The sequence below is a fragment of the Pinus tabuliformis genome, chromosome X (genome assembly GCF_031772625.1).
Source record: "Pinus tabuliformis cultivar Carrire ecotype Pingquan chromosome X, CPIR1, whole genome shotgun sequence".
NCBI lineage: Eukaryota > Viridiplantae > Streptophyta > Pinopsida > Pinales > Pinaceae > Pinus > Pinus tabuliformis.
This window is the reverse complement of record NC_142308.1, coordinates 212,003,381-212,147,559: the sequence shown is the minus strand read 5'-3', so window position 1 is coordinate 212,147,559 and position 144,179 is coordinate 212,003,381.

Sequence of the window (144,179 nt, the reverse complement as noted above, 5' to 3'; positions counted from 1 at the left end):
TTCTCCTCAAAGCCAGAATCTCACAATTTTTCTAATTGTTTTATTTTTGTGAGAAATAACTTCTAATAAATTACTTTAAGAGGCTCAAAATACAAAATTAAAAATTTCTTAAAGATTTATTAGGACTGAGGGTGTCCCCAGTGGAGTCACCACTACGTTATCACTTAGAATTTTCCTTAGAAGTTATTAGAAGAAGGAATAAACCAAGGTAAGCACAAACCAATCTTCTAAGTATAGGCTCTAGCCAACATATGACTTAGAGAGGGCTCTCTCTATGAAATTTATCTTTGTTTTAATGGGATTTTAGGCTAGTTCTTAATGTTCATTGGGGTTTTGGTTTTGAATTGAAGGTTGGGTGGTGGAATTCTTGGAACAAATGGATAGAGCAAGGTCTTTAAGCCATTGGGCTATGGAGTCAACAAATGTATAGCAAAACTGGATCAATTCATTAAACGGAATGTTCACAAGGTAGGCTAGGAAAGTAAAGTGAAAATCTTTAGGTCGAATGGGTGAAATGATCCTAACCAAGGTGAGAGAGCACTTAAAAATCCTTAGACCTAGCTTAAACTGAGAAGAGAAGATAATCATGAACAAAGGGCCATTAAGAATCCTTTTCTATAGATCAAAAGGAACTACCTAAAGTAAGGAGCAATCAAGAATTCCTTAATTTACATTAGTGAAGAAAACATTAAATATGCATAACAGTCAAAATAGAGTGTAGCTAAGCAACTTCTAAGATATCATTCCATGTTATAGCATTCAGATTTTTAGAGATACAAGTAAGACCGTGGAAATTTTTTAAAGAAAATTAACATTGAACATGAGAGAATACTTATTTGAACTTTGCTTTACACAAGAATCCAGTGAAATATCTTATCTTTATTCCTTGATCCAGCTAGCTGATCCAGTCATTGATACAATAGAATTTCATAATTAAGAACAAGAAGTCTATAGAAATGTTTTGGAATCCACCCTACACACTTTGAATTCTAAAGTATTTATACAAGAAATTAGTCAAAATATCTCAAAACAACTTGAGATTTAATCTAGGAAATATAAATATCTTCTTGCAAGAAGATATAGACAGTTAATCAATTGTTTCATGCCTTGTCTTTTATTATGGCTGTGCTGGCCTTTATTGCTGAAGTGTAGCCTTTTATGCTCGCTTGTTGTTGTAGTGTTTCACGCTGGAGTTTTCTTTAACTTTTACCTTTCATCCAATACTCTTTAACCCTGATACTCTTTGACCCTGATGTGCTGTTGTTACCTATTTTACCTGGCTGTTCTATTTTTACTATGTAGTAAATTTATCCCAGTAAATTTATCATTGTCTCCCACCATTCTACATTAGGTAACTTTACATTCATCATTCTCCTATAGATTTCATCAGCTTCAGTATATTTGGCAAAATTGGGCTTGGTGAGGAATAAATGTTTGATCTCATGCTCTAGGAAAAACAAGTTTTCAAATGTGTTGTACAAAACTTTGCCTATTGGAAATGCTTTTATGGATGAAGAGTTGGCTTGCTCCTTTGCCAACTATCTGAGTCTGGTATCATAGTCTAACTGTGTCATGAGTTTGTCATTGATAACCATAGGACTGGGCAGACCTTTCTCCCTTAAAATCTGGAATTTAGCCATGAACCTATCAATGGCTACCTGCATATTGTGATGTTTTTCTTCTATGTTAAGCATAAGGTTCCTTTTGGAGAGGACCTTCCTTATTTCTAAAATGGTCGCAATCCTATATTCTATATTTAGCTCACGGAGCTCATATCTATTCTTGTTGTTGAGGAAGTGAATAAGTCTATTGGCATCCTCTGGCTTATCTCCCAACACCTCCACTTTCTGGATAGCTTCTGTAGCTATCTTTACTAACTCTGTTTGTTCAAACATAACTTGAATTGAGGGCCAAATATCCTTGACGGAGTCAATGATATTGGCCCACAACATTTCGTTGGTTTCCCCAAGTGGTTTCTCCAGTGTTAAGTCTTTCTCTAAGGCTTTGATCCTTTCACTCATTCTTTGGGATTTTTGTGCTTCTTCTTTCTGGTTCAGTTGGGAAAGTTTGCAGTCTGTTTCCAAACTTGCAACCTTTTCTCTTAACCTGTTCATTTCAGTAGCCTGGATAGACATCTCTTCCATGGCTTTGACCAGTTTTGCTAGTTTCTCTCGTGATGCACCTGATGCTAATGTAGATTTTGTTGTTGTTGGGAAGGCTATTGAAAGTGGAGTTGTAGGTGCCAAAAATGCTGCTAGTGTTGATGGCACAGATGTGGAGACTGTAGGAATCACATTTGTTGAAGAAGTGGCCACATCTGCTTGTTTAAACTAGATTAAAGCATCCAATTCCTTTTCTGTCTCTTTTAGTTGATCATTCAGTTTTAAGACTAAGTCCATTAGTTCTTCATGCCCCTGCTAGGCTTCTAGAACTTCCAATGTTTGTGGATGTTGCAACTGAGGTATTTTTAGTTGTTTGTTTAATGCAGCTATATCATCATTTTTCTTTTTAATAAGTTGTTTTGTGGCTTTTATATCATTTGGATTGTGTCCCAATTCAATCACTATGTCCTCTAAGGGCTTGATCCTAGTATCCTTGGCCTGTGAGGAGGCATTCTCTAATTGAAATTGCACTGAAATGTTGTTTAGAGAGTTTTGTAGCTAGTGAGCAGCTATGGCTTTACCTGTCAGGGTGGAGTATATCACCTCTCCAGCCTGTTTGTGCAGTTCAATCTGGTCTATGGGATGAATATCCCTTGCCAACACTTCAAAATATACCTTTTTGAAATCTGATGTTGTCTTTGGCTAGTGGGCTATAGGCTTAACAAAGGTCATTTGCAGTTTTCCCTCTTCCATGTCAAAGGCTAACATTAGCCTTGTTTGATTGGTGGGAGTCAGCTTCAGGTACTCAGCATATGTTTGGTCCTTAAGCCTCTCATTTCTAGCTTTGATTTCTTTATATCTTTCCTTGATATCTTGGTATTTGTCAATAGGCATTCTAAAGGAAGACACTTTGACACAAAGTTTCCTTTCCAACATCTGATTTTGTGATGTGGAAGGCTCTTGCATGCCTCCATATGGAGTGGTAGGGCTACTTCTTTTTGCTCCTGTATTTGTGACCTTAGCTGAGTCTTCAGTATATTCCTGCTCGGAGGTTGGATTTAGCCTTTGCCTCTTGTTTGATTCATGCAACAAATCAAAGGTGGCCATTCCTGAAGTGGAAGCCCCTTCTTTGTTTCTTTTTGGGATCTTCTCCTCATTATGAGGAGTCTACATAACTGGAGGGGTACTCATGATTCTTTTTGGTTCTTCTGGTACCTGCAGAAAAGAGTTGTCATCAAGCTTATTTTCTAAAACAATGAGAGAATTCTCTATGTCTATTCTGGTGTTGTCTTGGTCTACTAGGGTACCTTCCACCCATTCTGTTTGATTTGCATATGCTTCTATTTCAGGTATGGGATGGTGAATGAAAGGTCCTAGCTTGACCTTTTGTCTCTTCTTTGTGATGAATTCCAAAGGATCATATCTCCAAACAAAACTTCTTTGGAACTTTATTCTCTACAGAATTAGGTCTGCTTCTTTGCCTGCCTCCCTAAAGATTCATATGAAGGGGCCTAGTTGGTCTTTTATCTTAAAATAAGCGTTCTTCTTACCATTGATGATGTTGACTTCAACTGCATTGATGATTTGTCTATAATATTCTAGGGGAAACAACCTCATGGGGAGGTATCTTGGAAACTTATATGGTGCAAGCATGCAACCATATCCTAATTTCTGTATGGTTCTGGTAAAGGTACTAATCATCCACTTTGGTCTGTTTAGACAATTGAAGGACTCTCTTTATTTCTGGACCGATTCTAGGGGGAGGGCTTCCAACCGACATTGTCATGACTGGGTGTACAAATAAATCAATAAAATCAGAATAAGAGTATGGAGATTAAGATTGGTGGATCAATGGGGTCCAAAAAATGACTGACTTGGGTTGACCTTTGGTGTCCAGCTTCTAAAGGGTGAATGGGAACTTATCAGGTTGGTAATATAAGAACATATGGTATAAAACTGAAGAATACTTGAAAACTCTTTCATTGTTCATTTTAAGGAATTGCTCATGCATCCTATCAGCTATAAATTGGGCATAGTCATAAATGACATCAGGAGGTTGTCCTAGAGTGTAGATGGACATGAAGGCAATGATTAACTCATCAATGTATTCACTAGTGGTGTACCTTAAAATATAGGATATCATGGCTACAATATTTGGCCCCATGGGGAAAAAATAGCAGCTACATATGGGCAGGAGTCCTTAGGGATGTGTTTCTCTTCTCTGGTGAAGGTTTGGATTAGTTGGACCAATTTTTCAGAGCTAAGTTTAGGACACAGGTCCAACAAGTCTCCAATTCAGATAGGGGTTAGGTTTGTCCTTGGTTGGAGCTGCAACATTTCGTTAATATACTCAAGAGTGATGGTGAAAAGGACCTTCTGCTCATGAGATATGATAGTTCCATGACTGGGGATGTAGCAAGCATAACACATATGTACAATATTAGGAAAATTGTGGACTTCGGGGAACTGGTACTTGGGCAAATTTGACTCCCAAAGGCCAATTTCATTAGCTTGGTTAAGGAACCTATCCCTACTTTGGCAATGTACTTTGAGCAAGGGCTCTTGGGCAGAGGTATCTGATGAGCCCCAATTTTGGTACAATTTGGGCTCATTTTGGCCTATTCTACTTGCTCAAACCATTCATTTTTTATTGCTTATGCATGAATTTCTTAGTTTGTTCATGTTGTTTGTAGGAAGAAGGGTAGGCACTCTATCTACGTGACTAATGCAATATGATTCCAGGTTTTGGCATTAAAAGGGAGCAAAAGACAACGAAAAAGGAGACAAGGAGACAACGAGGTGGCACTGCTGGTTTTTAGGAGAGGATGTCCATGGTCTTGAGGACATTCCTCGTGATTCCCACCAAGAACTCCGAGCTCCAATCCATCTCCCCTCCGAGCTTAGAAGCAGCCAGCTTTTCTACAGGAATAGCAGTTACAACTGTTCTACAGGAACAACACTTATGACTGTCCTACAGGATCAGCAGTTAAACTCTAGTTGGACAGTCGAGCTCCTAAAATCAAGGACACTTGTTGGATCACTGTTTTGCATAAGTATAGAGGCCGTAGCCTTCGATAGGTTGTTGAAACTTTCGCATTACTATTGTAATTTTGGAGCACAGCTCGGTGTTAGTTCTTGTTGTAAGCCATTTTTGGCATAACATCAGATTATGAATAAAGAAGGCAGATTTTGATCTAGCTCTGAGTTTTCTTAAGGAGACTATAGCTCTCAGGTTAGGGCCCAACCTGAGAGCCATAGATCCCCTCTGCTGTAGTGTTGTTTGCATTTCATTTCAGCACTCTGAGTTTTCATTTCCACATGCAATTCGAATTACAGGTTGTTAATTTAGTTGTTTTTCATGAATTTAGATAGGATTTGCTTATGGTGAATTTGTTTACAGTTGTTTAGGTTAGCAGAGGATAGATATAATCCATTGGAGCTCCAGCAAAAAGGTTGTTAAGGCTCACTGCCATCTCATTTGGGATTGGGGTGCAGTCCATGACTAACCACCAAAAATACGCATTTCTTTATTTCATGATTGCTGCAAACACAGTCACGTTATGTTAGATGCTTCCACATGATTCACACCTGCACCACACTCCTTTACCACAGCTTCATGCACATTCTCCTCCGCGTTTTGGATTGCTGTTCATTGAATTTATACGCACAGGTAGTTTAGGTTGATGCATTTTCGGTTTGGTGACAGTCATAAGCATTTGTTTCACTTACACTGCTCTCTCTCGTTCCAGTACCTTATTCTCCATCTTTATCACGCATGCAAACACATATTTGACCTCTGCTCCGCTCTGTTATCTCCCAAATTCTTTCACTCCTCACATAGCTTCACTCTCTAGCCCTTTCGTTGACCTAGTCCTCTATCTTCCAACCTACTCCCTACACTCACTCCGTATCCTATTCTTCCACTTCTGAGCCATCACCAGCCTTATTCCTACCTTACACATCTCCCCCTACCATTCCATCACTCCTCCATCACTTCAAACACTCACGGTAGGTCATCCTGTAGCAATTTGTAGACATCCTGTAGAAACCTCTGGGTATCCTATAGGATCCCCTGCAGACATCCTGTAGGAGGCCACTCACTCGGTTGCTGAGCTTCTGAATGTGAGGAACCTCTGTGGATGGATGCTAAGGATACCTAGGGACCTCTCCTAGCCTCCCCAACCTGTCCCACGCTTTCTTTCCTTCTCCATCCCATGTGCACAACCAAACCCTAATTAGCACACAATCACAATCATTCCATACACTTAAAGGAAAAATACAAAAACATGTCTTTTATGATGCAAGCAGCTTAGATCCATGCATTTTCACTTATTAGAGGTAGCAGCAGCATTGGTAGAAGTTTCATTCGCATTCTTTGCATTATAGAGGTTAGACTAGTTAAATTAGGGTTTCCTAGGTTTACATGCTTTGATTGCTTTCAGTCCATTTTGTCAAGTAGAGTAGTTTTCCTTTGAGAATAGATTTCATCCATCAATTAGCAAGCTTCTTCTGAGAGCCTATAGAAGTTGGCTTGAGCCCTAGCGGACTTGTGCCAGCTGACCAAGTGACAGCTGCGACAAGAGCTAGTACTTGTGCATATAGCACCGTCGCTTCCAAGTTTGTACGAACTACCGGGTTGATAAAATGAGAGACAGGAAGCCCCAGGAGTTGTAGCATTATCGCTACAATACTGGAGCTCACCATCTTTTTGGCGCCGTTTCCGGGGAAGCGTCAGAGTATTAGTAATTGTTGCTTTTCTTCTACTTTCGTACTCTTACTTCTGCTCAGTAGTTTATTTCATTTCCATTCTGCAAAAGTAGCTCAGTATTTCTTGCTTTCCTAGCTTAATATTTCCTGCTTTCCTAGCTTAGTATTTCCTGCTTTCATAGATTAGCATTTCCTGCTTTCCTAGCTTAGTATTTCCTGCTTTCATAGATTAGCATTTCCTGCTTTCTTAGCTTAATATTTCCTGCTTTCATAGATTAGTATTCCTCGCTTTCCTAGATTAGCTTTCCAAATTCCGCAATTTCATTTGAGCAAGATAGTTAGTTGTAGATCACTTTGTTTCAGTTTTGCAGGTACCAAAGAAAAAGCAAAAGCAATCAAAAAAAAAAAAAAAGTCTTTTCCATTTCATGCCTCGTAGGAACTGAGATAGATCAGGCAAATTCCTACCTAACACCCCCACCACATCACTAAGTCACCCTTCTCTCTTCTTTGGTGACAGTGACCCAGAGGAACCTATAGGTGAACATCCTGAGATATACCAAGACCCTATAGAAGAAGAAGAGTTAGAGACCACTCCATCTGAAGCCATGGCTGATAATAGAAGAGAAGATGAGAGAATAGAAGGAGCTTTCCCCATCCGAGAGACCAATGGAGAGATGAAAATGAAGAACATTAGCCCCTCCGCCTTGCCTCACTTCCATGGACTGACCACTGAGGATCCTGATACCTTCTTGTTTGAGTTTGCTGTCCTTTGTAGAACCTATGACTATACTGAAGATGAGCAAAAGCTGAAGCTTTTCCCTTCAACCCTTAAGGATGCAGCACTACGCTGGTTCATGGGACTACCTGGGAATAGCATCGCTACTTGGGCTCAGATGCAGCAAGCCTTCAATACCAAGTATAGGGATTACTGTAGGTCTAAGGAAACCAAGGGAGAGATCTTTCGGATGACCATGGGGAATGATGAGTCTTTAGAGGATTATGAGGAGAGGTTCCAACTTAGCTATAAGCGGGCCAGGTGCACACTTGACCCTGAATCCCTCAAGTTGGTTCTACTCCGAGGAGTCCCTGAAGATCTCTTAGACACCCTTCACATGTTACCTCGGGGGGACATTTACCAACTGCCTTATGAGGACATCAAAACTGTGTTTAGAAATCATTCCAGGGCAGCTAGGAAACGAGGTAGAGGAAATCTCCTCTCCACTGGTGTCCCTTTCTCCAAACATGAGTTTACAAACCAAATAGAAGATCTTAAGAATGAGGTGAGACAGACCATTGCCATGCAGCTGGACACATTCAGGATCCAGCAGAAGAAAGAAGAAGCTGAGAGAGCCTTGGCTGTCTTCTGTCCTAGGTGCACCAGAAGACACCCTAAGAACGAATGCCCATTGCATTCGGTTGAAGTGTGCTTCGTTTGTGAGGAGGACTACCCAACAAATCAGTGTCCAACCTTACCTGGGTTTAAAGCCATGTACCAAGGGACCGAAGCTCCCACAGAGCCTCTCTATTACCTCAACCAAAGGAGGCCACAAGGATCTAGACCTTATTAGCAGGGGATGCAAGGGGCACCACAAGCTTATTAGAACCCCAACCAATCGACTCCCATGCCTTCTTGGGGTCCCCCTGCTCATCCTTCTTGGTCCATGCCTCCTCCATGGTCTTATCCACCTCAGTACCCTACTCCACCTACTTCTCATTCATATCATTCACATGCCCAATCATAGCCTCAATGGAGTGCACCTCAGCCGGGGTGGAGGCCCCAATACAACACTCCTCCTGCCATTTTGCCTCCACCACCAGTTCAACCTCAGCCTTTACCTCCTGCTCCTCCAAGGCAACCTCAAATGCCTGCTCAACCGAACCCGAACCCCAACAATAGACAGGCCCAACAGGTATACACTGGGGAAACCTCATGCCCTACTTATGCTGTGGAGATCTAGGAGATCAATCTTAGATCTGGAAAGACTCTTCCAGATCGCCAGCCTCCTCCCCCAGAGGATGAGGAAGACCATCAGGAGAGTAATCCAAAGCCTATTCCACCCTTTCCTGAGAGACTAACAGCCACCACACAACCCAACCCAGAGGAGGATGAGCTTCTGGGAGAGCTCAAGCAGTTGTGTGTGCAGATACCCATTCTGCAAGCTATCAAGGATGTGCCTAGTTACAACAAACTGGTTAAGGAGAAGTGTTTCAAACACCCAGGCAGACGGAAGAAAGATGCCTCAACTATCAATGTCATAGGACAACTGTCTGACCTTATGCTAGGACAAGTCATCTGCCCAAAGTACCTAGATCCTGGAAGTCCTGTAGTAGATGTTCACATCAATGGCACCATTATCCCCCACACCTTGATTGATCTGGGGGCGGCGATCAATGTGATGACCAGGGATACCATGCTTAAACTCAATCTTCAGGGTTCCTTGAGGAAGACCTCGACAGTACTGCAATTAGCAGACCGCTCCACCGTGACTCCCGAAGGGATTGTGGAGGATGTCATGGTCTCCATCAATTCTTGGGAATACCCTGCAGACTTCCTGGTTCTGCAACCAAAGGCCAAGCTTACTGGATATCCTCTCATCTTGGGAAGGCCTTGGTTAGCTACTGCAGATGCTTACATAAGTTGTCGGGCAGGAAACATGACCATCAAAAATGGTCCCATGTCCAAGCAGCTAGTCCTATACCCTCCTGCCCAACCTTCTTTAGAGCATGATTTACCACTCTGGTTGGAGGAAGGAGAAGAAGACGAGGTGTATTCGGCACCTCTGTGTACCCTAGATACCACTAAAAGAAACCCCCCAACCGAGGATGACTTGATTGAGACTCTGATCCAAAACCCACCTACCAGTGCGCTGCCTTTAGAAAAATTGGTGGAGGATGCCCAAGCTAGCACCTTAGTGGATCTTTGTACAACCAACCCTGTCACTCCCAGAGTTAAGAATGTGGAGTTCGGCCCTGGGAGAGCATTGAAAATCAGCTCCTCCCTATCTCCTTCCCAGGAAAAGGAGCTGTGTAGTCTGTTGGCCAACCACCTAGATGTTTTTGCTTGGAGCTATAAAGAGATGAAAGGAGTCCATCCCTCGGTCTGTACCCATCATATATACATCAAAGAGGATTGTAAACCGGTTAGGCAACCTCAGAGGAGAACGAATCCAGCACTTAAAGACATTGTCAAAGAAGAATTGCAGAAACTGTTGGATGCCGGATTCATCTACCCCATCTCAGATAGTGAATGGGTGTCCCCTCTAGTGTTGGTTCCCAAGAAGAATGGGAAGTGGAGAATCTGTGTGGATTACCGTGAGCTGAACAAAGCTACCAAGAAAGACCATTTCCCTCTACCTTTCATAGATCAAGTGTTGGATGGACTGGCAGGAAAGAAGTTCTTCTCTTTCCTGGATGGGTTTAGCGGGTACAATCAAATCCAAATCAGCCCGGAAGACCAAGATAAGACCACCTTCACTTGTCCTTGGGGTACCTTTGCCTACCGAGTCCTTCCCTTTGGACTATGCAATGCTCCTGCTACCTTTCAGAGAGCTGTCTTGAGCATCTTCTCAGAGTTGGTCCATGATGCAGTAGAAATCTATATGGATGACTTTACTCCTTACGGGGCTAACTTCCAGGAAGCATTGTCCAACTTGGGAAAAGTCCTCACCAAGTGCATCGAGATGAACTTGTCCCTTAGCCCTGAAAAATGTGAATTCCTAATGACTGAACGGACCGTGCTAGGCCATACCATCTCTTGCCATGGGTTACAGGTGGATCCCAACAAAATTGCTCTAATCAAGAAGGTTCCACCTCCCCAAAAGGTCAGGGATGTTAGGAGTTTCTTGGGATTAGCGAGATACTACAGGAGATTCATTAAGGACTCCAGCAAGTTAGCCTCACCATTGTTTGGCCTATTGGCAAAAGATGTGGAGTTTAGGTGGACTGACGATTGTCAGAAGAATTTGAATGAGTTAAAGGACAAGTTGGTGTCAGCACCAATCCTGAGAGGTCCAAACTGGGCCCTACCTTTCCACATCCACACTGATGCCTCGAACAAAGCCATAGGTGCAGCCTTAGGACAAGTTGAGCAAAAGCTTCCATATGCCATTTACTTCGTTAGCAAAAACTTGTCCAAAGCAGAGCTGAATTACACTGTAACCGAGAAAGAGTTCTTAGCTGTAGTCCATGCACTAAACAAGTTCCGTCATTATATCACTGGATATCAAACATTTGTACATACTGACCATGCTGCTATTAGATATTTGATGAATAAACCAGATGTGAATGCTCGTATTATTAGATGGTTACTTTTATTGCAGCAGTTTGATTTAACCATTGTTGATAAACCAGGTAGAGAAAATGTTGTTGCTGACTTTTTATCTAGATTGGATTTGTCTGCAGATGAAGATGGGACGGTGGATGACCAGATGCCTGATGAGCATCTGTTTGCTATCTCAGCACTCTCTCCATGGTTTGCTGATATAGCAAACTACCTTGTTTCAGCTCAGTTCCCTCCGCACCTCTCTTCAAAAGAGAAGAGCAGAATCATCAGAAAAAGTGCCTCATTTACTTGGATCGGGGGCAACCTGTTCAAGCTTGGCCCCGATCAGATCTTAAGGCGTTGTGTAAGGGAAGAGGAAGTCTTTGACATCCTCCTCACCTGTCATGATGGGCCTTGTGGAGGACATTTTGCAGCAAAGAGAACTGCCTTCAAGATCCTGCAGGCAGGCTACTATTGGCCCACACTTCATCAAGATGTCGGAAGATATGTCAGCCAGTGTGACCAATGCCAAAGAATGGGGAAACCGACCCAAAGGGATGAGATGCCTCTCCAACCTCAAGTGACTCTTGAGCCATTTGAGAAGTGGGGCATGGAGTTTGTGGGTCCAATCAATCCCCCTTCGAGGCAGAGATCCTACATCATTGTGTGTACCGACTACTTGACAAAGTGGGCAGAGACTAAAGCAATCAAAGCAGCAACAAAAGAGAAGGTGGTCGAGTTCTTAAGAGAGAACATCTTCTACAAGTTTGGCTACCCAAGAGAGTTGGTGACCGATCAAGGGAGCCAGTTCACATCCAACTTGGTTGAAGATCTACTAGCTCATCACAAGATCAAGCATAGGACTTCCACCCCCTATCATCCTCAAGCAAATGGGCAGGTGGAAGTCACCAATAGAGCATTAGAAGGGATCTTGACCAAAGTGGTGAGCAGCAGCAGAAAAGACTGGGCAGATCGCCTGGTTGAAGCCACATGGGCTTACAACACCACTTGGAAGACCACCACCGGCTTCACACCTTATGAGCTGGTCTATGGGAAGAAAGCTTTGCTGTCCATTGAGTTTGAGTATAACACTTTGAGGATGGCAGCTCAGCTGGACCTAGATCTCAGCCATGCACAGCAAGAAAGGTTATTGCAGCTGAATGGACTGGATGAGCACCGCATGCAGGCCCTCCTTCGCTCATAAGTGGTTCAACTTCAGAGGAAGGTGTGGCATGACCAACATCTCCATGACAAGCAATTTCAGCCGGGAGATTGGGCTTTGTTGTATGATTCCAGATACAAAGATTTCAAGGGGAAGTTGAGAACCAGATGGCTAGGACCATATACAGTGGAGAAATGCCATGAAAATGGATCTGTCCTCATTCGAACCATTGATGAGGAAGCCATTCCCATGCTTGTCAATGGGCATCGATTGAAGATCTACAGGAAGCCTCCCTCAAGACAATTGTTCATCAAAACAATGGAGAAGGCAGTATTGGTCATAGACAAGGGTCCTGCCCTTGCTTTGGGCACACCCTGAAGAATCTAAAAAAAAAAAAAAAATATACATATATATATATAATAAATAAATAATAAAGATCCTTGGGTGAAAACCTCTCTGAGGCGCCCAAGGCAGGTGGTAGGGGTGAAAACCTCATTGAGGCGCCCCTGCTATCTTTCAAAAAAAAAAAGAAAAGAAAAAAGAGATAAAGATCCTTGAGTGAAAACCTCTCTGAGGCGCTTAAGGCAGGTGGTAGGGGTGAAAACCTCATTGAGGCGCCCCTGCTATCTTTCAAAAAAAAAAAAAAAAAAACAAAAAAAAAAAAAAAATACAAGATCAATAAGTCATTATGTGAAATTTGCATGCAGATTGCAGGTGTTCTATGGAGGAGAGGAAGCCTCTCAACTCAAGGCCAAAAGTCCTTATCATGCAGCTAGGACACCTCACCAGCACCTCCTCCAAGAATGCTTATGTTCTTCAAGGTATATGCACTTTCATTATAGATTGAGTCTCCTACAGGAAGACACAGATTTTCTACAGGAAGGTGCGATTTTCTACAGGAAGGTGCCAGTTTCTACAGGAAGGTGCAAATTTCTACAGGAAGAGCTGCCTGTCTACAGGAAGCTCTGTACTTCTACAGGAAACTTCCTGTAGAAGCTCAGAACGGCCCAGAATGCGTTTCATGAGCAGATCTGATGACTACGGGTTGGTGTGGGCGCATGCAAGCCTCTTTTGGGCCCATGCACGACGCTGTTACCTCACTCCACCACCCGTGTCGACATGCGGCCAAGTCCCTGCACCCACAAAGAAAATCGATGAGTTCTCACGGGCAAGCCATTTCCAAAGGTAACAAATGACGAGATCTCATACCATATGCATCAAGAGCGCTGGGATCGTGATCAAGAAGCCAGAACCGCCAGCATGCAGCATGCACCCAAGGAGAAAGGACTGTGACGAGACCCCTCGCGGGGATCCTGTAACAGTTCAACCTGCTCGAGTGAATACCGTCCACAGCACCGCCATCCGAGATGAAACGCGGGCGCATGAAAGCAAAACCATCCACTCCAGCGTCAGCAACCTGTAACCATGAGCCTCCGGGTCTGTGTAAGCCGCGTGCAGCAGGTAGATCTGTCGTCCAAAAACTGAAAATCGTGTGCAGACGCGCGCAGGTAAGTGTCTCAACCTTCTCTCCATCAAATCGCATGAATATTACTTTGATTTGTTTGCATGGCGTAAGAGTGAATGGTTGAGCAGCCGTATGGCCAGTTGACTGGCCACGTCGGCTAGTTATGGTATAATCGGATGATCGGGTGGCAGCCACGACAAAGAAAACACGCAGCACGCACGTGAAGATAGTCCCGTCAACCGAGAAATGAGTTTAACCGAAAAGGGCGGCGACAGATCTGTGGGAATGAATGCGGCAGTGAGTGAATATGCAGGCGAATGATGGGTGACGTCGCCCAACGGTCCGGCGGGGACAGCTCACCCCTCGCGCCACGAGCTGCGCCGATTCAAAATCTAATCGGCTAGATTATGCGCATGTATTCATCAACCTCCACTTCAAAACTTGAGTGGCTCTTCTGATTTCCTCGGCACGTTGATATGCCAAGCTTTCGGCTACCAGAACACCGGTGAAGCGCACCTCAACCGCAGTCCAATTGCAGTCCTCCCCGAAGTTTGCATACTGCTCCTACAGGAACAGTTTCTACAGGAACACAGTCCTACAGGAAGCAGTCTCTACAGGAACGCGGGTGTTCACGTAAAAAAAGGTGGCCGAGTAACGAGGTAACCCTGGACTCCTCATGCAATTGATCATTTAAGGTGGTAGGATTGTCAGTTACTGTCTGGGTAAAGGAGGAAGTAGACAAATTGCTGTCTGTGTGCCCATACTGCAATTCTACAGGATTGTTGCGTGGTTAGACTGTGTTGTAAAATTTTTGTGGGTTATACGCACTGTTCTGCACTCTGTCACCGAAACTAAACTCTCTTCCACCATCACCACCTCCGGTTAAGAAAATTGTGCCATCATGCCGGGTGGATTTATCAGGCGAGAGCCCACTGATTCAAATACACTAAGAAGAAATCAGGCAGTGGTAGAGCTCTTCACCAGAGCACAATGGATGCCTTTTTGTGATAAGTTGCAGGGGTACGATGAGGAAGTGGTCGAGGAATTCTTGCAGGCCCTGAGGCCAAAATCCAAGGTGCTGGCCACAGTCAATTTCAGAGGCCTAAACCTCAAGATCACCCCGCAGTCTATCAGTAGAATCACTGAGCTTCCTATGGGTCTCCCGTGGGATAAAGAAGAACGAAAGCTAAGCCAGCAAGCCAAGAAGGAGTTCTTCCCAAGGATAAAAATGGGGTGAGAAGGACAAGCCTGTTGCCACCATGGAACGAAGTCAGCTTGCACATCATGAAATATATCACCTGTGAGGGTCGGTACAGCATCATGTATGCATATCATTTCAGACTGCTCACCGAATTAAGACACTGGATCAATCTTCCTGTAGAGCAGAAATTAAGCATTCCTTATTTCCTGTTACAATCCTTGATTGAGTGCGCTACAAAGCTCAAAGATGGTATACCAGATCAAGTCGCACACCATGGGCTGATCAAATTACTTGTGGAGGATGCACTGCATTCATTTAAAGTCCCCCTCGCATGGGAATCATTTAGGAATTTAACAAGGGAAGGGGACATAAAGATGTTGCTTGAAGAAACGGGGTCCTCTAGCGGTGAAGAGGAAGAGCCAGTAGCCGAGAGTAAGAAAGGGAAAAGCCAAAAGATCCCGACTCCAACACAGAAGAAAGAACGAAAGGAGAAGGAGGGCGGAAAGGATGACAGAGCAAAAGAGGACACCCTCATCCTGTCAGCAAGGGAAAAGGGGTTGAAAAGTAGGGCAGTCAAAACTGAGGTGGTCCCTGTCAGCCCAAGCACCTCGTCAGCTCCTGCAGTCAAAGCCAAAAGCAAAATCCATGCAGCCAAGCAAGAAAAGGTGGCGACAGTTGCATCTGCAGGAACGCAAAAACAGGTTTCTACAGGAAGCCTGGAAGCAGCCTCTACAGGAAAACAAAAGCAGGCTTCTACAGGAAGCCCGGAAGCAGCCTCTACAGGAAAACAAACGCAGGCTTCTACAGGAAGCCCAAGAACAACGCCTACAGGAAAGCAGATGAAGGCTTCTACAGGAAGCCCAAAAGCAGAGAAGGGGTCTTCCACAAGAAGCCCACAGAGCGTAAAGAAAGAGTCTTCTACAGGAGGGCCGAAAGTGGACAAAGCAGGGTCTTCTACAGGAAGCCCGAAAATAGAAAGGGAAGGGGCTTCCACAAGGAGCACCGGGAAAGTAAAAGGCATGGGAGAGAAGACTTATCCTCTCAAGAACACACCTGCAAAACCAAAAGAAAAGAGGGAGAGGGAGATCCCTCTACCTTCCGAGACAAGGAGAAGTCAGAGAATGAAGACAGACAAGTCGCAGCCTCCTCCCAGCAGCACAACCACTTTAGGGACTGTTCCTACTTCACCCAGTAAGCAAACTCCCTCTAAGACACCGGCCACCCCCGAGAAAGGAAGCCCAAAGGTCACCTCCTGGACACGAAAGATAGGCCAATCGCCTTCCGAAGCCCGGCTCAAAGAAACAGGAAAGAGGGAAGAAGTTCCACCCTCGTCACCACCAGGGGCAGAGAAGGGCCATCAAAAGCAGAAAAGAACGAGCCTGTTCCGGTCCCGAGTCCTCGGCCAAGGACAAGGAGCAGGAGCAAGGTTGCTCAAGGATGAGCAAATGGTTCAGCTGGGGGGTGATGATGAGCCCCAATTTTGGTACAATTTGGGCTCATTTTGGCCTATTCTACTTGCTCAAACCATTCATTTTTTATTGCTTATGCATGCATTTCTTAGTTTGTTCATGTTGTTTGTAGGAAGAAGGGTAGGCACTCTATCTACGTGACTAATGCATTATGATTCCAGGTTTTGGCATTAAAAGGGAGCAAAAGACAACGAAAAAGGAGACAAGGAGACAACGAGGTGGCACTGCTGGTTTTTAGGAGAGGATGTCCACGGTCTTGGGGACATTCCTCGTGATTCCTACCAAGAACTCCGAGCTCCAATCCATCTCCCCTCCGAGCTTAGAAGCAGCCAGCTGTTCTACAGGAACAGTAGTTACAACTGTTCTACAGGAACAGCACTTATGACTGTCCTACAGGATCAGCAGTTAAACTTTAGTTGGACAGCCGAGCTCCTAAAATCAAGGACACTTGTTGGATCACTGTTTTGCATAAGTATAGAGGCCGTAGCCTTTGATAGGTTGTTGAAACTTTCGCATTACTATTGTAATTTTGGAGCACAGCTCGGTGTTAGTTCTTGTTGTAAGCCAGTTTTGGCATAACATCAGATTATGAATAAAGAAGGCAGATTTTGATCTAGCTCTGAGTTTTCTTAAGGAGACTATAGCTCTCAGGTTAGGGCGCAACCTGAGAGCCATAGATCCCCTCTACTGTAGTATTGTTTGCATTTCATTTCAGCACTCTGAGTTTTCATTTCCACATGCAATTCGAATTACAGGTTGTTAATTTAGTTGTTTTTCATGAATTTAGATAGGATTTGCTTATGGTGAATTTGTTTACAGTTGTTTAGGTTAGCAAAGGATAGATATAATCCATTGGAGCTCCAGCAAAAAGGTTGTTAAGGCTCACTGCCATCTCATTTGGGATTGGGGTGCAGTCCATGACTAACCACCAAAAATACGCATTTCTTTATTTCATGATTGCTGCAAACACAGTCACGTTATGTTAGATGCTTCCACATGATTCACACCTGCACCACACTCCTTTACCACAGCTTCATGCACATTCTCCTCCGCGTTTTGGATTGCTGTTCATTGAATTTATACGCACAGGTCGTTTAGGTTGATGCATTTTCGGTTTGGTGACAGTCATAAGCATTTGTTTCACTTACACTGCTCTCTCTCGTTCCAGTACCTCATTCTCCATCTTGATCACGCATGCAAACACATCTTTGACCTTTGCTCCGCTCTGTTATCTCCCAAAGTCTTTCACTCCTCACATAGCTTCACTCTCTAGCCCTTTCGTTGACCTAGTCCTCTATCTTCCAACCTACTCCCTACACTCACTCCCTATCCTATTCTTCCACTTCTGAGCCATCACCAGCCTTATTCCTACCTTACACATCTCCCCCTACCATTCCATCACTCCTCCATCACTTCAAACACTCACGGTAGGTCATCCTGTAGCAATTTGTAGACATCCTGTAGAAACCTCTGGGTATCCTGTAGGATCCTCTGCAGACATCCTGTAGGAGGCCACTCACTCGGTTGCTGAGCTTCTGAATGTGAGGAACCTCTGTGGATGGATGCTAAGGATCCCTAGGGACCTCTCCTAGCCTCCCCAACCTGTCCCACGCTTTCCTTCCTTCTCCATCCCATCTGCACAACCAAACCCTAATTAGCACACAATCACAATCATTCCATACACTTAAAGGAAAAATACAAAAACATGTCTTTTATGATGCAAGCAGCTTAGATCCATGCATTTTCACTTATTAGAGGTAGCAGCAGCATTGGTAGAAGTTTCATTCGCATTCTTTGCATTATAGAGGTTAGACTAGTTAAATTAGGGTTTCCTAGGTTTACATGCTTTGATTTGCTTTCAGTCCATTTTGTCAAGTAGAGTAGTTTTCCTTTGAGAATAGCTTTCGTCCATCAATTAGCAAGCTTCTTCTGAGAGCCTATAGAAGTTGGCTTGAGCCCTAGCGGACTTGTGCCAGCTGACCAAGTGACAGCTGCGACAAGAGCTAGTACTTGTGCATATAGCACCGTCGCTTCCAAGTTTGTACGAACTACCGGGTTGATAAAATGAGAGACAGGAAGCCCCAGGAGTTGTAGCATTATTGCTACAATACTGGAGCTCACCAGTATCCTTTATTTGAAAATCCTTATCAGCTAAAGGAAGTTGGTCCAGGTCCAAGTGAGGTGTAGAGATGGGCCTTACATCCATTGCAATTGGGGCATCCATACTCAGTTCTTGTGGATTTGAGTGTGGGGGGTGATTCATAGTTTTTAGGGCAACTGAGGTTATGCAGAATGGTTAAGGCTCAAAGTGTTAAAACCAAAGTAATTTTGATGTTTTTATTTTATTAACAATGTGATGAGGGTGAGTTGACTCTGAATTTGATAATGGAGTTGGAATTCCACAGTGAAAAACCTAGAATTGGGCAGAATTGACTGTAAATGGTGGTTGATGGTGGTTGCAGAGGTTCATATGAGTTGTGGTATAGATTGATGGATGAGTTGGGCTGTCTGCAGTGTCTCTAGAGTAATAGTGGAGGACAGTGAGCAATTTCGCTATTTGCAGGGGTTGCAATGGCTTTTCTGAATTCTCAATAACAATTGCGTGAAAAGAGTGAAAGAGGGGTAAATAGGATTTTATAGCAAAATGGTTATTTTTTGGCAGTGTCATTGAGTGATGAACAGTGACGGTTTTTGGCTGAAAGGGGGAAGTGGTTTGGTAGGTCTATTGCACCACTTTTGAGGTCCAGACAATATTCAGGAGGGGTCGCCTGATCCCATTCATTGTCTGACACGTAGCATCAAGGGCCGGGAGGAAAACCACCTTATCATGTGGGTAAAGGGCGGACATCGGGTTGGCCCGATATGGATGCAAGCCATTGTATGAGGGGGAGGGAGATTGTATGATGATTAGGAGGTGAAGTTGCACGATGATTTATACAAAAGTTTTCGAGGGGGGCCATGGGTCTAATCACCGATGGTATATGATTAACTTAATACTTAATCTCGTTGGGGCGCTTTAATGAGGATTTAAGGACTGAGGGTGGGATTTAATACATTTGTGGGATATAGGGTAGTAATATAGTTTATAAGTAAACTAAGGGGTGGGATTAATTTATATAAAGACGTTAACTATATACGGGACAATGGGTTTATCGGGAATTTTATATATTTAATTAAAAAGTTAATATGAAGTGAAATGAGCGGAAGGGGTATTGTGCTTAAGTATATGAAATGTTATGCTCATTCTATACCATTAGTACTTTAGGATAAATGTTTTTGGTGGGTTTTGTACATAAAACATGTTTATAAAGGGGTATTCCTAGGCAAGAGAACTTAACATTAGGAAAAGGGGTTGTGTGAGGGGGATGAATGAATTATAAGGGAATTTAAGACCTTTCCTTCTTAAGTCATCAAGCCGAGGGTTTGGTCCCACCAGAAGTTAGAGAAATTCTCTTAGCCTTTTTTACATAAAAACTATAGGTACTAATATTTTTATTATGAAAGGGAAGTTAGTGAGCGTCATAGGGGCAAAAATGAATGAGGGGATGTTAAGTAAACAAAATTATGAACCATTGCTTTTGTTTTGTTTACCAATTATGCATATTTAAATTATGCATTTGCAACAATGACATAAGTGCTTTTTGTATCAAATGACATGATATTTCTGCAACCTTTCTACTACTTACCCACTTGCTCATCCTACCATTTTTTTCTTCACTTTATTTGGGTGCATTTAGGCTAGCAAACCCTTATCAATATTTTTCTTTTGTTTACAAAACAAACTATCTAATTCTAACCTTATATCATCCAAGGGCTCAAATTAAACTGATGAGCTCCTTTTATTCACTCTACCTATCTAATGATATGCCAAGATTACATTGTTTGGTCAGATTTATTCACTACCTATAAACGTAAAATTCAAGGTATGAAATAGCCAAGTTTAAACATTTTGACTATCATGCATTGTGCCATAAGTAACAAGATGCAGACAACCATTTATTATGTATAAAAAGTAAATAGTAGTGATATTTTGACTTGCACACTTTCATGGTCTCTTTTTGTCTTTTGGGGTTCATATATTTTCATTTTTTTTTACCTTTTCATTATTTTTTTCCTTTGATTATTTTTTTAGGACATACTCTATTTACATTTTTTTATTTTTTAATATGGAAAACATTTGCAGAAAGAAAAGGTATGTACAATATTATAAGGCTTAATCTTAGTCATTCAAAATTATGACTCCTATTGGTATAGGAACCTAAGAATACAAAATAAATTTTCTGAGCAAATAGAAGAAGTTTCCATAAAAGACCCAAACTATAATTTCTTATGGCAGGAAGCTAAACAAACACAAAGGGCTAAAAAACTTGCGATTACAGCATAGATGGTAACAATATGTTGAATTACAAAGGAAGAATCTTTGTACCCAACCAAATGACATTCAAGCGAGTAATTCTAGATGAATTTCACCGAAGTCCTTACGCAACCCATCTGGGTTATCAAAAGTTTTTTTCTGCATTAAAAAAGAATACTTTTGGCCTAGTATGAGAAGGTATATCTCTAAATATTTATCCAAATTCATGGAATGTTAGCAAGTTAAAGACAAATATAAACACCCGACTAGACTACTTCACCCATTACCCATCCTAGAGTGTAAATGGGATATGGTGATAATGGGTTTTATAGTTGGCTTACCTATGTCCAAGAAACAAAACGACTCCATTATGGTCCTAGTGGATAAACTAAGTAAGGTATCTCATTTAGTTCCTGTAAAGTCTACCTATAAAATTGTTCAAATTGCTAACCTTTTCATGAGAGAAATATTTAGGTTACACGATATGCCAAGGGTGATAATCTTAGATTGAGATGTGAAGTTTACCTCCGCATTCTAGAAAACTCAATTTACTTGTCTGGGTACTCATATCCAATTTAGTACGGCATACCTTCGGAAAATCGATGGGCAGATAGAACACATGAATCAAGTACTGGAAGACATGTTACATATGTATGTAATGCAACAACCAATTGAGTGGGAGGAATACCTACACTTGGTTGAGTTCTCCTACAATAATAGTTATCATGAATCCTTGAAAATGAGCCTTTTGATGTGTTGTATGGGAATAGGTGTAAAACCCCTGCTAACTATAGCAATCGTAAGGATAAATTGATGTTGGGGCCTGACATGTTAAAAGAAATGGAGTAAACTGTATGGAAGGTCCTTCAGAGTTTGAAGGCTACTCAAGACTGAAAAAAACATATGTTGATAAAAAGAGGACCTTTCAAGAATTTGAGGTTGAGCACTATGTATATGTGTGAATCAAGCCTAGAAAAATCACTTTGAGATGGGGAAGTTGCACTAAATTAGCACCTGGTTCTGTGGACCCTTCCAAATTTTGGAAAGAGAGTGGCCTGTTCCATACCAGCTAGCAATACCAATTCACATGAGGGTCCACAATGTGTTTCATGTATCCTTACTATGAAAATACATATATGACCCCAGGAACATTATAGATTGGAATGAAATAGAGGTAACATAAAATTTTTTTATCTATTATTATGTGATTTTAATTTAATTAGAAATTTTTAATTAATTCTAAACCATGTGGTGTGCAGGTCGCGCTGGACAGAGAAGTTTTGGTAGAGACCGTGCATATTCTCGGGCAGAGAGAAATGATGCGGAAGCAAGTCATCACCCAAGTTAAAGTGAAATGGAAGAACTTGATCCCAGAAGAGGCCACTTGGGAGGAAGATAACTTCAAGAGACAAGCATACCTAGACCCATTTCAGGGGCAGAAATGAACACCAGGGAAGCTGTTACAAACAAGGAAGGGAAGATGTGACAGCGTGAGTCAGTGAATTTATTTTCATAAATTTATGTGGATTGCTTTTAGTAATTTTTATAATTACTGTGTGAAAGAAAGAGGGATTTTTGTATGACAAGTTATATTTTTTTATATAACCTTAATTAAGAAAGCTGGGAAATGTGAATTCAAATAAAGACCTAATAACGAGCTTGTAACCTCCAGACAGTTGAGGAAATTAGTAGTTATCTCCTCTCAAAGTCCTGGAGACAAAAAGATCTCAGATGGCACGAGGAGGGGTTGATCAAGAGATAGGTGAATACCACCTAGTGAAAGAGAGTGTGAATATTGATCTCCCTTGGGGAATGTTATCGAGAGCTAGTTTAGTGCCAATGGAAACCTCCCCGTCAGAGAGAGAATTTAACTTTTCCAGGTTGGGCTAGGGGTCTTGAGGTTTGGGAAGTAACCTATGAGAGGTTACTGTCAACAAATGTACTAGAAGGAGCAAGCTCGGGGTGAAACTTGGACGTGATTGCCTGTTGCATAGGATGGGAGGTGTGGTGCTGTCCAAAATTCACTTTCTTGGAAAACTGTGAACGTGTCAGATAAGTAAATATGGTCATGTTATGCTTCTAATAATGCAACAAATAAGAATAAGTAATTCTGTTTAGATTGTGCTTTTGAGAATGCATTAGATAAGAAAAAGTAGTTATGTTTATGTTATGAGAATGCATCATATAAGAAAAATAATATTGCTTATGATGTGTTTTTGAGAGCACAATAGATAAGTAAAGAATACAACTTCTATTATGTTATGTGAATGCATTATATGAGTAAGAAAATATTGTGTTTGTTATGTACCTATGAATTAAGCATGTAACTACGGCAACATGTGGTATATGTAAGATTTACATAGTACTTATTTGAGAAAAGACTACTTTTTTTATGTACCTATGAATTAAGAATGTAACTGGGACAACGTGTGGTATATGTAAGGAGTACATAGTACTTATTTGAGAATGTATTCTTGGACAAATAAATTGTACAAACTAATAGAGCATACTATGAGATATGCCTGTCTAATAGGACTGAAATGGTAATGTTGGGTCCCTATAATACTACTGATTACACCATTACTATTGTAGTTGTACCCCTATTGTCCCCATGTTGTTATTATTGTGCCCCATAGAATCCCTCTATTATTATTTTTGTGGCTTTATATTATTATTGTTAGGTCGGTTGGGTTATATTGTGACTCCTTAGACTCCTATATATAGAAAGGAGGTTTTGTCATTTGAATCATCCAAGAATTGTTCATTTATGTAATGTAAAGGAGGTTGCCCCCTTGAAGAGGCTGAATTTTAAGGCGTTGATCTATCTTTTCTATCTTTTTCTTGAGTTGGTTTCATAACATTTGGTATCAGAGCTTTGGATTCTAGGGTTTCGCTGCTCCAAACAGGTCATTGTGGCATTTTCGCTATAACTTTTTTTATGTGATGTTTCAAAAGCTAAAAAAAAACACATTTGAGAATACATCGCACTGAAGCTTGGGTCTAAATTTTAAAGTTTTTCGCACTATATTTGGGGAGATATGATCTGAGGAATTTGGTCTTTTTGCAGACTCCTGAATTACATTCCAAGCAGGTGACCTGGGAAAAATCATCATAACTTTCTCTCTGAGCACTGGATTGAAAATTTGTAAGAAGGTACAGAAAGAGGATGGACTGTAGTTTCCTATATATATTTTTTAGAGCCGAAGGTCAAAACAGGGACACGTGGCACATCGTACAAGTTCGCTCTACTGAATTAGTCTATAATCAGGTCACTGTGGGAGATTTGGCATAACTCTTCATTGGAGAATCCAATTGGGGTTAGACTGGTTGCATTGGAAAGAGGATACAGAGGGCTACCACATGTCACAATTTCAGAATTGGATGATGCGAAATTACAGAGATACATCAGAGGCAATATCGAGCTCCTACAAAGTGAAAAAAGGTGTGTAGATTTTTTAAATTTTTGCTTAAGCTTGGTTTGAAAAATTATGTTGAAGGAAATCAAAGGGCATAGTAGAGCATTAGTATCAGTAACTGATGCCACGAGGAAAGAAAATGCAAACACCTAGTAAGCAATCTGAAAGCTCTAGCATGACTCATGAAGAAGAGGAAGAAATGCTACATGATATAAAAAAATTACAAGACCAAGTGCAACAAATTTCACTCTCACAAAAGCTAACAGAAGTTAAGATAAATGGAGTGGAATCTAAGATAAAGGGCGTGGAAGCCAAGATTGACGATTTGAAGATATATTTGAAGGTAGATTTGACAAATTTTCTACAATAAATACTTACTAATGGTGAAAGGAGAGGAAAGGAAACTCATGATGCAAACAAAGGAAATGTTAATCATGATTTCATAGACTCTAATGTTGGATCGAAGACACACCATATTCCAAAAATCGATATGAGGAATTTTGATGGCAAGGATCCCGCAACATGGATATTACAGATGGAGAAATTTTTCGATCTCAATAATGTGCAAAACACACAAAAGGTACGTATTGCAACTTTATATTTGGAACCAAATCAGTTCGTATGGTATCAATGGCTTTGCTATCATAAACAATATATCACTTGGTCAATTTTTAGGGAAGAATTTATAGCACGTTATGAGGATACAAAAAGCAACACTTTTTTTAGCCAATTGATAAGTCTCAAACAAAAGGGTTCAATAATGGAGCACATTGAGGAGCTCCAAAAATTGAACATAAGGGTAAAAAATATTCCAGAGGAGCATAGGATTGATGTGTTCATAGGGTCTTTAAAGGATGATATCCAACATGATGTTCGCCTTTGGGAACCTGATTAATTAGAGAAGGCATTCAAGTTAGCAAGAAAAAAAGATAGCAAAATTCTGGCAACCAGGAAGCATACCACTCACAACTATAAAGACGGAAGTGTTGTTGCCGCTAGTCTTCTAGAACCTATAAGGTTGACACCACAACAATTGGAAGAAAAAAGAGCAAAAGGGCTTTGTTACAGTTTTGATAGCAAATACACTAAAGGTCATAAGTGTGCTGAGAAGAAATTATTCTACATAGATTGTGAAGAGGAAGAAGAAAAGGAGCAAGAAAGGTAAAGAGAAGAGGATATACTCCAGGAACAAAGTCTAGATGAAGAACAAATGAATCCGACCATATCTTGTAATGCATTGGCGGGAACTACCACTCCTCAAACCATCAAGATAGAAGGACAAATCAAGAAGAAAAAGGTAATAGTGTTGATTGATTCAAGAAGTACCCACAATTTTATTCATTGTAAGGTAGCAAAAGAATTGAATTGCTTCTTATATTCAGCACCAGAGTGTCAAGCGATGGTTGCAAATGGAGGAACAATAAACTGCTCTCGAAAGTGCCATAATATCAAGCTATCCATGGGAGAATATGTATTGACTATCCCAATGCTTTCCATTCCAATGGGAGGTGCTGATGTTGTATTAGGAGTCCAATGGCTACAATCCTTGGGTACAATAGCTTTTAATTTTCAAGAATTTTTCATGAAAGTTTCTATGGAAGGAAAGGAAGTTGAATTAAGGGATATTGTAGGGAAACCTTGAAAGATAATCAGCTCTAACGGTATGACAAAGATTCTAAAAAAGGAACGAAAAGGTGTAATTGCACAATTATGTTCGCTAGATGTTTCCACATTGGAATCATCTATTTCTCCAGATCTTCAAAAAGTCTTGGACAATCATTCCAAGGTATTTGAGACTCCCAAAGATCTCCCACCTATTCGTGATCATGATCATGCTATTCATCTGATTCCAGGAAGTTTTCCTCCAAACATCAGCCCGTAGAGATATCCCTATGCCCAAAAGAGTGAAATTGAACGTATGGTTGCAGAAATGCTAGAGTTTGGTATAATTCAACCGAGTCAAAGTTCTTTCTCTGCTCCAGTAGTATTTGTGCACAAGAAGGATGGATCATGGCACATGTGTCCAGATTATAGGGAGCTCAACAAGCTCACTATTAAAGATAAGTTTCCCATTCCTGTCATTGATGAATTACTGGATGAATTGCATGGATCAATTTACTTCACCAAGTTGGATCTTCGTTCAGGATATCATCAAATTAGAATGAAGACTGAAGACATTCCAAAAACAGGATTTAGAACTCATGAGGGTCATTATGAATTTTTGGTCATGCCTTTTGGCCTTACCAATGCACCCTCAACATTTCAAGGTTTGATGAATTCAATATTCAAACCATTCCTTAGAAAATTTGTGTTAGTATTTTTTGATGATATACTAATCTACAACAAGTCTTGGAAGGATCATGTTGAACATGTTGACAGGGTGCTACAACTATTAGAGGAGAAACAATTATATGCAAAAAGATCCAAATGTTTCTTCGGAGTACAAGAGGTGGAATATCTGGGTCATATTGTATCTCATGAAGGAGTTAAGGTAGACCCTAGCAAAATTAAAGCCATTAAGGAATGGAAAATCCCCACATCCATAAAGCATCTGCAAGGATTTCTCGGGTTGACGGGGTATTATCGCAAGTTTGTTAAGAATTGTCGGAGAATAGCAGCACCTCTAACAACACTATTGAAGAAAGATGCATTTTCATGGACTCGAGAAGCAACAAAGGCCTTCGAAAATCTTAAAGAGGCAATGTGCCAAGCACCTGTCTTAGCTACACCGTACTTCACAAAAACCTTTATTGTGGAATGTGATGCTTCAGAAAATGGAATTGGTGTTGTTTTAATGCAAGATGAAAGACCCATTTCTTTCGAAAGTCGTCCAATCAAGGGAAAGTTTTTACACAAAGCTATTTATGAGAAGGAAATGTTGGCAATACTCCATGCACTTAAGAAATGGTGACCCTACCTAATGGGAAGACACTTCAAGGTAAAAACAGATCATGATAGCCTTAAATACTTTTTAGAACAAAAATTATCCTCTGAAGAGCAACAAAAGTGGGTCACAAAGATGTTGGGTTATGACTTTGAGATCATCTACAAAAAAGGGAAGCAAAATGTGGTGGCAGATGCACTCTCAAGAAAGGAAGAGGATGTGGAAGCATTGTTGTGTGCCATTCTATTATCCAACCACATTGGATAAATGAAGCAAGTTAGGAATGGAAGAATGACGAAGAAGTGTGGGCACTTATTCAAAAGTTACAACAAGACTCCAGTACGTCGGATACACTTAGCTGGAAAAATGATTCGTTATGGTACAAAGATCGCTTATACCTCTGTAAGAATTCCCAGCTAAAACAAAAGATTCTTATGGAATTGCACACTTCTCCCTTAGGAGGGCACTCGGGATTTTTAAAAACTTACCACAGGGTTAAGAAGGAATTTTTTTGGATGGCCTTAAATCAGATATTCAAAAGTTTGTGGTGGAATGTTTGGTTTTCCAACAAAATAAAGTTGAAACACTTAAGACACCGAGTCTATTACAACCTTTATCCATTCCAAGCCAACGTTGGTAAGAGGTTTCAATTGATTTTATCACAGGTTTACCCAAGTCTAAGGGAAAGAGTGTCGTCATGGTGGTAGTTGACAGACTTACCAAGTATGCACACTTTTGTGCATTATCACATCCATTTAAAGTCAATACAATTTCTACTGGAATTATGGAAACAATTCAAAAGCTACATGGAAACCCGAAGATTATTGTAAGTGACAGAGATCCCATTTTCACTGGAAATTTTTGGACAGAATTATTTTCTTGTCTTGGTACTCAGTTAGCTCATAGCTCATCTTATCATACTCAATCTGATGGGCAAACTGAGATAGTAAAAAAATGTTTGGAAGGATATCTTCGTTGCTTTGTATCTGATAAATAGACACAATGGGTCAAATGGTTGCCTCTAGCTAAATGGTGGTATAACACTTCCTTCCATACAGCAACAAAAATGACCCCATTTACGGCACTTTATGGGTATTAGCCACCATCCATAACATAATATTTAAGAGAAAATTCTAAGGTTCAAGCAGTGGAACATCACATCGAACATCAACAACAAGTCCTCCAACTCTTAAAGGATAACCTCGTGTTGGCACAAAATAGAATGAAGCAACATGCAGATCAACATCGCAGCGAGAGAAGTTTTGATGTAGGTGATTGGGTATTTCTACGGCTACAACCATATAAGCAAATTTCCCTCAAGCAAGCTAAGAAGGATAATAAATTATCACCAAAGTATTATGGTTTGTACAAGGTGTTGCAAAAGATTGGTACTATGGCATACAAATTGAAACTTCCTGCAGCTTCTCGATTCCACCCAGTTTTCCATGTTTCATGTTTAAAGAAGGTTATAGGCGATAAGCTCCGAGTTCAAACAATATTGCTAGAACTTGACAAGGAAGGAAAAATTATATTGGAACCAGAAGCAGTCACAGAAACAAGAACTCGACAGCTACGAAATCGATCAATTTCAGAGTATCTTATCAAGTGGAAGAACTTATCTACCGAAGATTCCACATGGGAGGATGAGAATTTTATACAGAAGCATCCATAACTACTCAAGCATTGAGGACAACACTTTTTTGAAGGAGAGGGGCATGTTGGGTCCCTATAATACTAGTGATTACCCCATTACTATTGTAGTTGTACCCCTTATTAATATTGTTGTGCCCTTATTGTCCCCATATTATTATTACTGTGCCCCATAGAATCCCTCTAATGTTATTTTTGTGGCTTTATATTATTATTTTTAGGTCAGTTGGGTTATATTGTGACTCCTTAGACTCCTATATATAGAAAGGAGGTTTTGTCATTTGAATCATTCAAGAATCTTTCATTTATGTAATGTAAAGGAGGTTGACCCCTTGAAGAGGCTGAATTTTAAGGCGTTGATCTATCTTTTCTATCTTTTTCTTGAGCTGGTTTCATAACGGTAATGTTATTAAACCCATAATCAACAGAGACACTATAACTAATAAAATAAACTAGAGGGAGTAAATGAACTTTGTTCGTAGTGAAAATATGTTGGTCTGAGAGTAAGTGAGGTATTAAAATACCCATCCTCTAGCCAGAGTAACATGTTTAGGTAGATTGACCCTCTTGGAGAAGAAACCCCAATTTCAAAAAAAGAGCTTCATTGGGGAAACTAGGGAATCTCTGTTGTAGAAAATATATACATCAATCAAATAAAAATATCAATATTAATAAAAATGATAGGAATGAAACCCATAACCCTATTTATTTATAGAATTAACAGTAAAGAGAGATATCAGCAATCATACTCATTAACTCAAAATGAGTAAACAAGTGAAGCACCAAGGAGATGTAACAACATGACTTGTAAATTTAACAGCATGACTTGTATATTGAATGTAAGACGTGCAAGGCATATGACTACCCTATTTTTTCTAGATATAAATACATTTTTTTTAAAAGAATAATACAATTGTTGAAAGGGCCAAAAGAGTTATGCTCCATAACTTGATTAGGCACTGAACTGAATGAATATTATTTGTATTTTGGGAATGATCTTGAGGGACATAAATAAATTCCATGTACCTCTTGGTCACTTGAATGAAACAGTCATAACGAATACAAAATATCATCAGCATAAACCAAATTTGAATTTATGAAATTATTTTAATTACATTGCAAAAAAATAAATACAGTCATAGTAGATTATATACATAGAATTTGTAATTAAGGAAAAAACCATTTTGTGGGGTTGTGAAGCATTAAACTACAGTTTGGTCCGTGGAATCCTCAAACCAGGGACTAGGGCTGATTTTATTCAAAGCATTTGTACGCACAGTGGCTTCATGGAGCCCTAAGATGCTTCAGGCGAGTTCCGGGTGCACAATAACCCATTTCACTATCAAACCCTTTGCTGGAAGAGGAATAATACATGTTCCATAGTAATATAACTTGAAGGGACTCAAATGAAATCATAAGATAAGCCTTAGGGTGAGCTTGCCAACTTGTGTGACAGAGTTTAATCATGCACTTCCAGAGTTCATAGCAGCTGATAGCGCCAACCCCACTTGGTGTTTGTTGCTGGTCTGCGAAAACAGCCCTTGAAAACAAATAAAAGGTTGGTCTCAAATTAAACATTGTAACTCAGAAGATAAGAGCTTTCATGGTGAGATTACCTATGTTTTTTCATGATGAAATAAACAAGAAGAAACCATGTTCGGTGATACCAGTCCAAATACCTGGAAAACAAGTTTTGTAACACCCCCTTCGAAATAGTGGATCCTCTGGTGGGTAGCTGAAGAATGCAAGAAGAGTTCGTTGAAGCTTTAGCCGCAGATTTTAGAAAAAACAACAAAAAAATTGTAAGCACTTTGTAAGGAGGGTTCATGAACATACTTGGTGCATATTGGTATGTTGAGTTGAAAAGGACTTGCAAAGCATAGCCTCCCGATGAATCCAGACTCCAAATGGCTGGAAATAGAGGCAATGACATGAGGTGGTTACCCGAAAACCTCCTAAGCATATCTACACCGTTGGATTAGCAAGGGAAAGATCAACTGTGTACTTACGGATGAATGGCAGTCCGATTTGTTGTCACCTGGAGGGTAGGTGTTGTGGAGGGTTTGAGAATTCCCTCCAACAATAAAAACTGAGTTAGTTTGATTCCCTTGGTTAAAAAAAAATCAGTGGTAACCAGACCAACACCCCATTTACAAGAAGGTAGAAGACATGACGAAGAATAAATGTTGAATAAATAATAATATGGCATCCTTGCTGGAGTTAACATCACATTAAATAATCAATAACCTTGTGGAAAGTGGGGTGTATTTGATAATGCTCTTTTGTATGAGGTAATACCAATTTTTTATTTTTTTATTATGTAATTATTTATTGTAGGTCACTTTATTGATGTTTGAATGGTGTATTTGTTATATATATATATATATATCCTTAAAAGTTCACCAAAATATTTAAACACTTATTTAATTATCCTAATTTGTAGAGTGTTATTTTCACGATCATGTAGTGGTACTTAGATATTTCTAATTTTAGTTTTTTAAATTTCAATTACTTTTTATGTGGACATTAATATTTAATTATATAAAACATTAAAATAATTTATTTTAACATTTATATATATATATATATATATGAAGTTGATATCAATGTAGATCTTTAAATAGTTTAATTAATTTCTATTGAAATATTTTTGAAAAAGTATAATATTTAAATTTATTATCTACTTTCTTCTACCTTTAATTACTTTACCTTTTCTTAAAGTTTATAAGAAATTATATTACATCATGTAGCATTGATTTGTAATATCAACAAGAAATTGAGTAACCATAATGATGTTGATATTTTGTTGTTTGATAAAGTTTTTAATTAAAACTAAGTTAACATGCATGTATATTCACTTTTTCTTTTTATTAGAGCCAATGTTTCTTTTAAAATATTTTGTTTTTATGTTAAGAGGGACATGGTCCAACTCCAAGTTGAACATGAATGGAATAGCACATCACCCTCATACAGGTGTGTAGAAAGCACCTCTCAGGGCTACCGATATAGATCCATCTTGAGCATGGATCTCAGATGCCTCTAGAGGTATCAAATCCTTTTAGGTGAAAACCTCTTATAGAGTGAAAATTTTGAAAAAACAATAGTATCCCTCATATGACTTCATAGATCCCAATGAATATGTAGTGGATCTCTATAAAAATACAATGTATAGTTTTTTATTTTTTAAATTATATTTTTGTATTCTATGTAAATTACATAACTTAAAAATGTAAGTCCAGAAACTCTTTCTTTGATTTCATGAAAATTGTACCAAAAAGAGAGAACAAAAAAATTGAGAAAATGACCAAAATTGTGAAATAGTTAGACTATTTTGCACATTTCAACCATTAAAACTTTTTTTTTTCAATTACTTTGTATCATATATCCATAGAGTTTTTAAAAATATACATAATATATACATAATTGACATTAAAATATTTTACATAACATGTGAGTGGAGACATATTTTTTGTCACTAATATATTTTTAACTATACCTCAATATTAGTTAATTATATATATTAAATTATTTTATTGATAGATTTTTTCAACAATATATAATATATACTTAATTGACATTAAAATATTTTACATAACATGTGCGTGGAGACATATTTTTTGTTACTAATATATTAACTATACCTCAATATTAGTTAATCATATATATTAAATTATTTTATTGATAGATTCTTTTCAACAATATATAATATATACTTAATTGACATTAAAATATTTTACATAACATGTGCTTGGAGACATATTTTTTGTGATTAATATATTTTTAAATATACCTCAATATTAGTTAAGCATGCATATTAAATTATTTTATTGATGACTCACATTGAACTTTATTATAAATATCTTTAAATGTCACATATTAATTTCACATTAAAAATTGAATGAATTACACATTTTCTTTGTGTTTTATTTTAATTTCTAACTTCCAATTGCTTTTTTCCTTTGGCCATTGAATAATCTACTATATACAATATTAATAACTGTTTTTCTTTTAATATTTTATATATAGATTTAAATGAAGTTGATATCAACCAAAATTGGCTAATATAGATCTTCAAATAGTTTGTTTGAATTTTGTTGAAATATTTTTGAAATAGTGATGTTTATAATTTTTTTAATTAAAACTAACTAAATATGCATATTCATTTTTTCTTTTTTGGTATAGCTAACATTGCTCTTTGAATATTTTATTTTCATTTTGCATACAATAATAGGTTTCCGTCATAATTTGTTGTAGAATTCATCTCTCCGTGCAACTAGTATAGATCCATCTTAAGCACAAATCTAGCATGTGCACAGAGAGATCAAATCTATTTAGGTACAAACCTCTAAACTGTATTTCTCTCATCTCTTAATGGATCCCAAAGAATATATAGTGGTTCTCAAATGAATATGTAGTGGTTCTTAAATAAATATGTATTACACAACATCTATTTAGGTGCAAACCTCAAAATTGCATTGCTCTCATCCCTTAATGGATCCCAAAGAATAAATGGTGGTTCTCAAATGAATATGTATTGCCTATCTCTCTTAGATTGTAGTAGTTATATCTCTCTATAGATACAATGTTTAATTTTTCTTTGTTTAAGTTGTATTTTTATATGCTATATGGAGTACACAACTTAAATTTGGAATTCCAAAAAATATTTCATAGATTTAGTGGAAAATTGGCACACTCACACATGACTAGAAAGGGACCAAAATGCAAAATAGTGAGACTACTTTACACATTTTAACCATAAAATCTTATTTTTTCAATTGTATTTCTCATATATACATGTTTTTTTTTTTAAATTTAATATTTTACATAACATAAAGATTAAGATTTCTTTTTGTTATTCATATGTTTTAAAGTATATCCTAATATTACTTAACCATGCATATTAAATTCTTGTATTTATGAACCACATTGAACTTTTTTATTGTTATAAATATTTTTAAATGGCACATATTAATTCTACATTAAGAGTTGAATGAATTGAAAGTATGCTTCTTATTATTATTTCTATTAGGAAATACTTGTTATTTTTTATTTTACATTTTAACTTTCAATTACTTGTTTTTCCTTTTGACATTGAATATTTTATTATATATAATATCAAAATATTTTATTTTTACATTTTCTTTTTATATAGATATAAATGAAGTTCATATCCATAAAAATTAGTTAACATAGATATTTAGTGTAAGTTTTAAACATATTGTTTCATGTTGATATGAAGTTCTATTATGTACATGGAAATATTTTTACCACAATGAATTGTAATATATTTTTACAACACTAAATTGTGATATCAACAACAATATGTTTTATAATACTTTTAATTAAAACGAAATAAACATGCATATTCATTTTTGTTTTTTTGCTTTTTAATTTTAAAATGAGCATATGTCAACTCCATTTTGAACATGCACAAAATTACATATCACTGAAATACAACATTGGAGAATGCCCTCTAAATACAAGAATGATGACTAGCAAAATTATTAATCTTTGATGATTATTTTACTTAATTTTTTTTTTTTTTACTTCCTAATAAATACCTCTTAACTTGAGGTTGAGCATAGACATCATAATCAGTGATAAAATCTGTCTCTGTATGCAATTAAGAATATAATTTTCTTATCAGATAAAAAATAAAAAATTATAAGCTAGGTATTTTTAAAATTACTAAATTATTTTTTAATATAATTGACAAAAATAATTTTAAATTAATAAAAATATAAAATATTAATGCTATATTCTTATAATATTATAGGAATATTATATAATCATAAAATGCTTTTATAACTATAACATTATGACTAATTTAAAATTATAATTCAAGTAAAATGAATATAGAAAAAACAAATAAAAATCATATGATATGAACTAACCATCTTCCAGCACTGTACTGTAACTTTGTAGTGTACATTTCCATGGTTAAGCTTCTCATATTTTCATTTAACTTCTCATAACCCATATTCTGTCATGCACATGTCTATATGTACAGGTGATCCATCACCTGCAAAGCTTTTGTTGGAGACTTACCTTGTGGACTAGAAAGCACTGGTAATCACATGGCGTGGACCTATCTTGTCCATGCCATGATGTCGTCCCTTAGCAACGGCCTTCATAAGCCTGTTCTTATAGCTCTTGAAAACATGAAACTCAACCGCAGTTGGCCAGGAAACTTTGTACAGTGTAATTAAATCTCGCGTCACGATGGATATACTAGTTTTATCATTTATCAAAACAACGTATTTAGACTTAGTTTATCATTTGTAGTTATTTAATTATGATATATATATATATATATATAATATATATATATATATAAAATGAATATAATCATGGATTTTAGAGCTATAGTTTAACGGTTTTATATTTGGGTTGTTTTTGGCATGTTTTCCGATCAATCCAGATGTTCCATTTTTATTTTAACTATATATATTAACAAATTATATAATAAACCTTTTATCAAAAATTGACCCATACAAAATGCCTATATGATCACTCATGAAGATTAAACCCCACCGTATACTATATACCTCACCCCACCAGGTGTTATTCTTTTCCTCACAAGTTGTTATGTTGCCATATCTCCGTACGTTTTTAAATTCTAAAATTTGTGACTGTTCAACAAGATAGTCATAAAATTCTTTAAACACCTTCCAATTTAAGATAATTAATCTTTGCTTTTTAGGAAGTTGTTGTAGTGCCAGCGAAGTTCCGTACGTGCACTACAGCTAGCATGGGGAAACATCGAGGTGACACGAGAAAATTACAAAATTGAACGAAATTGTCAGCTGTATGAAAATCATTTGAAACAGTACAAAATTCGATTAGGTTGTGACAAGATTCGTTTTAAATTACATGGCTTTGGGGTAAGATACAAATATTACTAAAAGTCTCGACACTATTGAGAAAATATTATGACAAAAAATATTGAAAATCAGCTTTGATATTTTACCAACCGATGGAACAGATAGGTTAAAACTTTAATGTTGAAACATATGGAGTCGCATCCAAAGCTGTGACCTTCCACACATAAGTCAAATACAGGCAGTTCAAGTTGGGGTTATTGTTAACAGTGTGTAAACAATAATTTGGGGTTGCAGGTATTATTGGCGATCAAGTTGATGAAAGTCAAAATTCCAACACATCAGGTTGGTAACACCGACCTTGCAGTTTATGGTCGATGTCATTCCGCGTCTTCATTTCAGTTGAAGACAGACAACGAGTAAGTAGGTTTATTTTATAATTGTTTGTGATCTAGATAGGATCAACGAAGTAGTATTTCACGAATCCATATCTATATTATTATACTTTTCTTGTGGAGATTTTGCATCAGCACGATGGCAGGGAGACTAATTTGTAATTGGTTCGACCTTCAAGCCAGCAGACGTGATTTGTTCTAATTTTTATCGTCAGTTTGATTGGTTGCAACTTGAGACATGAATATAAGGTATGTGAGCATGCATCGAAAATCTAAGTGCTTATATTCTCAATTTTTTTGCTGTTGAATGGAGATTTTGCATCAACACTTACAGAGTGGAGAGAATAATTTGTGATTGGGACGACCTTCAAAGCAGCAAATGCAAAAATGTGATTAGTTTTTTAGATTAGTTTGATGGATTGGATCGTTTACGGAAGGTATGAGCAGTAAGAATGTAAACTCCAGAATAAGTACGGAGTTAGATTTGAGCTTGAGATTAAAATTGATTCCAGGTTTTCCTTGTTTTATCAAAGCAATTGATTTGCAATTCATAATCTTATCTGTAAGTAGGTTGAGCTTTGTCAACGTTAAATTTGTCCAGTACCCATTTCTGTATTTTAACTTAGATGGAAACATAGATTGTGATAGGCTCTGACTGATATTTTGGTAGACGTGCGGGATGAAAGGTTGTTGTATGGTGTTGTTGCTCTTTCTTTCGTTCATGGCATTGTTGAACAATGCCCGATTGGCGGATCATATAGTCATCGATGGCAACTCATATTTACTCTCTGGAACCAACAAAGCGCCAGTGTGGCCTCAGCAGCTCGTTTTCCATGCATCTTCAAGCTCTCGACAGAGAGCCCGCAGGAACAGAGAGTTTAGCAAATCCGGTTTTTCAAAATCAAAACGTAAACCAGGTGTTGGACACATGCAGATCTATTCTGCAAAGGGCATACTCATATCGCGCCAAAGGCTGCATGGAGGGGATCGTGATATGCAAGAAGCAATTGTGAGACAGGCTCTAAGATCGGTTCCAGGCGATGGAGGCGGCCATTAGTCGACCATTACTTCTAACATATGGGAAAATATCCACAAAATGGCATTCGACAAACGAGGGAAAGGATTGGTGCCTGCATGGTCTACTGGCTCTGCATGTTTCTGTATGCAAGAATATCTTTCCACTTGCAGTATTAGTAATTGTAGTTATTGTCTTCTTTGTTTACGTGGGCGTGGTTTAAGAGTTTCTGCATTTTTTTTCCACCTTTTATTTTCTGTTCTGGTATATTTTTATGTAATCCAAAACCTGCAATACTACAATGCCAAATGTGGAATCTTATCTATTTGAAAATATAGGCGTATTGGGGGTTTCTAAAACTATCAGGATATTAGAATTGCAATCTCAACAAAATTGTATAGAATTCAATATCCAATGTCTTTTTATTTGAAAAAAATCTCAAAAAGCTGGATCGCTTTAACACGCAGACAACATCGCTTTATTTCCCACATTCAGTCCATAAGGCCTACAACATAGAGGGTTTTACAACTCGAGGAAACTTTGTGCAATTGGATTTTATCATGTTAGAAAAAGATAGCAAGTCAACAAAAAGTTCAAATCTTTGGCATGTAAAAAAGCTCCGAAAAAGCTTTGTCGTGAACAAGTTATCAGCATGAAAAATCACTCCGAAGCGGGCCACAACAAAGAAATGCTCTGTCAGGCATTATACAGTCAAATGAAATATGTACAACGATTTGAATATTTAAATGCTCCAATACTCGCCCAAACCGAAAGATGGTCTTCGTGTTAGTGAATACTCTCAACCTAGTATGTCTCTTTTCATATTTTATACATATTAGCAATAATGACGATTCGAAAGCGAGGAAGATGCCTGCGATAAGGAAGAGTCATGGATTTTCAGTTTGTTTTTTCGCTGGGATACGAAAATAGATTTATTAATTTGAGCTCGTGGACATCCCAACTTACAGTAGTCGCAGACACGTCCCAACTGACAACAATGGCAGACATACAGAGCATATATCTACGATAATGGTTGACAGTCTCCTCCGAAAAGTTCGCAATCCTTGAGATATCTAAAATGAGATTATTTAAGATGCCTATCATTACAGTAGTCGCAGACACGTCCCAACTGACAACAATGGCAGACATACAGAGCATATATCTACGATAATGGTTGACAGTCTCCTCCGAAAAGTTCGCAATCCTTGAGATATCTAAAATGAGATTATTTAAGATGCCTATCATTACTATGTATGCTTATCTATGAAATTTCATAAAAAGGGCATTCTATACGAAGACTAAGCTCAGTAAACTGATAAGCTAAGCAGGCTAGGAAGAGTTTTGTTTTTTTGAAGAGATTAAAATTTTATTTTGCATATAAAGAGTTTGGTTCTTTTATGCTAAAAGAAGGAATTAAAATTTTGTTTTTCATATAAAAAACAATGTTCTAGTTGGTGCAAGAACCAATTGCGTTGTGATATAGAATTGTTACCTACCAAGTTTTTACATGGTTGATCAAGGATGAATGATAGAGGGTATTTTAACCTAATGCCAAAAGATAATTTAATTTATAGAGATGGAGTTGTTAAATTTCCATTTCCTTTAATTATTTTGAACGGTCTTTTATATTATCATTAAATGTTTTTTTTGTTTGTGAAGAGCTTTCTAATGATATAAATTTCATTTAAATCTGATTTTTGAACAAAAAGTTATTTCTACTAGAAAATTTGTCTATTTTGTGCCACATTACCATTTGTGTCGTTTCTATGTGGCAACCTTGTTTCCCCAATGCAACACCATGCTATGTCAACTCGTGACACTAGCAGGCCAAGTCAACCTGCGTGCTAGCATGTCATTCAAAAATAGTTTTGAGTTTCATTAGTATCAGGAGGAAAACTCGATATCTAATGTCTCAACTTCCCAATATTTGATAACCCAATATCTCAATAGTAGACATTCTCACACCCAATATATCAAAGTACGATAACGAGAGGTCTTGAAGCCAATATCTGAATCTCTTAATACTTCATCATCCTATTGATCATTTCATATCCTGAAAGTTGAGTCAATGGGCCACTAGGGGTAGAATAAAAGATTCCTCAACAACTCTACTTTGATCCAATTAATGGAATGTTACCTTCCATAACTATACTTTTTTATCAACATGCATTCTATTCATCAAGTCACCATGCCATCGAACCATCAACTCAATGGAAAAAATGAAAACTTCACTCATGACCCTCACCCAATTTGATTGTTGGACATCAATTGATGGGAAATTATTTGCTAGTTATCTCTATCAGTCGAGAAATGTCTTGGGATTTGTCAATATTGGTGGCTTAGATTTTGAGGTTGTTTGATGTGTTATCGACACCCGATAGCACGATATCCGGCCAACCCAACATCACATCCATTGGTGCTTAAGATCTTGGGCATGGCCCCCACACCAAATCATTTGACCAAGGGCTAAGGCGAAAGCCTCCAATCCCTAAGTTTCCAAAACTTTCTCAAGAAACCTTGAAATTTAATGGGTCATCCCCAAAATTCTAACATCTCCGCTAAGCTCCGAAGCCAATTTCGAAGGATTGAAATCAACCTTTATATGGTAGAGACCTTGCCCAAATATTCCTAAAACTCATAAATCTTCTGCAATGTATGAAAGCATCCCAAAAACTGACTTCAACATAACATTTCCATAACAGAAAGACATGAAATGACCAATGGAGATATCTTCTCAACTCCATCCAACCGAGATGAAATATGCTTACTCCTTTGGACTGCAAACTACAACACCACACTATCAGCTATAAAGTATTACAAAGAGAGGATCCAGCCTTTGGGTTTACCTTTAGAGAAAAACATTCTTCTATCACTATATAACTATCAAGTCTTCTCATTAAAAGCAAGGACATAGTCACAGTTGGTTCCTCCAAGAACTAGTGAAGTAAAAACCATTAACATTACAAAATACATGAAGATCCTTATATTTCAAGTCATCTTATATGTTTACTTTACTAAACCACACATCACGTATTCATCATAGGTAAATCATTCTGAAGGAAACCTATACCTATAACATTAATTCATGAAATAAGTAATAGTTACCACCTAAGAAAACCTCATCAATCATTCATATCAATAAACCAACATAAAAACTCTTAGCTTATCACTTCAAACTTACAAAGTAACCAACATAGAAAGAATCATGCTAAAACATTGAACAATAATTTTGTGTCATTTTTAGGGAAATATATACACTTATATGATTTACTTAAATTTGTTGGAAACCGAAGAAGGGAGAACTACTCTCCACCCAATCATAGGAACAACTACACTATAGATGTTTTGTTGTTGGCCAACCTTGATCTAGAACTGATGTTTTAAGAGGAAGACTTCTCTTAAGGTTTTACAAATATGAAATTAGATTATAAGACATGAAGGCCACTTTCCTTCACATATAGGAATCGAGAATCTATTTTTCAATTACTAAGACTAAGACTATTGATGAAATGAATTATGGCCACCATAGGCCTAAGCAACACAAAAGGAAACTCTTCATTGATCTAGAAATCCCTCAATGGTTCTCATTTTCTTTGTTCCGTACATGCTTGAATAGGACAAACCATTCAAAATTTCTTCCTAGCCCATTGGCATAGGTTAAAGGGTTCCTCACAAATTTCCTTAAGCAATTTAGTTAAAATCACAATTCCAAATGAGGTTGTAGTGACTGAGAAATATTTCTATCTCCTTCTGTCAAGAGTCATAGTCTCATCACCCATATGTGGTTCTCTCTTTTGTTCTCATGATTTTATTTTGGTTCACTTCCACACACTTTCGTTTCATTCATTTCCTTCTCTCTCCTCTCTCTCTCCCTTTTTATTCATTTATATGTATATTCTCTCTCTATCTAATTTTGTACCCCCTTATGCCTACCCAACATGTGAATTTGGGGTCCCTCCTTGGGATGCATGGTCATCCAGAAGTATCTCAAATGGGTATGTAGATCATACTTTTCGAGCAGTTTGGTACCAATTCCCCCATTATGTTCATAAGTATTGGTAGTTGAGTAGTTCAATTGCCAAATCAGAAATATGGACAGTTAATTCATGTAAGGTATAAAATTCCTCAAATCCACCTTACAACTTTCCTCTATCAGGAATTAGGATCTGTATTGGTTGTTCTCTTCTTTATCATTAGCAATATGTTAAATAAGAGTTAATATTTACACCAAATAAAGTCTATAAAAGTACCTATGGTGGTCATTCCAACATTACCCATCTTACATATTACAAAAATTTGGGTTTTAAAATGGGTGTTATAAGAATATAGAAATATTTGACTATATTTAAGATTTCATAGTTCATCAACATTGAACATTGAGGTCTCCTCTTATTCTTTTCTTACTCCTCAGCTAATAAATTATCATTGGACATTAGAAGATGAGTGAGGACAATCATTACATAATGGGACATTCAATTACATTTGGAAGTATAATAGGTTGAACTTCATCAAGCTTTTTTCCTTTTGTTGTTTCTATGTGAATTGAATCAATCAAATCACAAGAAAACAATAATAATAATAATAACACTAATGCCAATCCAGGGAAGGCACTCTTATCACTCTTATTCTTTGAACAAAATCTTTTCTTTAAAACTCAATTTTAATTTCAACATTGTTCACTTTATCTATTCCAACGATCTGATATTGTATGTGATAATATGGTTTTGATACTTACAATTGGTGTTTTCTAGTTTCTTATGAAAATTTTATGAGAGAAACAATTAACCAAAAGAAAGAGCCCATAATTCATGCCTATTTGTAGTGGAAAACACTTAAGAAAAAAACACCCAAGGATATATTTGTTTCCTAGATCAAATCTATTCACCTAAAGATATCTATAGTCCCTTGACCAAATAGGGTTATGTCAAAAGTTGACCAAGTGAGAATTCACCACGGATCAACATGCCCCATTACAGTATATTATCCAATAACTATTTAAAGGAATTATTACGTCAAAATCCATAAGCCCAACATCATGGGCCTGAAAACCACCACTCTTCACTTATCAAGTCAAGTTTAGCCTTATATCCTCCCTTTAAACTTTACTTGGGGTAATTATCTCGGTTCTACCTCCTCAAAACAATTATGGTTGGGGCATATGTTAACCCTACATGTTACCTATAATTTACATAAAAAAATTCAACTCCATTATGTGTGTGTGTGAATGCACGTGCGTGTGTGTGTGTGTGTAATTTTTCCATTTCCTTCAATAATCCATATGAATGGATTGGCCATGTCCATTAGTTCATTTTCTCTCACTTCCATTGCTACTACTTCATAAACCTTCACAACCTATCTAAGAAACCCATTATGTAAATTGTTGGCTTAGTGGGGCCTGACCTAGGTTCAGAAGTGATTTAGCCAAGCAAATCCCGGTACTACTGGCCCTTTAGGCAACATTTCACGGAGCGTAGACTGAGGTCTCACCTGAAGTAGTATGGGAGGGTGCTAGAACCAAGTTTCTGCACCTTGGGGATGTCTGATATGAAGTGATTGGTACACGGTCCAACCTTCACACTTATTGTGCTACGCGCACCAGTAGGCAACCTGCGCCATGCGATGCTATCTTGGCACAGTTCTTAGCCACAACGCAACCCGTGTTATTTACCCAAGTCTTCCTTAATTAGGCTCTGTTAGTTGATTACTTAGATTATTTCATATATAAACATTCATACATGTATTTATTAATTGTGCGCAGTGAATGAACAGAGTAAAAGTAATGCATAACATCCAAATACAGATTCAAGAATAGGTGCATAGAGTAAAATTCTCTTTATTAAACTTTCAATCCCAATTACAAACCTGACTCCACCTTACGCACTCAGCTGCAGGGGTCTGCGCACTTAGCTGCGGACTCTTCTAGACCTCTACGCACTCAGCTGTAGAGCCTCTTCCTACTACTATGACCCAATACGCTTTAGATCCAACTGTAACCCTGAACCATGCCTTCGCTATTCTATCTATTATTCTTTTTTCTTTACACTTAGAGCCTCGTTGTATTGATACAATCTCATGGGTAGGCCGACACAGCTTTACATAAAATTACAATATTCTAGGGTGGAAAACCCTATGACTCATCCTAGACTTCATGCTCCGCGCCCGCAATTCATCGAGTCTTACAATATAATTGACCAAAACTTGGGCTTTGAGCCCCAAAAACATGCTGCGGGGTATCCCATGCCCAACAGGCCCCCAACACAATCATCATGACTTGTCCCGAGTCACTCTGATAGTGCGACGATCTTGGCATGGAGCCCCCTCAACTGTGCCTGTGCTACGCGAAGGTTCGCAACACACTGTTCTATCATATGTTGGATCTGCTCCATTCTTGCTGTAACGAATAAAATATTTAAATAATATAAATATAATGTAAAAGATAATAATCATAAATAATAGTTAGTTAAGCTAGTAATTAGGTTGAAGAGGCATGTCTAATAGGACATGACTCTTCATGAAGACACACTTGCCTCATATATAAGCAAGCCTCTCGTTCTCATTTGAAAATCATTCTTATTCTTATTCATATTTAACATATAATATTTGTATCCTCATGGATAACTTTATATTCCAAGTCTTCTGGAGTAATTAATTTGTAGAAGGAACTTTGTTCGCTTCATCTGGTATCAGAGCCAACACGAATTGGTGACATCCACAAGTTCTGTTGGCCATCAAACCTATAGGTTTTAAAAAAAATAGTGCGTGTGGACTATCGTTGTTCACCATGGAGTGTTCTATTATGGGATTGTGGTTAAAACAGCTAAACTACAATCTCACACCACAGCCAGAAAGAGAAAAAAAATTGTTGCAGCGTCAGAACTAATACGCTGAACCCTCAGAACCGACATCGGTTTTTTTCTGCGAAGGGACCTGCGGCTGCGCGGAATAATCTCTGCGGTGGTTCTTTGTGGTGGACTTGTGGCTGTGTGGAATAATCTCTGTGGTGAGCTCAAAGTGTTATGTGCTCGAAGGTTTTCTGCTAAACAATCAAACAGGTGGTGACCCCCACCAGCAGACGTCACTGTCAGTGAAAAATATATAATATATTTATAACGTTACATATATTTATAACGTCAAATATATATAACGTTTATTTATAAATAACATATATAATATATAATATCATTATATATATATATATATATATATATATATTTGTTATATATAATACATAACTTAATTTAATTATGAGTTATAAGTTATATATATAACATTAATTTAATTAATTAAATTATTTTAATTAATTAAAACAAAAATAAAAAAAATTAAGCTGGCAGAAAAATACACGCCCCCACAAACCCACTCAATGTCGACAATGAAAATGGCAGATTTCCAAAAAAAATTGGTGGATGCAGAGCATAAGATAAATAACAACCATGACGAGGTCAATAAAAGATTAGATGATTTCGAGATCAAGCTTAAGGGGTAGGCTGACAATATCAAAAAACATCAAGATACGACGAATTGAATAGAAATAAAGATGGAAAATAACAGTGTCCAAACAGAAGTAGATCTCAGAGAGTCCTTAACATTGTTGAAACTTCAATGTAAAAAGATGAATTGTACACTCGCAAAACTACTACAAGAAAATGAAGAGAATCAAGAGCACAACTCATCAGATTCAACAAAGTCAACAGACTCTCATGAAAAAGCTGAATCCCTAAAAAAATCAATGACACCCCACCAAGAAGTGAGTAACGCGACTCTTACAAACAAGCAACTCTGGGATACCTTTACCAATCAACACCCCTTTTTCGCTCAACCATTAGAGACATACCAGCGAAGGGCAAAAGTCGAGACGCCTAAATTTGATGGAAATGAAAAAAGAAATGTTGCATGGATAAATAAAGTAGAAGAATATTTTGAGATATATGACATCAATGATGATGATGAAAAGCTCAAGCACACATCCATGAAAATGGAAGGGGAAGCATATAATTGGTATATGTGGTGGAAAAAGACAACACATGTCATTAGCTAGAGACAATTTAAGGATGCATTCTTTAAAAGATTCCAAGAAATAAAGGAAGAAGAGTTCTTTTCAAAACTCATCAAATTACGACAAAAAGGAAGTGTGGATGAATACACTCAAGAATGGGAGACCTTAGTAGCACGAGTACCTGGGTTATCAGAATCTCATCTAATTCAATCATACGTCTCGGGACTCAAAACCCATTTACAAGTAGAACTTGAGATGCATGACATTACATCAATAGAAGTAGCAAGACGAAAAGCAAAAACAGCCAAAAAGAAATTCAAACAAATATTTTGGTCAAAATCCAAAAAAACATATTCAAGATGAAGAATACCCCAATATGCGGACGCAAACAATACAAGATATGATCCACCACATCGTCGTGAAGATGAAAAATCTAATGTGGAAATGCAAAGGATAAAAGAGGGTAAATGCAAACGTTGTGGTGGGAAGTGGAACCCCAAACATATATGTGCTAAAGGAAAAGAACCAAAGAACCTATGTAATTGTGAAGCAACCAATGATTCAAACAGTGAAGATTCTGACATAGAAGAAATAGAAGATGCCCCAAAATTCTCACAAGAATTAGATGACAGAAGTATCCCGCAAGTGTCATTATCAGCTATGACAGGTATATCACAACCTTAGACCTTAAAGTTAAAAGGACACATAAAGAAGAACAATGTAGTGGTTCCCATCAACTCTGATACCAGATGAAGTGAAAACTTCTAGATGTGCAGAGAAATTTATATATAAATATCTTATTAATAATTAATTGACAGATGATGATTGTTTACATTTGGGTTCCTGGCTTATATATCACCATGGGCACCCTTTGGGGAAAGGGCATGATCTTATGATTGTGTCGTTTCATCTAATTTAACCTAATAATTAAATAATAAACCTAAAACTAACTAATTTTTTATGTAACACCTGCTTCTGAATCATCTGCGTCTGACTTGTGTCCCTTCTTTGGTACCAGATTCTGGTGCTTATGTTTATAGTCCCACGCCCTTGTTCGGATCCTCGGCTCATGAAGACTGTGCTTCAGTTAGTTAGTTAGATAGCCGGCCCACCCGTGTAAGGCTTCAAGTGACTGCCGTTTAATTTTCTTGGGAAGGGTTATCCATTAAGTTTGACTAGCTAGACTGTGCCTCCGTCTGTGACCTCTTTTACCACATATGGTCCCACCCAGTGGATTTTAAATTTTCCGGGAAGTTTTTCAAACTTGCTGTCATACAGTAGCACTAAATCATTTACCTTGAAGGTGCGCAACTTGATATGGCGGTCATGCGAGGATTTTTCACGCTGCTTTTTTATACCTGTTGGTGAAATCTGACAAGAAATTGTTCTTCCTCGAGTTCTTCTAATCACGCGAGCCTTTCTTCCAGAGCTTCGCAGTCTGTCATGCCTGTGAGCACTATTATTTGCAGACTAGGTACGATGTATTCCATCGACACGACTGCTTCCATACCATAGACCAACCGGAATGGTGTCTGTCCTGTCAATTTCTTGCATGTTATCCTGTACGCCCATAACACAGTGGGCACGCAGAGGTCCCAGTCATTCCGCTGTGCATTACATACTTTGGTCAGCGCAGTCTCTAGTATTTTATTGAATGCCTCTACTGTTCCATTAGCCGGTGGGTGGTATGGTGTAATTTTCTAGTGATAAACCTGGAAATCTTCTGTAAAGGTGCTGATGGTTTCATTCAAGAAATGTATTCCACGATCACTCATTAAGATTTTCGGGTAGCCAAATCGTTTCAACACGTTTTCGAACAAAATTTTTGTAGTCGTGGCAGTTGTGCAGTCCTTAACTGGTTGTGCTTCTTCCCATCGTGTCAAGTACTCCGTCGAGGTGATGATCTAGCGTGCACCCATCTTTCCCTGAGGTTTGATTGGGCCCACAAAGTCGATTTCCCATTTCTCAAATGGCTGTATTGTCATTTGGGGATTTAGTGGCATCTCGTCCCTTTGTGATGGTTTTCCCATCCTTTGACATATATCGCAGGCCTTACAATATGTTTTTGAATGCTGGTGCAGGGTCGGCCACCATAACCCTTTGCGAAGAATCTTTTGTGCAGTCGCGTGTCCTGCATAGTGTCCTCCTACAGCACCCCCATGTGCTTCCACGAGGATCTGACCTCGTTCTAATTCAAGTACATATCTTCGCAATATCTCATCATTGCCCATCTTGTAGACGTGCCCCGTGATGACAGAAAAGTCTGCCATGCGCACCATTAATTCCTTCTTTTGTTGGATTGAGTACTCCTTTGGTAGAGTCCCTATTTTTAGAAAATGGATTATATCTTTGAAGTGTCCATCCGTGACACGTATTGCAAAGAGTTGTGTATCAGGTAGTCCCTCCTCCAAATTTGTTGGTTCCTCACCCATCTCAATTCCTCACAAGTGGTCTGGTCCTGCATTTAAGTGTCCTGGCTTGACTATGACCTCAAAATCATATTCTTGAAATAGTAAAAGCAGTTTGCATATGTGGTCCCCCAATGCAGCCTTGTTCACCAAGTATTTCAACGTGGAACGGTCGATATACATCTTGAAATGTTCACCGACTAAATAGTGTCGGTATTTTTGGAGCGCATACACCATGGCCAACCCCTCACGTTCAGTGGTAGAGTCACTCTTTTCTGCTTTGGACAATCTTCGACTTGAAAACGCGATCGGGTGATCCACACCCTCCATACCCTCCTGTGTGAGTACGGCTCCCAATGCCATACACTATGCATCAACATGTACATGAAATTCCACGTCCCATTTTAGGAAGACCAAAATTGGCATGGATGCCAATTTCCCCTTTAGGACACCCAAACCCTTCATGCAATCATCATTCCAGCAATATGTCACATCATTTTTCAATAGCTTTTCCATCGGCGCGGTTATTTGGGCATAACTCTTGATAAACTTCCTATAGTATCTAGTGTGCCCCAAAGTAGCACGTAATTGTTTGACATTGCTCGGTGCTTCTAGATTTAGGATAACAACAATCTTCGCAGGGTCCAACATTAGGCCTTGTTTGCAGACCACATGGCCTAGTAGGTTTCCAAAGGGAACGGGGAAGGTGCACTCTTTAAGGCTCAGCGCAATCTGGAGTTGGCGGCAAGTATCCAGCATCAAACGTAAGCTCGCTACATGGTGTTTAACTAATCCAAAGGCAGTCCAATCGTCCATATAGAGCCCCAAAAATTTTTGGATGTATTCTTTGAATGCAGCTATGACAATGCGCGAAAATATAGCTGGCACATTCTTCAGTCCAAATGGCATCACAGTGTTTTGAAAGCATCCCCATTCTATTGCGAAGGTCGTCTTTCTCCTATCTTCTGGTGCGATTTTGATTTGACGATACCCTGAGAACCCATCATTGAATGATTATGCTTCCTGACCGCCAACATTCTCTAGTATTTCATCTATGAATAGTGTTGGGAATGGATCATGTACACAAGAATCATTCAATTTCCTGAGGTCTACGCATATTCTTATTTCACCCTTATATTTTTTTCTCCTATACCACCATAGGACTCACCTAGTCAAATTATTCCACTGGTTCAATAATTCCAGCTATGAGAATTTCTTCTAATTCGTCGCGGACCTTTTCTTTATACTTTGGCTTCTAGTGGTAAGGCAGCTACTTAACTGGTTTCACGTTAGGTTTCAAGGTGATCTTCATCGTCCCTAAATCACCCATGATCCCTTTTAAGTACGTAATTTTGTTTGGGAACAGGTCTTGGTATTCACAGAGTAACTCAGCGACCTTATTGACTGTGGCATCGTCCCAATAGTCCCCAAGCGTTGCGTATTTTGGTTCTGCCTCCATTCCAATGTTGACCTACTTAGTCTTTAGTGGCGCGATGATGTCAGGGTCAAAGAGTGATGGTCCGCGAATCTCGCGAAAGCCTTCTATTTCTAAAATGTTAATGTTCTATAGGTCCTCATCATCCTCCTCAACATTCACATTATAACACTCCAGTGTGCTACTTAACTGTACTGCCCATCCTAGCTGAAGTACTTCCATTGGCTCTTGTGGTATTTTAAAGATAATGAATTTCACTGCTTGTAGCGCATCGTCCACTGTATCTGACAAACGATATTTAAATTTGAATGTTGACAAGAATCCCTCGCGCAACACATCCCATTCGCTTGTACCATGGCATAGCTCTGTCTCAGTATACCAATTCATGGGTATGATGTCCAGGGTATGGTAGAATAAGTGTACCCATTCAGGCTGTGGTTCTTCCCCGTAGACCTTGGTCCATTTCGCAAGGTGCATGCGTGGGTCATCTCATCCATCTTATTTGTCTTCCAATCGTAGTTGCGGTTGCCCAAATTGTAGGCACATCATCCTTCTACATCCATGCCAATCCTCAAAATTTCCTTGATGTGTACCCCACCATCGTGTGGGTGTTGCGCACAGTGCCCACTTCAACACATCGAACCACTACTATTCTAGTACTGCACTTTCAAATTTGCTCAGGAATTCATCCATTGCTGTCAATCCATCGTATGTCGGTAGCTCTCTTTGCTCCATTGTCACGCAATGCAGTGATCTAACCATCATGTTGCAATTCAGCGTCATCACTTCGTGCAAACGATTTTTCCATCACTCTACTTCTTCATCTAAATCCGAAGTGCAGGAGCTTTCTTGCTCCCACGAGATCCTCCCATCTGCAGTTGGATTCACCCAATCTTGGTCTCACGCAGTTATCTTGTAAATACAATCAAGATCATTGTCGCTATCATTATCACGCAATGGTTTAGTGTAGCGCGCTCCTTCGGCTGGGTCCAATGGGACTACTATGCGTAGTGACTTTTTCTCGAAGATCATTTTGTGCTTCTTCAGGTTAATGACTCCATTCATATCGGTGGCCCAGTCTATTCCTAACAACACGAGATAGGGATTTCTTTCATCGACAATCTCTATTACTTCAAAATATGCCTGCGCACTTGCGCCTTCAATATCAACTGTTACCCCTTGCAACCTTCCCATGGGCAAAATCTTCTGCTGGATCGCCATTCATAACTGAATAGGGGACCATTGTAATGCGGGCTTGCCCATGCATTCCCATGTTTTCTTTGGTAATACATTCGTGTCTGAACCCAGGTCTAGGATTATCTGATCCATTTCATACTCACCAATCTGTGCAGTCAACCTTATTTCCCTGCCAGTGTGCAATGCATGCTTCCCTAATTTCTTGACTACGCGCGGTTCTCCTGATCCCAAGCACCTGGCGATCAGTTCCTATAGTCCTTTAACCGCCTTGCTATCGTGCAGCAGTTTCATGCATGTATCCAGAAAGGTAGTGAGCATTGAAGTATCCATTCCTGGCTCTGGTTGATCCTTACTACCTGAAGTGGAGGCCTCTGTGAAGCTATTCCTAGCTTCCATGGATGTCTCCTTTGCGTGCTATAAGTCAAACTCAAGTTACTTTGCAAGAGCCTTATGAACCCATGTACGTTCCTCTGGCTGCTTCCCTGTATCCTCTCTTGTGGCTGTACTACTTCTAAGCATCATGTTTACATTTAGGTCCTCTTTGCATGGCTCAGACCTTATCATTTGTATATTCTGAGTCGGGGGAGGCTGGAATACCCCTTTTTTACGCATCCTTGTGATTAATATTGGACAGTCTGTTGTTTTATGATCAAACTGAAAACAATACGAACAGGATATCCTGGTCAGGTTGGTACAATTGTGAGCATAGTGCCCTGGTCCTCTACAATTGTAACAAATTAATTGTCTGCGGCCCCTTCCTGGTCCCATTCCACCTTGTCCTCGACCTCATCCCTAAAATCCAACGTACACCATCCCCACATCAAGGTCGAGGGCTCGCGTTTCTGTCTGCGTCCTATAGGCGAGGGTCTGATCCATAATTAGCTCGTAACTACGGCAAGTGTGTTCATCATGGCCTACTGACGAGCATAAATTACAAAATAATTGTTGGGGTGTCTCTGTATATTTTTGCAACAAATGAAAATTATCCATCATGTGTTTCCCTCGGCCATAAAGCAGGTGCCACACTTGGCCCTACTTGTGCAATCGGTCTCAATGGCATTGGGCCTCCTCCTGTCAAGTAGTCCGCGAACACTAGATAGTGACCCTTGTCATGGCCCTGGATTTTTCATTTTATGCACCATACTTCCTCGCGTGCCTCTGGCCGCGGTGCCCTATCCTACTTCAAACTTTGCATTTCCAAACACAGTTTCTATAGTTGCATGTGGATTTGTTGAACTCCCAACCTAGGCTCTTGTATCGAGGTCTCATGTAATCTCATTGCCATTTCCAACGCTTCAACCTCGGTGGAAAGTTTCTATTGTGACAACGTTGTCCTCAATTGTGATGTAAGAGATGTTATAAACCATGTGCAATGTTTTCCATCTGTCAACATCATATTGGCTTTGTGGATCATACTCTTCAGCTGTTGATCCAGATCCCAGGGAGTCTTGCCCGGGAGCATCGTGATTTCTTTAAACCCGATGATTGATTGTGTTTTTGACTTTGGCTTGCTAAATTCCCTATTCAACGTGTTTTGGATCTCTGTTATCCCTGCGTTTGGGTGGTCGTTAGAGTGCTTGATATACCATGTTAATGCGTGATCCTGGAGCGTGCTCACCAATGTAGCCTTCCTAATATTGTCATCCATGAGACCTTTTGCTTCCCATACTGCTCTTACCACGAACCAGAATTGGTCTGGATCTTCATTCCCTACTCCTCTGAATACTCGTAGTTTGATCACGCTCGCCATACTGAACTATGGAGGTGGTGGGGGTGGAGTGGATGGAGATGGAGGTGAGGGAGGTGAAGCGGGTGGCGGTGTCGGTGGAGGTGGTAACCGATGAATGTGTTGCCTTATCAAATTGACCACGCTTCTCGGAGAGACCTTAGCAAACTTTGCCTCACTCTCTCGCGAGGGTGAAATTAAGGGACTCTTTTCTAATTCTTTGCTACTCTTGTATATCTTTCCGCTCTGCGTAGTCCCAGACATTAATGTATTCACATGACCCTTTTTTCACACAATAGCATCTTAATCCAAGTATTCAAACATTTAATATACTTACCTCACAATCCTTTAAGAAAGCGTCATTCTACCTCGCTGTAGCTCATAGTCATGTCTACTGCAAACTCAGTGATAAATCATACTATTATCTGGTCGAGCCAATGGTCCACATCTTGCACGATCTTATCTTATGATGCTTCTAGTCTACGCACCAATTCCAGAGTCCACAGTATTGGTTGGTCGAGCCTACACTTTCCCTGGTTGTCGACTAATTTTGGGATCCACTCATACAGCTCAGAAGGAAAGGAAGCAAAGAAACTCTCGTAGACTTCCATATAAACGTAGCGCTCCAACCACTTTTCCTTAGATACTTGCGAAGTTATGTTTTTTTGTCTCGTGAAGTCGTGAATCTTCTTGTCCAACCACTCTTTAATTTCCTTCTTTGTTGGGTTCCAGTGGCACGACATCAGACATCCCTTATGCAGATATCTGTCCCAGCAATGGAACCATTTGTTGGCTTAGTGGGGCCTGACCTAGGTTCTGAAGTGATTTAGCCAAGAAAATCCTAGTACTACTGGCCCTTTTAGCAATAGTCCACGGAGCGCGGACTGAGGTCTCACCCGAAGTAGTATGGGAGGGTGCTAGAACTAGGTTTCCACACCGTAGGGATGTCTGATATGAGGTGATTGGTACACAGTCCAACCTTCACACTTATTGCACTACGTGCACTAGCGGGCACCCCACGCCAGGCGATACTGTCTTCTTGTAGTTCTTAGCCATAACACAACCCATGTTATTTACCCAAGTCTTCCTTAATTAGGTTCTACGAGCTAATTACATAGATTATTTTCATATATAAACATTCATACAACTATTTATCAATTGCGCACAGTGAATAAATAGAGTAAAAGTAATGCATAACATCCAAATATGGATTCAAGAATAGGTGCACAGAGTAAACTTCTCTTTATTAAATTTCAATCCCAATTACAAACCTCACTCCGCCCTATGCACTCAGCTGCAGGGGTCCGTGCACTCAGCGGCAAACTCTTCTAGGCCTTTGCCCACTCAGCTGCAGAGCCTCTTCCTACTACCATGATCTAATACGCTTCAGATCCAGCACTAACCCTGAACCATGCCTTCGCTATTCTATCTATTATTTTTTTCTCTTTACACTTAGAGCCTCGCTCTATTTATACAATCCCATGGACCATGGTTAGGCCGACACAACTTTACATTAAATTACAATATTCTAGGGCGGACAGCCCTATGGCTCATCCTATACTTCGCGTTCCGTGCCCGCAATTCGCGGAGTTTTACAATATAATTGACCAAAACTTGGGCTTTGAGCCCCAAAAACATGCTACGAGAGATCGCATGCCCAACATGAATATCATACAATATAACAATGCATGGTACATCATCTAATTGAGCCAATAAAAAGCATTATTTAGATCCTCCAAATTGTTGAACTTGGCATACATATACATAAGCAAACTCTCCACAAACACATACTTGTCCATGGCTTTGATATCACTTGTTAGGAAAAAGGAAAACCTATGAAACAAATAATTAATTGGAAGTAAAAATACATAAATCTTATACACATAACTAGATAGAATTTTACACTGGAAAACTTGAGGGGAAATACTACACAAAGATATATTTATTCACTTGGATAGATAAAATCAACTCATCCAAGTGATCCTTAATTTCTCACCTCAAGGCCCCATTAAAATGGAGTATCACAGGCTAATTTATCATATGATATATTGGTATTTATCCCTTCTTGAAATGACAACTATTTGACATCTATTTAAAAATTCCATAACAAATTGAAAATTGGTGATTGGTTTAAAAATATTAGGAAATGTAAGTTTGGTAAATATTTTATGCTTTACCTTAGGCACGTTGTTATGAAACCAGCTCAAGAAAAGATAGAAAAGAAAGATCAACGCCTTAGAATTCAGCCTCTTCGAGGGGGCAACCTCCTTTACATTACATAAATGAACAATTCTTGGATGATACAAATGACAAAACCTCCTTTCTATATATAGGAGTCTAAGGAGTCACAATATAATCCAGCCGACCTAACAATAATAATATAAAGCCACAAAAATAATAATAGAGGGATTCTATGGGGCACAGAAATAACAATATGTGGGTAATAGGGGCACAACAATATAAATAAGGGGTATAACTACAATAGTAATGGGGTAATCACTAGTATTATAAGGACCCAACATGCCCCTCTCCTTCAAAAAAAGTGTTGTCCTCAACGCTTGAGCAGTTCTGGATACTTCTGCATAAAATTCTCATCCTCCCATGTGGAATCTTCAGCGGATAAGTTCTTCCACTTGATAAGATACTCTGAAATTGATCGATTTCGTAGCTGCCGAGTTCTTGTTTCTGTGACTGCTTCCGGTTCCAATATAATTTTTCCTTCCTCGTCAAGTTCTGGCAATATTGTTTGAACTGGGAGCTTGTCGCCTATAACCTTCTTTAAACATGAAACATGGAAAACTGGGTGCAATTGAGAAGCTGCAGGAAGCTCCAATTTGTATGCCATAGTACCAATCTTTTCCAACACCTTGTACGGACCATAATACTTTGGTGATAATTTATTATCCTTCTTAGCTTGCTTTAGGGACATTTTCTTATATGGTTGTAGCCGTAGGAATACCCAATCACCTACATCAAAACTTCTTTCACTGCGATGTTGATCTCCCTGTTGTTTCATTCTATTTTGTGCCAACACGAGGTTATCCTTTAAGAGTTGGAGGACTTGTTGTTGATGTTCGATGTGATGTTCCACTGCTTGAACCTTAGAATTTTCTCTTAAATATGATGTGATTGATGGTGGTTGGTACCCATAAAGTGCCATAAATGGGGTCATTTTTGTTGCTGTATGGAAGGAAGTGTTATACCACCATTCAGCCAGAGGCAACCATTTGACCCATTGTGTCTGTTTATCAGATACAAAGCAACGAAGATATCCTTTCAAACATTTGTTTACTATCTCAGTTTGCCCATCAGATTGAGGATGATAAGATGAGCTATGAGCTAACTGAGTACCAAGACAAGAAAATAATTCTGTCCAAAAATTTCCAGTGAAAATGGGATCTCTGTCACTTACAATAATCTTTGGGTTTCCATGTAGCTTTTGAACTGTTTCCATAAATGCAGTAGAAACTGTACTGGCTTTAAATGGATGTGATGATGCACACAAGTGTGCATACTTGGTAAGTCTGTCAACTACCACCATGATGACACTCTTTCCCTCAGACTTGGGTAAACCTGTGATAAAATCCATTGAAACCTCCTCCCAACATTGGCTTGGAATGGATAAAGGTTGTAATAGACCCGGTGTCTTAATTGTTTCAACTTTATTTTGTTGGCAAACCAAACATTCCGCTACAAACTTTTGAATATCTGATTTAAGGCCATCCCAAAAAAATTCCTTCTTAACCCTGTGGTAAGTTTTTAAAAATCCTGAGTGCCCTCCTAAGGGAGAAGTTTGCAATTCCATAAGAATCTTTTGTTTTAGTTGGGAATTCTTACAGAGGTATAAGCGATCTTTGTACCATAACGAATCATTTTTCCAGCTAAATGTATCAGAAGTACTTGAATCTTGTTGTAGCTTTCGAATAAGTGCCCACACTTCTTCGTCATTCTTCCATTCCTCCTTTGCTTCGTTTATCCAATCTGGTTGGATAATAGAAATGGCACACAACAATGCTTCCATATCCTCATCCTTTCTTGAGAGTGCATCTGCCACCACATTTTGCTTCCCTTTTTTGTAGATGATTTCAAAGTCATAACCCAACATCTTTGTGACCCACTTTTGTTGCTCTTCAGAGGATAATCTTTGTTCTAAAAAGTATTTAAGGCTATCATGATCCGTTTTTACCTTGAAGTGTCTTCCCATTAGGTAGGGTCGCCATTTCTTAAGTGCATGGAGTATTGCCAACATTTCCTTCTCATAAATAGCTTTGCTTAAAAACTTTCCCTTGATTGGACGACTTTCAAAAGCAATGGGTCTTTCATCTTGCATTAGAACAACACCAATTCCATTTCCTGAAGCATCACATTCCACAATAAAGGTTTTTGTGAAGTCCGACGTAGCTAAGACTGGTGCTTGGCACATTGCCTCCTTAAGATGTTTAAAGGCCTTTGTTGCTTCCGGAGTCCATGAAAATGAATCTTTCTTCAATAATGTTGTTAGAGGTGCTGTTATTCTCCCATAATTCTTAACAAACTTGCGATAATACCCTGTCAACCCAAGAAATCCTCGCAGATGCTTTATGGATGTGGGGATTTTCCATTCCTTAATGGCTTTAATTTTGCTAGGGTCTACCTTAACTCCTTCATGAGATACAATATGACCCAAATATTCCACCTCCTGGACTCCAAAGAAACATTTGGATCTTTTTGCATATAATTGTTTCTCCTCCAATAGTTGTAGCACCTTGTCAACATGTTCAACATGATCCTTCCAAGACTTGCTGTAGATTAGTATATCATCAAAAAATACTAACACAAATTTTCTAAGGAATGGTTTGAAAATTGAATTCATCAAACCTTGAAATGTTGAAGGTGCATTGGTAAGGCCAAAAGGCATGACCAAAAATTCATAATGACCCTCATGAGTTCTAAATGCCGTTTTCGGAATGTCTTCAATCTTCATTCTGATTTGATGATATCCCGAACGAAGATCCAACTTGGTGAAGTAAATTGATCCATGCAATTCATCCAGTAATTCATCAATGACAGGAATGGGGAACTTATCTTTAATAGTGAGCTTGTTGAGCTCCCTATAATCTGGACACATGCGCCATGATCCATCCTTCTTGTGCACCAATACTACTGGAGCTGAGAAAGAACTTTGACTCGGTTGAATTATACCAGCCTCTAGCATTTCTGCAACCATACGTTCAATTTCACTTTTTTGGACATATGGATATCTGTACGACCTGATGTTTGGAGGAACACTTCCTGGAATCAGATGAATAGCATGATCATGATCACGCATAGGTGGGAGACCTTTGGGAGTCTCAAATACCTTGGAATGATTGTCCAGGACTTTTTGGAGATCTGGAGAAATAGATGATTCTAATGTGGAAACATCTAGCGAACATAATTGTGCAATTACACCTCTTTGCTCCTTTTTTAGAAGCTTTGTCATGCCATTAGAGCTAATTATCTTTCTTGGTTTCCCTGCAATACCCCTTAATTCAACTTCCTTTCCTTCCACAGAAAATTTCATGAAAAGTTCTTGAAAATTAAAAGCTATTGTACCCAAGGATTGTAGCCATTGGACTCCTAGTACAACATCAGCACCTCCCATTGGAATGGAAAGCATTGGGCTAGTCAATACATATTCTCCCATGGATAGCTTGATATTATGGCACTTTCCAGAGCAATTTATTGTTCCTCCATTTGCAATCATCACTTGACACTCTGGTGCTGGATATAGGAAGCAATTCAATTCTTTTGCTACCCTACAATGAATAAAATTGTGGGTGCTTCCTGAATCAATCAACACTATTACCTTTTTCTTCTTGATTTGTCCTTCTATCTTGATGGTTTAAGGAGTGGTAATTCCCGCCAATGCATTACAAGATATGGTCGGATTTATTTGTTCTTCATCTAGGCTTTGTTCCTGGAATATATCCTCTTCTTTTGACCTTTCTTGCTCCTTTTCTTCTTCCTCTTCACAATCTATGTAGAATAATTTCTTCTCAGCACACTTATGACCTTTTGTGTATTTGCTATCACAATTGTAACAAATCCCTTTTGCTCTTTTTTCTTCCAATTGTTGTGGTGTCAACCTTGTAGGTTGTGGAAGACTATGGGCAACAACACTTCCGTCTTTATAGTTGTGAATGGTATGCTTCCTAGTTGCCATAATTTTGCTTTCCATTTTTCTTGCTAACCTGAATGCCTTCTCTAATGAATCAGGTTCCCAAAGGCGCACATCATGTTGGATATTATCCTTTAAAGACCCTATGAACACATCAATCCTATGCTCCTCTGGAATATATTTTACCCTTATGTTCAATTTTTGGAACTCCTCAATGTGCTCCATTATTGAACCCTTTTGTTTGAGACTTATCAATTGGCTAAAAAAAGTGTTGCTTTTTGTATCCTCATAATGTGCTATCAATTCTTCCGTAAAAATTGCCCAAGTGATAAATTGTTTACGAGAACAAAGCCATTGATACCATACAAATTGATTTGGTTCCAAATATAAAGTTGCCATATGTACCTTTTGTGTGTTTTGCACATTATTGAGATCGAAGAATTGCTCCATCTGTAATATCCATGTGGCGGGATCCTTGCCATCAAACTTCCTCATATCGATTTTTGGAACATGGTGAGTCTTCAATCCAACATTAGAGTCTATGGAATCATGATTAACATTTCTTTTGTTCTCATCATGAGTTTCCTTTAGTACTCTTTCACCCTTAGTGACCATTTCTTGTAGCAACTTATCCATCTTATCATCCATGCCATCAATTTTAGCGTCCATGCCATTCACCTTAGCTTCCATGCCATCCATCTTAGCTTCTACACCTTTCTTTAAACTGTCCATCTTAGCTTCTACATCTTTCCTTAAACCATCCATTTTAGATTCTGTTGCTTTTTGTGCAAGTGACACTCGTTGCACTTGTTCTTGTAATTTTGATATATCATATAGCATTTCTTCTTCTTCTTCATGAGTCATGCTAGAGCTTTCAGGCTCCTTACTAGGTGTTTGCATTTTCTTTCCTCGGGGCATCAGTTACCGATAATAATTCTCTAATATGCCCTTTGAATTCCTTCAAAATAAATTTTCAAACCAAGCTTAAGCAAAAATTAAAGAAAATCTACACACCTTTTTTGCACTTTGTAGGAGCTCGATATTGCCTCCGATGTATCTCTGTACTTTCTGATTATCTAGTTCTGAATTTGTGACCTGTAGTAGCCCTCTGTGTCCTCTTTCCAATGCCACAAGTCTGACCCAAATTGGATTCTCCAAGGAAGAGTTATGTGAAATCTCCCACAGTGACTTGATTATATGACTAGTTCAGTAGAGCGAACTTGTACGACGTGCCACGTGTCACTGTTTCAACCTTTGACTCTGAAAAATATATAAAAGAAAACTACAGTCCGTCCTCTTTCTTTAACTTCTTACGAAATTTCAATCCGATGCTCAGAAAGAAAGTTATGACGATTTTCCCCAGGTCACCTGTTTTGAGTGTAATTCAGGAGTCTGCAAAAAGACCAACTTCCTCAGATCATATCTCCGAAAATATCGCGCGAAAAACTCTGAAATTCGGATCCAAGGTTCAGCGCGATTTCTTCTCACATGGGTTTTTTTTGCGACTTCTGAAACGTCACAGAAAAAAAGTTATAGCGAAAATGCCACTATGACCTGTTTGCAGCAGCGAAACCCTAGAATCCAAAGCTCTGATACCAAATGTTATGAAACCAGCTCAAGAAAAGATAGAAAAGAAAGATCAACGCCTTAGAATTCAGCCTCTTCGAGGGGGAAACCTCCTTTACATTACATAAATGAACAATTCTTGGATGATACAAATGACAAAACCTCCTTTCTATATATAGGAGTCTAAGGAGTCACAATATAATCCAGCCGACCTAACAATAATAATATAAAGCCACAAAAATAATAATAGAGGGATTCTATGGGGCACAGAAATAACAATATGTGGGTAATAGGGGCACAACAATATAAATAAGGGGTATAACTACAATAGTAATGGGGTAATCACTAGTATTATAGGGACCCAACACACGTGATTAGTGGAGGAGAACTCAAGATTGATCCAAGAAGGGTAAAAATATTAAAAGATGCCCTACTCCTACCTGCATGATCGAGGTAGGAAGTTTTATGGTAGAAACTCAATGCTCAAGTTTCTCATTTTAATGATTAGTATGGTGTTTCATGTTGTAAAAATGAATAAAAAGAGTTTTCATTGTTGTGGAAAGGCCAACAAATGTCTTTCAAAAAATTAAAGAAGAATATTAATGAAGCTTTGATTTCAGCAATATCTAATTTGCAACATCCTAGCATTTAATATTGAAATAAATGAAAATGTGTGAGGCACATGAGATGTGATCATGTAAGAACAAATTACAAGGTGTTATCACCTTGATTTGTTTCATAGTGTATTACCAAAATGTGATAGATTTGATAAAGAACTTCATGCCTTGGTGGAATCCTTGCCCCATGATGTAGGGAGATTATGATTTACACCCATCATTAACAACTCCAATCATTATAGAGTTAGACAAGTAATGTCTAGTGTGGTATTGCAATTGGATGGTTCTTCCATAGTGATTTCATATAATGATCAAATATAAGAAAAAATTGTACAATAGAGTCATAGACATATTGTTTAGAACACCTAGATATAAAATAATAGCCAAGTGAATAATAATGCAACTTATATCTGCCACACATTAATTTGTTAGGAAATACATTGTAAAGAATGCTGATTTCTAACAAAAACAAAAGAATAATGCAATAGTTGTAGTTGGGGAGAATAAATATCATCTTCAAAATTATTTTTGTACTAGTTGTACACATTGTGCATCTCATATGAAGGAAAAAATTGGTTCATAAGAGACGATCATACTATGAGAGTTGTTGGACATTTTGGAAGTGGAAAAATTTGGAGACCTTAAAAAGCTATGTGCATTAGCTTAAGATGTACAAGAACACAATTTCCTGTATATTTATCATTCTCCCTTTTTAACATTAGTCAAGCTGACAATTGAAAGCTCAGCCTATATATGTAAATTCCTATTCCTAGTGTATCATGAGAGAGTATCTCTATGGATTTCAATGGAGGTTTGTCAATGAAATTGAGTGAGGCCGTGATTATGCATGTGTATTCATGGATAAATTTAGTTTGATGTGTTTTTTATAAACTATAGGAATACCATAAAATGACATGTAACTATTAATTTTTTATTTTTGAAATATATGGTTTTGATCTGGATTTCTGATGTATTAAAGTTATGCAATTATTAAACGCACTCCATTCACACTACATATAAAGAAAAGAAAGGGGCACTCAGAAATAATGACGAAACCCCCAACAAACGAATTTAATTAAATCATTCTCAAGTGTGTTACATTTCAATGTACAAATGGTACCTTATATAATAATAGATAACCATAATATCTATGTTAGAATTTAACAATTAGTTCAATCATATCCATAAATATATCGAATAATATCTTCTTAAATATCTATAGATATATTAACTAACCTTATGAATCCCTAACTTTGCTCATTTCTCCTCATCTCCATTCATATGTAGACATCCTAAAATTAGTCTACATTATTAAAAAGCATCATATAATTTATTAATTTCTCATGATCACAAGTAGAAATTATTTCATCATCCCCCTATTGAATGCTCATGATCCCATTTTTCACTTCATCCTTTGAACTAGTTGCATCCTCATTTTCTTCATCTTCATTACTCTTGGTCTCACATGATATGTGTTCCTGTTCCTTCTTCATCCTTGATCTTGTTCATCTTGTAAATGTAAACATAAACATTGTTAATTTCCATATAAAAATAACACCATCCATCATAGTACATGGGTTACCAATGATTGTATCTATCAATTCTCTAGGAAACTTCCTAAACCATTTTTTATTCATACGTTTGAATAACTATACCTATTATTCCCCCTACCTTATCATCATCATTCAATGCCTTCCTCTTTGGGTTTCTCACTTACACATAACCATGCTCTTGATGATCCTACATCAATTCCCTTGTTCACTTGTTTATAATTGAGATTCAAGAATATTAGGAAGGTTTTGGATAACACTATGTGAATGAACACATACAATGTTAAAGGATTATGCAACATTTTTTTTCTAGAGTGATCAAAAAACCTAAGTCAGTAATATAAATTTGCTGTATATATTGATAATATATAACAGTGATAATCCAAGGTCATGAGATGAAAAATTTATATATAACACTCATACATAGCAATGTGTTATTAAACCCAAAATTTCCATTTGAAGTTCTTTTTTATTATTTTCCACAATCACCCTTAGATATGGGTTATGGAGAACCAAGGGAGAATGCGTAAGAAAATAGAGAAAGCAAGTTCACTAAAAAGATAAAAAAAAATTCATCCCAAAGTGAAGGGAAATATGAAGTAAAGTGAAGGTAAGTCAATGTAAAGTATTAAGGAAATGAAGAAAACAAGTTCTTTGACAAGATTAAAAAAATTCATCACAAAGCGAAGGAAAAGGTGAAGCAAAGTCAATATATGTATAGATAATGTAAAATAGATAACAAACTATATTTCAGAGATAATGTATGGCTCTATACGAGTAGAGAGTGACTACAAAGGTAAATGAATAAAGGAGGGAGTAACTATAAAGGGAAATGAATAAATTATGTTGTAAAAATATAAACTATTTATAATGATTAATTGTGGTAGGACATATATGTAAATGTGTTTAGTTATTGATATCAATAATTTATGATTATTTAAATCTTGCGTGTTAAAAATATTAAAGAAAAATAATAAAAAACAAATACTATCACCCATTAAACTTTTCACTCTAATTGTATTTAGAGATTTGGAAGAGGATACAATGTTCCTGAAGGAAAGTTGAAGGAAAGTTAAATTTGCCACAATGTTGCAAGGGCAAACATAACATAATATATGTAATATTCGATATAACAATTAACAAAATTGAAAATATGGTAAAAGGTAAAAATTATTTTAAGTTCTTTGATGTGTTGTACATGGATGGCATTTGGGTTTTAAAAACCTTCCAATTTGGAAGGAGTGATCAACCATATATCATGGAAGAAGGCTTGTGAGATATATGCTTGTAAGAGATACGACTCTCTCTCTTATGTACTATTGATGCTCACATTATATTTTTGGGTCACTAGTATTAGTGCCTAGGATACTATGACCATGCTACTGCAATTTCCTTAGGGGTCATGTTACTGCAATTTCCTTGTGGGTCATGTTCACATTGACATGTAACCAAGGAAGATTGGGAACGATGCCTTTCAGTGATAATTTCCCAAATCCCACATAAGAATTCAAATGTCAAGCATCAAGGAGACATTAGATCATTCATGGCAGAGTTTGATAGTGGAGTTTGAGTAGGAATGACCTCAACCCACACCATCAAATCTTAGGAAGGAACCAAGAAAATTTTATTTTTTTTGGTGATAATACCTTGTACAACCTTTCTAAACACCTTTCTCCAATCAACGGTAAATGAGTGGCACAATGATTAGGGATTGAGGCATGGAGGGAGGCTACACACTATTGGATCAACTCATAATCGATGACAAAGACACTTCCTTGGCCCGAACAATGTTGTTCTAAATACTTCCCACTATTTCATCATGCAAACCGTGGGAAATTGAGAACCTATTTTGGACAGCTATGAAGAGGGCTAGGCTAGCATCAAATATTCCCAATTTTTTTAAAAATTAATTTATATTAACTCAAGAAAGAAAATTATAATAGATTACAAAAAAACTTCATAACATTTTTGTTGTTACACACCAAAATTTTTTATGGATTTATTTTTTTCCCTTCTTCCTATTTTTATCATTTACTCTTAAGGAGCAGACACTATCCTCATTCTTTAGAGAGAGGTCCATCACTTTCGTATCAATAGAACATGGAATGTATTTATCACTGTCTTGATGGTCAGATTCATGGCTATATTTATTCCCGCTACCTGGCGATACAATTATTGTTAATGTTGCTTCTTTATTCTGGGTCTGAAAATTCTCCTATGTCGAGGAATGGAGTGGTGCCATAGTTGACTTCTTTGAATCTTGAGAAGTAGAGTTGGTCAGGGGTGTTCATTTCTTAACTCTTGAAGCAATCTTCTAGTCACTCCAACCTCTATTGGGTTTCTATTGTTCTCGGGAGTAGGATAACCCCTTTGAGAAAGGGAAAGCCTTCTGCAAGTGCCCTAGTTGTTGAGAGTTTAGACACTTAAAGGTTGTGCTTTCATAGTCAAACGACTAAGAGAATTTCTTTCCTTTTCACTTGAGAATAATATCATATGGCAGTCCTTCAGTGAGATCCAATTCAACACATATACGAATAAAAGTGATGAAACCTGTCTCCAATATTCTGGTGTCCATTTTGATGTAGAGCCCCAATGAATTACTGATTTGTTCTAAAATGTCACATCGAACCTTTAGTACCATCCATTGGATGGGTAAGTTTGGGAACCTTACCCATACCGGTGTAGCAATATATTTCATGGATAGAGGGTTAAATTCTAGAAACTATGGTTGGAGCGAGAGACCTGCTCTTCCCAAGAACCATGGTCCTTGGTTGAAAACCCTCTATCAGTCATCAAAATATTTGAAGACTACCACAAAATATCCTTTCGAGCAAAACAATAACTCTAAATTTTGGGACCAGTTCTGATGAACCCAGTCCCAGAGGGTAGAACCTAGGGGCCACAAACTATTGAAATGACGTATAGCTACCTGTTTCTTATAATCTGCTACACTCATCATTGTTAATACACCATCCACCTCAATCAATGCACTGTCTGCTCCATTTTCCACCACGAAAGCCTAACCTTAGAGATTATTTGGTGTTTTATAGCTAGATTATAACTTTAAAACATCTTTGTAAGACAAGGTTTTAGTTGTCAGAGATGCCTCACCACCTGTGGCTCCTCCCTTCAAGCATTCCACTACAAAGATAATGAAATCCCTTGTAAGTCCATAATCTTTGAGAGCATTCCCCAGCTTCAATTGTCTCCCTCTGTAGAGAATCCTTACTTATTCCTTTAGGATACGTGTCTGCTGATAGAATATTGTCAGCCAAAACTTCCATATCCTCTAATGTGGAGACCATAAAACACATGGAATCCCCTGATATGGACCTAATAAAAGTTGGAAATTTTTGTTGCTTCAGGTCTCTAACTCCCTTCATTATCTTTTCCTACACTAATAAAAAAAAAAAAATGAAACTAAAGTTGCTTGTAAAGATCCATTTCCAAAGCCAGGATGAGCTTTGTCACCTTAACATTCTTCTCTACGAATTTTAGTACAACTAACATGTCAACAGAATCAACGAGTCTTGTTGCGATAAAAAGGCTCCCTCACACATTACTGTGAGGGTAAGAAAACCATGTATCCTTGACATAAGAGGCAGAAATAGTGGAGGGTGGATCTCAGGCATAAGAGGTAGCAACATAGGAGGGTCTGTCAGTGTAACCAAATTATAGATCCCTGGTGTAAGAGGCGCAGCAGTGGATGGTGTATCTCAAGTGTAAGAGGCATCAACATAGTAGATATTCTGTATGTTGGTGCTCGAGGGTTTCATAAGGGTGGTTTTCATCATCATGGTGCTTCAAATCTATAACATTCAGTCGGGTTGTTAACTTCCTAACCATATTCATTGGGTTTCAGAATCAAATAATCCCATAATATAATTTTAAAGTGACGATTGGAAAAAATGAACACTCCATATCGTGGATGAGATTAAGACTAGAAGCTATTTTGTAGTCCTTAGAAGAGGGCTCACCTAGCATCAAATGATTTCATAATATAATTTTAAAGTTTGTTTCTACAATAGAAGGATTTGTATGAGAAGGTCATAGTGAAGCAAGAGCATTGTCTACAAAAATAGATGGACATTTTGAGGAAATCGAATATGAAATTCACAAAGCTTTTGTGTTGACCCATAAAAATATTGAAGACCGTTCCTCACAATTGGGAAAACTATCTTCTACGTCCAAAGATAAAGAAATTTCTTCTTCACTATTATTTAGCCATCTTGTCTCTATACATTGTGTCCAGAAACCAGTAGATAAATTTCTGAGTTTGTTCCCTAAAGAAAAATCAGAAACCTCATTTGACTCTCATATACTGCCAGGTTATGATCCATTGCCCAATCAGTGCTCAAGATATCATGCTCCTAATTTGAGTGGTAAGCGTAAGCTTACAGAATATCAAACATTTTTCAATGATGCACATAAAGAATGGAACATTGACAATCTAAGTTCTGGTCAAATAAGAAAAATGAGGGGTAATCAAATGTTCACTGAATATAAGCTAATATGCATTAGGGGTAAAGTGAAGTAGAATCATGTAACACACTAATTCAGTGTTGTATTGGCGCACTTAGAAGATGGTGGGAAATAGAATCCTCTCTAGCATTGGTAGATAAAATGGAAGAACAAATAGTTAAAGGTGAAGAAGGGGATGTTGTACATAATGAAGATGGGAATCCCCAAAATAACATGATTGGAGCTTTGAAATCATTCATCCTTGAACACTAGTGTGGTGAAAAATTGGAAATATCATATAAACACTCTCTGATATTATTGAATCTCAAATATAAAAAGATGTCTCAGTACAAAGACTTCCATATGGATTGGATTCAAAGAATTTATGAAGTAAAAGATAGAAAGAATACCTTATGGAAAAATGTGTATATTGCAGCTTTTCCTTCTAAATTTATAAATTACTCGACAAGACAAAAAGTCTTCCAAAGCCCCATTGAATCCTATACTTGGGGGGAAATATATAGTCATAACAAAATCCTTGGTTGGAATATGTACAAATATGAAGGTGAATAAATCTATACAGAAATTGTCCAGACTAACTGACATTAGATCCATTCGCAAAAAATATGTCCTATCTATAGATGATCCTATTATACAAAAAAGAAGGGTGAAGAAGTCCCTCAAGAAAATATCAAAAATAAAAATGAACCATCCTACAAAAATGCAAAGAATAAGAAAAGAAAAAGGCTACTACAAAAGAATTCCAAATTCCCACTATTATGTTCATCTAGGTATTCATCTTAGGACTCACAAACAAGAAGCCTCGAATAGGCTCACCTATTGTTTATGTGGAAAAGAAGGACATACTTCAAATAATTGTCCATGGGAGGGAGAATCAAAACTACAAATAGGGAAAAAATCCCAAGAAAATCTTAGAAAATACCAACACGATAGGAAAAAAGGAGAAGAAAGAAAACCCTTAGTCCACATCGAGTGCTATAAATGTGGTTCCAAGCTACATAAAATTGAAAATTTTCCTAATATGCATATCAAAGAAGAAATACATAGTATGGAACAAAATTGTTGTGATTCTACAGAAACTTCCAGTTTTAGTAATTCTGATACAAAATATGAAGATGGTCATGAAGCAATTTTTCTTGTTGACTTTTATGACTGTACAAATTTAGAAGAATGTGATTGCAAAGGAACAGAGTCAGTATATGAATACAGAACTGAAGATGAATCTTCCTTACAGTAAAAATGAAAAATATGCATGGCACATAGCTCAGGCGAAGAAGAAGTTAAAGTCCTAGCAAGCATTAAGATGCTCCCTAAAGGAGAAATGAAATAAAAGTTGATGGATACGATTCTATAGACTATGGTAAAAAATCAACAGTCTACTTCAACTCCTTCAAGCGAAGTTACTATCCCAAAGACCCTCTTTGTTGATGATTCATATGAGAAAAACACTAAATCGTTCCAAAGAAACCATCAGCAAGATAAGCAGAGAATACTTGCATTAAATGAAAACAACCATGAAATAAAAATTTTGAAGAAAGAGATTAGTGAACTTAGAACTCAGGTTTCTAGAATAGAAAAGGGGAAAGAAAAGCAAGAAGATTATATTTCAAAACAACAACCTCTTTTCAAAAAGAATAGCAATGTGAAAAATTATGAGGTCAAGACAAATGATTTCTCAGGATTAAGCAGCATGAAAATCATTGTGGTCCAACACCAACCATACCATGTCATGGTCAAATTCAAATACAAGGGGAAGTCTTTATTCTAAGGACTTTGTTAGACACAGGAGCTGACCTAAATGTGTTAAATAAAATCTCAATTCGTACAAAATATTGGGTTAAAGAAAAAAGAGAAGTCATAGGATTGGGAAAACAATAATACAACTTCCAATATGAAGCCGCTAAAAGCCACCCTCTACATAGAAAATTACTACATAAACATCAAATTTGCAATAGGGAGTATTCGAGTAGACTACATTCTAGGAAACCCATTCCTTACAGTCGTAGAACCCCATTGATTGATATGAGTGGAATACTCCTCAAGTGTTTTAAGAATATATTTTTATTAAAAAAAAATTATTTAAAAGTTTAGATAGAAATTGAGAAGGATCATTGAAAATTACATATTTTAAGTTTTACAAAAGATGAGTAGTATATTTTGAAATATTATAAAAACTTTAAACTTTAATTATTAAAATTTTTCAATTTTAAAATTTATTTATTATATTGGATAAATGTATATATTAAAATAATAACTTATAATGAAAAATTATTAATTGATAAAAAGTTACATGGTCATTTTTTTCTTTTAAATGATTTGAAGAAATAAAACATTAAAAATATTTAAACTACTAAGATATATGATTCACTAATTTCCATGTTTATAAAATTTATATAAATTTGTAATTAAAATTAAAAGAATATTAAATTTGATAAATATAATAAAACCATTAAAGAAATTTATATTAATTTTGAAGTGTCATATTCAATAAGTTATAACGTTTATCTTTTATATATTTATTTAATATGTTTCTTTATAAAATGAAAAATAAAATAATATTAATACCACTTAAATTTTAGTTATTTTAAAATGAGGAAAGTTATGTAACTGAATTATTTGACTTTTCTCTATTCATATATTATTGAAATACCTAAATCATTTTTTTAACTCAACCTAATTAGGATAGATATTAAAAAATATGGAATATAACACTAATTTATAAAATTGGAAAAATGATTTGGTTTTGCTAAGGAAACATAATTTTTCAATGAAGATTTATTCTTATTAGACCGGATAAATTTTGGAGTTAAGTGGTCTCTAAAATGGATAATAAGGTACATAGGAAACTATTCAATAAAAACCGTAAAATGAGATCTATCTTTATCTCTTGAATCTAGATCCTTTTCAATTTAGAAATCAAGCGCATGGATCAAAGTCTTATTATACCTATTTTAAAATTGGTGATGAAAATAATATTTTAATTATATGATCATAATGACTAGTTCTATTCAGCCAAGTTTATCCAATTATTTTGGAAAAAAGATTAGTGTATTATTAGAAAACCACGAAAGAAAACTAATGGGTAGGTTTGATTTAGGAGTTATCATTAAAATATAGGTCACCATGTTACACTTAAGATAATCACTACGGAGTGTAACAATAATAAAACTATTCTCCTATGTTTTTTGTTTTCTTTAGAAAGGCTTTTGACATAGTGCCTAAGACTAACCATCAGAATATATTAGAAGAGGTAAAAGTTACTTTCAACACTATGAGTTGTATGAGAATGCCATTGCCAACATTAGAAATACTTAGAGTTAGTCAACATAAATTAATTTTAATATAATTTTAATATAGGAGTTAGTAAAGGTTCTCTTTTGTCTCCTACCTTTTTTTATATATACATTGATAATTTAGAAAGTTTTTTTTTATATATAAATAGGTTGATTTTCCCTCACTTTCTTTCACATAGACATCATCATTTTTCTTTATGCTCATGATATTGTTTGTACTTTGACGAGTTTCTATAATCTAGATAGGAAACTAAAAATTCTCAAAGATTTATACTCTAGTACTGACACGTCTATTAACATGGATAATGTGAAGATTATGATAATTGAATCCAAAAAATACGCTTATGCTAATTTCATGTATGATAAAAATAACATGGAGTTAATGAATTCATACAATCATATCAAAAATGATTTTAATAAAAAAATTATTTGGAACTATAACATAGAGAAAAATATAAATCAATGATCGAAAGGTTATAATAAACTTGAAAATGCTTGTAGAAAAAAAATCTCATTTTAAAACACTTTCTTCTTTTATTTTGTTATAGGATTGAAGCTTAGGTCATATTGATAATTGTCGGGGAAAATAAATCAGATAAAAAGTATATTATAATTTATAATCTCAAAATTCAACACGATTTCTTCCCCAATAAAAAAATATCTATGAAAGAAACTTTCTAAAATTGCTTCAAACTCCACTCAAAACCAGCTATGTTTCCAGTTAAAGGGAATTAAGGGTACAAGTCAAGGTTAAATCAGTAAGCAATAAAGAAAAAAATAACTATGAAAAATAGTATATTGTAAGGAATTAATCAGCTCTAAGTGACTATTAATTTTGAATAAAGTAAAGAAAAAACTCAGCATTATTAAAATTATAACGAGTTCTTACTAACTCCAAATAAATAAAAATAATAATTAAACTTTTTATTAAAATTTGTAATAAACCAAATTTATTTTTAATAGGACCTACAAACAAAAAAAAATATTTTTACTAATTTACCTAACCCATAATAGATATACTATGGAAGATTTGATTGGGGTTAAGTTCACTATAGGTTTTGACCAACATTGATTCAGGTTATTATTCCTGTCGTTGGGAGGATATAACATATTCAGTTTTTCATTGACATGTTATTAGTTTTTTTTTGACTAATTTTTTTTACATCTATCCAAAGTTTAGCATTATGAAATTAATTTTTTTATTTTTAAATAAAATTTATTTCTATTTATCTCAAATATGATTAGTTGAAATGTCTCCCCTCTTATTGTGTAATGATGACCATAATTGACTTTTGTGTACTCTATTATTAATTACTATGTACTATATCACTAATTACTATATACAATAAATATAAATAGTTTGAAAAATAGCATTATATATTAATTACTATGTACCATAAGCACAAATTCCATTTTCTCATTGGCCTAAAGTATTGGATAAACAATTTTTATGGGTTTTATTTTTTAATTTACAAAAAAATAATTTGAAAAAAATATGTAAAACTAACATGTGTACGATTTGTACAACTCTCATTATATCAATCTATACTCTAATGAGATGACATGTGTACTATAATATGAGCATTATATAAAAATATTTCCATCATTCAATAGTAAATCAATAATTATGAACTTGTTACAATTCTCTTCAATGTCAAAATTATATATATATATATATATATATATATATATATATATATATATATATATATATATATATATATATAACATTTATCTAGCAAAAAAATGTTTAATTATATTTTAAAAATTAATAAAAAAAGGTTAAACAAATATTCATATAACTCATTTTAAAATTTTATTATTTTTTGGAGTACATACAACACATCATGACATTAAAATGTTTCATTAAACTAAGTGGCAAGGAATGCTAACTATGCGGCCTTGTTTGAACTATGTGCCAATTAGTTGAGTAACTAAAGGTCCATTAATACAAATCCCAACATAGCATATGCAACTTTTCTTAACATAGGACATGTAGTGGAACTATATAATTATGGAGTACAAATATTATTTGATTCATGATACAAAATAATAAATGTGCCACCCGCTCAAGGACACTTGGTCTCACATCCATTGTCCATTTGTGTGGCTTTTAATCTCACAAATACATGGCATCTTTTGAATTTTAAATGCATGTCATTATCAGATTAATTGAGTTAGAAATTAAGATATACATTGTATGACACGGATTTATGCTTCCAAATTTTTCAAATTAACATATCAAGTCCTTATTTTCAAAAAGGTCCCCAACATAATTTGAACTTGTTCATTTGAATCTCCTCTCTTTTCCTTTCCTTTTGATAACATATTTTCATAGATATTTGTAGTAATACTAGCATCAAAATTAACTTCACTTGTAAAGTTGAATCTCTCTCTTTCATCTCTTTTTGGAAACGCATTTTCATGTTGAAAATAAATTTGCACTTATAAATTTGGATTTCCTTCCTTCTCTTTCTCGAAAACTATTTTGAAGTAATATTAACATTAGAGTTTGTGTCATTAGTGACAAGTAGTCTATTTATTATATCATTTATACAAATGATAGACTCTTATTATTTCCACAAATGAACAACTTTTAAGATTCAATGGATATGAAGATAGTCTACCAAGTAGTAGCATTCCATTTCTTTTTGTCATCCATCAATATATGATAACCATTTTTTGTATGTCTTCATGGAAACATATGTCTTCCATTTTTTTTTGCCTTCCATCAATCAACGAATCAACTTGTTTTTACATAGTTGGAAGCTTCTTTATGAGAGGCTTTGGGTCTCATTCCAAGGTAATTGTAGGTTTATCCTCTACCTGGTTAAAACATCTTGTTTTCTTTCTGGGAATGGAACAATTTTTTCCATACTCTTTTTCATATAACTTCAAACAATTATTGGGATCATATGTGGAAAAACATAATTTAAAAGTGGGATAGGGGTGTTTGCTCTTCTAGTGAGCAAAGTTATCACTGGACCCTATCTGGAAAGGATTGATCTTTCAGAACCAATGTTTGCATTAGAAGGTTTGATAATGACTTCACTGACTTGATGGAAACTTATCTTCTTGATTTCAAGTGGTTTTAGTTAGGACCAACTAAGGTTTTTGTCACAAGACCCAAATAGGGTTTAGGACCTTACATTGAATATATCAATTTAGTATTAGATTTAATTTAATATATCAATATAATACTTAATTTAATTTAATATATCAATTTAATATTAAATTTAAACATGATGTATATCATATTTAATAACCCACCTTATTATTATCATCAAGCTTCGACTTTATAAAAAACATTGCCATCTCAGATAGCCCTGCAGGTTCGCAGCTCTTATCAATTGCAACATTTGTGTCTTGTCCCTTGTCATGGTTTATATCCCATTGATCCTTCAAAGCACAAGTTAGATGAAGATTTTAGTCACAATCTTTGCAATAATAGGACCATGCAATGCCACCTTCGTTGCAACCATCACATCTAAATGCACTTTTCTATGTCAATACAAGGGCATGTTCATGTAGGTTGTACCTCATCTCCTTGAGTGATTTCTCAACAAACTCTTTTTCTTCATTTTCCATTTATTCTTCATCCCTTCAAAATAAGTATAAACAAAGTTATAAGCCTTGGCTCCAAAGGTGGAAGTTTCACTTCTAGCATTATTTGTCACACCTTTTCCATCTAGACCTATTGCAACCAAGTATGGGATGCCTCTAGTACAAAAAAAATTGCAATTGTTCCTTCTTAGTTTTATATCCAAATTGTAGAGCCAACCATGGCATGCTTTTGTACTAATATTCAAAATCCTCTTGATGAAAACAATCTCAAACACTTTTCCTATTTCCTTGAGTTTGTTGTATACCTTTACAAGCTTTGGAATGAAAGCTCGACAAGGGGTGGCGGGGGGGGAATGAGTAGAGAAATACATAGGAATTATCTTCCCCACAAACTCACCTACTTGGACTTGTTACAAGAATCAAAACATTTAAATAATCAACATCACCCACAAGAGTATTCATGTTCACCTCACTGTGTCCACTTGTCATTGTTATAATGAATCACGGGCCCAAACTAAGACGGTGGAGGCCAATGAGGAACTATGCCTGACCTTTCATGTATATGAACCCCATTTGTTAACGAGTAGAACTTATTTCAATTAAAAATTTCAAATAGCAATATTGGAATTTTTTAATAAGCGTGGATAACCTTCTTAGCATATTGAAATGATTAAAGTTGAGTTTTAAACATACCAATAATTGTCATAGTGTTCCTAAAGAACATTGGTATATAAAAGCCCACTTGGAATTTTGAGAGATCCTCATTATCTCATGGCTTTGGCCCATAAAGTTATTTGTTTCAATTTGGACATGGTTTTGATATTTTAATAAAGTTTCAATATATAATTGGTAGTTTTTATGATTTTATATGGATGTCTTCTTTAAATGTTGAAAAATTAAACATCCTATTATTCGATGACCACATTGATTAATTAGAATGTAGGTACAAAGTTGACAAGTAACAATATTAGAATTCTTCTTCATTGCATTAAACCAATGGATTGAAAAAATAACTCTGAAGTTTCCATCCTTGTAATGACTACACCGTCTACAACATCTATAAACAAGATTGAGTTTCTCCCACTGCCTAGTGTTGTGCATGGGTGGACTCAATTCGGATTTGAATATAGAATGGGGACAGAATGGCGAGGGTGAAAAGTTTTTAATAGGTGCAATGTAGATCAATTTTTCTTTGTACAATAGGTCTTCAAGCACAGGTGTACCTCATCCACGGATAGTCAAGCCAAAAAGAGACTACAAATGTATGTCAAACCGATCGTGAGATGGTGCACTAACAATATGTGAGATGGTGTCAGACCCATGGTAGTCCAAGCTAAAAGGGACTATAAAGGTATGTCAAACCAGTTGTGATATGGTGCACTACTAATAAGTATATTGATATATTTTTTCCAATATTGAACCGTGCATAGATTGGGATTACCTGATGGGAATGAAACTCTACAAAAACCAACTAGTTTATAACTCATAGGGCTATGGATTGATATCTATAAAAGCATTTGATATTATACTAAGACTTGGAATTTGATAAAAACCTTAAATGCCAATGTCTAGAAACAGAATAAAAGGCTAACTTCTAGTAATAGAAGAAAATATGATAATGTGATACTACCTCCAAAAAGGTTAAGAATTTCCCCAAATTTTGATGATCAACCAACTCAATCTACATAACATGCTCCTACAAACAAATAATTTCTGTAACAAGTGGCATTTTCTTGAACCAAGGCACTTAAAAGAGAAGAATCAATAAGGATAGAGTTTGTTGGGACCCAAGTCACTAGATGTACGGTGTGAATCTGGTATGTGGTGTGGTGGGCCACCAAAATTTATGGTGTTGTTTCTAGCATAATTTTTTTTTTTTATATGAAGAGTGTTTTTTCTTTTAAAGTTATAATATATTATTATTTTTGAAATTGAGAGTGCTCCATATTCTATCCATCCCTTGACGTGTATTTTTTGCCCATCAACTCATCAAGTCTCTCTACAGTGAATGGATAACCCTCAACACCATATTCTTCAATGATCTCCACGCCTTCAGTGGTTATAACTCTGCCCTCTTTGTCAAGAACAACAAGGTACACAATTCCATCAACTTGAAATATGTTATCTAGTTTGTTTAATATATTTTCATATGAGTTTGACAAGGCGAGCCATGGCATAGTGTGGTCGTATTCCTTAAAATACCACTCCTCATGATCAGAGTCAACCATGGGAGAAAATCATGTTCAAATGCATCACAAAAATTAAAAGAGCTTTCAGGTGGATCATATAAATTAAAAGAACCTTAGAATTTTGAAGTTTTCCTTTTTAGCGGAACCATTAATATTTTCTAAGCAAATATTTACAAAAACTAAGGAAGCAGCCACTATTGTTGACCAGTGACAAGTATAACTAAGACATAAAGAATTCATATGTCATCAAACACAACCTTGTTATTTCATTGTTGACACTACACATTTACAGAAATAGAAAATTATAATCCCCAAGATTTGGTTGCAACAGAAACAATAGAAACCTCAACTTTTTCAAAAACTTTATGGTCCTACAAGTTCATTTAGTTACATATTTGTCATGTTGTGTGTGTGACCTTTATTCTCTTCTTTGGCTTCTTTTTGTATTTTTTTTCCTCTTTCTCCTTTCAGGAAACGCAATATAAAGTTTTCAGATTCAATTCAACATTCTCCAAGATAATGAAAACCAAATAATTTTATGAGTGGCTAGTGCTAAGATTGCTACTGATTTGTTACAATATAAATGGAAATTAGATTTAGGAAATGAACTTTTTGGTACTATCTAGTAAACTTGCATGGCTTCTTTCCTCAAATGAAATGACCCACTCATAACTCTTTGATAGAACATTATTTCATAGCTGGAGCAGGACTTTATGTATGATGATGGACATTAAAAATATATCATCACGATAAGTAACCTATTATCATACCAATTAGTTTAAACTTTAATTTTTCCCACAAAGATTTGTCAACATATATATTAACAAGAGTCTTCTAGAGGCCATTCAATTCAATTCAAGGGATTTTATGTGCACATTCATTATGGAGGAACACCAAAAAATAGCAAGCGAGTGTTATCCTCAAAAATTCTCTATATTTCAAACCCTAACAATTAAGAAGAGGAAAACTTGTCACAAAGGCACAAAGAAGTGGCTAAGCCTTACTACTTACTAATTTTATTTTTTTTATAACATTAATAAATCATCATAAAATCTATACCAAGAATGTCAGTGATATTTGTTTTTTTGAGAAAAAAAATTCAAAAATCTTTGTAAGTGATGTTTTCATGGGATATGCACTCTACTACTAAACATTCTCAATTAGATTGGCCTTAAAACAGTCTCCTAATCAATTCCGAGGTTTAATATTTTCCATATGTGATAGACAAATTCCATATTAGATACAAAGAGCTTCACTCAACTTCCTTTCAATTCAGTCCAAGTATTCACAGTGAATAATATTTTCGTTACATTACTCATGGCTCAAGAAAGTTTCATGTAATTTTAATGACTCGTATAAAGTATTATTGAATTGCAAAGTAGGACATCAATTTGCACCAGGATGGAGAGTGGGTTATGTGCGCACTAAAACCTGAGTGCAAACTGATTAGCGTCTTTACTACGAAAAAATCAGATGAATCGAGGGAACTGCAATGTAATATTTTGATAGTTGCGGAGTGGTATCGTGATGTATTTTGCTAAACGATCCTACCTGAATGGTAAATACAAAAAACAACAGAGGTTTCATACGAGGGTGCAAGGTATCATGGGAAAGGTGTACACCAAGAGGATTATTCAAAAATTTGATGTGATGTAGAGGAGTTGAAAGATACAACCAGAGGATTATTCAGAAGGTTGATGCGATGGAGAGGAATTGAAAGATATCATGTGCGTTATGAAATTTCTTGCAAAATAATAGAAATTTAAGTTGGAGGAAATTTTTGTAAATCTAAGTTATAGCTTTTAAGCTTCAAAATTCTGAGTGCTTTAGATCTTTTGATAGTGCTAAATTCATTTTACAACTAGGTAAGATGATAAATATTTTGGTACAATAATCTGGAGAGTCAAGAATGCATGATATAAAGATGTAAAACAATAGGCACAGTCTAAATCTTATGTTTTGGTTCTTTCTTGTAAAATAATAATTTGACATGTTTTGTAATGAGTGTTATGTAATGGTGTGGAAGTTTTTGTCAGAAATTTGACTAAACAATTTTTTTTAATATTGATTTTTGTTGTCTAAAATGGTTTTTGGATTAGTATATAGATTCAATATTTTGGAAAATCTTTAATACACTTAAATTGAATTCTCAATTACAATTTGTAATTGCAACCCATTTTAACCATTACAACTTGTAATTGCAACCCATTTTAACCAGATCATAGGCAAATTTAACCAAAAAAAAATATAGCCCGGCCAAAGGAAAACTCATAAGACTTATAAAAGGTAGACTACGGTTTTGCAATGTAAAATACTAATTTGTTTTATTTAACAAACTTGCATTCCAATATTAATTGACAGTTAACTGCTCTGCTCACACATTCACAACATATAATTTCTTGTCAATCACTATTGACAACATAACTGAAGAAAGAAAAACATAGGATTTTGACGACAACTCATGTCCACTTTTTATAACTCTAAAGATCCATTCCCACAATGCATATTTTAAAGGTCCCTAAATGTTTTTCTTTTAATCAGATTCTTTTGCGAACATTATTTCTCGTTCATTTCTCAGAGTAGATTGTTAATAACAGTCAAGTGAGACTGACAAGTGGAGCAAACTACAATTGAAAATTATAGCATCGCCCTAGAAACCATAGACGTGATATGCTTCCCCAGTCCTGGTGATAGTTTGCATTTTCTCTTTCAGATTTATCGAAACCTTTAAGGCCTGTCGCTTTCCTTATAAAGGTGCAAGCATGAAATTTCCGAGAATCTAATCTGGAGCAAAGCAGTTGAAATAAATTCCAACGCATTTACCGTTGAAGCACACCCAACTCCCCAACTGATTAATGATGGCGGCCAACTATATCATTTAATAAATTCACATGCATTTACGGCTGAACTACAGCCCAGCGAACCAATGTTGATGGTCATCCATGTTATAAGATAAATTTGTATGTATTTACTGCTGAACGACAAATCAGCGAACCAATGTTCGACAATCATGTTTGAAGATATATTCCCATGTTATTATAGCTTAAATGCCCAGTGAATCAATGTCGACAGCCAATCTTTTATATGTTTTGACTTGATTGTGATACAAATTAAAATGGAGAGCGTTCGATTTGGACTATGTTGAGATGTAGGAGTATATATTCCATGTTATATAAGATCAATTTTCAATTATACTTTTAGGTACGCATTATTAACCATATAAGTTCAAGAATTAACAAACACAATTATTAAATGTTAAAATCATCGCTCGGATCGAGTGTGTGTAGGATTGGCATGTCATATCACACATGATACCATTGGGCCATGAAGGTCCCCGTATTCGTTAGATGGTTGCTGATAATGGAAAAAAGGAACGTCACGGGTGATAGAGGAGCAGCTAGATGCAACTTACTAGCATGATAATGAGAATCATGTATCTATTCACAGCAATGACGTAAACAATTGATGGACGTGGAGCAGCTGGCTGGAACTTACTAGCATGATAATGAGAATCATGTATCGATTCACAGAAATGACGTAAACAATTTATGTTTGTCCTGAGGATTCGACTCTTGGTTCCATCTGGAGGTCAGCAATTAAATACCTGTAATGTCAATAAGTATGCATCTCTTTAATTTGATTTTTTTTAGAAAAGCCCTTTTTTTTCATTTTCGTCGTTGTGTTTTTTTGTTTTATTAATTGTGATCTTTGCAGTCAAATTAGCAAATTTTTTTTCCTAGGGTCAATTTTTTATTTATTTTTTACAAAAAATTTATCATTTTTTTTTGGTTTAGGTTATTTTGATGAATGGGAGGAAATGTTGGTAATATATAGAGAGAGGGGTAAGTCGAGAATAGTTTATTAATTCAAAATAGTAAGTGGTTCGAAAAGCATCTACCTCAATAAACTTATATGATTTATTAGGAAAAGAATTTAAAGAAATCAGGAGTCACAGAAGCCTGCATTCAAAGATTTACATCTTATCAAGTGTTTTCTCAAAAAATTTCCGGTCTCACTCTTACCCAATTTATTGGCTATAAGAGTAACAAAATTGGATGACAAAAATATAGTACATGCTAGACAGCCCCAATCGGAGTTCTCAATGTAACCAAAATAATCCTAAAATTAGAATGCATCCCACAATCATTACACATTAGATGAGTTTACCAAAGTTAGATTATCTCGTCCAATTTCTAGTGATGGGAGAGGGGGGGAGAAAGGAGTTGAAGTCACAGCGCACGTGTTTCTCCATATGTGTCAGCCTTCCCTCTAAATACTCCATCTTCTCATATATTCTCCTCTGATCCTTATGAAGAGTCGCCAAACGATCCTGCATATGCCATTGGTTTCTCTGCAACTCGTTCACGAAACCAATGAAAATATATCTAACATCACGTTGGTCACAAGCAAGTTGGTCCAAAAGGAGGGTAATGTGTTTGAGTCTACCTTCGAGTACGTCAAAGGAGGGGGGAGTGTTGGAGAATGTAATAGGGAAGCCATTAGTTTAATTTTCTCATTAACCTTAATAAATGCTTGTGAACATTATTTATCTTCTTGTGTTTTTTTATTAAATCTTCTTTATCAAACAATTATCAAGAACAAAAGAAGTTGCAGTGTACCTATTTTTCCATGTGTGTTATCCTTCCTTCCAGATGCTCCATATTGTATATGCTCCTATGACCCTTCTACAGAGTCACCAAACGATCCTCCATATGCCATTTCTTTCTGTTGTCACTACAACAAACACCCTCCAAAATTTTTCCTGCGCTTGAATTTTGGAGCCTATTATGGATCTTGTGGTCAATTGTTTTGTAGCCACTTCTCGGTAGGCTCATGCTTTGTTAATTCTTTGATATTCCTTCTTGGATTCTAAGTGTCAAATGTACCTTCTCACACATGCTCAGTCTGCAACAAGTTCTTCAGTACATTGTTTACGCAAGCTTGAAGAAGCACAACACAATCCATCATGGCGTTTCTTGTGCAATGACCAACCAAGCTCGATAATCAGTGCACGTTTTCATTGATAGTATCTCACTTTTAGTTGTGATTGTATTTCTATTTCGGTGAGTTATCCAAATTGTCACAGTGCACGTGTTTCTCCATGTGTGCCAACCTTCCTTCTAAATGCTTCATCTTCTCCTATATTCTCCTTTGACCCTTCTGTAGAGTCACCAAACGATCCTATATATGCCATTGGTTTCTCTGCAAATATTTCATGAAACCAATGACAATGTATCTAGGCATCATGTTGTTCACAACCAATGTTAGTCTAATTTATGGAGGTGAACTAGAGCATATCTTTTAATATCAATCCAAGTTGGTAAACTTAGAAGCACACCAAGGTATATAGATCTTAGATTTAACTAGCATAGGAAGTAGTTGTTTAGATGAAAATAATGGGAATACATATTACAAATATAAAATATTAATTGTAAAGAAAGCATAGAAATTCTAATCTATAAGCATGAACAAGTGAATAGTGATTTTATTTGAATCATAGTCAACAAGGAAGAGGCTCTTGTCTTAGAGATCCTGGTTTTCCTTCCTTTTGATTTATTTTTCAACAAAACCAAATACACCATAAAGAATAACACTTGATTTAAGGAAGAAACTAATTTAAGAAAGCAAGAAAGGATGAATGCATAAATAGAGATTCTAGTCGAATTCTTAGTTCACAAGGAAGAGGCTCCAACTTGGAGACCTGGGTTGTCCTTCCTTATTCAAACTAGTCATTGAAAGGAGATCAATTCCAAAATCTAAATGACCATGACATGATAATAATTTTATACAAAAAATATTCACAAGAGATTATACAGAAAAATAAAATGATAACTTATTCATAATTATTCACATTAATTCAAAAAATAGTGTGCATAGCTTAGAATGGGGGCCCTCCACCTTTCCTTGGTACACCTCTAAAACAATTAGTCACCATAATTCCCCATTCAAATCTCCTGGAAATAATGCATAAGAAATATAGAGCAAGTCTTCAAATGGATTCAGAAAGAGAGTAATCACAATGATAATAATAATATCCATAGTTTCTTAGTTGTTATGCTTAAATAAGCTAAGAATGTAAATAAATCAGCTAAAATGAATGTAACAAGCAACAAGAGTCCTATTCCACCTAATAGGTTTGAACTCATCCTTTTTCTTTCTCAAAATATTCAAAGATTCTATAAAATCATAAAATTGGTCGTCAATGAGGGGATTTTTTGTGTGACTAGTGATGTTTGACCAGCTTTGACTGCGCCTGTTCTCACTCATTTGGAGTGTGCCAATAGGAGTCAGTTCATCCTTTGCTCCTGTACTTTTTGAATCTATCTTCAGTTTGTTCCCAGGTGTCCTGCACATATGACCTGAATGGAGCCATTGCGGGAAATTCTATTTCTGCAAAAAATAATTTTTAATACTCAAATTTTACTAAAAATTCTAAAAATTAAAAGACATAATTATTTTACCTTAATGTGCAAAAAGAGGCCAAAATATAACAAATATGATCATGATATGGTGGTAAGGGATGATACAATGGTGGAATGTGCATGGTGAAAAATGTCAAAATTAGGAGCCAACAGCCAGGATGGTCCAAAAGGAGTGTAGTGTGTGTGAGTCTACTTTTGAGTGTGTCAAAGGGAGGGGGGAGTGTTGGAGAATACAATAGGGAAACTATTAATTTAATTTTATTGTTAACCTCTATAACTCTTTGTGAACATTATTTGTCTTATTTTGTTTCTTTATTAAATCTTCTTTATCAAGCAATTATAAAGAACAAAAGAAGTCACAGTGTACCTGCTATCCTTCCTTCCAGATGCTACACCTTGTATATTCTCCTCTAACTCTTATGCAGAGTGTCCAAATGATCTTTCATATGCCATTTGTTTCTATTGTCGCTGTAAACAACACCCTCTAAAAAATTTTCTACACTTGAATTTTGGATCCTACTATGGATCTTTTGATCAGTCATTCTGTAGCCACTTCTTGGTCAGTTGATGCTTTGTTAAGTCTTTGAGCTCCCTTCTTTGATTGTAAGTGTCAAACCCACTTGCTCACACATGCTCAATCCACAACAAGTTCTTTAGCACATTCTTTATGCAAGCTTGAACAAGCACAACACAGTCGATCAAGACGTTGGATGTACGATGATCAACCTAGGTCGATAGTTAGTGCACGTTTTCATTGACAATCGCTCACTTTAGCAGTGATTGTATTTTTATTTCGATGAGTTTTACAAATTGTCACTTTTACACGCCTTCTCTTATGTGAGTGTCACTTACATGTTTTTGACTTTGACTTTCATTTGCCTTCAAATTAATTACTGTCATTTTCAAGTTATCATGGCCCTGGCATGTGTCGCTTTCACTGTTGTTCGCATATTACAGGTGTCATTTGAACTTTTATTTTCATCTTGCAAGTGTCATATTTTACCGTGGGAAGTGTCACTTATCGTAATAAGTCGATTTTTGGCTTATTTTAAGGGGTAAATTTGGTTTTGATGAGTCTTACTAGTCATGTAGACATGTTTTACACTCATTCCCAAATTTTCATGCATTGTCGCACAAGTGTCGTCATTGTTGTCACAAATTGTATCTGTCATCACGGTCGTCATAATATCGTTGCATTAAGGGATGTATTTTGTTCATGTGTTATGAGTGATAAATTTTTCGTTGTAACTTATTCTAAGTGTGTGTTCATAATTAAGCTTCATTAGTATTCACTATGATTTCACTTAGCCAAGTCCTGAAAACATTTAGACTGAGCAACCTCGCATCACTTATCCTCCTAAATTGTGCACTGCGTAGTTTCAACCCTCAAGCCCTAACCATTCCTTTTGGAACTACACATTAAATAGTCACAATGCCCAACCTTGAGCCTTGAGCTCCATAATTATGTATTTTTTGCCTTCGAGTCAGCCTTAACTATGCATTGCACAGTGGCAAGCCTCAAGCTTCCAGACTTACACCTTGAGTTGCGCAACTGTGTAAGCCATGAGATTGTTCTCCCTCTAGAACTATGCATTGGGAAACGTTAAGCCTCAAGCCTCAACCTTGAGCCATTGAAGCCCTCAATTGTGCAATCTCCAAGATTGTTCTCCTGCCAGAACTGTGCGTTAGGAAACTCCAAGATTCAAGCCTCAACCTTGAGCTCTCAAGCCCCTCAATTGCATAGTCACCTAGCCTAACCTCTAAAAATTGTGCATTGGGAAACTTCACGGTTGAAGCCTTAAGCTTGACCTCTTAAATCCCTTAAATACCTAGTTCCTTAATTATGTCCTTCCAGAACTATGCATTGGGCAACCTCAAGCCTCAAGCCCCAACCTTGAGTTCTTAAGCACTTCAATGGCACAATCCTTTGACCCTAGCAATCCTAAACTATGCATTGCACAGTATCAAGCATCAGTCTTGGACCTTGGCCTTTGGAACTGTGTAATCCATGAGTCAATCTCCTAATCAATCATCTGGTTCCAACCCTAACAAGTGATTTCATGAAACATGTTGGATTAAGAGTTTTCAAAAGTATTTTGTCTTGTCATGAGTGCCTTTTAGTTGCAGGTACTCTATATGATCATGATAGGGATGATGATCGAGGAAAAGGAGAAGGATACCATGCTAGAAGACACCTATGGATTTGAAGAGATAATATGATAATTAGGCGAGAATATGAAGGAACACTAGACTACAACAAAAGACTAAAGAGCAAGATCACATTAAAGACTCCTTATCTTCAATCCATGAGGATAATGAAGAGGAAGAGAATGTTCCATATCTTAATAAGATAGAAAGAAATCGAAAACAAAGAGTGGCTTGACATTGCCATGTCATCGTGAAGCCCATGTTTTCATTGTCATGTCATGAGTCATCATGTGCCACATCTTTTTCTGGATTATGTAAATTCAATATTGGGGGATTGTAATGTAAAGTGGAAGTTCAACAATCATCCATGTAATGTGAAAAGTCATGTAAGAAGTCAAAATGTCATAGAGAAGTCAAACAATCATGAGGGTAGTCCAAGAGTCGCAAGGGAGGTAAATTCTCACCCCATTTATTATATATACACTCTCATAGTACATGCAAACGAATCTTCACCTTTTCTCCTCCTACTAGACATTGGAGAGGAAGATAGTTATTTTGGAGGACTGGGTGGCTGCTCTAATGCTCCACTATTGGGGCTAGTGGTGTTCACTATCTTGATGTACCTTGGAACTTTTACTTAATTCAGAAGCTTGTTGAGCCAAAACGCTTTCATGCATATGTCATGAATACTGTAAGACTATTCTTTGAATGTTTGCGATGTATGTTGTTTTCATGTGTACTAAGGAAATTGAACTATTTCAGTGGCTTTGGCACTTATATTGTTGAAGGTGTGTTGTATTTTCCTTAACAATCATTGTTTCCTTGTGAAATATTTCACTGTTTGATCAACGATTCATTCATATGTATATTCTTGTGTTCCTTTTCTAGATTAGTATTATTACTTGTCTTTAAAGGGCCCACTTTAATCTTCCCTTTTGGTAGAAGGAGCTTGATACTTTCTGCAACTGAAAATTTCACAAGGAATACTCACTTGTTGATCTAAAAAATACTTATGTATTACTCTCTTGTGTTGAACTTTGTATCCAAGGAAAATCTACAAGTATACATGCTAGCCAGGTTGATCCACTAGATGGAGCTCCTACTCCAAATAGTGTGAGGTCTAATTGGGACTTCCCATCAGGGAGAACCCTTGGTTGATGGATTTCTAGCACTGTCAACATATGGCCCTAGAAGAAGGGTCAGATGACAAGTTGTGCCTGTTGAGTCCGTTTTGAACCTCTTATTTGAAATGAATCATCCTCAAATCATATTATTAGGGTGTTTTTCTCACCTATCTCTTGTAAAATTTGAATCCCTGATGAGCCTCTTCAGGACTTGTCCCATTTCAATTTTGATAGTGAGGGTAATACATCCATTTTTTAGCATGCATCTCTTTTCCTCAAGTTATGTGAATACTATGAAATTTATTGTGAATATGTGGCTTGTATTATCTTCTACCTCACCCTTACACGTAAAGTTAGCCAATGGTTTCACACTCTACCACCTTCTTCCATTCATTATTTTGAACACCTCATCAAGGAGCTTCATTTAACATTTAATAGGTATAATTACTTAAATGTTTATAAAAGGATTGATCAACTAAGAATGAATCCTAATGAATGAATTGAGGATTTCTCTAATCGATTCCTTCACATTTGTTATGAATTTCTAAAGAAGACATGGATTGGGATATTTTTAAACAAATTTTTGAGCATTTGATTCATGTATTTTGACATGGTGAAACTGACCACTTGATGTCTTTGCTTCCCCAACTCTTGTAAGTCATGATACAACCCTAATTTTAGAGGAGGAACCTACTATTCCTATTGTTCATTGTCCTCCTCCCTTTTTAGTTCTGATGCATGAGTCCCCTTGCGATGATAATGAAGGTGGGGAATTTGCAAATTAAATTCTTAATCCATCTTCTCATCCTCCTTCCATTTTTCATGATTTAGATCCAATGAAGAAAACCCCGTAATGCTTCATGAAGAATATGGTGAAGACTAATCTTTCCATTCCTCATGACAGTATTAACACTCATAAATCTAGTCTTGGATTTGATTTGGATTCCATTCATCCTCTATCACCTCTTTCCCATGATCCCTTTCCCCATGATTTGCTTGATCAACCAATTCCAAATAAAAAAAGTGATTGGGTGCAGGGTAATCACATTTCAAAGATAGAGGGGCAAGAAGTTAAGGATTCTTTCAATATTTCTTCTCTTTTCCAAAATACTCTGTGTGAAGATGGTGTTCCTCATTCTTGGCTAATAATGAATCTAGTATTCTTCATCATCAATCAAATATAATCAATTATCCTAATCAATATGAAGTCTTAGGAAATAATCATTATGATGAGCATGAATCTATTAACATATATGATGACGAATTTCCAGGTGCACCATCTAATCTTTCAGTTTCTTAGGCAGATTTATTTTCAAAGATTTAGCTTTCAAATATGTTTCAGTCAAAAAATATTTTATTATGAAAAATTGTTCCTCTTCACCTCCCTATTCCTTGTTCTCTATTGTTTCTAATTCACCAACTTGTGATGAAGGTACTCCATGCTCTTCAATTTCTTCATCTTTTGAGTTAACTTCTGAATTGACACAAGGTAGTGAGATTATTCATGATGAAGAAGAAAGCAATGAAATTATAGAGCATCCATTCCATTCCTTATCATCTCCTATTTTTTGGGGGGCAACTCTTCTAATCAGTTGGCTCTTGAGATTTCTTTGATTCATACGTCTTCAAATTTGCAATCAGAAGAATCTTATGAATTGAGTAATAAGTTCGTCGAAGTTTTTAAAATTTGATCACACTAGTGATGAAGATTTCTCCCATCCAGATAATGCCAATCATGTTAACTTAACTGATGGCAGTTGTCCACATGCAATCTATGATCTGACTTAGTTTAGAAAATTTTGTTATCTATATTTTCAAAGTTCCTAAACTTTTCAATAAGTCAAGTCATTTCAACTCTCGTTGATGGTTATGTCACGTTCTTATGATCTTGACGAAATTCTTGAATCATGTCAGACCTACATTTTCTCATAGAGTATTTTCATTCATGTTGTTTTGTTGGATGAAAACTCATTCTTAATGGATTTCAGGATTTCTTCTTACAATTTTCCAATTTCTCAAGATCAAGTTTCTGATCATTCTCCTGTAGTGAATAAATCCCCTTGCAACTCTCTTATATCAAATATGCATTTGGGGTTTATAAATTTTGTGAATGTATATAATTGCGAAGCTGATCAATTTGAAGATTATCTTTTGTTGAAGAATTCATATTTGGTGAATTCTATGTTGGATAATCATGTCCTTGTCTATCTTGTGGATGTCTTGATGATGTAATAAATCTGACCTGCAATTATAAAAAAATCTTTGATAAAATAAACCCAAGATACAATACACAAATAAGATAGAAATGTTTCTCTTTATTAATGAAACCCTTTAGATAGAGAAACACCATACAATCATTCCTTAAGGAAGGATATCACTCCACAATTCATATGCTTGCGAATACAGAAATACACGACATCCCTCAACAAATATTCTCTAGCCTCTATATACGCTTCATACATACAATACCATGGGCAATTACCATGGGTCTCTCAATACCATACACAAAATATTATGGGATTATCACATTATTTCCTAACTACTTGTGGTCCCTTACATTATGTGGGCTAACCACTTTATATATTCATTATGTCCCATTTATTGATTATCCTTACATTATTACATAACATTATTCTCTTGGGTACCTCCATCTGTACCCCATATTATCCCCCCTAGGTACACTACATTCAACCTCCCTTAAGCATTTTTCATCCCTTAAACATGAAAAAAATGCAAATAATAAGATATACTCAAAAGACTGGCCCACTAGTATCATGCATGTGCATCTAACCATCACAGAGAAAGGTGAACACTCAATCTAGTTGGTGCCTCACTTTCTTGAGATGGAAGTTCTTTCTAGTGGTTCCTCTGGATCAACGTGTTGTGAGTGGATCGTCACACCTCTCTGTGTGCCATCCAAGGGTTGTTGTCCTTGTTGTTAATTATTTTCCACCCTGTTTGTTGTTGTCTTGATGGGTGGTGCAGCTGGTGATATGATGAAGTTTTAACTGATCATGTATCTTTCTTCAATTCGCCACCTGATGGAGCCTTAGTCGTAATTGGTACCTGTTGTGGTGCTTATGGTTGTTGTTTGTCTTCCATTATTACTTTCACCACGAACTCCTCATCTGATGTGTCAGTCTCCGTAATGTTTTCTACTTGGTCCTCCTTGTGCTTTATCTGTTTACTGATGGAAATATCATGTAATGTAATTTTATTCTTTTTATAATAAAGTTTAAGGAATTTTTCTTGTGCATTAATATTAATACTACCAATGAATTCCATCCAAGGCTATCCGAAAACAACATACACATCATCCATATCTATAACATAAAAATCATAATGAAACACATACTTATCCATAGAAATCTTCAAATTTTTATAAATTTGATCCTCTTGCTTATCAATCTATGTGTTTTCGATATGTTTTGGTGGAATTTCCAAATTTTTAGCCAAATTAATATTGATAAAAATATGCTTGCAACTAGGATTGATAGACACATTAATCTTCTGTTTCTAAATACATCCATGAGCTTGTAATAAGGAGATAGCAACAAAAAATAAATCGTTATGTTTCTCATTATCTTGTTTTCTAGCATGAGACCATTTTTCTCAAAAGGACTTCTTCTATTTTTTCATCAGGAAGTTGCCTCACTAAATCTTCAAGTGAATACCACCATTTAGAAGTCTCATCTTTTATATTAAACAATAGGAAGGTTGTCCAGAATTGTTTGGATCGAGACTTGTGATATTGTATAAATTCTTCAATAGTGGGACCATCATATTTTCTTGTAAAATCTCTTGATGAGTTGGTTCTTTAGAAAATTACTAGATAGTATCATGAGATAAATAACCATAAGAAAATCATTTGATTCTATTAATTAATGTACCTCAAGAAAGTGAACAAGAAAAGGTAACCCAAAACCCAAAGACAAAACAACCAATCCTACATGATTTGGGGAGGGAAACTAAAGATACGTTAGGCATTCAAACAACTATGAGTTCAATATACTAAGCTAGATAAGTTGAATCTCTAAAGAAAGATTAATCACCAACTCAATATACATTGAGCTTAGTAGAATCAACTAGGTCTCAACTACTTTAAAATAGGTATGGAAAACATTTGGGAAAATAAAAAAATAAACCCTTTGTAGTATCTCAACAACTTGTAGCAAGAATTGGAGCTTAAAATATAGTCTAATCATATATTTATTTTTTCTCATATTATATAGCCGATTCTTCAAATTAATATTCCAATGCAATAAATATTGCGATGTAATTCTTTAAATTAAGCTAGTAATGTTATTCATGCTCATTTTGATAGTCATGGATCTTTGAAAAAAAATTAAGGGTGAATATAGGTGATTATAATTTATTATAGTTGTTAATGTTTAAATATGATTAATTAGGTTAACTATGCGTAACTATATTTAGTTATTGCTAATTATGTTTAACAATGTTTAAAAAATATTCTTAATTTATTTGTATAATTAGAAAATCAAATAAGTAAATCCAAAAATCAATTCTTAATTATGATTAAAAGTTACTCATAAGTAATACTATTAAATACAATTGAATATAATAAATCACAAAAAAATCATAAAATAAATAAATTCTATAATTTTTTAATTTTTTAATAAATTATAGATCCATATTTAATGATAGAAAAAATAATTGATAAAGGTTAATATATGTTACCCTGATTTAGAATAGTTGTTAGATGAGGATGATGATGATCATTAATGTCCACTAAGACTAGCAAGGTCTATCAGCCATTAAAAAAGTAAGATATTAATTGACATTCTTTAATATTTTATTTCAATGATCGAAAAGAAGGGAGAGAAGCATCCCTAGATCACCATAGTCTAGCTGGCTTAATAACACAAGAAGGTTGGTAGCATGACAAAGTTTTTGAAAATTAGAAAAAATGTGAGTAAGAGCTAGGAAATCTAGGAGAGAGTGCTTTTCTGATGCAGGAGCATCCAACACTCTTCATTAAATGAGGAATCCAAAGCGGAACAAGGAGGACGTGGACCATTGGAGCAACACAAGGGACAAATTCTGTTTAAAATAGAGTAAATGATGGAATGGATAAGGTCTCTTGAAGACTTAATTAAATGTAATCTAATCTACCATGTATGCATATGGAGAGTTCAGGGGTTTGTTGAGTGATTGTGGGAAGAAATCGTGCATCTTAAATGATCCACGACTGTCGTAATCTCTTATAAAAATAGAGTTTGTGTGCGTGGAAGAGATATAAAGCAATAGACAGAAAACTGTGAAAACAGAGATAGATAAAAAGTAGTCGAGAGGGAGTTTGTTCTAAGGTTGAAATGCCTTAGATCTATAATCATATCGTGTATAATAAAAGTTTGTTCAGTGTTGATATTGTATGCCTGTGTGTTGTATTTTGTAAACAGTTTTACTATGCGTGGTTTAGTATCGATCGACCATCAATCACTACGAGGATCGATGGTGATCTAAAGATAAAATAATTAATTGTTATGCCATGTGTGAAATGGTATATGGCAATGAAACTAGATTTAAGTGCAGAGATCCATCAAATGGTAGAAGGTCAACGACGTAGGCAAAAAGGAACGGGAACCACTAGATTTTTTAGACCGACAGACAGTAATGGCAGAAGGTGAAGAGAACCGGAAGTAGATCTGATCCATCAGATCTCATAGATCAACGATCATCATGACTCTTAGATTTGTGAGTGTTAGCATGTGAGGAAAGTAGTTTCACCACAGGAATGGTATTTCGGGCAAGGTCTAAGTGGTAAGTGGTAATATCACGGGTTGGCCTCATTCCATTAGCTACTCGATACGTAGCAGCCGAAGGAGAGAGAAAAACAATTTTTTTGGGCAGGTAACCACTGTGAAAATGGTCCACCCGAAATCATTGGCAGCTTTTAGATCAATCTGGCTTTGATCTATAGCGCAAGATCATCGAGCAACTTTTGGATCGAGAAAAGAAATCGACCGTTGGATTGAAGTTGATCGAATGGTGGAGAATTGATCTAATCACATATTGTAGAGTTGAAGGGCTAGTGGACGATGTAATGTAATGCCAATATGCCAATAGCGATAAGTTCTAATCGGTGATCGGAGATCGGGCCAATCAGAGTTCGAAGGAGTAGCGCAGCTAAAAAGCAAAGGATGAGAGGACCCGACAATAATTATAGATATAGGCTTATAGATTTTGAAGTCCAGCCCAAGGGTTCAAGCAAGGTTTTCCTTCGTTTTTGTGTTTCCTGTGTGATTCTGATATGAAGTGTGGTCCCGGTTTTGAGGAAAAAGCAATTTTTAACGCTCCCGATAAGTTTGTGGACCATAACCCATAGGCCTCAGAATCAAAAATTGTAAATGAAAGGGATTTTTCCTTTCCCCAAAATCTCCTTTCATCATTTGGTATCAGAGCAAGGAAAGGGAAAGGGAAGAAGATTTCCTTCGAGAAGGAAGAAAGAGTGCAAGTACAAGGAGAAGGAGGTACAGTTGATAAAGCTGGAGAGTTATGATCTTACTGTCGTGCAGAGAATGATATCTGAAGGTGAGAAGACTTGCAGCAACCTAGAGCATGATGTGCTCATATGGTTCCACAGGAAAGAGAACCAGAAGGATGCCAAAAGTCTAAACTCGAGCAGAAGCTTGGTGAGGTATCATGTAGCAAGGAAGAGTACTATTGCAGAGGTTTTTTTGTAGCTCACAGAAAATCATGAAGGCAGTTCCACTGAGAAGTGTGTAGAATTGCTAAGGATAAGGAGAAGCATATGACTAGGAGGTCATAAATTTTTGTGCCTTGGGAGTTTGATGCAAGAGCATCAAGCACTCTTCATTAAACGAGGAATCCAAAGAGGAACAAGGAGGACATGGACCATTGGAGCAACACAAGGGACAAATTATGTTTAAAATAGAGTAAATGATGGAATGGATAAAGTCCCTCGAAGACTTAATTAAATGTAATCTAATCTGCCATGTATGCGTATAGAGAGTTTAGGGGTTTTTTGAGTGATTATGGGAATAAATTGTGCATCTTAAATGATCCACGACTATTGTAATATCTTATAAAAAGAGAGTCTGTGTGTGTGAGAGACATATAGAGCAATAAACAGAAAACTGTGAAAACAAAGATCATATCGTGTATAATAAAAGTGTGTTCAGTGTTCATATTTTATGTCTATGTGTTGTATTTCATGAACAATCTGAGCATGCGTGTTGTAGTATTGATCAACCATTGATCACTACGAGGATCGATGACGATCTAAAGATAAACAAATTAATTGTTACAAATAATATATGGCAGTGGAACTGGATTTAAGTGCAGAGCTCCATCAAATAGCAGAAGATCAACGGCATAGGTAGAAAGGAATGGGAACCGTCATATCATTTAGATTGACAGACAGTAATGGTGAAAGGTGAAGAGAACAGGAAGTAGATCTGAGCCATCAGATCTCATAAATCAACGATCATCATGAAGCTTAGATGCATGAGCGTTAGCATGTGAGGAAAGTAGTTTCACCACAGAAATGGTATTTCAGGCGAGGTCTAAGTGGTAAGTGGTAATATCACGAGTCCGCCAGATTCCATTAGTCGCTTGACACGTAGTAGCCGAAGGAGAGAGAAAAACAGTTTTTTCAGGTGGGTAACCAACGTGAAAGTGATCCACTCGAAATCACTGTCAATTGTCGGATCAATTGGGCTTTGATCTATGGTGCAAGATCATCAGGCAACTTTTGGATCGGGAAAAGAGATCGGTCGTTGGATTGAATTTGATCAAATGATGGAGAATTGATCTAATCGCATATCGCAAAGTTGAAGGGCTAGCGGATAGTGTAATGGAATGTCGATATGTTGATAGCGATAAGCATCGATCGACGCTCGGAGATCGGGCCAATCAGAGTTCAGAGGAGTAGCGGAGTTGAAACGCGAAGGATGAGCGGACCCGACGATAATTATAGATGCGGGCTTATAGTTTTTGAAGTCCAGCCCAAGGGTTCAAGTAGGGTTTTCCTTCGTTTCTGTGTTTCTCATGTTATTCCGATATGAAGTGTGGTCCCGGTTTTGAGGCAAAAGCAATGTTTAACGCTTCCGATAAGTTTGTGGGCCATAACCCACAGGCCTCAAAATAGAAAATTTGTAAATGAAAGGGATTTTGCCTTACCCAAAAATCTCCTTTCATCATTTTCATATTCAACTCTCTTAGTAATGCAAAGGTGATAAAGTCTTTCGTCGCAATGTGTTTTGTGAATTGACCAGTGCTCGATTTCACTATGAAACTCATTAGAGTTAGTTCTTATCTTAGCAATGTTCATTTTCATCCTACCATTGGTCAAGTCAAAAAGTAAATTTTCGATTATCAAGATTTGGTTTGATAACCTCCTTATAATACCTTAGCTTCCTTTTTCACTCTAATTCCTAATCATCCCACAACTTATACTTAAATTTGGTGGTAATAATATTTTTAATATTATCCTTATTCTACAAGATGATCTCCTCTTTTACCCCCCAATGGTTTATCCAAGACGGGTACCCATATGCCATCCTCACTTGATTTGGAGGGGGAGGTTTTGGCTATAGTTAGAAGAAGTGTTTGGGCAACCTCTTGTCTTTCATGTTGTAAATCTTCTTCTTATGCATTAGATAACTAATCATAATCATGCTTTCAATGGGGAAAATGCTAGCTTCAATCAAGATGATAGGGTAGGGAGTATTTCCTTTAATCTTGAGGTTGTAGGTTATAAATTGCTCTTGGATCAACTCAATCTTGCTCCTTGACTATGTAGATATACTACAAACCCAAATCTCACATGCATATAAAATAACAGGAGTGACAAGAGTCTCACGGAGTAAATTTTCCTTACTCCATAACCAAATATCTATTGACCTACAATTAATTTCAATCCCAAAATAAGCTTTATATCCCCTAAGGATCCTTCCATCAATGGTATAATTCCAGTTGATTAATGATGGATGTCAATTTTAGCATATTTGTATGAAGAAAGTTTCTACAAGTATTTATTATCATAAATGAAATTATCATAGTTGATGTTTTTGGATTTAATTATCATGGCTTTAGTCTTGTTAATATTAACAATCATACCAATCTTGGAGTAGTAATCTTGGATTATTTTAAGCTACTTGTGAGATCATCATGGCTCCCAGCTAGAAGAATGATATTGTCAGCATGAAGGAGAAGAGTAATGACACACCATTGATCCTAAGACCATCACATCTTGTAGCATCCAAACACTCTTCTAGTTAGCATTACAAATGCCAAAAAATATAGGGGATGGTGGAAACCCTTAGATTACTTTGATATTGCATTTAATTTCCTCTGGCCAACCCTTAATGGTGCTAAAGCTTGGCTGGAACATTCTCGTATAGAGTAGGAATAATAATCCTCAACTCGAAAGGAACCATTATCTCTTCTAACCTCTTCCATAGCTTAATATCCCAAGGAAATATGTTGAAAATTTTTCTAAAGAGAAGAAAACAATAGAAGAGATCAATTTTAATATTGTGAGATTCCTCTACAATGATCCTAATAGTAAAAAGATGGTCTATAGTTGAGTAATGTCTCCTAAATCCAACTTGTCCTTTAGGTCTTTTACCATAGATTTCAATCCAAAGGCTAATCTTATTTTCCAAAATTAGACCATACAGTGTGGCTAAAATGTGACTAATCATAATGGTCATCTAGTTAGAGAGAGTGTTTTCATCTCCACTTTTAAAGATAGGCACAATAAGGATTTGTGTCCAAGGCTTAGAGAAGCCTTATTTTAATGTCAAATTGAGGAATTTGTATATATCAGGGATGAGGATGGACCTTCCCATTTTTAAAATTTCAGCTTGGTAGCCTTCCATATCCCTACCTTTCCCATTAGCAAGTTGCTTAATCCAGAACTCCATGTCTTCCAAAGAAAATATATCCTCCTCTATAGGAGCGTTCAAGATGGTGCCCAGGGTTGCAAGAGAATCATAAAGATTCTTAACATAGATATCTTAGCTCTTTAAGGAGATCAAATTATTTTCTTTTATTTTATGAACAAGAACATTCCTCCAAATTGTAATATAGGAGTTAATAAAGGTTGTCCTTTTTACCCTATCTTTTTTGATATATACATTAACAAATTAGAGGTTTGTTTCAAAGAAGTAAGTTGAGTCGATCCCACTTTCACTGGCACTATCATCATCTTTCTTCATTATGTTGAAGACATTGTTTGTATGGGGAAAACTCCCTACCATCTTGATAGAATGAAGGTTATGACATGATAATTGAAAACAAAAAAACTAGGTACATTAATTTTATGTATGACAACAATAAGATGGAGGAAGTGAATCAAAATCACCTATTATTCAAGTTAGATGGCATAAAGACGTCATGTTTTAATTAAATAATTGGGAAATAAAATTTAAAAAAAAAAGCTATTAAAAATAATATAATATAAACAAATTAAAATATTATAAAAAAATTACCATTTATAATGTTGAAAATAAAAAATGAACTATTTATTTTAACAAAAAAAACTCAAACATGAAAACAAACTTTTACTGAATCTATAATAAAATAGAATAAAAAAAAATTATGTTTATTTTTTAATGTATAATAAATCAAATTTAATTCTAATGGAAATTCACCATCCTTATTATAAAAATAGTTATTTTAAAATTTTTCTTCATTTATATAATATCTTATTCAGTTTAATTATTTTATGAAATTAATAAACCAATTTTATTTATTTTTAATAAAATCTATACCGATGAATCTCAACCAGATTTGTTTTTTTCAAAAATATTTGTGATTGATGTTTTGATATGTGATATGCACTCTACTACTAAGAATTCTCAACCAGATTGCCCTTTAAAAAAGGATGGAATCAAGTCACGCAGTGAATAGTAAGTTTCGTTACATCACTTATGGTGCAGGAAATTTCTATGTAATTTTAATAAGTCATATAAATTTTCTTGAACTGCAAAGTAGGACGTCAATTTCCACCATGATGGACAGTGGTGTATGTGCAGGCTACAAGCTGAGTGCAGCCACAGTAACGTCTTTTCTACACAAAAACCAGATGAATCGAGGGAACACCAATATAATATTTTGACAATTGCGGAGTGGTGTCGTTGATGTATTTTGCTAAACGATTGGCCTACCTGAACGGTGAATACAATAAACAACGGCGGATCCATGGGCGTTTGTTAGGTGGGAATATTGTTAGATGAACTAGGGTTTAACGACAACTCAGGTCCACTTTCTGTAACTCTAAAGATCCACTCCCGCAATGCGTATTTTAATGTCCCTATCTGTTTTTCTTATAGTTTGATTGTTTTGATATCATTATTTATCCTTCATTTATCAGAGTAGATTGCTAACAGTGACCAGCGGAGCAACCTACAATTATAAAAGTATAGTATGACCGTAGAAACCATAGACGTGATTTCCTTCCCGGGTCCGAGTTATATTTTGCATTTTCTTCTTCGGATTAATCAGAACCTTTGGCGTGTAGCTTTCTTTAAAAGGGTGCACGCATGCAATTGCCTCGAACCGAATATGGAGCAGAGTAGTTGAAATAAATTCCAACGCATTTACGGCTGAAGAACAACCCAACGTACTCATGTTGACGGGTAATCATGTCGTTATATAGATTCCCACCATTTACGGCTGAACTACAGCATAGCTAACTAATGTTGATGGGCAATCATGTTATAAGATAAATTCGTAGTATTTACTCCTGAACTACAGATGAGCGAACCAATGTTGGCCAATAGTATGTACGCGAAGCAATTTATGTCGTATAAGTTCTAACCCATGTAAGAAAATAGTTGTATGTTATAAGTTCTAACCCATGTAAAAGGTGTGAGTTGGAAGCAGCAGCAACATCTCTGAATGTTGAACTTCATAAAAAGAAGATCGAAAATGGCAGCAGCATAGCCAAAGCAAAAATGTGCTTATCCTGGTCTCTCAATAGCTATGCAACAACGGGCCTCTGAGACTGAATTCTATGAAAGAGGCTGAAGTTCCTCACTGATTTCTGAATTCTATGAAAGAGGCTGAAGTTTCTAACTGATTTCTTTGTCCATTGTAATACTTAAGGAAAAAAATTGATTCCAGCTGAGAAGATACTTCCAATAACACATGCTTGAGTATGATTTTCCATGGCTTTGATATGCTTTAGCAGCTCTAACTATTGACTCCTTAAATAGATTCCAGCTCAGAAGATACTTCCAATAATACAGGCTTGAGTATGATTTTCCATGGCTTTGATAAGCTTTAGCAGCTCTAACTAGTGACTCCTTAAATACCATTTCTCGTCTCTCTTAAGAGAGTAGACAAGTCCAAGACTGCTGAACAAAGTACAAGAGAAACTAAAACATAGGAAAAAGCATAGACATTGTTGTATCCTCCTCAAAAGAAGGGAAATCCTAAACAGGAAAGCATAGCTAGTGTTAGCAATGCTGAAAGTAATTGTATTACCAATAAAGGTGAATGAAGTTGTCTAAATTTCAGAGAAAAAGATGGTCTTATCAAGGAAGGGGACACCATAAGGCGACAACTTGTTGTAACAAGCAACGAAAACTCTCTAAAGTTGGTTGGTAAAAATCATAGGCCCCACATATTGAACAGTTCTAGCATCCCAATCTCTACTAATGTTGTATGTGATGCTTATGGAAAAGGCGATGAACATATTTTCCTACTCTGGGAAGGTATCAAAAGGGCAAATTGATGGAAAATATTTTCCTTCAAATGCAGATAGAAGCGTATGTAAATTGTACATTCTTCACAATACATTGGCCCACAAGGGTATTCTGTATGGGCATTACTATGCAATTATTAGGTCATCTCTCTCAAACCAGTGGTATAAGCTTGACGGTGCACCATCTCTCTCAAACCAGTGGTATAAGCTTGATGATGCAAATGGTGCATGGAGAAAGAATTTTAAGAAATGTAATATGATTTTAACAAAGAGAGAGTGAGCTATGGTTGTTGTGATGCCAAGGTTGATTGTTGTTGGTCAAAACCATTATGGTGTGTTTTCTTCCAGAGGTAAGTTGTTGAATGTAAGGGAAACCCGGCATAAACAGATCATGGAAAATGGTGAGATTCAACATATCAAGCAAATCCTTGTTCTACGACATGAAAAGGAATATGACAATATCAAACTTTTGAGATATGGTCATCTTGTTATTATGGCAAACCAAGATCATGATGGTTGACACATCAAAGGATTTTTTATCAACTTCATACACTATTTATTGCCATCCCTTCTCAATACTCCATTTTTAGAGCATAGAGATGCGAAAGTCAAAGAAGCAGGTTACAAGGATTTCAAAGGAAGGTACAGGTACAACAAAATCTCAAGAAAACGAGTATTGTGTACCAACCCCTGATTTTGATGCAAATAATTAGTGGATATGGCGATCGAGGATGGAAGTATCTTTGTAGGCACCTGGAGTATGGGAATTGATTGTTTCTGGAGACACATCTATCGACGAAGCTTAAAGGTACAATTGAAAGGCCATGAAATTAATTTTGAATGTTTTGCCAAATTTTGTGAAAACAAAAGTTGGTCAATGTTCAACAGCTAAAGCTCTTTGGGAAAAGATTCATAATCTCTATTCAACAAAGTAATCACATCAATATGTTATTGAAAACTCGGATCCTTCTGAGTATGATGAAGAGGGGTTGACCATAGAAGAATTTTCTAAGGAGGAAATCAAGCTTATAAAAGAGCTCAAGGCTCAGAAGATTTGTTTCAATACTCTTGAAGAACAAGTTCAAGGTCTCAAAATTCAAGTTGAAGAACACAAATTTATTGAAGAGTCACTTCAAAAGAGGTTGGAAGAAATCAATAATACAGTGACATGAGACCTCAAGAGAGGAGTCCAATAGAAGCATCAAGAACTCAACACAGCATTTGCAGAGATTAGCAGGTCACACAACAGATGCAGGAAGCATAAATTGAAAGGAATGAATCTGATTGAAGATACATATCCATCATTGACCAAAAGCAAAAGGAATTCGAAACATCTTCAATGGAAATAAGAACGATCAGGATTGAAAATGAGAGGCAGAAGGAACAGATATAGGTTCTCTACAGAGAAGTAGAGAAGACCATTCTTCTTAAGCTACAGGTTGAGGAGGCATAAAAAATAAGGAAGATCTTGAAAAGATGGTTTCAAGAAGATCTTACTCAAAATAAAAAATAACTTGATGTAGCTTGTGATGAGATCAACAAACTCAAGGGACCGCAAAAAGAATACTTACAAGATAACATAGATGAAGAAGCAAAAAGAAAGGCAATTAAATATGGTAAAACTCCAGTTGATGAAGGTACAAGCTCCATAGCTTCACAGGATGATTCTAAGAGGGAAGTTGATCAAAGTGAAAAACCAAAGAAGAATGTTGCAACTCCAAAGAACAAGATGAAAGCAATCAAGAACAAAGGACCACAAGAAACTACAACACCGCCTCCAAATAAGAATGAAAAATATTCTACGTATGTTCATTTATTTAATGGTTATTTATTTTTATGTGCTAACTATGGACATATGGCTAGGGATTGTGAAGTTTTTGACATGTACAATCATTATTTGCAAAACCCTAGAAGCAAGTTTGCAAGATCATGAGAGAAGTTCCACGCTGATTTTGTCAGAAGAGAATATGTGTTAGATGGGCCAAATATTGAATATTTCAAATGCCATAACTATGGCCATAGCGCTCGTGGTTGCAGATATCAGATGGAATCTCCTATGGACAACATTGAATGCTTCAAGTGTCATAACTATGGGCACATGGCTCAAGATTGCAAGAATAAGAAGGTCTGGAAAAGGAAACAGGTACAGGAAGACAAAGAAGATAACAAGGTTTCAGCAGTTATGCTTTCAGGATTTGTAAAAAGCAAAACGTCATGATGAATTAGCAGTTTCTTCAGATATGACTCAAGTCAAGATGACCCGTTAGGTCACTCACTATTTTGAACAATCTAGCTTGTTGAATCCTTAATGTTGAATTCATTACTCCTATTGTAAAGGAAACCCATAGATATGGGTGGCTATTGTCTTTCTATACGACGACTGAGTATGAATCATGGAGAAAATTTTTGGATGGATTAGCATCATGATGGACCATAAATTGGTTGACATTTTAGGCTGGGATGTATTTGGACGAGATTGACAAGCTTATCAAGTACAATGACTTTGTAAACAAGGAATTGTTCCTATTTTCCATGGATGGTTTGTAAAGCTCCATCCCATCCATGGTTGATGGTTTGAAACCAAGACAAAGTAAAATATTTTTTTGTTCTTTCAAAAGAAATTTCGTTATGCAAGTGAAGGTGGCTCAATTCTTGGGTTATGTCTCAGAGATTCTGCTTACCATCACGATGAGGAGAACCTTGCTAGCACCATTATTGGAATGACACAATATTTTGTTGGGAGTAACAACATCAGCCTTCTTGTTCCACTTGGAGGATTAAATAATATAAAATCGAAGGCCCTTTTACCACTTCTTGACCACTTACTTTTACAATCTATCCTTGATTCTCAATTTGTGGTCCTGGGGACAATCAAAGTTTGGTTGGCTGAGTCTTTGTCTCCTATTTGGGAAAAATTGATAGAAAATAATGGTGGTGGTTGTATACCATGGTTGTCATGGATACCCGTAAATAACCTACTAAATGAAGCTCTCTCTAGCTCAGTGCATTAGATGGATCTGCCCCTTTCTTACAATACACTTACGAATGAAATCCAGGACTCAAGGAATCATATTCTAGTGCCACTTTCTTGCCCATTACTATGCTTATCTACAACAAGATAATCAAATAAATGCATTAGAAACATTCAGATTGGTGTCAAAATGTATGACATAAAATTGCTTAAAATCTTACTTTTCAGGAAGCCCTTGAAGCAAATGATATTTGTTGTTGTCAATCATTTTAGGTTGGAATCATTGTTTCATAAATTTTGTTCTCCAAGTCTTATTCAAATAATTTTAAAATACAAGAAAACAAACTTTGGAGAAATCGTATTTTTTATGAACTCTAAATTCTCTTGCTGGACAGATGAATTTGTCAGATCTTTTGCGAGTGGTAAAGAAATGATTGAAATTGTAGGAGATTGTTCCCAATCTGAAGTATAAAAATCACATGGCCATAAAGCCATCAAAATGTTGGTGCAATGCCTATGAGCAATGCTTGAATATTTCGTGAATGAATTTAACCTTATGCTATTTGAATTAGATTCTTATCTTTTCTAAAGCAACATTTTTATCACTTGCCTTTATTATACTTCTCCCACTCACCCCGGGCTACTCCCCAAATTCATCTAAGCAGCCAGGGATCTACCCAGACTTTCTTTCCTTTGACCTTAGATGGTAAGAGAGTGAGGTTTCTTGACTCCTACATGCCCCCTTCCCTCCAAGTTGATACAACCAAATCTCCTCATGGTGCCCGATGACTCTGAAAATGAGTTGGTTCCTTGATTCCCCAACTGTCAGTCATGAGGATTAGGAGAGCTGAATATTATCTCTACCTCGAGCTCTGTAGTTACAGGAGGTTATCAAACAAGAAAGGAAAAGAAACTGAATACAACAACACAAGTAAACACTCAAGATTTACGTGGTAAAACCCTGACAGGGTGTCAAGGAAACATCCACAAGGCAAGGGATTGGAATTTCTATTCAATCAATAAATGATTCTCCTTACAATAGTTCGTGCATTCATCAGTTTTATATGAGCCTCCTCAGTTACATAGCTGCTGATTCGGTATGAAACTAACTTGTCAATAACTAATACAATTTTACCCAAATTTACATTAATTAGTTGTCAATTACCAACAAACTCCACCTTGACAACAATTTTCCTAATCCCTTGCCCATGCCCATTCATCATCTCTTTTGTAAGTCAAGAGAAGCTAAACACCTTCGTAGCTTCTCTACTATAACTGGCTTGGTGAATATGTCTGCACAATTCTCCAATGTATGGACCTTTTGAAGAGCTACTTTTCTGTCATCGATCACATGTCTCAGAAAATGATACCTTACATCAATGTGCTTGGTTCTGCTGTGATAAGTAGGAATTGTAGCCAAGCGAATAGCACTTTGACTGTCACAAAGTACATTCACTTTCTCCTACATCCTTCCAATCTCATGAAGTATACCCTTTAACCAAACTGCTTCTTTACTAGCATCTGAAGTAGCTATATATTCTTCTTCGATAGTGGATAACGCAACTGTTTCTTGAAGCTTTGACATCCAACTAATTGCTCCACCTACAAGAGTAAAGACATAACTTGTAATAGATCTTATTTTGTCCAAATCACCTGCATAATCAACATCTACATATCCACAGACAAATCCTTCACTACCATTAAAGATGATGCAACGGTCACTTGTGCCTCTTAGATATCGAAGCACCCATTTCACTTCTCACCATTGTTCTTCACCTGGATTTTCCATGAACCTACTGACAACTGCAAATGCATGTGAAATGTCAAGTCTTGTAGATACCATCGCATACATTAAGTTTCCTACAACATTTGCATATGGTACATGAGACATATCCTACTTTTCTTCATCAGTTCTAGGACTCAAAACTGATGAAATCTTAAAATGGGAAGCTAATGGAACATTAACAGGTTTCACATTGTTCATACAGAACTTTTCAAGTACTTTCTCCACATACTTCTGCTGTGATAACCAAAGCTTACCATTTTTCCTCTCTCTAAGTATCTCCATGGCCAGGATATGTTTTGATGCTCCAAGATCCTTCATATCAAACATCCTAGAGAGCTGAGCCCTTAACCTATTGATCTCTTCCATGCCTTTGCTTGCAATAAGCATATCGTCAACATACAAAGCTAAGATAATGAATATGCCATTGAAACTTTCGAAGTATACACAATGATCATACTCACTTCTAGTAAAGTTTTGGCCCACCGTGAAGGAGTCTAACTTCTTGTACCATTGTTTGGGAGACTGCCTCAGACCATACAATGATTTCCTGAGCTTGCAAACTAATCTTCTACTACGACCTTGTACAAAACCTTTTGGTTGTTCCATATATAACTCTTGATTCAAATCACCATGTAGAAAAGTTGTTTTAACATCTAACTATTCTAACTCAAGGTTAAGTAATGCAGTTAGTGCCAACACAGTATGAATAGAAACAAGTTTTACAACTGGTGAAAAAATCTCATGAAATTCGATACCTTAAACCTGAGAATACCCTTTTGCTACGAGTCTCACCTTATACCTTTCGATACTTCCATCAACTTTTCGTTTCAGTTTGAGGACCCATTTGCATCCAACAATACTTCTCCCTTCAGGAAGTTTTACAAGATCCTAGGTATTGTTCTTGGCTAAGGAATCCATTTCTTCTTCCATAGCCATTTTCCATTTTTCGCTATCCATATCATCTACTGCTTCCTGATAACAAGAAGGTTCCCCATCTTCAATAATCAAAGCAAAAGATGAAGAAGAATTTTCATAGCTTTTGGGAATTTTTCTTTCCCTTGTAGACCTTCTTAGAGTGACTGGTTGTTGAATTGGTTCAAAAACTTCAACAGTATCTTCAAAACCTTTTTCTCCAGAAGTATCACCTTCCTTTTGACTTTCACAGAAAGGTCTAGCCTCCAACTGAATTTGTTGATTTGGAGATAGCTGTTCCTGTTCAATTCTTTCAACATTTGATTTTAACAGAGAAGATTCATCAAATGTTACATCTCTTCTAATGACTATCTCCCGTGACGTAGGATCCCAGAACTTGTATCCTTTCACCGCATAGTCATACCCAACAAAGACATAACATTTTGATTTTGGATCTAATTTTGAGCGCTGATTTTTAGGAATAAGAGCATAAGCATAACAACCAAATATCCTTGAATGTGAATAACCACAAGACTAACCTGACCAAACTTCTTCAGGAATTTTACAATTAATTGCTATTGAAGGTGATTCGTTAACTAAATAGCAAGCAGTGGATACTGCTTTTGCCCACAACTCTTTTTGCAGGTTAACATTGCTGATCATGCTTTTGGCTCTTTCCATAAGAGTTTGATTAATACGTTCAGCAACACCATTTTGCTGAGGAGTGTAAAAAGTAGTTTTGTGTCTAGCAATTCCTTCATCCTTACAGTATTGTTCAAATTCTATTGAAGTAAATTCACCACCATTTTCAGTTCTTAAACGTTTAATTGATTTGCATGTTCTTTTCTCTACCATTGCTTTAAATTGTTTAAAGATATTGAATACATCATCTTTCTTTTTCAGCATAAAGACCCAAACTTTACAGGAGAAATCATCAATAAACGTTAAAAAATATAGAGCACCTCCATATGATACAATAGGAGATGGTCCCCACAGATCAAAATGAATATAATCTAAAATATCTTTACTATTATGATTTCTAGTTTTAAATCTCTATTTACATTGCTTTCCATACACACAATGTTACAGAAATCCAACTTTAAAGATTTCAGATCAGGAAGTGATTTACGTTTCATCAGTATCTGAATAACTTTCTTGCTCATGTGACCCAATCGCTGATGCCATAGACCTTCTTTTGCTGACACAATCGTTGCTTCACTGACCTAAGTACTTCCTTTGAGTCTATAAAGATTTCCAACCTTTTTTGCTTTCATAACAACTAGGGCACCTTTAGAGACTTTCAACACTCGATTCTGACATGTAAACTTATAACCATCTGAATCCAACACTCCTAAAGAAATCAATTTTTTCTTCAATTCAGGTGCATGTCTAACAGTAGTTAATGTTCTAACTATGTTATCATACATTTTAATCATGATATTTCCCATCCCAATAGTCTGACATGATACATTATTACCCATAAACACAGAACTGCCATTTACATCTTCATATGAAGTAAACCAATTTTAGTGTGGACACATGTGATGAGAAGCACCAGAGTTTAACATCCAACTTTCAAAACCTTGAGAGACATTACATACATGTAAAGTTTCATCTATCATACATAATTCTTCAATAGATAAAACTTCGTTTGTCATACCTGAATCAACCTGATTTGTTTCCTTCTTTGGGTTGTCAGACTCTTTTCGTTTCCAATAGTCTTTCTTAAGGTCTCCAATTTTTTTGCAGTGCCAACATTTTGCCTTACACTTCTTTCCCTTTGATTTAGATCTAGAAGAGCCCTTGTTTTTTCTCCTCTTTCCTTTGACCGTCCTCTACCTATCATGGCTTCTGGTGTTGCTGTTTCAGCACTGGATTTCCTTTGTACTTCTTTAGATAAGAGAACTACCACAACTGATTCAAATTTCAAAGAATCAGTGGTTCTCAAACTAATCGAAGTTATGAAGTGGTCCCATGACTTAGGCAGAGAACACAACAATGTTATAGATTTGTCTTCTTCCTGAACTTTAACTTCCATATCTAATAACTGGCATATAAGTGTATTAAAAACATTTAAATGCTCTTAAACTTTTGAACCCTCCATCATTTGAAGATTGTACAATTGTCTTTTCAAATAAATTCTATTGGTTAATGACTTTGTCATATATAGTTTTTCCAGTTTTTCCCATAAGCCTGAAGTTGTATTCTTTTCAACAATGTTGAAGAAAACTTCATCCACCAGGCATAACCTGATGGTACTGAGAGCTCGGGCATCCAAGTCCTCCCAGTTCGAATCTTTCATGCTAGCAGGTTTCTCATTTGTCTCGTCCAAAGCTTTGTGCAACCCTTGTTGCACCAACAAATCCCTAACTTTCAATTTTCAAAGAGAAAAGTTGTTCTGGCCAATGAATTTCTCCACCTCGAACTTTGCATTCATCATTTTAGCCATTTCTTTCCTACAAATGCTTCCTCTTAGGGTTTCCTTTTTTTTCAACTAGGGTTTATTTTTGGTTTCCCTTATTCAGAAATCTAAGTAAAAACCAAATTTCTCAATCTCCCCTTTTAAAAAAAAACAAAACTTATTTCAATTTTCTGGATTTTGTTATTATTATTTTTTTTTAAATGTCCCATTTTTCAAACAGAGAAACCCTTTAACAGATTTTGTTGAAAAAAAAACCTGTTTTTCTTTCAATCAAGTTAATGAAACCCTACTCTTCTCCCATCAATTTTAACAAATTTATTGAAAAAATTTCCACAATTTTTTGTTTCAAGTCCAAAAAATTTCTAGAAAAATTTTCTTTCAAATTATTTCACTATAAAAAACAATTGCCCGGATCTTCCACAGTGGATTGGCCCAAAACCTTCTTCCTAAATGACTACAGCGGCAAAGTCTCTATGCAGAAACGATGTTCCCTTCACACACAGGTGGTTTTGGTCAACGACCACTAGGCAAGAGGGCTTCCTTAGCCAGCACACAGGTTTGGTGAGTCAACACACAGATGGATTGATGGGTCTCTAAGCTAGCAGCACGCAAATGTATTGACGGGTCTCTAGGCTAGCAACAGCTCCATGGCTCTGGCTTCCTCTACCAGCACGCAGCTCCTTGATGATTTGCAATAGGAAACAAATGGAAATGGGCCTCCACATAGGTTCTAGATAGGGGCATGTTACACTTCTTCCTCAACAGATGTTGCCACACGCAGGCCTTGTTTCCATACGAACGCAACTCTTCTACTCTGGGAGCAGGAGCTTCCTCAACAGATGTGGCAGCTCCGGCTTCACTGCAAACCACACGCAAGTAGCTCTTCTACTCTGGCGGTAGGAGCTTCCTCAACTGATGTGGAAGTTCTGGGTTCACTACAAATGCCTCCAAAGAAGCCACCCGCATGTTCACCATAGGTTCTTTCACCACGCCTCAAAAAAAAAATCACGGAGGATTTTACACAATGTTTTTCTTTCACATGCATTCTCCTCCAAACTCAACTCAACTACTCTGATACCATTTTTAGTTACAGAAGGTTATCAAACAAGAAAGGAAAAGAAACTGAATACAACCACACGAGTAAAAACTCAAGATTGACGTGGTAAAACCGTGACAAGGTGTCAAGGAAACATCCATAGGGCAAGGGATTGGAATTTCTATTCAATCAATAAATGATTCTCCTTATAATAGTTCGGGCATTCATCAGTTTTATATGAGCTTCCTCAGTTACATAACTGTTGATTCGGTATAAAACTAACTTGTCAATAACTAATACAATTTTACCCAAATTTACAATAATTAGTTGTCAATTACCAACAAGCTCTCTCACAATTTCACCACCAAGATTGTCGGCTTTCAAGTCTTGGAATCTACCATGGTATAATTACATCTATACCATTGTTATATGTATAAATCTTTTGGTTATAGACTATGGTCTGCTTGGATGGACACTTATCATGTTGCAGTATTTTTTCTTTCCTTCTCTTACTTTTAAGAATTATCGAGAAGTTGTTATGGCCCTCCCACATTATAATTCACACTGGATGTATTATGTGTTTTAGGTTGTAAGAGAATTACTGAGTTCCAATTGCTGAGAATGGATTTTATTGAGTTGTGATTATAACTTATACAATCGGTCCATTAAGAATAAATTCTTAAATCGTTGAAATTCTTTACTGGAAAACACGTTGAGCAGTGTACAAAATGGTTTCGAGAGTGAATTTTTAAACATTTCCTGGTGATTTGAAATAATCTCTTGGGGATTATGCCATCCTTCTATGTTGCATTACAGATGGACAACACCAAATACTTCACCCTCTTCTTCTGGGGGATCTCTTACATACAACAATTGGCGATCCTGGGCAAGAGGAAATGTCTTCCTCTTCCCCCAACCTTAGCGTTGTAGGAAGAATTTCAGCAGAATCTTTGAATTTGACCACAGAAGGCAGTGGTAGTCGAAGTGTCGTTATTGTGTTGGTTCCTTTTTTGGTGCGGCTGTTATACTTAACGTTATCTAATTTCATAGGACTCTTTCCAATGGTAATTCCCTTCATGTAACAGAGTATTTGCTTAAGGGTCACCTACCACTGCTCAAAAGTAAACTTTATTTAAGATAATAGTTGTTTTGTACAATATTATTTTAAGCCAAATTCAGTGGACCAATTATGTCTGCGCCTTCTAACTTAAGTAAAAGACAAAGGTTCATCATGATGAAAACGAAAGCAATGGCACCAAAGAATTTATGAATCAGATTAAGGAGCCACAAAAAGAGTTTCAAGAGGACCAAAAAAATTGAGTATAGAGTTTATATATTTATACAATATATTGGGAACAAAATTTACAAATTAATTAAAGATTTCTTATTACTCCATGGAAATTGATTCTGAGACATCCATGTGAAGATAAATCAGTACACTACTAAAAAGTAATGGATGAAAGTTAAACCCCACAAATGAAATCAGTAGACCACATCAATAATTAAACCTCTATTGAGTCGCATGACCATGCCAGTAAGAGAAGCTTGGGCAGATATCCCGACAGTGGCTAGTTTAATCTAGCAATTATTTGATTCGGTGATCCAGTACACTACAAAAATGGCTTCCATCCTCAGTAAATAATCCTCCACGGACTGAATGAGTAGACCAAACATATTACATTGGTTCTGAATTTCTTTAAACTTTCCTTTAGATTTACCTCGCAAGGGAATAATTCTTCTATAGAATTTTTAAACTTATACTGGAAAAAAAGGGTCTAGAAAGTCTAAAGTTGGTCAACACCGTGGTAATTTAGAGAGCCTCTGAAATTTTCAAGTGAAACTAAAGGTTGGGTTACACAAGAATTGAAAAGAGGGTTATCAAACTCAACCTGAATTATGTTTGTGCATTTTAGCTTAATTAGTGGAAGTAGCTGAAGAGCTTAATCGATGATCTACTTACCAGCACTGTCGTTAGAGCAATCCGGATCGGTTGAGAGCCAAGACAAGGAAGCATAGGATGGTAGTGATAGGTTGAGCACCAAGACAAGGTCTCTCATTTTGCAGGGGAGCAGGTTTTGCTGTGTGGTCTCTCGTTTTGCATGGGGAGCAATGTGCAGAAGAGGAAGTGTGAGGAAATGCACGGTTTTCGCTTCTGCAATTTTGATTTGAATTTTATTCCTCCACCCGCCACCCACTGCGCATTAATGAGCTTGATGGAGAGTCACAATATGCCGGATCTGGGTAGATACAGATTCTGATGGTGACAAAATCACATCAAACGGAGCCACATCAAAGGGGTTGGACGAATGTCGGCCGGAGCCGGAAGTTTTCTCAGCGGAAATGAAATCCAGACCTAACTAGACTACTCGTAATATATATATTAAAAATTTATACTCGTATATATTAAAATAATAATTTATACTCAAATTTTATTAATTCATAAAAAATTACTTGTCAATGTATTCTAAAAATCATGGGAAGAAGTAAATTATTTAAATTATTAAATATATATTTAAAAATATATATGATTGCCTCATTTCAACATTTATAAAATTTATATAAATCTGTAATTAAAATTAAAAATTAGATAAATCTAATATAATTATTAAATAAATTTATATTAAATTTTATAGTGCCATGTTCATTAAGTTATAACATCCATCTTTTATATCTTTATCTAATATATTTATTTTAAAATAGGAAAATTATGTAATTAAATTATTTGACTTTTCTCTATGGATATATTATTTAAAATATTTAATTCAATTTTTTATAACTCAACCCGAATAAAATAGATATTAAAAAAAATGGAGGAAAATATTAATTTTTAAAACTGGAAAAATGGTTGGGTTCTAGTAAGACAACAGAATATCTTTCTTGAATATCTTTGTAAATCACATAATACTATGTACTATATTTGTACTTCATAAATAAAAAAACATTTTCATTAAAACACACAAAGTCTAGGGTTAAGTATTCTCCAAAATGGGAATAAGGGATATAGAAAATTATTCAATAAAAATTTTAAAATTATGAATCTAGATTTTTTTAAATCTAGAAATCAAGTACGTGTTTCAGTGTCTTATTGTACTATTTTTAAAATTGGTGGTGGAAATGATATTTCTCATTCTAAAATCATTATGACTAGTCCATTGTGGCCGAGTTATATGGAATTATTTTGAAAAAAAGATTAGTGTTTTGCTAGATAGTTACAAAAGAAAAATAATGGGTAGGTTGGATTTATGAGTTATCATTAGACTATAGGGCACCATGTTACATTTAACATAATCACTGAGGAGTGTAGCAATAATAAAATTATTCTCATATGTGTTTTTGTTGTCTTTAGAAAGACTCTTGACATAGTGCCTAGGACTAACCACTAAAATATATTAGAAGAGGTAAAAGTTACTTTCAACACTATGAGTTGTATGAGAATACTATTGCCAAGGTTACAAATATTAAATTAACTATAATATAAGAGTTATTAAAGGTTCTTCTTTGTCTCCTACCCTTTTTAATATAGACATTGATAAGTTAGAGAGTTCTCTAAAAATAAATAGGTTGATTTTCCCTCATTTTCACTCACATGGAAATCATATTTTTCTTTATACTGATAAGTATTGTTTGTATTATGAAGAGTTCCTACAATATTGATAAAAAACTAAGAAACCTCAAGGCTACTCCTATTGACATGACTATTAACATGAATAATATAAAAATGATAATTGAATCCAAAAAATTCACTTATTTAATTTCATGTATAAAGAAAATACCATGAAGTTAGTGACTTCATACAATTATGTAAAAAATATTTTTCAAAACAAATTTAGTTAGAACTATAACATAGAAAAAAAGATAAATCTAGGATGGAAAGTTTGAAAATGCTTGTAAATTCAAAAACAAAACTCCTTTTAAAACTATTTCTTCCTCTATTATATTATATGATTGGGAAGCTTAGGTCTTAATATGTATGGGTGACTGTGAAGCTTAAGTCTTGATATGTATAGGTAATTGCGGAGAAAACATTACAAATAGAAAATATATTATATTTTATAATCTTAAAATTAGAGACAATACACATTATCTTCTTTTTATCATAGAACAATTTCATCTTAAAAAAACATATCAGTGAAGAAAACATCTAAAAGTGGTTTAAACTCCGCTCAAAACCACTTATGTTTCAAGTGAAAAGGTATAAAAATACAAATCAAGGTTAAATCAATAAAAAAATAAAAGAAAAAATCACTATAAAAAATAATATAATATAATATAAGAAAATTAAAATATTATAAAAACTCAACATTATTAAAATTATAACAAATTCTTACTTATTCCGAATAAATAAAATAATTAAACTTTCCATTAAAATTTATAATAAACCAAAATTAATTTTAATTGGATTTCATAATCATTATTATTTTTAAAAATATCTCTTTTTGATATATATAAATTTTAATAATATTAATAAATTACTTTTTTTCACTCGAATTAAAATCTATGCAGTGATCTATCCCAGGGAGAGGAATTATCTGGATGGTTAAAAGTGGCGGGAATCCGGGAAGAAAATTCAAAAAATGTTGTAGAGCCAGTGTTTGAATCGTGTTTTTGATGGTAGAAATAGATTTAGCACCATCAAAAACATCTAACATATAAAATTTTGAAGTTTTATAACTATAACATGGATTTACAAAAATCCTTTGCCAAATTTTCTTGAAATATGACGGAAATTTCCATAACTTTCGGAGCAACTCCTCAACTAGTTAAACATTTGTGCCCAAAAATGTCAACAATATTTGTTTTTTTGAAATTCTTTGTAAGTGATGTTTTTATGTGATATGCACTCTACTACTAAACATTCTTCACTCAAAGATATGAAGAGCTTCACTCAACTTCCTTTCGACTGAATCCAAGTATTCACGGGGTGAATAATATTTTCGTTACATTACTTATGGTTCAGGAAATTTTCATTCCATGTAATTTTAATAACTCGTATAAAATATTCTTGAATTGCAAAGTAGGTCGTCAATCTCCACCAGATGGACAGCGGGTTATATGCGCGCTAAAACCTGAGTGCAAACTCACTAACGTCTTTTCTACGAAAAAATCAAATGAATCGAGGGAACAACAACGTAATATTTGGATGTATTTTGATGAGTGGTATCGTTGATGTATTTTGCTAAACGATCCTACCGGAATGGCAAATCCGAAAAACAACGGCGGATGCATGGCCGTTTGTTTGGAGGGAATATTGTTCGATGAAAGACACTAACGAAGCGTAAATACAAAAAACAGCGGCGGATCCATGGGCGTTTGTTTGGTGGGAATCTTGGTTCGAAGAGAGACACTAACAGATAGAAAGAGGCGATTCAGAAGATTAGGGTTCTAACTAAATTCAGAATTGAATTTTGAAGAATAAATATATTAAAAGAAAAGATAGGGTTTTAACATCACCGAAGAATTTTGTAAACTATGAGATTTAAGATTCAAATCTATGAGATTTATTCAAATCTTTGTATTTGAAGCAAAAAAGTATTCACCCTGAAAAAGCTGATAAGAGCACAATGAAAACCGTTGACAACACGATTGAATACAATCCCAACCAAGCCAATTTCAGCTATTGAGATTTCAGACTGTAAAACTTTGTGTAATACTTGCGCTATAAACTTTGTGTAATACTTGCGCTAAAATATATAGCCACAATTAACCCACTACAGTGAATAGAGAAAGGACGAGAGAGGAGACTTTATAGCCAATGTCGGTGTTGGTGAATCGTGACAGAAATTGGCTGGTTAGCTATATACAGATAATCTTATGATGGCCATTAAAACTCTTCGTAGAGAAGAGACTATGTATCTCTATAACCACATTTCCGTGAAGGCGTGGATATACCATTATGTTGAAACATGTTCAGCAAACTACGAGCATTCCACGTATGCTTTATGAATAGGCTTACAAATTACAATAGGCTTTACCTTCCCGAATAACAATTCTCGAGCTGCTCCAGCCTTCAGGATGATATGGAGCTGGCCGGAAAACACTGCACAATTTCATGGGGGGCAAGATATCAAGGGAAAAGTATTAATAATATAGGTGGGATTTTTTTGTAAATCAATTCCAAACATTAAATTTTTTAGAAGATTATTTAAAAATTGATATGATATGATATGATGGAGAGGAATTGAAAGATATATTTAAAAGGTTATTTCAAAGCTTAATGTGATGGAGCGGAATTAAAAAATGTTACTACATTATTAAGGTGTAATTTAACAACGTTACAAATTTGTTCAACAAACCATAAAAATTCGAGTATTTAGATACAAATTTGATAAAACCATAGAAAAATTATAGAAATTTAAATTACAGTTCTCCATCTTCAAAATTTTGTATGACTCTGTTTTAATATACTAAATCCATTTTACATCTCTTTAAAATGAGAAATCTTTTAGATACAATAATATCTATAGTCATGAATGCATGATATAAAAATGGAGAACAATAGCCGAAATCTAAATCCTCTGTTTTGATACCTTCTATATAAAACACTAATTTGATAGGTTTTACCATGGGTGTTATTTAACGGTGTGGGAGTTTTTGTCAGGAATTTTGTTAAATAATTTTTTCAAATATTGATTTTTGTTGTTTAAAATATAGTTACTTAATTTAAATAATTTTTTCAAATATTGATTTTTGTTGTTTAAAATATAGTTATTTAATTTAAATTTTAACAGAAAAAATTTAACATTGTGATAATGAAAAATTAGAGTATATATTTTAAAAATATTAACATTAAAAAAAAAACTAAGTTTATATTCAAAACTATAAAGAAATTTTATTAAATATTTCTTTCACAATTTTTTTTTCCTAATTTCTAACATTAATATTTTATGTCTATTTAAAATAATCTAGAAATAATAACAAAAGAAATGCATAGAATTTATTTGTATTACATATTGAGAAAAGTTATAAGTAAAATCTAATAATAAGTTACAAAGCCTCAACATTGGAGTCCAATGCAAAGGATGAGATATTAAATATTAATAATAAGCATCAATTGATGTTTACATACCATAAAGTTTAGGGTCCATATTAATTGAACAATAAATGTGTGTATATTAATCATTATAATGAACTATAGAAAATGTATTCCTCAAATAAAATTTTATAGCAATAATCCTATTTTTAAATCAAGTGCAATGTTGTCCAACATTGTAATCATTCTCATAAAAAAAAATATAAATAATAAGAAAAATATGTTTTAAAATTTATACAATTTTTATAATAATAATAATAATAATATCCATTTTTAAGGTCACAGAATGGTGTATGAGACCCCCTTGTTTGTGGGACAAGGGGCCCACCTCCGCGCAGCTATATGACTGCTAAGTCTACTAAGGCATACATACTCTACCCCCTCTGGTTATGAACCTATGACCTCTTAGGAGGAAACACATACTCTTAACCAATAGGCCCACTCAAGTTGTATATAAAACTTACTCTTCTTTTACAATGTTATAATTTGAAACTCACTAATTCTTTTAACTGTTATTTCTTTTTTCTAGTTTTAAATACTATTTTTCTAATATAATTGTTTTTCTAATTTATTTTCTTTCTTCTATTTTTAAATACTATTTTTCTAAAATAATTGTTTTTATTGTTTTTATAATTGTTTTGTATGATAAAGTTTTATTAATAAAAAATATTCATTATCTAATAGAATTTTTTTTAGGTAACCCAATTCCATAACTATGATTTTAAATGCTTTTTAGATTAAGATTCAACATTTTGAAAAATTTCTAATACACTTGAATTATGGAAAGTTCACAGATTAAACTTGTAATTATAATAAATCTTTACTGTATAATATTTAAATTTAACCAAAAATATAGCCCTACTAACGAGAAAACTTAACTTATAAGAGGGGCAAACTTAACTTATGAGGCTTAAGTTATAAGAGGTAGGCTACGGTTTTGCAATGTGAAACGCTAATTGTTTTCTTTGACAAATTTGCAGTCCAATATTACTGGACACTTAATTGCTCTGGTCACACATTCACACCATATAATTTCTTGTACCTCACTTTTAACGGCATAACCGACGAAAGAAAACCTAGGATTTTGACGACAACTGATGTCCACTTTATGGAAGTCTAAAGATCCATTACCACAATGCGTTTTTTAAAGGTCCCTGTATGTTTTTCTTTTAATTGGATTCTTTTGAGAACACTATTTGTCGTTCATTTCTCAGAGTAGATCGTTAATAACAATGAAGTGAGACTGACAAGTGCTGCTGCATACAATTAAAAATTATAGTGTCGCGCTAGAAACCATAGACGTGATTTCCTTCCCCAGTCAGCGTTATAGCTTTGCATTTTCTTCTTCGGATTAATCCAAACCTTTAATGCGTGTCGCTGTCCTTATAAAACTGCAAGCATGAAATTGCCGCGAATCTAATCTGGAGCAGAGCAGTTGAAATAAATTCCAACGCATTTACAGCTGCACCACACTCGAACCAACTAATGGTGGAGGCCATCAATTTCATTTAATACATTTCCATGCATTTACGGATGAACTACAGCCCAGCGAACCAATGTTGATGGCCAGTCATGTTCATCAACATTCGTATGTATTTACGGCCGAACTACAATCAGCGAACCAATGTTGGCCAATCATGCTAGAAGATAAATTTCCATGTTCTTACAGCTGAACTGCCCCGGGAACCAATGTCAACGGCCAATCATGTTATATGTTTTGACTTGATTGTTAGTGTCGAGAATAGTATGTACGCTAGATCAGTTATATAATATCAGTTATCAATTATCAGTTCAGTTGAATAGAGTTATCAATTAGAGTTTTAAATAAGATCAGTTATCAATTAGAGTTATAAATACGCATTATTAACGGTATAAATTCAATGATTAAGATCAGTTATATAAGGCCAGTTATCAATTAGAGTTTTAAATACGCATTATTAACCGTATAAATTCAACGATTAACAATCACTATCATCAAATGAGTGTATGTAGGATTAACAATCACTATTGGCAGGTCATATCACACATGACACCACCATGACATCACTCGGCCATGAAGGTCCCCGTGTTCATTAGATGGTTGCTGATAATGGCAAGAAAGAACCGTGTTTGTTAGATGGTTGCCGATAAAGGCAAAAAGGAACGTCATGGGTGATAGAGGAGCAGTTGGCTGCAACTCACTAGCATGATAATGAGAATCATTTATCCATTCACAGCAATGACATAAACAAATGATGGTTGTCCTGAGCATTCGACTCTTGGTTCCATCCGGAGGTCAGCAATTAAATACCTGTAATATCAATAAGTATGCATCCCTTTAATTTGATTTTGCTAGAAAAACCCTTATATTCATTTTCATCGTTGGGTCCTTTGTTTCAAGTTAATTGTGATCTTTGCAGTCAATTTCGCTTTTTTTTTAGGGGCTAAATTTCCCCATTTAATATTTTTTTTACAAAATATTTATCTATTTTTTTTCGAAGTCACTTTCATAAATGGGAGGAAATCCCTTGGGAGCTATATTTGGCAATATGGTTATCTTTTTTTTTTTTTTCTTTTGCTATTTACTTAAAATTGCATATTCGAGAGGAGTCTATTAATTCAAAACATACCTACATTTTATTAAACTAGATGACAAAAATACAATACATGTTAGACAACCACAACTGGAGTGCCTAATGTAGCCAAAATACTCCTAAAATTGGAATGCATCCCACAATCATTATATTGCATCAGAAGAGTTTACCAAAGTTGGATTCTCTAGTCGAATGCATGGTGATGGGGAGGGTTAATTAGTGTCATTTTCATGTTATCTCTGCCTTGGCATGTGCCACTTTTACATTTGTTTGCATATTATAGGTCTCGTTCACACTTTTCTTTTCATATCACAAGTGCCATCTTCTAGCGTGGGAAATGTCAATATCACAATAAGTGGAGTTTTGGCTTATTTCAAGGGGTTAATTTGGTGTTGATGAGTCTTACTAGTAATGTAGCCATCTTTCACACTCATTGCCAAAGCTTCATGCATTGTCGCACAAGTGTCTTCACTGTCATCACAAACTGTATCTTTAGTGTCACACTTGGGTGAAGTTGTCACAATATCTTCGCATTGAGGGAAGTATCTTGTTCGTGTATTATGAGAGATCAATTTTGCATCATCAATTGTTCTAATTGTGCATTCATACTTAAGTTTCATCATTATTCACTTTGGTCACACTGATCCCACACACAACAAAGTCCTTAAAATGTCCCAACTTAGTAACTTGATATCACTCAACACTCCTAAACTATGCAGTGTGCAGCCTCAACCCTCAAGCCCTAACTTTGCCTCTTGGGACTATGCGTTGTGCAGTCACAATGCCAAACCCTAACCCTTGAGCTCAAGAACTATTCATTTTCTTCCTCTGAGACAACGTTAACTATGCGTTAAGTAGTGTCAAGCCTCAAGCTTCTGTCCCAACACCTTGAGTTGCACAACTACATAATCCATGAGATTATTCTCCATCAAGCACTGCACATTTGGAAACGTCAAACCTCAAGCCTCAACCTTGAGCCCTTGATCCCCTCAATTGTGTAATCTTCTAGCTTTCCTCCTGCTAGAACTACACGTTGGGGAACTCCAAGTTTCAAGCCTCAACCTTGAGCGCTTGAGCCCCACAACTATGCAGTCACGTAGCTTGGCCTCTCATAATTGTGCAATAGGAAACTTCAACATTCGAGCCTCAAGCTTGACCTCTTGAATCCATCAACTATGTGGTTCCTTAAGTGTGTCCTTCCAAAACTATGCATTGGAGAACCACAAGCCTCAAGTCCCAACCTTGAGCTCTTGAGCGCTCAATTGGACAATCATTTGACCCTAACCATCCTAAATTCTGCATTGTGCAGTCTCAAGCCTTAGTTCAGGATCTTCGTCTCTGGAACTGTGCAATCCCTTAGTAAGCCACCCAATCATTCATCAGGTTCTAGCCTTAACAAGTGATTTCGTGAAACATGCTAGATTAAGAGTTTTAGGACTTATGTGTTCTTGTCATGAGTGGATTTTAGTTACAGGTACTCTATATGATCATGACAGGATGATGATGGAGGAAAAGGAGAAGGAGACCATGCTAGAAGAAACCTGTCAAGCCTAATAGATAAGATGATCATTAGGCTAGAAGACGAAGGAGCACCAAAGTACAACAAAAGACCGAAGATCAAGATCACATTGAAGACTCCTTATATTCAAGCCATGATGAGGAGGAAGAGGAGGAGCATGTTTCATATCTTACAAAGACAAAAGATAGCAACAATAAAGAGTGGCCTGACATTGTCATGTCATCATGAAGCCCATGTCATCAATGTCATGGCATGTCATGTCATAAGTCATCATGTGCCACATCATTTTGTGGATTATGTAAATTCAATATTGGAGGAATGTAATGTGAAGTGGAAGTCCAAGAATCATCCATGTAATGTGAAAAGTCATGTAGGAAGTCGAAAGGTCATAGATAAGTCAAACAATCATCAGGGTAGTCCAAGAGTCATAAGGGAGGTAAATTCTCACCCCATTTGTTATATATACACTCTCATAGCACATGAAAACGAATTTTCGCCTTGGCTCCTCCTATCAAACAATGGAGAGGAAGATAGTTGTTTTGGAGGAGAGAGTGACTGCTCTAATGCTCCACTATTGGGCCAAGTGGTGTTCACTATCTTGATGTATATTAAAACTTTTATTAATTCGAAATCTTGTTGAGACAACATGCTTTCATCCATATGTCATGAATATTGCAAGACTATTATTTGAATGTTTGTAATGTATGTTATTTTCATCTATACTAAGGAATTGAACTATTTTGGTGGCTTTCGTACTTATCTTGTTGAAGGTGCGTTGTGTTTTCTTTAACAATCATTGCTTCCTTGTGACCTATTTCATTGGTTGATCAAAGATTCATTCATATTTATATGATTGTGTTCCTTTTATAGATTAGTACTATTACTTATCTTTAAAGGGCCCACTTTTCTCTTCCATTTCGGTAGAAGGACCTTGATACTTTCCGCAGCTATAAATTTCACAAGGCATACTCACTTGTTGATTCGAAAATACTTGTGTATTACTTTCTTGTGTTGAAATTTGTAGCCAAGGAAAATCTACAAGGATACATGGCAGCTAGGTTGATAGATTGGATTGGGCTTCTACTCCAAATCGTGTGAGGTCTAATTAGGAGCTCCCATCAGGAGACCCCTTGGTTAACAAATTTCCACCACCATTAACAAATGGAACTAGAAGGAGGGATAAATGACAAGTTGTGCTCATTGAGTTTGTTTTGAACCTCTTATTTTAAATGGATCATCCTCAAATCATACTATTGGGGTGTTTTTCTAACCTATCCACTTGTAAAATTTGAATCCCCGATGAGCCTCTTCATGACTCGTCCCAAATCAAGTCTGATGGTGAGGGTGATACATCCATTATCACACATGCATCTATTTTCCTTATGTTCTATTAATACTATGAAATTGATTGTGAATATGTGGCTTGTATTCTCTTCAGCCTCACCCTTAAAGGTCGAGTTAGTCGATGGCGTCACACTCTACCTTCTGCTTCCATTCATTCTTTTGATCAACTCATCAAGGAGATTCATTCAACATTTGATAGGTCTGATTACGGAAATTTTTATAAAAGGATTAATAAACGAATAATGAATCCTAATGAATCAATTGAGGATTTATATAATCAATTCCTTCACCTCTGCTGTGAATTTCTTGAAGAATACATGGATTGGGATTTCTTTAAACAAATGTTTAATCATTTGATTCATATCTCTTAGCACGGTGAACCCAAATCACCTTATGTATATGCTTCCCAAACTCTTGCAAGTCATGAGACACCCCTAATTATGTTTAACCATGTTTAAAAAATATTCTTAATTTATTTGTATACTTAGACAATCAAATAATTAATTTCAAAAATCAAATCTTAAATATGATTAAAAATTATTCATAATTAATATTATTAAATACAATAAAATATAATAAATCATAAACAAATGACAAAATAACGAAATTCTATAATTTTATAATGTTATAATAAATTATATGTCCATATTTAATGATAGACAAAATAATTGGTAAAGGTAAATATAGGTGACCTTGATTTAGAGTAGTTGTTAGATGAGGATGATGATGACTAACATCCACTAAGACTAGCATGGTCTATTGGCCCTTAACAAAATAAAAAATTAATTGAGATTCTTTAATATCCCACCACTTTTGGTCTTCCAAACCATTCCTCCACCTCCGTAGACGACTCCAATCAGAGGAATCGAGGGAACACCAATATAATATTTTGAGAGTTGAACTGTAAACGGCTGATCCATGGGCGTTTGTTTGGTGGGAATATTGTTAGATGAACTAGGGTTTTAACGACAACTCATGTCCACTTTCTGTAACTCTAAAGATCCGATCCCGCAATGCGTATTTTAAAGTGCCTATCTGTTTTTCTTATAGTTTAATTTTTTGAGAACATTGTTTATCCTTCATTTATCAGAGTAGATCGCCAATACACTCAAGTGAGAGTGACCAACGGAGCAACCTACAATTATAAAATATATTGTCATGGTAGAAACCATAGATGTGACTTCTTTCCCAGTACGAGTTATATTTTGGATTTCCTTCTTCGGATTAACCGAAACCTTTAAGGCGTGTCGCTTTCTTTAAAAAGGTTCAAGCATGAAATTGCGTCGAATCTAATCTGGAGCAGAGCAGTTGAAATAAATTCCAGCGCATTTACGGCTGAACAACAACCCAACCGACTCATGTTGACGAGCAATCATGTCATTTGATAAATTCCAGCTGAACTACCGCAGAGCGACTGAGCGAGGTAATGTTCATGGATAAATTCGTATGTATTTAATGCTGAACTACAGATCAGCGAAACCAATGTTGGCCAATCATGTTAGAAGATAAATTCCCATGTTTTTACGGCCGAACTACAGCCCATCGAACCAATGTCGACGGCCAATCATGTACGCAAAGCCGTCTATGTGGTATAAATTAAAATAGACAGCGTGTGATTTGGACTATGTTGAGATGTAGGAGCATATATTCCATGTTATGTAAGATCAATTATCAATTCTATTCTATGTACGCATTATTAACCATCTAAATTCAATAATTAACAATCACTATTATCAAATGTTAAAATCATGGCCCGGATGGAGTGTACGTGGGATTGAAATGTCATATTGCACATGTGCCAGGTCTTCTGGATACCAGTGAGCCATGAGGGTCCCCGTATTCGTTCGGTGGTCGCTAATGATGAGGAAAAGGAACCGTCATGGGTAATAGAGGAGCAGCTGGCTACAACTTAATAGCATGATAAAGAGAATCACATTTCCATTCACGACAATGACGTAAACAATTGATGGCTGTCCTGAGCATCCGGTTCTTGGTTCCATCTGGAGGTCAGGGATTAAATAACTGTAATGTAAAAAAAAATGCATTGCTTTAATTTGATTCTGATAGGAAATCTGTGTTTTTTCTTTTGGCATACGGGAGGAAATTATTTGTGGCTAAATTTTGCTATCTAAATATTTTTTTGGGATACATTATAATTATATATAATTTAATTTAACCTAATGTAATGTATTGAACTATTTTCTTCAAAAATTTACTAATTTTAATATTAAGGTTTTGAAACTAGAATATTTATCAATAATTAGGTCAATAGGCTTTTTTCTTCCAGTAATTTTTCTTTTATAATTAAACATTTCAATAGGATGAATAAAATTGAAAATAAAAATGAAAACGCATATATATTTTCATAATAACCATTACATTAATATATAAAATCTATGGAGACAACTTCCTTCAAGTGTTTAAATTCTGGTTGATTTTCTTTTATCAATTATGATTAAAATTTTATTTTCTCATCAATAACCACTTATGAAAATTAACGAAAATAATGTTTACTTTATTAAAAATTGGCTTTATAAAACATCCCTAACTTATTTTTGTTAAAAAAATATAACTTATTTTGAAACATCACGGACATTGGATCATGAATGTAAGGCCTCCAAGAGATGAGCGCCGTGCGACCTATGGCGGTGCGAAGTGCAGTTCGCGACACTTGTGCAACAAGTGGTGCAACGTCCTCTTGGGTGTATTACGACAGAGATGCGACGAAAGCAAACACTTATGCGGCTAAAGTGTTGGGCGTAATGCATAGACATATGCGATGGTTAAAGAAGTACAAGCCGACGTGTAAATGAAGATTTGGGGGCGTGCGTTAGTGGATTGTGGGGTCGGCCATGGGGCTGACACCCCCATGTAATCCTACGTTAACTCTCATATAAATGAAAAGAGCATGAGCTCATTTCAAACATCGAATAATACTTCGCTCATAATACATCTTCGCATAGCACAAGAAGGTGTGCAGTTTGGTGAAGCACATGCGCATATCTCATGCGCAGGAGACTTGGAGATTGCGCAAGTTTTCCTTGGTTGATGGTTGGCAAGTGTGCCATGTGTTGAGTGGGTTTTACTGTACGGTTTCATGCAGGACTTGGCTAAGGGATCTTAGGTGGCTCGGGTGAGCACCTCCCTTCGTGCAAAGGTGCAGAACATGTTGTAAAAGGCAGGTGGCCTGTCTATTGTAAAATTCGGTTAAGTGTGAGACTTGGTTCGGCCAAGACACACTGTTGTATGTAATCTGATATTCTTAATAAAATTGTTGAGGAGACTCACATTACGGGGAGTTACCCCTCCCCTTTATACTTGTTTGCAATTGTTGACGTTCTTGGTTAATTGCATATGGATAATGAATGAGTATGAGCTTCATTAAGTATAAAGGATAATGCTTTTATTTGGTTGCGAAACACAAACTAAGTATGTTAATGTTGAAATAGGCGTAGTCCACGAATGTTAGTATTGTTGAAAAGAAAGCGTTCGGTCGTGTCGCATCTCGCTACAAGCGGTTGGAAGACTACCGCAAGTGTAGCGGCGTGACAGATGGTATCAGAGCTCGGTCGGAGCTGGTGAGCAAAGGTTGCTCGTGACAAAGAACAGGTTTTGAAGCTGATGAGTTGGGTTGCTCATGACAGTGGACAACAAGGCATGGCGAGTTTGGGTGAAGGGAGAAAGAAGCTCTTGCTTACCTTGGACAGGTTGAAGAGGTTGAAGGAAGAGAGGCCCCGAATCCGTGAATAACTTAAAGCCTTGAGAAAGAATGTTTAAGGACTTCTCCAACTTAGTTGGGCAATGAAGCAAGTTGCATTTGATGCCAACAAGGAAGAGGAAGTCGTGGCCACAACAAAAGGTGAACTTGAGGTTGATCGAGTCGAACCAAGGTTGTGTAGTACTACTAATGGGAAGCTCAAGAAGCTTGATGAGGAAGTCCGACATGGTGATCTTAGTCTTCAAGAGCTCTTTGATGAAAGAGCCCGGTTGAGGAAGGAAAGTGACCAAGTGGAAGCCGAAATCAAGAGGAAACTTCTTAGTAAAGAGGTTGTTGTAATTGAACAAGAAGAGCTTGACTACATTGACAAGCTGGGAGCTCACTACCGAAATCATCCAGAGGACATTCGGAAGCTAAGTTCCATGAACTTGGTCAATGGACACTTGGTTGGTGCACTTAAGCAGAACAAGGTGGAAGGAAAGCTTGAAGCAAGGCAAGCTAGGCCGGGACCGAGTTCCCTAGAAGGACCAAGCAAGGAGGTGAAGTACCTTAAGAGGAATGTCAAGAAGGAGCATGAGCCTATTGACACTTCTGAGGCGGAATTCTTGAAGAAGGTTGCTGACGTGAGACACAAGACAAAGCCAACAGAAGGAGGTGGTTCCTTGAAGCTGAGTTTTGTGCAAGTGACCGTGAAAGGAAGGAAGTTTGCAGCTTTGGTCGATACGGGAGCTACTCATAGCTTCTTGAGCAGGAAAGCATCAAAGTCCTTTGGAAAGAAGACAAAGATGGAAAAAGAATGGAGTGCTTTCAAAGCTATCAACTCTACCATTAGAACAGTTGATGGTGTATTGAAGGACACACAGGTGAGAGTAGGACCATGGTTCGGGAAGTTGGACTTGAGAGTGGTGGACATGGATGATCATTCTATGGTGTTGGGACTGGACTTCATGGAGCTAGCACAAACCATGCCAATGGTGGACCGGGACATTCTCTTGATCACAGCTGGAGGAGAAACCATGATGGTGCCTATGAATAGAAGGAGTTGCCTGGGTTATAGACCAAGGATGAATTCTATGATCTTGTATCCCAAAGATCATAATGTGAAGCATGAGGATGTGGAGCAAAGAGGACTTGGGAGTATTGTGCAAACAAAGGAAAAGAAGTTGGTGGACTTCATAGCAAAGGCTGGGAAGAAGAGTGGAGGAAGTGAGAAGAAGGTCTCACGAACTTGGAGACACTTGATGGGAGCATCTTCTACTAAGGATTTTCACAATGGAGTTGCAAATGAAGGAAGCCTGAGTGCTACTTTAAAGGAAGTGGTTGATGAAGGTTATAAGGGTAGAGATCCTGCCAGGATAGTGGACTTTTGCAGGTATGCCATGGGCATATATGACTTTCAGCTGACAAAGGACAAGCTAGGTGAGCTTGGATGTACATGTGAGGAGATTGAGGTTGTGCACAGATACTTGAGGACACAACATCAATCCGATACATGGGTGGATGAGAGACAGGGAGGGATCTTCCTGGCTTTCCTTTTTCGATGAACAACCTTGGAGGAAGGTTGGTGTGGAGGTCTTGGTAGGAAGGAACCACACCAACTTTACAAGGGGCCTTGGGAGAAGGCTTCTTTATGGTGATGATGATGCTTTGGTGATACACTTGAGCATGGGTTGAGCCGAGACTCAACTGCTTTCTACACATGGGAGCTGATTTGGTCGAGGATCATGGGCAGCACATGGGTAGGTGAGACAAGTGCGTACTTGTTTCTATGGAGACTTGAGGATGACACATTGCAGATGATGAAGAGAGCTTCATGGACCCGAATGGGGCACATCAAGAGTCAGTTTGAGGAGATGTTCTCTTCACTTGGAGGAGACACACATATGGGCAACATGTTGCAGATTAGATGGATGGAGTTTCCATGGACCTGAGCATGGATTATGGAGATACATAGTTTGGTATGGTGAGCTTGGTGGCAGCAGTCACTAGGCCGGGACATAGTGGAGAAAGAGTCTCTACATATGTTGCAAGGATGTTTGCTTTGTGTAGAAAGGTCGACATCGTGGATGAATGATGATCTTGGTGGAGAGCTACCAGGATGATATGTTGTCGAGGACGACAACGGTTTCAGGTGGAGGAGAATGTAAGGCCTCCGAGAGATGAGCGCCGGGCGAACGGGCGTGCACACATGACGAGTGCGACCTATGGCGGTGTGAGGTGCAGTTGGCGACACTTGTGCAACAAGTGGTGCAACGTCCTCTTGGGTGTATTACGACAGAGATGCGACAAAAGCAAACACTTATGCGGCTAAAGTGTTGGGCGTAATGCATAGACATATGCGATGGTTAAAGAAGTACAAGCCGACGTGTAAATGAAGATTTGGGGGCGTTCGTTAGTGGATTGTGGGGTCGGCCATGGGGCTGACACCCCCATGTAATCCTACGTTAACTCTCATATAAATGAAAAGAGCATGAGCTCATTTCAAACATCGAATAAGACTTCGCTCATAATACATCTTCACATAGGACAAGAAGGTGCGCAGTTTGGTGAAGCACATGCGCATATCTCATGCGCATGAGACTTGGAGATTGCGCAAGTTTGCCTTGGTTGATGGTTGGCAAGTGTGCCATGTGTTGAGTGGGTTTTAGTGTACGGTTTCATGCAGGACTTGGCTAAGGGATCTTAGGTGGCTCGGGTGAGCACCTCCCTTCGTGCAAAGGTGCAGAACATATTGTAAAAGGCAGGTGGCCTGTCTATTGTAAAATTCGGTTAAGTGTGAGACTTGGTTCGGCCAAGACACACTGTTGTATGTAATCTGATATTCTTAATAAAATTGTCGGGAAGACTCACATTACGGGGAGTTGCCCCTCCTATTTATACTTGTTTGCAATTGTTGACGTTCTTGGTTAATTGCATATGTATAATGAATGAGTATGAGCTTCATTAAGTATAAAGGATAATGCTTTTACTTGGTTGCGAAACACAAACTAAGTATGTTAATGTTGAAATAGGCGTAGTCCACGAATGTTAGTATTGTTGAAAAGAAAGCGTTCGGTGGTGCCGCACCTCGCTACAAGTGGTTGGAAGACTACCGCAGGTGTAAGGGCGTGACAATGAATGTCTCCAAAGGCCACACGTCATTAGTATATAACAATAAACTTGTGTCGTGTGTCATTACTATATAACAATAAAATTGTCTATTACTCTAACTTGGTTATGATCTTAAAATTAAATAATAATAATAATAATAATAATAATATTTTGTAATATAAAATATAACTATATATTATATAAATTTTATTTACATATATTATAAATATGAGATTTATAATATATGTAATTCAATTTATAATATAATATTTTAAAATGTAACAGTTTATTGTATAGATTTTATTAATATATAATATAAAAAATAAATTTATAATGTCTATAATATTTGTAACATTCATTATATATAATGTGTTTGAGGTTTATAATACATATACAATTTTAGATTTATATATAAAGTAATGATTTTAAAGGGAGGGTAGTTAACATGAAATATATGTGTGGGGGGTGTTAGTATATTAACTCTCCCATTCTCGTATATTTTTAGATTTAACCGGTTTAGGTTTATATAAACCATTTGAACTTTAATTTATTTGGGTTTGATATAAAAACTATAATATAATTTTTTTAAGTATAATTTTAAATTAATTTATAATATAAGTTTTTAAGTTTTAATATTACTTTTTATAATAATAATAATATGTTTTAGGTTTAATTATTAGGTTTTATGATAATAATCGGTTTTAAGTTCAAATATTAGGTTTAATACTATTATGTTTTGGTTCTTTAATATTAAGTTTACATTTAATAATATAATAATAATATTATATTATGTTAGTATAATAATGGTTATTAGTATTATTATTATTAATATTTTAATATTAGTTTAGTTCATATTAATATTACACTTATTTAACATTAATAACAATTATATAAAATTAATATTAATCATTATTAATATTTCTAAGAAAAATATTAATAATATAACATTAATAATAATTATATAAGATTAATATGAATTATTATTAATGTTTTTAAGAAAAATATTGATAATATTAATGCTAACAATATTTTTAATTATAATAATTTTGTATTAATAATGTTAAATTTAGATAACATTAATAATAATTATATAAAACTAATATTAATTATTATTAATATTTTTAAGAAAATATTGATGATATTAATATTAACAATATCTTAAATTATAATAATTTTTTACTTATAATATTAAGTTTAGATTTAAAAATGATATAATAATATTATTTTAGAGTTATAGTAATATTCTCTTAGTATACTATAATAATATTGCATTAATATAATAATGATTAATTACATTATTACTCTGAAAAGTTGTAGGGATGCATCTGTGATTCCAGTTTTTGCTCTAATGGCTAACTTTGAAACCAGGTGCATCCTTGCTATTTAAGCATTTTGATTGACTGATTTTTTCACCTTTGTCCTAAGGATGAACTACATTAGATGGTTCAAAACATCAAACAACCACTTATGATGTGATTAATTAGAAAGACTTTATCAAAATAAGTATGTATCACAAAAGTCCAAAATCAAGTATTATAACCCTACACAAAAGGGAAATGGCTGATAAGGTTCATCAATTTGAATGAGATCATTTACAGGTTTCAAAGAAAAAACCAGATCTTGCTCTTCTGAAACATTGTAGGGATGCATCTGTCATTCGAGTTTTCGCCCTAATGGCTAACTCTGGAACCAGATGCAGCCTTGCTATTTAAACATTTTTATTGACTAATTTTTTCACCTTTGTCCTCAGGATGAATCACATTAGATGTTTCAAAATTTCCACCAACAACTTATGATTTGATTAACTTGAAAGAGTTTATCAAAATCATTATGGATCAGAAAAGTTTAAAATCAAACCTGATAACCCTACACAGAAGGGAAATGGCTGATATAGCACATCGATTTGAACGAGCTCATTTGAAGGTTTCAAAGAAAAATTCAGATCTTTCTTTTCTAGGGTGTTGTAATGATGCATCTGTGATTCTAGTTTTTGCTCTAATGGATAACTCTGGAACCAAATGCATCCTTACTATTTAAGCATGCTAATTGACTGATTTGTTCACCTTTGGCCTAATTATGAACCACATTGAATGGTTTGAAATGTCGACCAGCAACTTATGATGTGATTAATCTGAAATACTTTATCAAAAACAATATGGATCGCCAAAATATAAAATCAAAAAACATTTTTATTTATTGTTATTATTATTAATATTTCAATATTAAATTTCACTCACATTAATATTAACAATCATATAATATTAAGCTATTTTCTTTTTATGTAATATTAATAGCAATTATATAGCATTAATTATTAGTCATATTTAGAACCATATTTACCAACCATTTTTATGTTTAACTATTTATTTCTTTTTAGCTTTATAATAGTAACATTTTGAAGTTTACCATTTTTATGTTTAACTATTTATTTCTTTTTAGCTTTATAATAGTAACATTTTGAAGTTTAATGTTTTAGATTTAATATAAATAAAATAATATAATCTTTCTTTCATGTCTATAACATCATTTTATATTATTTTATATTATAAAGTTTAAGGTTTAAAATTAGGTTTTATGAAAACAACAACATGAATAACAACATTCATTTTAATATGAAAAGCATCTCGATAATAATTTGTTTCGAATATAGTTTTTAATGGTCGCTAATTTGTCTCAAACGACACCATATTTTGGTTTCAAAACATATTTCTAAATGTTAAACATGGAGGCCTATACTTGATGGCTGGGGCTAACCATAGTCAAGCCATGGTTAACATCAAAAACCACCTTTGTAATGGTAACCATAGTAAAATCATGGTCAACAATAGAGAAATAATATTCAAAATATAGTTCCTCATAATCAAATTGTATTCAAACTATGGTCAGGCGCAGTCAATCATATTGAAATGTGGTTAAACATAGTCAAACCGTGGTCAACAGTAGTCATACATTTATTGACCATAGTGATTCATATTTAATACATAGCCAATGATGTTTAAATGTGGTCAAAATGGACAACTATAGTTAATTGTACTCAACCAATTAATTATTAAACATAGCCATGCTCACTCATAGCCAATGTTTAATTAAATTATTTAATAATATTAATATTGATATATTTTAAAACACATTAATCAACCATTAGTCAAACATAGCTAGATAAATTCACCCTTTGTAGTCAATATTTAAATAATTTACCATGCTCAAACTTGGCCAACATTATGTTTATCTTATTTGAAAACAACCAACCATGGTTAACCGAATTCAAACATTATCAACCTTAGTCAACTATGGTCATCCTTGGTCGGTCATAATCTAGATTTAAAAATATTCAATAATAAAAATAATAATATTAATAAAGTTGGCCAATAATAATAATAATAATAATGTGATGTCAGAACGTATATAAATCTATCCAACATCGTAATATGACAAACATTTTCACAATGTCACAACCATCGTTGCAATGTTACATTACATTGGAATTCATCGAACGTCACAATGCAACATTAAAAAATTTGGTCAACCACATTTATAATGTGGTTCACTATGTTTGAATAAGTTTGATAATCAACAGTCTTTTAATCTAGTCAAAAATAATTTCCTATTAATATTATGGATTAATATTAATAATCAAACATGTGACATAGAATGGTACAAAAATCTATCCAAAATGCAATATGACATTACAAAATTTGTCAGCCACATTTGGTTGACTATGTTGGGCTATGCTTGACTATGTTTGACAGTCAACACTCTTCAAGCTCGGTCAAACATAATCACTTGTTAATGTTATTTATTAATATTAATAGTCAAATACAATGAACCACAATAGTTAAACATATTCAGAGAAAGTCTACTTTTATAGTCACTTTTTAAATAGTTGACGATAATCAAACTTGGTCAACATTATGTTTACCATTTTTAATAATAGTCAACCTTATTCACTCATGGTTGTCTTCACTCAACAAAAATCGACCACATTCATATCCATACAACCATGGTTGACCAAATTCCAACATTTTCAACCTTAGTTAGCTAATGTCATCCTTGGTTAATCACAATCAACCATGATCAACTATTATGTTGATCCAAGACCTCTATTATTAGAACAATCGAACATGGTTAACCAAGTTATCTATGGTTGAATATGGTTAATCAATTTATATGTGGTTAACCATGGTCAACAATAGTCAACCATGTTAAACCATTGTGAACCATGGTCAATAATGGTCAACCATGTTGACCCATGCTAGAATTTTGTCAATCATCATCAACCATCATCAATGTCTCTTTGGTTGAATTTGGTCAACCATGATCAACCATAGTCAACCATGATGAACCATGGTTGACTATTGTTAACCAAGTTCAACCATGGTCCACCAAGATCAACCATTGTCATCTATAATACCCCTACATCTATATAACCTTTGTAACATTTTTGGCACAACTAAGCAGCTCAACACAATGTTTAATTACTAACAAAGCTTCCACTATTTTTTGATAATAAAAATCTTATTAGTGTCATCAACTTGATTTCAATATTAAGTAAGAAATTAGTTAAACATAAATAATGGTACTTAGATTAGCTTATAATTGATTATAATACCTTATGAATATTGTAATTATAATTAACCACAATTTAATTTCTTTATAGCTAATTAAACTTAATTGTAAAAAAAATATAATTTAATTACATAATGAGATAGTTGGTGCTAAACTTAAGACTACTGATTACAATAAAATATATTATAATCCATTGTCAATTATGAAAAGCCTAGAATTGTGTTTTCTAATGATGAGTTTAATATACATATATATGTGTATTTGTGTGTGTGTGTGTACATGCACGCACGCATAAAGATCAATATTTATTTTGGTTTATGTATAATTAGAGGAAAAATGGGGGTTTAGGGTCTAAGCAACTCCCATACCACTACCTTGAACAATTAAAAGTAATTATTAGAATTAAATTCACCAACATCAATCGCTTGGAAAATGTCTCCTTGGGATCGGAAAGGCATGTGAAGAACCAAACCAAAAACATATTATTTTCATTTAATGAAAGAGGATCTAGGATGCCAAAAGAAAGAGGAAGAAAAAGACCTTCAAAACGCTTTCATTTAATTGTTATTCCATGAGGAAGAATTAGTGCATAAAGGGAGATTGGATTAAGGAATCGAGTGTTTGTATAGAGCTGAAAAACTGCAGTCCTTGTGATGACAAATAATGTTAACTAATCCTTTGGGATTATGATGGCCCAACCCAACACTTTATAAACTGTCATAATTGCAATGTTTAAATGTTTGATTAAATCACTCAATGGTGTTTACACGTGGATGAAATGCACCATCGTATATTTTGGGTTTTATATTATATGGCATTCAATTACACAGTAATGAGTAGGTACTTACCTCGGTTTTTGAATTCCGGCTCAGTCTAATGCTTGAACCCTTTGTTGTCATTCTTTTCTGTCATTTTCTGTTGGTTAGTCAAGGGTTTGCTCCGCGATGCCCTGCAAGGTTTTGGTGGGCAACTATGCTGCGAGTCTAGGGCGCGCCTTTGGTTGTTCTTTGCTATGAATGTAATTGTCCTTAATCCTTGGTTTGTTCGCAGTTGGGGTTTGCCCTGTAGCTGCCTGGGTAAGTCACCTCTATTGCATTTCGTTTTTCTTCTGTCGTGGATTCAACAGGCCGCCGTATTTCAACTCATGCATTGATATTGCCCATTCCGGTTGGCAACTCAATGTTTGCTTGTTTCCATGTTTAGCTCGATGGCTTTCTTTCTTGCTCGGATTAAGACACAGGTAATTCCTCTTTCTCTATTTCAATTTATGGGTCTTTTCCACAATTTCTGACAAGGTCTGCTCCTTCGTCTCCACAGTCAGTCGGAGCTATTAGTGGAATGTTGGTCTTTGGTCTCACTGTAAACTCTCAGGTGAGACGAACATAAATTTCATTGTTTTGTTTCCCTTTCCAGCTCTGTATTTCACTTCTGCTACAATTTATGCTGTAACACATGTGTATCATGGTTGTGCAGGTGTTAAGGGTTTGCAGTTGGAGGGTTTGGCCATATACGTCTTGGTCTTGTCTGGTAGGCTCTGCCTCTTCGAATTTCTTTTAGTGTTCGTTTTGGTCTTTAACTTACACCTTCAGGTTGTATGGGTTTGTCATCCACGTTGCTTGCCAAATGGCTCACATTATGAGCGATTCTCTACTACATTGGAATTCTGAGCTTCCACTGTGTCTTGACTGCAATCTTCTGTTTATAGTTGCAGTTTCTATCGAAACCCTCACCTAGGGTTTGTCGTTCAAGGGTCTGCATGTCTATGGTTGTGTATGAATATGTGGTTGAAACCATCACCTAAGGTTGGTCGTTCATGGTTTGAGCGTTCACGGCTTTGTTTTTACAGTTCTGTTATGTAATTGTGATACGCTGTACTTTGCAATTTTTGAAAGGAAAATTCTTCAGGGGGATATAATAAGTTTAGGTTTGATTTACCTAAATAACATTCGCTGTTGATTTGCTCTGAATTCATAGCCAGAAATACCATTATGATTCTTCTGTTTGCTTGAGATGTGATGCATAAATGTGCAAAAACCCTGTAGTTATGTTGGCAATTTTATATCGCTGTCAATTGGAATATATAGTGGAAACTTTAGTCCGGCCTATGGGTGTTTGGTCTGTACCGAATTCTGGTTGTATCACTCCTGGATTATTTTCGTTGTTTTCTTCGAATGAATTAAAAACCCTCATATTGTATATGCTCTTCAGTCTCACTATGAGAACTCATCATTCCTCTCAGGGAAACAAAAAGAATTTATTTTCAAGAATCTGTGTAGAGTTAGTTGTATGCTTAGATAGTCATCAATTTCAAAACATAATAAATCACAGTAGACGTACAGATGGACAAAACTTAATTTCTCTGTTCTTGCTATTATTTGAGTGCGAGAGGTACTGAACCCCTTACATGATTTGTCCTGTTACATTTATAGGTTTCTTGTTCTAGTTAATGAAACTGTATAGTTGCTTTTCAGTTATAGACTTTTACGATTATTTGGTTATTAGTCATTCGTTCTATCTTATGACAAGAATTTCCCTTCAGATACATTTGTCTTTTTCCTTTTAAAATAATAAGACAATCACTTAATCCATGACTTGTTAACAATAGACAAATAAATAATCCTAACTAATCAACTACCCTTAACTAAGTTAGAAATTAAAATAAGAATAAAAGTCCTACCTACTATTCTGTCAACCAACATAAAGATGACAAAAAGTAAACTCAACTCTTTGACCTGGCAGAGACCGACACCTGGTCATGGTGCTTGAGTTGGATGCTCCTGCCTCAGGCTCTCGGGAAAAAGAAAATCACGACTTCGGTCCATGAGCTCCTCAACTGAAGAACCTGTCTGCTCAATCTTCTTGGCATCAAGCCATGAACTGTCCTCAATAGGACGGTTCTTCCACTTGAGTAGGTATTGCAGATACTCCTTCCACCGATTTCGTTTGGCCACCTGAGTGTCGAGAATGCGCTCGATCTCCGTAGGCTAAACATAAGGCATCTGTCTCATCCAAGCTTCTCCTCCATCCTGGGTATTCTATGTAGGCCACGTGGTTCCATATTCTTCCTTCTCCTTTGGGTCATCCGTGTAGGGAAATAGGTTTGCTACGTTAAAGATAGGTGAAATGCCTATTCTAGGTGGTAATTGTATCTCATAGGCATTTTCAAAAAATTTCCGAAGGACTTTGCAGGGTCCTATCTTCTTATACTTTAATTTATTGTATGTACCCCTAAGGAAGCGTTCCTTGCACAAATGCACGAGGACTACATCTCCCACATTAAATTGTACTTCCCTTGTCTTCAAATCTGCTTGTTGTTTATACTTAGGTTGTTGTCCTGTAATTTGATTTTTACTTGCTCATGCAAATCCCTCATCGCGTTAGAGAAATCTTCTCCATCTGCGCTTCGCCTTTGTTACAGTCCAAGCTCCCACAACTCATGCACTCTACGAGGATGCATGCCATACAAGATTTGAAATGGACTAAAGCCTGTGCTGCAGTTAGGAAAGTTGTTATAAGAAAACTCTGCCTGTGCCAACACTCAATCCCACATCCACGAATTCTTTTAAACCAGACTTCGTAGCAGGTTTTCTAGACTCCTGTTCACAACTTCTATCTATCCGTCGGTTTCCCGATGATAAGCAGAACTGTAACTCAACTGTGTATCCATTTTCTTCCACAAGGTATGCCAAAAGTGTCCTGTAAATTTCACATTCCTTTCCGACAGAATAGACTTAGGCAACCCATGTAACCTGACAATCTTTGTGAAAAATAAGTGGGCCACGTGAGTGGCATCACTGGTCTTCCTGCAAGGGATGAAATGCGCCATTTTCAAGAATCTATCCACTAACACCACCGAGTCATAACCTCTATGTGTCTTAGGTAGACCTAATATGAAGTTCAAGTTGACTGAATCCCACGGTCTGCCTAGAATAGGTAACAATGTGTACAGTCCCGTGTTTTGACTGTGATCCTTCACCAACTGGCACGCTTTACATCTGGCCACAAATTGCTGTACATCCCTCTGCATCTTTGGCCAAAAGTAGAAATGACTAAGCAACTCGAGTGTCTTGTCCATGTCAAAATGTTTGGCCAGATCTCCACTATGCTTCACTCGAATAATATTCTCTCTCGTCGAGCAGTGAGGTATGCATAACTGTCCTCCCTTAAGCAAGAGTTTCTCTTGTAGGTTGTAGGCCAACCATGGACTGTTATCTCTCACCAAGGGATTTTGACATGCCTTGTAGGCCTCTTTAGAATCTTTATCAGTCTGGTATAAGTCTTTTAAGTGCTCAAAACCTAGCACTTGCATAGTACTTTCTTGCAGTAGTAAAGCTCTTCTACTTACCGCATCCGCCACCTTGTTGGCTTGCCTGCTAATATGCTTCAATACGAAGTTGAAACTCTACAAATACTCCACCCATTTGGCATGTTTGTGGTTCAACTTATGCTGTTGCATTACATACTGTAGTGTAGAATTATCTGAGAACAGCACAAATTCGTTTCCCAACAGATAAGTCCTCCAGTGTTTTAATTCCTGTATAACAACATAGAACTCCTTATCATACGATGAATATTTCTGTCAACATTCATTCAGCTTCTCGCTGAAGAACACTACAGCCTTATCCTCCTGGCTGAGTATAGCTCCAATAGCCATACCTCTAGCATCACAGTGAACCTAAAAAGGCTTCTTGAAATCTGGCAATCTCAGGATTGGCCTCTCAGTAATCTTCCTTTTTAATAACTTGAAACTTCTCTCCGCTGCATCTGTCCATCGAAAAGGCTGACTGGCCTTTTTAATGGTGTCCAACATAGGTGCACAAATTTTGCTAAAATCCCTTATGATTTTCCGGTAAAAACTCACTAGTCCATGAAAGCTACGTACCTCGAATAAATTTTTCAGAGATGGCCAATTAACTATCACTGCAACCTTCTCTAGATCCATCTTCAGTTCATTTTCTACTATTAGAAAGCCCAAATAAATCAATTCCTTTTGCAGAAAGGTACATTTCTTCAAGTTTCTTAGCAGTTTATTCTACTGTAATTTTTCCAGCACCTTCTGTACATGTTGAAGGTGTTCTTCCCTTGTCCTACAGAAAATTAGTATGTCATCCAGGTTCACTATCTCAAATTTCCCGATGCACTCTTTCAACATTTCATTCATCAACCTCAAAAATGTACTGGGTGCATTGCTTAGTCCAAATGGCATGACCAGCCATTCGTACAGCCCCTAATTTGTCTTAAAGGTTGTCTTCCATTCATCCCCCTCTCGTATCCGAATCTGATGGTACTTGCTCTTCAAGTCTATCTTAGAGAAATATGTTTCCCTGCTTAAACAATCCATCATGTCATCCATCCGTGCTAATGGGAACCTGTACTGGATGGTGATTTTGTTGATGGCCCTTGAGTCTGTACACATCCACCACTCTCTTCCCCTCTTGGGGGCAAGAACCGTTAGGACTGTAAAAGGGCTCAAACTTTCCCTTATCAATCCATTATTTAACAATTCTTGCACCTACTTTCTATTCTCTTCATTGTCCTTGGGGCTCATTCGGTATGCCACTTTGTTCAACAAACTGGCTCCAGGTATGAAGTCAATATGATGACTTATGCTTCTTTTGGGGGGTAATTTGTCTAGCAAGTCATCGACCACTATATCTATAAATTCATGCAACATCTGCTGGATTTCTATAGGTAAACCTGATACCTCTGTATGCAACAACACTATCCTTTCTTTCTTTACAACTGCATAACCCATCCCACTATCGTCAACTTGTTTTAGAAACCGTTTTCCACTAACAAAAAATGCTCTTGGTTCACTTGTCCCTGCTATCCCTTCTTCCTTGATGGGCACAAGCGTATGCTTGATTCCGTCCTTAACAAACTTGTAATAGTTCATTAATCCATCGTGTACCACTTTCCTGTCGTACTACCAAGGCATGCCTAGCAATATGTGACATACATCCATCAACATGATGTCACAAACGACTTTATCCTTATATCTACCTATTTGAAACTCCACCTTGCACTGTTCATCCACCGGCAACTGATGGCCTTTTTGCAACCATGAGACTCTGTAAGGGCTGGGATGTTTCAAGCGCTTCAACTCCAACTTTTCTACCATCTCTGTAGACACTAAGTTATAAGTACTACCACTATCAATAATTAACTTACAACACTTACCTCATGACTTACAAACTGCTCTATGCAAAGCCTTCCGTTGTGTCTGTTCAGTGACCTCCTTCACTAGTTTTAACAATACCTTATGCAGCACCAGGGCTTCCCCTATCTCTGGAGCATTTTCTGCTTCTTAGGGAGGTGCCGCTGCTTCTTCTGGTTGTGAAACATATGCACCCTATTGTCCATCTTGTTCTGCTTCTGGACATTCAAACGATTGGTGTCCCCATTTATGACACCTGTAACATTGATAAGCATCCCCTCTTCCTCAGCCATTTCCCCTGCCTCGCTGGGATGACCTACCGCCTCTCACATTATCACCTCTATTTGTTGATCCAGAAGCTTTGGAACTATTGCCTTCCTCATTATTACTAGCAGTCCGCCCCCTACCATATGACTGGCCTTTTCCCCAGCTGGCTCCTCATCCTCTCTGGGCATTCTGCCTTCTAGTAATTTTCTCTTCAGCTTTCATCGCACTCTGATACGCTTCTTCAGTGTTCTTTAAAGATAAAATACTAATTTCATCTAAAATTTCTAATCTTAACCCACTCACATACCTGGTTGTTCTTTCTGATGTATCCTTTGTATATCCGGCTCACAAGTTCACTCGATAGAACTCCCCTGTGTACTCCCTTACCATAAATCATTTCTGTCTCAGATTCTGCACCTGCCTATGTAGTGTAATTTGATAGTCTTTCGGCAGAAATATGCCTTTTAACTTGGTCACCATCCTTGACCAGGTTTTAATCGGCAACTTGTTCAATCTTTTTCTCTCCGTCTGGACACTATCCCACCATAGGGCTATGTGTCCCTTAAATTTCGTCACAATGAACCTAACTTTGTGGTCTTCACTAACTTCCTCACACTCGAAATACTTATCCATCTTGCTGATCCAATCCAATAAAACTTTGATAGATAGGCTACCATCATAGGTTGGGAGTTATGGCCTAGGTTTACTGCTTGCCACTAAAACAGATCTCAACAATCTCACTTCTGGGCTATCACATTCTGGTCCATCTATTGCTACCTCAGTTTCCTCTTCGCTGTCATCACCTATCTTTGGGTCTCTTCTTCTCCCTGCCTCCACTGCCTCCAAACGGGCAGCAAGAATTTGGACCTCCTCCCTCAGTCCTTCCTCCACTATCCTTCGAGCACCTCTACCACAACCTCACCTTCCTATTTCCATGTCTTCAATCAATTTCACCTACTCTAATACAACTTTGATGGCCCAGCCCAACAAATTATAAAGTGTCATAATTGTAATGTTTAAATGTTTCATTAAATCACTCGATGGTGTTTACACTTGGATGAAATGCATTGTTGGATATTTTGGGTTTTATATTATATGGCATTCAATTACACAGTAATGAGTAGGTACTTGCCTTAGTTTTCAGATTCCCACTCAGTCCAATGCTTGAACCCTTTGTTGTCATTCCTTTTGGTCATTTGCTATTGGTTAGTCGAGGGTTTGCTCCGTGATGCCCTGCAAGGTTTTGGTGGGTAGCTCTTCTACGAGTCTAGGGCATGCCTCTGGTTGTTCTTTGCTATGAATGTAATTATCCTTAATCCTTGGTTCGTTGGTAGTTGGGGTTTTCCCTGTAGCTTCCTGGGTAAGTCACCTCTATTTCATTTCATTTTTCTTCTATCGTGGATTCAACAGGCGCCGTATTTCAGCTCATGCACTCATATTGCCCATTTTGGTTGGCAACTCAATGTTTGCTTGTTTCCAGGTTCAGCTCGATGGCTTTCTTTCGTCCTCAGCTTAATACACAGGTAATTCCTCTTTCTCTGTTTCAATTTATAGGTCTCTTTCCACAGTTCTTGACCAGGTCTTCTCCTTTGTCTCCACAGTCAGTCGGAGCTGTTGGTGGAATGCCAGTCTTTGGTCTCACTGCAAACTCTCAAGTAAGACGAACATAACTTTCATTGTTTTGTTTCCCTTTCCAGCTCTGTATTTCACTTCTACTACAATTTATGCTCTAACACCTGTGTATCATGGTTGTGAAGGTGTTAAGGGTTTGCAGTTGGAGGGTTTGGCCATATACGTCCTGGTCTTGTCCGATAGGCTCTGCCTCTTCGAATTTCTTTTAGTGTTCATTCTGGTCTTTAACTTACACCTTCGGGTTGTATGGGTTTGTCACCCACGTTGCTTTCCGAATGGCTCACACTGTGAGCGATGCTCTGCTACTTTGGAATTCTAAGCTTCCACTGTGTCTTGACTGCAATCTTCTATTTATAGTTGCAATTTCTATCGAAACCCTCACCTAGGGTTTGTCATTCAAGGGTCTACGCGTATATGGTTGTGTGTGAATATGTGGTTGAAACCCTCACCTAGGGTTGGTCGTTCATGGTTCGAGTGTTCACAGCTTTGTTTTTACAGTTATGTTATGTAATTGTGATACATTGGACTTTGCAATTTTTGAAAGGAAAATTCTTCAGGGGGATATAATAAGATTAGGTTTGATTTACCTAAGCAATCTTCGCTATTGATTTGCTCTGAATTCGTAGCTGGAACTGTTGTTATGATCCTTTTGTTTGCTTGAGATGTGATGTATAAATGTGCACAAACCCAATAGTTATGCTGGCAATTTTATATGGCTATCAATTTGAATGTATGGTGGAAACTTTCGTCTGGCCTGTGGGTGTTTGGCCTGTACCGAATTCCGGTTGTATCACTCCTGGTTTATTTTTGCTGTCTGCTTCGAACAAATTACAAACCCTCGTATTGTATCTGCTTGTCGGTCTCTCTATGACAACTGGTCATTTCTCTCAGGGAAACAAAAAGAATTTATTTTCAAGAATCTGTGTAGAGTTAGTTGTATGCTTAGATAGTCATCAATTTGAAAACATAATAAATTACAGTAGACATACAGATGGACATAACTTAATTTCTCTATTTTTGCTATTATTTGAGTGCGAGAGTTATTGAATCCCTTACATGATTTGGCTTGTTACATTTATAGGTTTCTTGTTCCAGTTAATGAAACTGTACAGTTGCTTTTCAGTTATAGACTTTTACAGTTATTTGGTTATTAGTCATTCGTTCTATCTTATGACATGATTTTCCCTTCAGATACATTTGTCTTTTTCCTTTTAAAATAATTGGACAATAATTTAATCCATGACTTGTTAACAACAGACAAAAAAATAATCCTAACTAATCAACTACCCTTAACTAAGTTAGAAATTAAAATAAGAATAAAAGTCCTACCTACTATTCTGTCAACCAACATAAAGACGAATAAAAGTAAACTCAACTCTTTGTCCTGGCAGAGACCGACACTCGGTCATGGTGCCTAAGTTGGATGCTCCAACATGAGATTATGTTTGTAAAATAGTAATTAGTTGTTAGTTTTTACTTTTTGTAAATAAGTTATGAAGAAATTTTAATCTCAAACCTACCTTAGATTTGTATAAATGAAGTTCTCATCATCAACGCAATTAATTTTCCATTGTGGAGTTTATTCACAGGCATGTCCACAATGGTATGACAACCCTAGTTGAGTTGTTTATAAACTTCATGCCTATTCAGTTTGTTTAAAAGGAGGCGTTCTTTAAATTTTATGGAGAGAAGAATGTACAAGTTTCATAAAATGTATTTTGAGGAGCACATTGCTTGCAAAGGCATGAGATAAATATTCCAAGAGTGTTAGAAACATAGTTAAAAGCAACGAAGGTAAAAGTGACTACCCATCAGTAACTCTTATTGTTGGCACAATTGGCAGTGAATAAATAACATTGAATATTAGGGAAGCTTTGAAGCTTTTTTTTTGGAAGTGAATTATTAATTAATTTTAGTGGAATATTTTTTTCCATATTGGAGTTTGTATTTAATCCATACATTACATGAAAGTAGAGAATGCTCCAAGTTTGATGAAAGTGGAAGAAAAAAAATATTTGTAAAAATTATATGAATATGGAGACATTTTCTAGAATATGAGATCACAAGTAAGGTGAATATATTTCCTATAAATTTTATATTACTTCCAAAAAACATCTTTTTATATTATTTCCAATTACGTTGTGGTATGACTCATCTACCATCTCAGCATCAAATCGGACTTCAAATTTCTTTATGTCGCAGCTTAATCCCTTGTCAAGTCCAGTTCCTCTATTGGGCGTGATCTTCACCGTGAGATCTAGAGCCCCCAGATCCTACAACATTTACTCATTTCGCGCGGTTGACTTGCTCGACTATTAGCACGCGATGACCGATGGTTTTCTCTCTCATTCGCTTGCCATGCGTCGGGCACTGAATCGAATCACTCACATTTCTCCAAATCCACTTACCACCCAAGTGTGCCCCTGATATACTGCCAGTTTTGGAGTGCAGTACCCACCATTCACCTTAGCGCTTTCCCCACAGTTTTCCTGGCTCCCATGTGATCGAGCACTTTGGGGCTTTTTCCTTCTCGAGGGGTTTTTCCCAGCGATGTGCGATAAGTGTTAATCATGCATCAGAAACAGCCTCCTTTTCCCGATCCATGCTTCCCAAGTGCTAGTTTGGCCTCCTGCATGGTCTCCATGGGCCTCGGTTAGCGCACTTTGACCGAGGTCCTCGTCATTCCTCGCTGGCTGAAAACTGCCACTGTCAGAGGTCTTCCCGATTGCTCTTTGTTTACAAATTCGAAGTCTGTCCTATTTTGATACAGTCGTGGCATCTTGATTATTTTTCATGGATCCAATTCGAATCATAGCATTCCCACTAAAAAAGATTTTGGACCACCAAAAGTTGGTTTTCAAGCATCGACTAAGTTAGGGTACAGTTGTCTCACTCGTCTAATCTCTATCCACTTTGCACTGCTCGGCTTTGAACCCTTGAGCCCTACTCTGAGGTACTCGACATCTCCTCTGCACATCATCCTCACCTTCCTTTATAGAACTACATCTTCTTGTAATTCATTAAGATATTCAGGTAACAGGTCATCAATAGAAGGAAATTGACTCTGCTCTTTGGGATCCTCAATTAGTGAGGGTTCAAACAATCTCAAGCAATTTTCATTCACGACTGAGTAGATGTGCATATGAGTTGGTAGATCAAGGTGAAAAGCATTTTCACCAATCTTCTCAAGTATTTTGAAGGGTCCATACCTGATGGGATTTAGCTTTTTACCTTCACCTTGCATCCTATCCTTGCTGATATACAACCAAACATGGTCACCAACATGGAAGCTATGCTCCATCTGATGCTTTTCATGCCTTGCCTTGTATTTGGCTTGGCTCTTTTCCAATTATTCCTATACTGCCTGGTGGATCTCTTGGATTTGTTCAATGAACCTAGTTTCCCTGTCCACATCACTATGTCCCTCAACTATGGTATCTTTACCAAAGACAAAATTCAAAGGAGACCTTGGTGTGAAACCAAAATATTTCTCAAAAGGAGATCTCCGTGTGGAAGAATGTTTTACTCTGTTGTAAGCATGTTGCACATAACACAAATTTTCATCCCAAAGCTTAGGATGTTTGCTGCAATATCCTTTGAGTAACTGGAACATTGTCCTGTTAACTATTTCTATCTGGACATCAGTTTGTGGATGAAAAGTTGTTCTTTTCTTTAATTTGGTGTCCATCAGTTCCCACACACTTGACCAAAACTTCCCCACAAATCGGGTATCTCGATCAGATACAATAGAAGTGGGTAGTCCAAAATGAACCCATACATTTTCAAAGAACAGTTTTGCAGTTTGTTAAGCTATAATATGTTTATTACAAGGTATCAAAATACACATTTTGCTGAACCTATCCATGACAACATATAGATAATCATGACCTTTCCTAGATTTAGGTAGTCCTCCAACAAAATCCATGGAAACACTTTCCCAAGGGTGAGAAGGAACTAGTAATGGAGTGTACAAGCCTAGTTTTCTATTGCTGGGCTTGCTTTTAGCACACATAGTACACCCTCTTACATATCTAGAAACTGTCTCATTCACTTTTGGCCAATAACAAAATCTTTGCAGCTATGCAACTATTTTACTTACCCCAAAGTGACCTGATATCAGAGAAGTGTGTGCTTCTCTAATTATCTTTACTCTCTCAGTTTGTGAAATGGATAACTTCCCACAATGGTATAAGAGTCGGTCCTTTACATGATAATCCAATTCTTCTACTCATTTGTCTTGACTTAATGTTGCATATACATATTTAAAGTCTATATCTTCAACATATTGTTCAATGTAGCTTTCATGTAGTACAAAATTATGCTTAAGTATAGTAGATGCATTTATAATAGGTCTACATAACATATCTGCAGCTTTATTATGTATGCCCTTTTTATATCTGATAACTAAATGAAACTGTTGTAGAAAACCCATCCATTTGTAGTGTCTTGATTGCTACAACTTAGTTCGGAAGTGTAGATATTGAAGTGGTTGATGATCAATATGTATTACTGTCTCTTTGCCCATTAAGTAATGTTTCCACTTTTTCACACTCTGTACTAATGCATATAATTTTTATCATATGTAGGACAGTTAACTACTACAGGATTAAAATTCTTAGAATGATAACATATGGGTTTACCATGCTAGGTCAACACTACTCCCATGGCATAGTCACTGACATCTATTTGGATCTCAAATGGTGTTTGAAGATCAGACAATACTAGTACAGGTGTTGTACTGATCTTTTCCTTCAAGGTGTCGAAGGCTTTCTATTGTTTGCCTCCCCACTGAACACCTTGTTCAATCCTGTTAAAGCATGTAAGGGAGCTACAATTGAGCAAAAGTTAGAAATGAACTTCCTCCAATATTGTGCTGCTCCTAAGAATCTTCTAACTTCTATAGCAGATTTGGGTTTAGGCCAGTTTACAATGACAACCACCTTAGAGGGATCTATCTTCAATTCACCACCCCCCACTATATGTCACAAATAATTTAGAGATGTTTTTCCAATTTCACATTTTGAGAGTTTAACATGAAGTTTTTCTCTTTTCAAAACATCTAATATCTTCTTGACATGCTTTAAGTGTTCTTCCCACGTTTTGCTAAAAATCAGAATGTCATCCAGATACACAATAACAAAATCATCAAGAAAAGGTCTAAGTATTGTTAGAAAATTATATATTACGGAGCAATCGAACACATAAAATATTGCAGAAATATAAACACAGAAAATGCACAAAACAAGAGAGACACAGATATACGTGGTTCACCCAGTTTGGGCTACATCCACCCCGAACAGCCAGTCCTTCCTTTCTATTATCCAGAAAAATGAAGAGACACAACCTACAGCAAATCCGCTATAATATCCTCTGTTTTCTCTCACAGTCTCACCTCTCTCTTTCTTGCTCACAGAATACACATCTATATCTCATCCTCAAATACATTGCCGTCATACAAAGAGAGGGGTTGCCTTCTAGGGCAGAAAACCCTAAACTAAACATAAGTTCTACCGTAAGATCATCTGCCTAATGAATGGCCCAGATTGACTAGAAATTACTATACTTTTACAATGCAATTTTACATTTATTTTTAGCTTCGGGGGCGCTACCCCCGAGGCACCGCCGGGGGACCGCTGGCCCCCGGACCCCCCAGCCGGTGGGGATCGGCCCCCCTGGACCCCCGTGGGGGGGACAAGTCCC